Source organism: Hypanus sabinus, unplaced genomic scaffold (assembly GCF_030144855.1).
Source record: "Hypanus sabinus isolate sHypSab1 unplaced genomic scaffold, sHypSab1.hap1 scaffold_199, whole genome shotgun sequence".
NCBI lineage: Eukaryota > Metazoa > Chordata > Chondrichthyes > Myliobatiformes > Dasyatidae > Hypanus > Hypanus sabinus.
In genome coordinates this window covers 570,993-715,171 of record NW_026780089.1, presented here as the reverse complement: position 1 = coordinate 715,171, position 144,179 = coordinate 570,993, and the positions used below count along the sequence as shown (strand labels likewise).

At 47.0% G+C, this 144,179-nt stretch overlaps 1 protein-coding gene across 4 annotated transcripts; it reads right to left on the bottom strand.

Moving 5' to 3' along the window:
* Positions 1-39,682: 39,682 nt before the first annotated feature.
* On the bottom strand, positions 39,683-108,190 carry LOC132387563 (NACHT, LRR and PYD domains-containing protein 3-like). Of its 4 annotated transcripts, XM_059959942.1 has the most exons (12): positions 108,017-108,190; positions 106,522-106,708; positions 86,665-86,757; positions 81,496-81,662; positions 80,428-80,599; positions 80,263-80,328; positions 53,321-55,055; positions 45,510-45,596; positions 41,729-41,899; positions 41,403-41,573; positions 41,082-41,249; positions 39,683-40,917 (listed from the first exon to the last, which is right to left on the bottom strand). In XM_059959942.1, exons 3-12 carry the CDS (start codon positions 86,723-86,725, stop codon positions 40,830-40,832), a joined length of 2,886 nt encoding a protein of 961 aa, XP_059815925.1. In that variant the 5' UTR covers positions 86,726-86,757; positions 106,522-106,708; positions 108,017-108,190; the 3' UTR covers positions 39,683-40,829. The 4 variants fall into 4 exon arrangements, with proteins under 4 accessions (XP_059815925.1, XP_059815927.1, XP_059815928.1 ...); XM_059959944.1 differs by lacking the exon at positions 106,522-106,708; XM_059959945.1 differs by lacking the exons at positions 106,522-106,708; positions 108,017-108,190 and adding an exon at positions 106,071-106,116.
* Positions 108,191-144,179: the final 35,989 nt, after the last annotated feature.

The following is a 144,179-nucleotide window of genomic DNA, read 5'->3' as shown; positions in this document are numbered from 1 at the left end:
GTCAATCCGGGCGCTTTGAGTGATGGAAATCACAGTGACAGCTGACATGTGTTACAATAAAATGCACTGCACATATTCCTCGATATTCCAGAGACCTGTGGTCAAAATGAGAACGTATCCCCGGGAAATTAGCGAGGGCTGTGGACAGTTTGAAGAAAAATGTTCTCCAGCGCACACAATGGCCGTTTGGCACAATCTTGGCCTCTGCCAGTGAATGACCTGAGCACCTCATACCCGTAATGTGCGATACAGTTTGTTTAACTTTAAAGATATCCTCAAAACTGCCACAATTCTACCCCTATTTTTCCATCCATTCGGTCTTTGAACAAAAGTAACAGGTGAAATCTGTGAACAATCCGCAGGTTCCCAGGCTGTTCTGTTATTTGCCAAGAAGTTGTATTTTTTCCCCTGATTTACTGTCAGGTATATTGCCTTTCGAGCGTCACTATAAGTCTGTGCAGACCAGCGGATATGGTCAAGCTCACCTGTCAATCACACTGCCTTCTGCTCCTGCAGTGCACCGCTCCGTGCCGATTGTGGTTCTCGTACCGATGAGCGGCCCTCAGTTTATTGGAGAAAGTCACAGCACTCTGATTCCATCGTGGAACTCGTACTAATGTGCGGCCCTCGTTTGACTCAAGAAAGTATCATTTCTGCCTTCAAATTCATCCTTCCAACGTGAATCACTCCGTATCGTTCCGGGTTGAACTCCATCTGTAACTTCTCAGCGCTGCTCTGCGTCCTGTCACTGTCCTCTTGTAATCTGTGACTACCTTCTGTACTATCCATAATCCCATCAACTTCCACATCATTGCAAATACAATAAACCGATCTTCCAGTTCCTTATTCACATCATTTTTAAAGCGCAAAAATCCGGGGGGACTCAGAACAGATCTCTGCAGGACACCACAGGCACCAGCACCCAGGGAGGAAACGTTCCATCCACAACTACCCTCTGCCTTCTTGGGCGTCTGTGCTGAATCCACCAGCCAGATTTTCCAGGATACCAAGGCTCCTAACGTTCTGAAATGTCTTACCTGGTTAACCGATAATGACCATCACCTCCTCACAGAATTGAACCTGCGTCGTGAGAGATGATCTGCCCCTCACAAAGCCACACTGAGTCTCCCAAATCAGGCAATGCTTCTGCCAATTCTCCCAAATCCTGTTTCTAAGAACGTTCTCCAATAATTTGCGCCTCACTGAAGCAGGGCTCACCGCATCCCGCAGTCACCCAGGGATTCTCCCGACCAAACAAGAGGATTTATCTCTCCTATGTATTTGTTTTCATAAGTTTCAGTGAATCCTGTCTCTTAACCACGATATGTCGTCGCACATCGACCCGTTTAACGCTCTCCTCACAAATGTCTCTGTGACTGGTGAATACTGAACGGAAGTCTTCATTCAGGATCTGCCCTTCTTCCCCCTAACCTCAGGGACTTGCTTCATATTCTATCCCGGACCGGTCCTGCACTGATTCCAGTCATCTTTTTCTTCACATACATCTAGAATGGCTTGGTACTTTCCTTAAAGTTACTGCGGACCTTCTCTAGACGTTTCTAGTTATCCTAATTCCATTCTTCAGTTTGTCCCCGGCTACTTTGTAAATCGACAGTTACGTCTGATCCTTTCCCTATTTATGCTTCGATGTTCCAGCTTAATATCATCATAATTCCACCTACACAATTACTTACATCGGGAACTGACACAGGGCTGGGGGACGGGAGCGGGTAGAGTGATTAATTTGGACCCTGACACGGATTTGTGGCAGAGAGTGTGGCAATGGGATGGGTATGGGGAATGACACGAGGTTGTGGGGACACAGCGGGACATTGAGATTACTTGGTGACTGACGCGGGTCTGTCTGATTAGAGTATGTAACCCTTTTTACGAAAGGAGGGTGCTGAACCCCTTATAGTTTCCCTACCGACACAACCGAACGACAGACGGCGCAATGGCCACTGCTCTACACACCGTCCTTACACATCTGGAAAAGAAGGATGCTTATGTAGGAATGCTGTTTTTGGAATACAGTTCAGTATTCAACAGCATAATCCCCTCCAGGCTCGACAGGAAGGTCAGAGATCTCGTCCTTGACTCTGCCTCTTAGATCGCCAGCAGTTAATGAGTGTGGGCTCCCTCACCTCCACCCCTCTGACTTTCATCACAGGAGCCCCTCAGCGCCATGTACTGAGTTGCTTCCTTTACTCCCTGTACACCCATGAGTGTATCGCCACCCACAGCTCCAATCTGTTAATTAAATTTGCTGACGACCTTACACTTATTAGCCTAATATCAACAAATAACGAAGTGTCCTACAGGGAAGAAGTTATCTTTCTGACACAGTGACGTCAGGTAAACAACCTTTCCCTCAATGTCGCAAAAGCGAAGGAGATGGTTGTGGATTTCAGGAGGAATGGAGACGGGCGAACCCCTATTGAGATCAATGGATCTGCGGTTGAGAGGGTGAACAGCTTTAAGTTCCTGGCATCCACATCACCGAGGACCTAACGTGGCCTGTACAGGCCAACTCTGAAGTGAAAAAGGCACAACAGCGCCTTCTTCACCTCAGACGGTTGAGGAAGTTTGGTATGGCCCAGAAATCCTAAGAATTTTCTGCAGAAGCACAATTGAGAGCATCATGACTGGCGGCATCACTGCCTGGTATGAGAACTGTACCTCCCTTAATCGTAGTACTCTGCAGTGAGTCGTGCGAACAGGCCAGCACATCTCTACATGTGAACTTCCCATGAATCAGGACATTTGCAGGGACAGGTGTGTAAAAGGGCCAGGAGGTTCATTGGAGACCCTGGTCAGCACAACCACAATCTATTCCAGCTGCTACCATCCGGGAAGCGGTACCGCAGCATAAAACCCAGGACCAACAGGCTCAGGGACAGCTTCTTCCACCAGGACATCAGGCTGATTAACTCAGGCTGATTTGTTTGTAGTCTATACTACATTGACTGTTCTGTTTACTATATAATATTATAAATTACTATGATTGCACATTTAGATAGAGACGTGACATGAAGATTTTTACTCCTCGTGTATGTGAAGGATATAAGAAATCAAGTTAATTAATTTGAAATCATTTCAGAGTGAAGCACGATGGAAAATTAGTTTTAATATATTTTCTGAAGGCTTCTTTTTTATCATATATAGGTAAATTGATGTACGGAACGACAGTAAATTAAAAATATCGAAGAGCTCCCCCTAACGGCCTAACCCAGTATTTCCTTTGACCTCAGGACCATGGAATCCCCGAGCCTCGGAGCACGAACAAACACACCAGTCCCGGGACTACGGAACTTCCACCTACCGGGTCGCCGCTCCCCGATGGATCAGACCCACGGAACCGAGTTAAGTCTCCAACTTTCACCCACCATTCCACGTCCCCTTTGGTCTGAAGACCCTATCGACTCGAAACGTCTCGCAAGCGAGCAGCAGCACCTCACTCTCCGGGGAGCGAAACCCCACCAGCTACGATTGCGGCGGACTGGGAGTGGGAGAGTGTCCCGCCTCTTCCTGCATTTAGCAGACTCTGGAGTGGTGGTGCACTGTTCTGCTGTTCAGCGACACCGGAATAAATATGACCTTCACGGAAGAGTCGTCAGAAGAAAACTTTTCCTCTGTCCTCACAACAAAATTCAGCATCGGAAGTTTGCAAAGGAACATCTGAACAAGCCTGAAGCATTTTGGAAACAAGTCCAGTGGACTAATGAAGTTAAAGTAGATTTTTTGGCCTCAATGAGCAAACGTATGTTTGCAGAATTTCATGAACACGGGGTGGATCGATCATGATTTAGGCTTGTGTTGCAGGCAGTGGAACGGGAAACATTTCACTGGTGGAAGGAAGAATGAATTCAATTAAATACCAGCAAATTCTGGAAGCAAACATTACGCCGTCTGTAGAAAAGCTGGAGATGAAAAGAGGATGGCTTCTACAACAGGATAATGATCGTATGCCCACCTCAAAATCCACAATGGACTACCTCAAGAGGCGCAAGCTGAAGGTTTTGCCAAGGACCTCACAGTCCACCGACCTAAACATCATCGAATATTTGAGGACAGACTTCAAAAGAGCAACGCGGCCCAAGAATCTCACATAACGAGAAGCCTTTTGCAAGGATGAATCGGCGAAATTCCATCAACCAAGAATTGAAAGACTATTAGCTGTCTGCAGAAAGCGTCTACAAGCTGTGATACTTGACAAAAGGGTGCTACTAAATACTGCCATGCAGGGTGCCCAAACTTTTGATTCGGGCCCTTTTCCCGTTTTTTTTTTATTTTGAAACTGTAAAAGATGAAAATAAAATGTAATCTTTCTTAAGATATTAAAGAAATGTGTAATCTTTAACATTATGCCTTTTGGAAATCAGCTCAGCTTCTACTCTCTTAGATATTCACAGTAAAAGAAATTTTGACTAAGGGTGTCCAAACTTTTGCAAGCCACTGTCTATAGAAGCAAAGTGAGAGTGAAGGCAAGTGGGGAGAGAGGAGTAACAAGGGAAAGGAAAAGGCGAGGATGCAGGAAATAGGCTGAGGGAGAGGGTGTATGCTGAACTATTAGAGAGGGGTGAGAGAATGGTGAGGGTGAGGAAGAAGGGAGGGACGAAGCAGTAGATTGCGATTTTATTATGACCAATCCATTCCTCGAGATAGGGCAATATATCAGACACATCCGGATATAATATTACAGGATGAAACAGCAAAAGCAATTTACGTAATAATAACAAGAGACAAATCTGCAGGTATGTGCGTGTCATTCCAAACACAGATAATAGACAGAAATCAGTACCTGAGAAACAACAAAAATATGCTGACTTGAAAAATAAAATTGAAAGACTATGGTATATGAAAAGGGTGTACAATGTCCCAGTTGTAATATCCACTGGCGGTTTCATCCGAGAGTCACTGTACAACAATAATTACACCGTCACAGCAATATTTATGTAAATCTCCAGAAAGCTACAATAATAAATATCACTAGAATGGTAGGAAAGTTCCCTGCAATTGAAAAATGAGTTTTACCAGTCTTAGCTGTGAGAAAAAAAGAAAAATTATTAACATACATGCGTTTGTACTGGAGTGAATGCAGAGGAGATTCACATGTATTTTGCTCAGATGGAAATTTGGAAAACTGCCGAACTCGACAGTTATAGTTAGTGTCTTTGTCCAGGTGGATGTTGTCTGCTCATCGTGTGTTGACGGATCCGATGTAGGGTGCAAACAGCTAAATCTCATTGCGGAGCTGCCCACTCACTGCGAGCTCGGACCAGTCCCGATCTGACCGTCGGGGTGCTCACTGTGAACTCCGTCCGCTCTCCTTGTGACGGCGATATTTCCAGCAGCTGCTCCGTCTGCGAGAGGCACCGGCTTTGTCCGTCACTTGAGCGCTGAGTATTTACACTGCAGGGCGGGGTTTATTATTCAACCTGGTTCGGCGATGATGACAGCGGGGTTATGGTCAAAAATAAAAATAAGGTGCAGGATGAATTTAATCACTGGTCGGAGGTGAAGGTCGCAGGGTGCGGGCGCCGAGGGGTCTGTTCTCATGATGTGTCTCCGTCGGGCTGCAAACCAGTTTTATTCTCCCCGCTGCCACGTTCTCCAATGACGCCGGTTTTGCACTGTCAAGGTGGAAAAGCCCCCTACCACCACTGAGAAGAACTTAGAAATTTTATTTATTAATTAGTTGAATAATTGACAAAACAGGATGTCTCGCTGCGCTGGCGAATTGCTCTCTGCATTTGAACTTAGTTACCCCGTAAATAAACATGTTTGTGCAGCAATTTAATACAATCAGCATGTATTCAGAGCGTTCAAATATTCTGAAAGCCTTGGAGGGAGTACGAGCGGAACCGGACGTGGGGGAGAAATGACGGGAGAAGGAGAGCACAGTGGACAGTGGAGTGGAGAGACACGGGGAAGAGAGAGATGGGAAGAGAAAGTGAGATAAAAGCGAGAGAGAGAGAGAGAGATGGAGGATTAGCAAGGGAAGGGAACGCGAACGTACCAGAAACGTGAGGGAAAAGAAATTTCAAAGGAGCAGACACTATGGTGAGAAAGACTATGGCGGAGAAAGGTTAGATGAAGAGAGAGTGGGAGTGGGTGAAGGAGTTATAGAGTGAGAGAGGGAACTAGTGGAAGAGAGTCTTGCAGAGATGGGGAGAGACACGGGGAGCGAAAGAGGGAAGAATAGGAAGAAAGAGAGACACGGAGAAAGACGGGATACAGGGAGAGGTTGAGAAGGAGCGAGTGTCAGGTACGGGCCTGAGACAAGAGGGGGATAAGGGTAGAAGGAGAGTGGCAAGGAGAGAGAAACAGGGAGAGGGAGAGTTGAAGAAGAGAGAACGAATGGACAGAGAAATTGGGGGACAAAAAGCCCTGGGGGGGGGGGAGAGATATATATAGAGAGAGGGGGGGGAGAGGGAGAGGGGCCTGGACCGGAAGCGAGAGGCTGAGAGGACAGAAGAGATAGACTGGGTGGAGAGAGAGAGAAAATGCGGATGAAAGTGTCGGGTGAGAGCCCATGTGAGGAGAGAGACTGGAGTGAAGCAAAAGACCAGGACGAAGAAACAGACGGGGAGGGAGAGGCAGACGTGAGGAAGACAGACTGTACAGAGAGAAACTGTGGGACTTGAAAGAGGATGAGTGAGAAAGAGAATAGCAGGGATACAGTCCGGAGGAAAGAGAAATGGGGTGGGGGTGCGTAGGATGGGATACTGGGTGAGAGTCCTGGTTGGGGAGAGATAGCGGGATTGGAAAGCGACTGATAGGAGAGAAGGAGAGTGTGGGAGACGGGGGTGATATTGGAGGATAGAGGGAGACTGGAGAATGTGCAGAGAGCAAAAGGGTCCAGAGTCTCGGGAGATATGGACGGGGATGGGGAATGTAGGAGAGAAGACAGTTGAGAGGGCGACGGAGCCGATGGCCTATTGGAGAAAAACGGCGGGGGGGGGGGGTCAGCTGTGAATGAGAGCCGGAGGGGAAAGTGGACCGGTATAAGAAAGAAACAGGGCGAGAGTGGGGAGAGAGAGACGGAGAGAACTTGGGGAAGAGAAAGATTAGGTGAAGATGGACTGGAGAGAAAGAATGTGGCAAGAGACTGAGGGAGCGAGAATGCGGGGAGAGAGAGCATCGGTAGATAGAGATTGGTGAGAGAGTGACTCGATAAGAGAGAGTCTGGCGAGGGCGACTGGGGGAGAAACACTGGGGAGAAAGAGGAGAAAGAGACCAGGCGGAGAGAATTATGGCAGAGAGATTCAGCGGGCCAGTCGAGGAGAAATAGACTGGGCAAGATAGACTGATTGGAGGGAGATTGGAGAGAGAGCCTGGGAGATAAACTGGAAGAATAGAGACTGAGGAGAGACCTCCTCACTCTTCTTATCCACGCCGTTGGTCCCGACATGAACCAGGACATCCGGCTGCTCACCCTCCCTCGTGAGAATACTGAGAACTCGATCCGAGATATCGCGGTCCCTGGCACAGGAGGGGAACGGACCATCCCGTGATTCTCGATCTCTTCCACAAAACCTTCTATCTATTCCCCTAACTATCGAATCCCCTATCACTACTGCTCTCCTCATTTCCCTCCTTCCATTCTGAGCTGAGGGTCCAGTCTCGCTGCCAGAGACACAACCACTGCAACTTGTCCCTGGTAGGTCATCCCCACTAACAGGATCCAAAACGGTATAATTATTATTGATGGGGGCGGCCACAGGGGTGCTCTTCTCATTCAGTCTATTCCTCTTCCCTCTCCAGACAGCCACCCAACTACCTGTCTGCTGACTCCTAGGGGTGACGTTCTCCCTGTAACTCCTGTTTATTTCTGCCTTTGCCTCCCGAATGAACCGAAGTTCATCCAGCTCCAGCTCCAGTTCCCTAAGTCCGTTTGTCATGAGCTGCAGCCGGATGCGCCTTTTGCAGGTGTAGTCATCAGGGACAATTGTGCTCGCCCTGACTTCCCAATACTGCAAACGGAGCACCCGACCGCTCTAACTGCTGCCTCCATTACCTACTCCTAAGCTAATTAGATTAATTAAAGGAGCTTACCCAGCCTTACCTCACTGGGAGCAAGTTCGTCCTCAGCATCTGCTCGCCGGAGCCTCTCAGGCCAAAGCATTTCTACTCTGTGTCCCACTACTCCGTCGCCCACTCCGTTAATCTGCTGGCTTTTTAAATCTCCCGCTGCCTCACGGGCCGACTTTCACGCGCTTGCGCAGTGGTGCCCCGTTCAACTGCGGAAGAGATGATTGACCCTTCTCAATCTGCTCGCTTTTTAAATCTCCCGCTGGCTCACGGTGGGCGGCTATACAGAATACTGCAAATGGGGAGATGGCGCCCTGCATGTTTCTGTGTTCATATCACCGTCAATTAACAAAGGAACGCTGCACGTTTTCCTCCCTCTCTGCAGCTGCGATACTATCCCTGGTTTCTCATTGGACTCTGTTACCCGCCCTGTCCATTTTGAAAGAACTTAAACCCGGAAAGTCCTGAAGCCATCCTTTCCCTTGTGACAGTCGAGTGTCTGTGACAGTTCGGAACATACTTCAACCAATGTAACAATCACGCCAGCAGCATTGAACGTTTGTATTGCTACCTACCTGAACTGTGTGAAGTGAGCAATCTTCCACCAATTCTGCAATTTCCGGATGATCAGGCATATACGAGAAAATCTGCAGATGCTGCCCTTCCCCTTTTGCTCTCCCAAGGCCTCCCTTCGCGTGATCCGCCCCTTCTCCATTTCTGTATCCCTTTTGCAAAATAACCTTCCAGCTCTTAGCTTTATATCTCCCCCTCCTGTAGTCTCCTCTCATTTGGAATCTCCCTCTCCCCCTCCCACATCAAATATCTACTCACACTTCTTTCAATTAGTCCTGACGAAGGGGCTCGGCCCGAAATCTCGACTCTACATCTTCCTATTAATGCTGCCTGGCCTGCTGCGTTCCACCAACTTTTTGTTTGGGTTGCTTGATTAGGCATATGATTATTTGAATTTATGAAATATTGGTCAAACCTATTCATTGAAAAACAGCTTTATTTGAAAACTCCGCTGAATTCTCATTAGACGGGGGCGTTATCTACACAGATGGCCATTTAATGTAAACACATACTTCATTCCATTCCTCAGCTCTTCTCTGAATTTCCTCTGTGTCAGTGTATAGATGCAAGTATTGGTGCACATGCTGAGTACTTGCAACATGAATCCAAATTGTTGTAGGATGTATGCCGGGGAACTCAAAAATCTGTTCTCGTAAAAATAGTTTTGCACTTGCCATTTCATGGAATGGGCTACATAGGGCATCCAAAATAATATGAAATTAGCTGATATAGAAAACAACAAAATCATCGATTTTCTGCGTTTTTCCACCTCGGCATCTTTCTGATTGTCGCTGCTGTGCCGAAGCTTTCTGCGAACTCTATTTGCCACAACGATATACCGTAGAGTTAACCCGTTAAACACCAGGATTAATCCGATTGGTAGCAATGGTGTTAAAATACTGCCCAGTAATTGGTAACTTCTCCAGACGGGTGAAGTAATGTATTCGTATGTGACGGTGCACCGCCACGGCGTGTTGTCAATGATGACGTAAGGTTCAAGGGCAAAGTAAAACGGGACACTTCTCCCGCAGCTCACTATAACCACGGTCACCATAACCACCGTTGTTGTTCTCTCGGTGCAGTATCGCTCCCGCAGTTTTCGGCAACAAATTGCGATGAAGCGATCGAAGGTAAAACTGACGGTGAACCAAACAGAACAGTCCCTCGTAACGACCCGAAGTACAAGTGTCAGAGCGCATACAGGAGTGATGAGCAGGGATCTGGAATAAATGTAGATATTGTTGGTCTGTTCCAGTAATGCAAAAACGATAACCACCATCAGATCCGCTGTTGCCATTCCAACCAAGTAACGGGTGATGCATTTAGAGAGTCCGCATTTTCCCCGAGATAGGATCACAATCGCCGTTAAATTAACTACAAGAAATTAGGAAAGAATAGAAATATAATTAGAATAAATGTAGATATTGTTGGTCTGTTCCACTAAAGCAAACACGATAACCCCCATCAGATCCGCTGTTGCCATTCCAACCAGGTAACGGGTGATGCATTTGGAGAGTCGCATTTTCCCCGAGATAGGATCACAATCGCCGTTGAATTAACTGCAAGAAATTTGGGAACAAAATAGAAATACGATCAGTTCCCTGAATGCCCCCATTCTCCCGATGCTATGGAGGGTATGGTCTGTTTGGAAGTGGAAAGCGGGAATCCAGTGTGTGCGGTCTCGGTCTCTGCACTCCGGCTGGAGGACAATGAGGGATGTGAGTGTCAGTGGATTGGCGACATTCTCACAGTTTAGAGCGAGAGATCCGGTGAGCAGTCAATCGCCACAGTAAACAATTACTGGAGTTGGAAGAACAGACGGGATTATTTGTAACGGTGTCAAAGTGGTATCATGGAGTTGCAAAGTATGAGTTCTTATTTACTGACTTACAGACGAACAGACCTACGAGTCGAAAATAGACTGGACCTTCATTTAAATAAGCTGTCACATTGTTATAAGTTCGAAGTGTCTGCAGTAATAGTGACTCTGTCCTGGAAAAGAAGAGAGCAGCATCACTTCAGAAAGCCGAGCGAGGTGATCTTATGAAACATTGACAATGTTGGCACCACCTTAATTGAGAAAGGAAGAAAACTCTGCGATTGAACTAAAAAATGAAAATAAAACCATTGGATATTTGAATCCTCCATTCCGGAAACACGTTTCAGCCGACGGTAGCATCTGTGCTCAGTGCGGATAACGCAGCAGAGTAACGAAGGTACCATACATAAAGTAACCAGCTCCGGCATCTTACCGGGGACACCAACCGCTACAAGTGTGGGATAGAAAATGGCCGCGATGTAGTAAATCGCCGGATATCCCATATTCCGTCAGAAGCAGCGTTCAGTTGTACGGAGCGTTTCAGCTGCTCAGATGGACTGGTGATCGGTTTAACAGACTTTTATTGAGGAGAGAGCAACTCCACTGTTGTAATTAGTGTGGGTATCACGTCAGGGACATTAGTGACAACCAATTGCACAAACACTTACGTTAAACTATTTTTACTCACTCAAACCCCTTGTCATGAGTTTGACTCCACAAGGGATTTTGCAATGTAATTACTTAAAACAAAATATGATGTGTTTTTTTTTCCATATTATTTTCCATGTTACCTGGCTTCAGCTATTTAAATGAAGATATATTTTGTAATTGTTGCTTACAAATTCATCCTTCCAAAGTGATTCGCATCGTACTTTTCCGGATTGAACTCCGTCTGTAACTTCTCAGCCCTGCCCTGTGTCCTGTTACTGTCCTGTTGAAACCTGTGACAAACTACTACACCATCCATAATTCCCCCAACCTCCACATCATTACAAATACAATAAACCACCCTTCCACTTCCTTACTCACATCATCTTTAAAGCACAAATATCCTGGTGTCACAGAACAGATCTCTGCCGGACACCACTGGCACCAGCATCCGTGGAGAAAACGCTCCATCCACAACTATCCTCTGCCTTTTCGGGCGTCAGTCCTGAATCCACAAGCCAACTCTCCCAGGATATCAAACCTTTTGAAATGTCCTACCATAGTTAACCGTAAGTATAACCGTCACATCCTCACAGAATTGAACCAGGCTCGTGAGACATGATCTTCCCCTGACAAAGCCATACTGACTCTCCCAAATTTGGTACTCTTTCTCCAAATTCTCGTAACTCCTGTATCTAAAAAAGTTCTCTGATAATTTTCCCATCACTGAAGTAGGACTCACAGCTTCACGCAGTCACTCAGGCTTTCTCCCGACCACACAAGAAGACGTATTTAACCTACTGTGTTTTTTTCCAAAAGTTCCAAAACATCCTCTCGCTTAACCTCGGTATGTCGTCGCACATCGGCCCGTGTAAGGCTGTCCTCACCAATGTCCCTCTCACTGGTGAATACTGAAAGAAAGTCTTCATTCAGGACCTGCCCTTCCTCCCCGGACTTCAGGGGCTTGTTTCATCTTCTATCCCGGACCGGTCCTATACTCATTCCAGTCATCGTTCTCTTCACATACATCTAGAATGGCTTGGGGGTTTCCTTAAAGTTACTGCAGAGCTTCTGTAGACGTTTCTAGTTGTCCTACTGTCATTCTTCAGTTTGTGCCCGGCTACTTTGTAAATCTACAGTCATGTCTGATCCTTGCTTTCTAATCCTGAGCTCAGCTTCCTGAAGCTTCTTTCTCCCTCTTGACCAGATGTTTCACATCTCTTGTCAACCATGGTTCCTTCACCCTGCAGTCCTTTCCCTGTCTGAATGGGGCAAACCTGTCCAGAACCCCATGTAAGTGCAGCCTAAGATATATTCACATTTCCGTTGTGCATTTTTCCAGGACATATCCTTTCCTGATTGCTCAAGCTTAATATCAACGTAATTCCAAGTGGATCCATAGTTAATTACTTCTGGAACTGACACAGGGCTGTGGGACGAGAGCGGGTAGAGTGATTAATTTGGACCCAGACACGGGGCTGTGCGCAAAGAGTGGGGCAATGGGGTGAGTATGGGGAATGACACGAGTTTGTGGGGAAACAGCGGGGCATTGAGATTACTCGGTGACTGACGCGAGCCTCTGTGATTAGTGTATGTAAACCTCTTACGAAAGGAGGGTACTGGACCCCTTATAATTTGCCTATCGACGCAATCAATCGATAGACGGCGCAGTAGCCACTGCTCTACATACTGCCCTGACACATCTGGAGAAGAAGGATGCTTATGTGAGAATGCTATTCTTGGACTACAATATTCAACACCATAATTCCCTCCAGGTTCGACAGGAAGCTCAGAGATCTCGTCCTTGACCCTGCCTCTCAGATCGCCAGCAGGTTGTAAGAGTGGGCTCCCTCACCTCCACCTCTCCGATTTTTAACACAGGAGCCCCTCAGGGCCATATACCGAGTACCCTCCTTTACTCCCTGCATACCCATGACTGTATCGCCACCCACAGCTCGAATCTGTTAATTACATTTAGCGACAAAACTACATTGATTGACTTAATCTCATAAAATAACGAAGTGGCCTGCAGGGAATAAGTTATCTCTCTGTCGCAGTGACGTCAAGTAAACAAACTCTCCCTCAATATCCCAAAAACAAAGGAGCTGGTTGTGGACGACAGGACGAATGGAGACGGGCTAACCCCTATTGACATCAATGGATCTGTTGAGAGGGTAAACAGTTTTAGGTTACTCGAAATCCACATCACCGAGGACCTCACGTGGTCTGTACACACCAGTTGTGAAGTGAAAAAGGCACAACAGCACCTCTTTCAGATCAGACGGTTGAGGAAGTTTGGTATGGTCCTCGAAATCCTAGGAACTTCCTGCAGGGACGCAGTTGAGAGCACCCTGACTGGTTGCGTCACTGCATGGCATGGGAACTGTACTTCCTCAGCCCCTTCGGTCTCAAGATCCTATCGACTCGAAACGACTCGCGAGCGAGCATGAGCATCTCCCTCTCGTGGAGACGTAAGCTCACCGCAGGGAGGGAACACTTCCTTTCATATTCTCCCGACCTTAAGTCTGACTCGCCTTCACGCTCTCATGAGCTCCCACTATGACTACAGACGGGAAGAACAAACTAAACAAGAAATAACGAAAGGAAAGGCAGTGTATGAAAGTAAACTAGCACAAAATAGAAAAAAATAGATAGCAAAAGTTCTTTGATTCGGAGCAAAAAGGCTGGGAGTGAAGGCTGATTTCGGGAGCAAAGGAGTAAAAGAGAGGCAGGACTGCGCAGCCGCGTGACGTCAACCAGTAGAGCGCGCAAGGTTTAAAGAGAAGGTCGCCATATCCGCGGGCAGCGTCGGAGCGAGCAGTGGATTGACAGGCAGCAGTTTGATAGGGCTTTGGCTGAAAGGTCTTAGGCAGTTACGGGAAGAGACGAGAAAGGTTTAAATGTGTTACCTGTAAAGGAGTAAGTATGTGTGTGAGGCCGGTTTTCTTTGCTCGGTGTCAGATGTGGAAGGTCCTGGAGTCTCCTAGCCTCCCGGATGGCTATAACTGCACTTGGTATGTCGAGCTGCAGCTCCTTAGGGACCGAGTTAGGGAACTGGAGATGCAACTCGATTACCTTCGTCTGTTCAGGGAGAGCGGGTAGATAATAGAAAGGAGTTATAGGCAGATGGTCACACCGGAACCACGGGAGACAGACAACTGGTTCACAGTCAGGAGTGGGATGGGAATGAGTCAGGTACTAACTAGAGAGTACCGGTGTGGCTGTACCCCTTGAAAGTAAGAATTCCTGCTTGAGTATTGTTGGGGGCGGGGTGGGTAGGAAACAACCTACCTGGGGGAAGTGACAGTGGCCGTGCCTCTGCACCGGCACCGTGGCTCAGAAGGTTATGGAAAGGAAGAGGAAGGTATTAGTGATAGGGGGCTCTCTAGTTTGGGCGTCCGACAGGTGATTCTGTGGACGCAGGAAAGAAACTCGGATGGCAGTTTGCCTCCCAGGTGCCAGGGTCCAGGATGTTTTTGATCACATCCAAGATATCCTGCGTTGGGGAGGTGACGAGCAAGAGGTCGGGGTACATATTGGTATCAATGACATAGGTAGGGAAAGGGAAGAGGTCCTGAAAAAAAAAGACTACAGGGAGTTAGGAAGGAAGTTGAGAAGCAGGACAGCGAATGTAGTAACCAGGGGACTACTGGATGTGCTCCGTGGCAGTGAGAATAGGAATAGAATGAAGTGGAGGATAATTGCGTGGCTGAGGGATTGGAGCAGGAGGCGGGGATTCAGATCTTTGGATAATTGGGACCTCTTTTGGAGCAGGTGTAACCTGTACAAAAAGGACAGGTTGCACTTGCATCCCATGGGGACCAATATCCTGGCGGGGAGGCTAAGGCTACTAGGGAAAGTTTAAACTAGAATTTTTGGAGGCTGCGAGCCAAACTGAGGAGACTGGGAAGAGCAGCTGGCTCACAAAAAGAGACAGCTGGGAGTCAGGAGACAGGGGCCATATGAAGGCATTGGCGGGCAGGATTAAGGAAATCCCCAAGACATTCTACAAGTATGTCAAGAGCACGAGGATAAGACGTGAAAGAATAGGACCTATCAAGTGTGACAGTGGGAAAATGTGTATGGAACCGGAGGAAATAGCAGAGGTACTTAATCAATACTTCGCTTCAGTATTCACTATGGAAAAGTATCTTGGTGATGGTAGTGATGACGTGCAGCAGACTGACAAGCTGGAACATGTAGATATTAAGAAAGAGGATGTGCTGGAGCTTTTGGAAAGCATCAAGTTGGATAAGTCGCCAGGACCGGATGAGATGTACCCAGGCTACCGTGGGAGGCAGGAAGGAGATTGCTGAGCCTCTGGCGATTATGTTTGCATCGTCAATGGGGACGGGAGAGGTTCCGGAGGATTGGAGGGTTGCGAATGTTGTTGCTTTATTCAAGAATGGTGGTAGAGATAGACCAGATAATTATAGGCCAGTGAGTCTTACCTCAGTGGTTCATAGCTTGATTCGGAAGATCTTGAGAGACATGATTTATGAACAATTGGAGAAGTATAATATGATAAGGAATAGTCAGAATGAATTTGTCAAGGGCGGGTCGTGCCTTATGAGACCGTTCTTTTTTTTTGAGGATGTGACTAAACACATTGATGAAGAAAGAGTGGTAGATGTAGTCTATGGATTTCAACAAGGCATTTAATAAGATACCCCATGCAAGGCTTATTAAGAAAGTAGGAAGGCATGGGATACAAGCGGAAATTGCTTTGTAGATCCAGCACTGGCTTGCCCACAGAAAGCAAAGGGTGGTTGTAGATGGGTCATATTCTGCATGGAGGCCGGTGACCAGTGGAGTGCCTCAGGGATCTGGGACCCTAGTCGTCGTGATTTTTATAAATCACCTGGATGAGGAAGTGAAGGGATGGGTTTGTAAGTTTGCTGATGACACAAAGGTTGGAGTTGTTGTGAATAGTGTGGAGGGATGTCAGAAGTTACAGGCGGACATTAATAGCCTGCAGAACTGGGCTGAGAATTGGCAGATGGAGTTCAGCCTATGAAAGTATGGTTCATTTCGGTAGGTCAAATATGATGGCAGTATATAATATTAATGGTAAGTCTTTGGCAGTGTGGAGAATCAGGGATCTTGGGGTCCGAGTCCATAGGACGCTTAAAGCAGCTGCGCATGTTGACTCTGTGGTTAAGAAAGCGTATGGTGCATTGGCCTTCATCAATCGTCGAATTGAATTTAGGAGCCGAGAGGTAATGTTGCAGCTATATAGGACCCTGGTCAGACCCCAGCTGGAGTACTGTGCTCACTTCTGGTCGCCTCACAACAGGAAGGATATGGAAAGCAGAGAAAAGGTGCAGAGGAGATTTACAAGGATGTTGCCTGGATTGGGAAGCATTCCTTATGAGAATAGGTTAAGTGAACTCGGCCTTTTCTCCTTGGACCGACGGAGGGTTAGAGGTGACCTGATAGAGGTGTATAAGTTGATGAGAGGCATTGATCGTGTGGATAGTCAGAGGCTTTTTCTTCCCAGGGATGAAATGGCTGCCACAAGATGGCACAGGTTTAAAGTGCTGGGGAGTAGGTTACAGAGGGGATGTCAGCGGTAGGTGTTTTACTCAGAGAGCAGTGAGTACGTGGAATGTGCTGCCGTCAACGGTGGTGGAGTCGGATACGATAGGGTCTTTTAAGAGACTTCCGGATTGGTACATGGAGCTTTAAAAATAGAGGGCTATGGGTAAGCCTAGTAATTTCTAAGGTAGGGTCATGTTCGGCACAACATTGTGGGCCGAAGGGTCTGTATTGTGCTGTAGGTGTTCTATGTTTCTATAAATATATAAAGAGCAAAAGGGTGGCTAAAGTCAACGTAGGTCCCTTGGAAGACGAGAAAGGGAAATTGATATACGGTGGTGAGGAAATGGCTGAGGCATCGAACGACTATTTTGTGCCAGTCTCCACGGTGGAGGACACGTCTAATATGCCAAAGGAGGATGTTATAAGCGAAATGGGAGGTGAGGAGCTCGATAAAGTCACTTGTCACCAAAGAGATAGTGATGAGCAAACTAGAGGGCCTGAAGTTTGATAATTCCCCTGGTTCTGATGGGATGCATCCCAGGGTGCCGAGGGAATTGGCGGAGGTTATAGTCGACGTGTTCGTAATAATTTATCAAATCTCTCTAGACTCTGGGCAGTTCCCGGCGGATTGGAAGACAACGAATGTCACGTCACCTTTTAAAAAAAGGATGAAGGCAAAAGGCGGGCACCTATAGGCCAGTTAGCTTAACATCTGTTGTCGGGAAAATGCTTGAATTTGTCATTAAGGAAGAAAGAGCGAAAAGGATAGGCTCCATTTGACAGAGGCAGCACGGATTCAGAATGGGCAGGTCCTGTTGGACAAACTTGCTGGCGTTCTTTGAGGACATAATGAGTGCAGAGGTTAGAGGGCAACAGGTGGATTTCGTATACTTGGATTTGCAGAAGGCGTTCGATAAGGTGCCGCACAAGAGACTTGTAAATAAGATACGGATGCATGGAGTCAGAGGAAGTATATTGACATGGATAGTAGATTGGTTAACCAATAGAAGGCAGAGAGTTGGTATAAATGGGTGTTTCTCCGGTTGGCAGTCAGTAGTGAGTGCGGTGCCGCAGGGGTGGGTACTGGGCCCACAGCTCTTTACCATTTACACTGATGGCTTGGAAGAGGGGACTGAGTGCAGAGCAGCAGAATTTGCTGATGACGCTAAATTGATTGGAAAAGCAAATTGTACAGAGGATGAGGAGTGTCTGCAGAGGCATATAGATGGGTTAAGTGAGTGGATAGAATCTAACCTTGGTCAATGCGAGATCATCTACTTTGGAAGGAATAATAGAAGAACAAAGCATTATTTAAACGGTGAAAGATTGTAGCGTGTTGTTGTTCGGAGGGACTTGGATGTGCTTGTGCACGAATTGCAAAAAGTTTGTTTGCATATACAACAGTTAATTAAGAAGGCAAACTGAATGTTGGTCTGCATTGCTAGAGTGATTGAATTCTAGAGCAGGGAGGTCACGTTGCAACTATACAGGGTACTGTTGAGGCCGCAATTGCAGTACCGTGTACTGTAATGGTCTCCATATTTGAAGAAGGATATATTGGCTTTGGAGGCAGTGCAGGGGGATGTTTACCAGGTTGACTACAGAGATGAAAGGATTAATTTATGAGCGGGACTGTATCGCCTGGGGCTATGGTCTCTGAAATTCAGAAGAATGAGAGCAGATCATTTATACCGGGATAGATAAGATTTCCATTGTTAAGTGATACTACATGTAGGGATCATCGGATCAAGATTCAGGGGAAAGATTTAGGACGCAGATGAGGAGAAACTGTTTTTATTTTCCCAAAGAGTGGTGAATCTTTGTAATCCTCTGCCCAGGAAAGCAGTTGAGGCTTCTTCACGAAATATAGTTAAAATACAGTTAGATAGATTTTAACATAATAGTGGCATTAAGGGTCGTTGAAAAAAGGCAGTTAGCTGGAGCTGATTTTATGGACAGACCAGAATTGATCTTATTAAATGGCGGGGCAGGCTCGATGGGCCGAGTGGCCTATTCCTGCTCCTATTTCTTATTTCTTAGGTTCTTCTGTTCTAATGATAGCTGTCTTCCTAAGGGTTCTTTTACGTTAGCTTCCTAATAAGAACTGGATTATTACACAACACCCAAACTAAGATAGCCTTATCCCGAGTAGGCTCAAGCACAAGATGCTCTAGAAAGCCATCTCAGGGGCAGTCAGCAAATTCTCTTGCGATCCGACACCAACTGCCCTTTCCAATCTCCTTGCATAGTGAATTCCCCATTACAATGTTATCATTACCCTTCTTACATTTATTGTGCAGCATGTTTTTCTATGTTCTATGTTTCTATGTATTTGTACGCGCGCGCACGTGTGTGAGTGTGTGTGTGTGTGTGTGTGTGTGTGTGTGTGTGTGTGTGTGTGTGTGTTTATGTATATGTTTGTGTGTGTGTGGGGGGGGGGGTGTAACCGGTGTATTGTTGGTAAGAGAGCGTCTAACTATATATCTGCAAAGTAACAGTTGAATCAAAGGCCATGTACAGGAATGTGTTACATTCTACTTTAAGGGATTCAGCAACATCATGAGCTTAGTTGCGCAGAGAACCGAACTCGCAGTGTGCATACCGAACAAACATGAGAAGGTTGAACAAGGAATGGGAAGGGCCTTTGGCTGTGGTGAAAATGCCATTCAAGGAGCGAGGGAGATAATAGCAGCAGCCAGTCCATGTCATAAACTCAATTTCCCACAAAACTGACTGTCCGGATTAGCCCATTGTCTCTGCTTGCTTCTGTCCGGCTGGACTCCTGACCGTACTCCTCGACTTCTTTTATCGCCCTTGGTAAAGTCTGTTCCCATCTACATCCAGGATAGGTCATATGATCTCCATCGTTTCAGCAACTGAAAATTCCTGACTCTGATCGCCTCATTTTGCCCAGTTACCTATATATTTCTCTTCCCCATCAAGAACGCTTCTCACCCACACCCAGCCAGGTAGCCTCCAACCACACTTGGTTTAGAGTCACAGAGAACTACAAAATGCAATCGAACCCAAATCCAACAATTCCGCTGGCAGCTCGTCCCACTCACGCACCACCCTCAGAGTGAAGAATTTCCCCTTAAATGTCACAACTTTCACCCTTAACATATGACCGCTAGTTCCAGTTTCACAAGCTTCAATGACATAATTTACATCAGTATTCTGTTTCCTTTGTTTACAGTGGAAGCACGTTGTAATTGACAAGACACCTTTGAAGGTTCAGACACTTGTGTTAGTTCCAATTAATACACACCTATGGCCGAAAATCTTTTGAGACCCTAGAACCCAGAAGCCCAAGATTACTGCTGTGAGGGTTGACACACGGACAGCCGGGAATGTAGGGAGACTGATCAAGTATTGGTAAGTAGGATCCGTTTAATATGGCGACATGGATGGGACAGACTGTGGGCAGAAAGGTCTGTTCCTGTGCTTTACCTTCCTCTGTTCTATGTAGGAGCAGGAGAAATAGACGGTCCAACGTTTATTCTCAGCGTATACTTTTCTGTCAGCGGTGATGAACGTAGACATATTTTGAACCAGGACAAAGTTTGGTACCCATCAGACAAACAAGCTGAGAATGGTTGCTGGTAATCGGCAGTGGGAGATAAGGTTACAGTGAGATGCGCTGTGATTACAATTGGTGAAGAATCGGAGTGGAGCGGCCGGTTTACTCTCGGCGGGTCTGCTCAACTGATGGACAAAAGTCGAACCGACACGAGATAAGGTGGAGAGCTGGGTCTGATGGTATTTGAAACAATATCCCCACTGCTGGAAGAATGCTTCTCATAATTTACAACCACTACTACAATCACAGTTTCCATTGTTTGCAGTTACACAATTATTTCACTAAATTAATCACAATTTTGCACCGCGGGGAATGAACCTGTCTGACGTAAGGGTTTGCAAACCTTTATTTTTAAGTCTGTCCCCCTGGAGTCACTAAATGGTAATAAAAATCGCAGGCATCTACCGCCTCAACATTTCATTCCGTGAGATCGCCTGTAGCACACGGCGACACATCACTGAAGAGAGGAGATGTCTACAGTGTTGGATAGATACCTGAGCGTGGATAAAATATTGAATGTCGTCATTTCCTTCACGGGAGTTCTTGGTAAGTGACCAGAGCATTTCATGATTGATATTTCTGTGTGTTAACCGGTGTGAAAACTCTGAAGATCATTTTGCCAGCTTCCAACTTGAGGATCATTACACAAGTATCGGTCAGTGATATCGATACTTCAGTTGAATATTCTGATTTTTCATTTGATTCATGGGTTTGACTCGAACGTTAATGGTATCTTGTCCACAGTGCTGGAGATAGTTAGCTGTCCGAGAATGTGTGACTGTAACAGTGAGGCAATGGGATGTTGACTGTTTCTGAGTTATTGATCAGAGTGAACGCCTGCTCCTTTAGTGACCCCTGGACAGACTTGTGCCAGTGCTGAACATAGACAGCTCTCCGGGAAGGTCTGCCTGGGATGGGTTTTACATTGTGAACGTCGCTGTTTCTGAGTTATTCAACAAAGTGAACACGTGGTACTTTAATAACAACATGACCTGAGCTTTCCCGGATCTGGGGACAAGCAGTTCCGGAAAATGAGATTGCGAGGGGACTAACTTGACATTGTTCAGATTTGTCCCGGTTCTGTGGACAGACAGCTCTCCGGGAAAGTGTGGCGCGCGGGGTATGGATGACATATTGATCTGAGTTGCAGTGCTAGAGACAGGCAGGTCTCCGGAAAAGCGAGACTGACAGGGTATTAATGGGAGTTTGTACAGGTCTGTAACAGCGCTGGGAACAAGCAGGTCTGCGGGAAAGTGAGACTGACAGGGTATTAATGGGAGTTTGTCCAGGTTTGTACCAGCGCTGGAGACAGGCAGGTCTCCGGGAAAGTGAGACTGACAGGGTATTAATGGGAGTTTGTCCAGGTTTGTACCAGTGCTGGGAACAAGCAGGTCTCCGGAAAAGCGAGACTGACAGGGTATTAATGGGAGTTTGTCCAGGTTTGTGCCAGCGCTGGGAACAAGCAGGTCTGCGGGAAAGTGAGACTGACAGGGTATTAATGGGAGTTTGTACAGGTCTGTAACAGCGCTGGGAACAAGCAGGTCTCCGGAAAAGTGAGACTGACAGGGTATTAATGGGAGTTTGTACAGGTCTGTACCAGTGCTGGGAACAAGCAGGTCTCCGTAAAAGTGAGACTGACAGGGTATTAATGGGAGTTTGTCCATGTTTGTACCAGCGCTGGGAACAAGCAGGTCTGCGGGAAAGTGAGGCTGACAGGGTATTAATGGGAGTTTGTCCAGGTTTGTACCAGCGCTGGGAACAAGCAGGTCTGCGGGAAAGTGTGATGGGCACTTCCTCACGGGACCTTGTCCAGATCTTTATCAGTTACCTGGGGGGCAGCCGTCCGGGACTGTAATACTGGCAGACATTTAACAGTACAGGGACAGACAGCCCTCCGGAAAAGTAAGAGCGGCAGGTTTTTAATGGAACGCTTTCCAGGGTTGTACAAACGGGGACAGGCAGCACTCCGCGGGAGTAAGACTCGCGGTGTTTAATGGGAACTTGACCAGAGATTGTCCGGTGCCGGGAACAGTCATCTCTCCGGGAAAATGACGCTGGCGAGGCTTTAATGAGACCTTCTGCTAACCTGCCCCAGTGCTAAGGACAGGCAACTCTGAGTAGAAGAAGGACTGGCAGAGTTTTAATGAGACCTTCTGCTAACCTGCCCCAGTGCTTGGGACAGGCAACTCTGAGTAGAAGAAGGACTGGCAGAGTTTTAATGAGACCTTCTGCTAACCTGCCCCAGTGCTTGGGACAGGCAACTCTGAGTGGAAGAAGGACTGGCAGAGTTTTAATGAGACCTGTTGCAGTCTTGTCCCATTGATGGGGTCAGGCAGTTCACCGGGGAAATGTGATTGCCAGGGTTTTTAATGGGACCTTGTCCGAACTCGCCCAGTTCTGGAGACAGGATCTTTGCGGGAACATGTGACTGGAAGGGTTTTAATGAGACCTGTTGCAGTCTTGTCCCATTGATGGGGTCAGGCAGTTCATCGGGAAAATGAGATTGCCAGGGTTTTAATGGGACCTTGTCCGAACTCGCCCAGTACTGGAGACAGGATCTCTGCGGGAACATGTGACTGGAAGGGTTTTAGTGGGACCTTGTCCCTTGCTGTACCAATGTCAGGGACGGGCATCTTTGCGAGGAAGTGCGTCAGGGAATATTTTAGTAAGTTCACTGTTTCTGAGTTATGAAACAAAGTGAACACGTGCTCCTGTGTTTCACGTTTGACTTTCGAGTCTGCCAACGTCAGATTCCTCGGCTTGTTGGTCAGTAATTGAGCTGGATCACTGGAACCCGTGTCCATGGATCTGCTGACGTGTGTTATCGAGTTGAGCTGCGCTGCAGGATTAATCCATTAGGCGAGCCACCGGGCTTCTGGTTAATAAGTTGACCCTTGCTTTGCTTCTGAGTCCTGTCGTAAATTGGAGCACCGTTTAGTCCTGACAGAGGCTCTCGTCCCGAAATGTTGTGGCTGTAACTTTCCATATATGAAGCCAGAACTGCTGATTTTCTCTTGTATTTTCCGTGCGTTGCGTCCCCCTGGATCCCTTCTCAGCTCCAACAGATGCGGATTTTCCAGAGGCCTGATCAGACACGGTTAAATCAGTGAAACCGGCCCCATCAGCGACTGGAATCGGGATCAGCACGGACCGATCGTCATGCAGATCGTTTTTATCGCCCACGCTTCCCCACAAATCGTTCTAACACCGCTCTGAAGGCGGCCGGTCAAAGACAGTGTGATCCGTGTCTGATGTTCAATTAGCAGCCGTAACCGACTCTCGCACTCTTGATCACGTGTTAATTGCCGGGGAATGTGTTCAGTAATGCCCAGTGTTTGTTCTCATCTTTACTTCTTTCTCTACAGCAAATTTAGTGGCGATTGTGATCCTGTCCCGGGGGAAGTGCGGCCTCTCTACCTGCACCTCCCGCTACCTGGTGGCCATGGCAGCGGCGGATCTACTGAACGTTGTCATCGAGGTAATTTTGTATCGAATCAAAAATTATTACTTCCCGTGGAGTTTTCTGAACATTACACCTGTGTGCAGGGTTAACGAGGTACTGAGGTTCATAGCCACATACTGTTCTGTCTGGTTCACCGTCGCTTTCACTGTTGATCGCTTTGTAGCGATTTGCTGCCAGAAGCTGAAAACAAAATACTGCACCGGGGAAACTGCGGCTGTGATTCTAACAACAACTTCCGTACTGTGCTGTCTGAAAAACATTAACCGCTATTTCGCATGGGAACCCAGAGAGACAATCGACAATGTACCGTGGTTCTGTATAATCATGGACTACACTTCCAATGACCCCTGGTGGAGAGCAAATGGTTGGCTCGATACGGTTTTAACTCCGTTCATCCCTTTCGCTGTGATTCTGCTGCTCAACGCTCTGACCGTCAGGCACATTTTAGCGGCCAATCGAGTCCGTAAGGGGCTGAGGGGTCAGAGCAACCAGGAGAATCGTAGTGACCCGGAGATGGAGAGCCGGAGGAGGTCTGTGGTTTTACTCTTCACCCTCTCCGGCAGCTTCATCCTCCTGTGGATGACGAACGTTGTAAATTTCATGTATTACGAGATCAAAGGGTTAGGATTCGATTTCAATGATTCTGAATGGATCTTCCACCGCGTCGGAGTTTTGCTGAGGAATTTCAGCTGCTGCACGAACACATTTATTTACGCGGTGACTCAGTCAAAATTCAGGGAGCAGGTGATCAGCGCGGTGAAATATCCGGTGATCGTGGTGCTTCACTTCATTAATAAAGCCAAATCCTGAGCGCAACCCAGATTTACCGCCTGCTCACAGGTGTTTATCCCTGGCGCATCGTCCCAGCGATCGGCAGCACCGGGACAGTATGCAGAGCGGGGAGACATGAACGCGGTTGCAAGGGTAAACGTGAAATTGTGACTGAATGAGGTGTCGAAACGAGAGTGGGATACGTGTGGGGATGATGAGATAGAGAGATCGAGATAGATATTGTGTGTGTGCGTGTGGGAGAGGGAGAGGGAGAGAGAGAGAGAGAGAGAGAGAGAGAGAGAGAGAGAGAGAGAGAGAGAGAGAGAGAGAGAGAGAGAGAGAGAGAGAGACAGAGAGAGAGAGAGAGAGAGAGAGACAGAGACAGAGAGAGAGAGAGAGAGAGAGAGACAGAGAGAGAGAGAGAGAGAGAAGAGAGAGAGAGAGAGAGAGAGAGAGAGAGAGAGAGAGAGAGAGAGAAAGAGAAATGTCAACCTGGAAAAAATCCATAGGGAGTAGGCAAGGATGGCTCTTTATTTCTTGGAACTTAAGAGAGTGGGAGGGAAACGAATGGAAACGATTAAAACTACCAGAGGTTCAGGTAGTCTCAATTTCACGCTGACTACTGGAGTCTATTATACAGCTGCACTGGAGTGACACATCCTGTTTCTAACTTCTACCCACAATCACTGTGCTGCTGGAGGTAAGGGAGGGGAGGAAATTCACATTCATTTTCGTAGTTTTACCGACTGCACTGTGCGACTGCAGTGGCGGTTGGCCCGTCCGGGAGCAGTGCACATTTGCTGTGATTTCGTAGGATAGACCGTGGTCGAGTCGTTTTATGTGCTAAATAAAATCTGCAGACCTTTACTTCACTTATGAAGAAATCAAAAACAATCCCCTTACAGTCTCGCCTTTTTGTCAGGCACTGCCTCTTGCTGCGAACACATCATCTTAAAGACAATGTTTGTGAATTATGAACCATTTGTGCTATTTGCCACCTTTAACATCACCCTACAATTGGATTGTGACAGTGGGGTCTGTGCTGGAGGAATGCAGAATCAGTGTTGCATCGCCATCAGTACTGGGATCATTGCACAGTCACTGTACAGTCACCTTTTGATTCCAGTCCTCCGGTCCCGGCAGCAAAACTCCTGTCTCATTTCTGTGCCTTTCCAGACTAATCACATCCTCCCTGAGGCGGGCGACCGGATATGCACACAACACTCCAGCTGTGGTTTCAGCAACATCGAACTGTACATCAGGGGACAGGGGAACAGGTCGTTGTTGTAAACGACTTGATCTATAATGCATGCCTAACTGAACCAATCCCCTCTGCCTAAACCAGGTCCACACCCTCCATTCTCCACACATTCATGGCGGCTTCTATTTCATCTGGCTCCACCAACACCCCTGACATTCACGCTGGACACACACCACTATGCGTATGAAAGAAAACCTTGCAATTCACATCTCCGTTAATTATTCTGAATCAGATTCAATATTGGTGTCTTATATAACTTGATTCTTACAGTAGCTCTGTAAGGCAAAGAGAAAACATTAGACGAAATTAAACAATACATGAATGGTGGTAAAATGACAAACGATGCAGTGTTCTCCCTTTCACCTGAAATACATGCACTCTGGAATTAGATACTTTCTCTGTAATATTGCAAGTGTATTGATATCTTTCCTGTGTTGGGTGACCAGAGTTGAACACATTACTCCAGGTATGTCCTCGGTAAATCCCTAAACAAGTTCAACATAACATCACAATCTTTGTCCTCAGCCCTTTGATTTATGAAGGGCAATGTCCCAAGAGCCTATCTCGGCATTACGGAACTGTATTCTCACATCCCTCCGCTCTCCCGCACACCTCATTTCCCCACCATTCGCTGTGTGAGTCTTAGCCTGGCTGGTCCTCCCACAGGGCAACACCTGACACGTGTCAGATATACTCAACGGATATACTGTTTTGGATACTGTTGGGGGCGATATCTGATCAGGGGAAGGCAGCTGCAACCGAGATCATTGCACCATGGGGGTCTCTGCGGCACAGGAGGGAAGGAAAAGGAGTGGGAGAGCTATAGTGATAGAGGATTCGACTGTAAGGGGAATAGATAGGCGTTTCTGCGGCCGCAAAAAAGACTCCAGGATGGTATGTTGCCTCCCTGGTGCAAGGGACAAGGATGTCTCTGAGTGGCTGCAGGACATTTTGGGACGGGAGGGTGAACAGCCAGTCGTCGTGGTGCACATACGTACCAACGATATAGGTTAAAAAAAACGGGATGAGGTCCTACAAGGTGAATTTAGGGAGTTAGGAGGCAAACTAAAAAATAGGACCACAAAGGCAATAATCTCTGGATTACTAACAGTGTCACGTGCTAGTCAGAGTAGAAATAGGAGGATATTTCAGACGAATACGTGGCTTGAAAAATGGTGCAAGGGGGAGGGATTCAAACTTCTGGGGCATTGGAACCAGCTCTAGGGGAGGTGGGACTGGTACAAACAGGACAGTCTGCACCTGGGCTGGACTGGAACCAATTTCCTAGGGGGAGCGTTTGCTACTGCTGTTCAGGAGGATTTAAACTAATGTGGCAGGGGGATGGGAACAAGTGCAGAGAGACAGAGGGGTGTAAAGTGAGGGTAGAAGCAAAAAGTAGTAAGGTGAAAAGTAAAAGTGGCAGGCAGGCAAATCCAGGGCAAAAAGCAAAAAGAGCCAATTTTCGACATAATTGTGTAAGGGCTAAGAGTGTCGTAAAAACAAGTCTGAAGGCTTTGTGTGTCAATGCGAGGAGCATTCGTAACAAGCTGGATGAATTGAATGTGCAGATAGTTATTAGTGAATATGATATAGTTGAGATCACAGAAACATGGCTCCAGGGTGACCAAGGATGGGAGCACAACATCCAGGGATATTCAATATTCAAGAGGGATAGACAGGAAAGAAAAGGAGGTGAGGTAGCATTGCTGGTTAGAAAGGAGATTAACGCAATAGAATGGAAGGGCATTAGCCTGGAGGATGTGGAATCGATATGGGTAGAACTGCATAACACTAAGGGGCAGAAAACGCTGGTGGGATTTGTGAACAGGCCACTTAACAGTAGTAGTGAGGTTGGTAATGGCATTAAACAAGAAATTAGAAATGCGTGCAAAAAAGGAACAGTAGTTACAATGGGTGACTTCAATCGACATATAGATTGGGTGAACCACATTGGTAATAGACAATAGACAATAGACAGTAGGCCCAGGAGGGGCCATTCGGCCCTTCTAGCCAGCACCACCATTCACTGTAATAATGGCTGATCGTACACAATCAGTTCCATGTTCCTGCCCACTCCCCTTATCCCTTGACACCACTATCTATAAGAGCTCTATCTATCTCTCTCTTGAATGCATCCAGAGACTTGGCCTCCACTGCCTTCTGGCGCAGAGCATTCCACATATCCGCGACTCTCTGGGTGAATAGGTTTTTCCGTATCTCTGTTCTAAATGGCCTACCCCTTATTCTTAAACTGTGGCCTGTATTTCTGGACTCAACCATCAGCGGGAACATGCTTCTTGCCTCCAGCGTGTCCAATTCCTTAATAATCTAATATGTTTCAATCAGATCCCCTCTCATCCTTCTAAATTCCGGTGTATACAAGCCCAGTCGCTCCAATCTTTCAACATATGACAGTCCCGCCATTCCTGGAATTAACCTCGTGAACCTACGCTGCACTCCCTCAATAGCAAGAATGTCCTTCCTCAAATTTGGAGACCAAACCTGCACACAATACTCCAGGTGGGGTCTCACCAGGGCCCTGTACAGCTGCAGACAGACCTCTTTACTCCTATACTCAATTCCTCTTGTTATAAAGCCCAGCATGCCATTAGCTTTCTTCACTGCCTGCTGTACCTGCATGCTTACTTTCATTGACTGATGTAAAAGAACACCTAGATCTTTTTGTACTTCCCCTTTTCCTAACTTGGCTCTATTTAGATAGTAATCTGTCTTCCTGTTCTTGCCACCAAAGTGGATAACCTCACATTTATCCACATTCAACTGCATCTGCCATATATTTGACCACTCACCCAACCTGTCCAAGTCACCCTGCATTCTCATAACATTCTCCTGACATTTCACCCTGCCACCCAGCTTTGTGTCATCAGCAAATTGGCTAATGTTACATTTAATCCCTTCATCTAAATCATTAATGTATGTCGTAAACAGCTGCGGTCCCAGCACCGAACCTTGCGGTGCCCCACTGGTCACAGCCTGACATTCCGAAAGGGACCCGTTAATCGCTAAACTTTGTTTCCTGTCAGTCAGCCAGTAAGGGTGCTGAGGAAGAGCATTTCTTGGAATGTATGCGGCATGGTTTTCTGAATCAACATGTCGAGGAACCAACTAGACAGCAGGTCATTCTACCCATTGGGTATTGAGCAATGAGGAAGGGTTAGTTAGCAATCTTGTCGTGCGAGGCCGCTTGGGTAAGAGTGACCATAATATGGTGGAATTCTTCATTAAGATGGAGAGTGACATAGTTAATTCAGAACCAAAGGTTCTGAACTTAAAGAAAGGTAACTTTGAAGGTATAAGATGTGAATTAGCTAAGATAGACTGGCAAATGATACTTAAAGGGTTGACGGTGGATATGCAATGGCAAGCGTTTAAAGATCGCATGGATGAACTACAACAATTGTTCATCCTAGTTTGGCAAAAGAATAAACCAGGGAAGGTAGTGCACCCGTGGCTGACAAGGGAAATTAGGGATAGTATCAAGTCCAAAGAAGAAAGACATAAATTAGCAAAAAAAAAGCGGCGCACCTGAGGACTGGGAGAAATTCAGAGACCAGCAGAGGAGGACAAAAAGCTTAATTAGGAAAGGGAAAAAAGATTATGAGAGAAAGCTGGCAGGGAACATAAAAACTGACTGTAAAAGTTTTTTTATAGATACGTGAAAAGAAAAAGATTGGTCAAGACAAATGTAGGTCTTACACAGTCAGAAACAGGTGAATTGATCATAGGGAACAAAGACATGGCAGACCAATTGAATAACTACTTTGGTTCTGTCTTCACTAAGGAGGACACAAATAATCTTCCAGAAATTGTAAGGGTCCGAGGGTCCAGTGAGATGGAGGAACTGAGAGAAATACATGTTAGTAGGGAAGTGGTGTTAGGTAAATTGAAGGGATTAAAGGCAGATAAATACCCAGGGCCAGATGGTCTGCATCCCAGAGTTCTTAAGGAAGTAGCCCAAGAAATAGTGGATGCATTGGTGATAATTTTCAAAACTCCGTATATTCTGGATTAGTTTCTGAGGATTGGAGAGTGGCTAATGTAACTCCATTTTTTTTAAAAAAGAGGGAGAGAAAAACCGGGGAATTATAGACCAGTTAGTCTGACATCAGTGGTGGGGAAAATACTAGAGTCGGTTATCAAAGATGCTGTAACAGCACATTTGGAAGGAGGTGAAATCATCGGACAAAGTCAGCATGGATTTCTGAAAGGAAGATCATGTCTGACTAATCTTATAGAATTTTTTGTGAAGATGTAACTGGTAGAGTGGATAGGGCACAGCCAGTAGATGTGGTATATTTAAATGTTCAAAAGGCTTTGACAAGGTCCTATACATGAGATTAGTGTGCAAACCTAAAGCACACGGTATTGGGGGTACGGTATTGATGTAGATAGAGAATTGGTTGGCAGACAGGAAGCGAAGGGTGGGAGTAAACAGGATCTTTTCAGAATGGCAGGCAGAGACTAGTGGGGTACGCAAGGCTCAGTGCTAGGACCCCAGTTGTTTACAATATATAATAATGATTTAGACGAGGGAATTAAATGCAGCATCTCCAAGTTTGCGATGACAGGAAGCGGGGCGGCAGTGTTAGCTGTGAGGAGGATGCTAAGAGGATGCGGGGTGACTTGGATAGGTTAGATGAGTGGGAAAATGCATGGCAGATGCAATTTAATGTGGATGAATGTGAGGTTATCCACTTCGGTTGCAAGAACAGGAAAACAGATTATTATCTGAATAGTGGCCGATTAGGAAAAGGGGAGGTGCAATGAGACCTGGGTGTCATTGTACACCAGTCATTGAAGGTGGGCATGCAGGTACAGCAGGCGGTGAAAAAGGCAAATGGTGTGTTGGCATTCATAGCTAAAGGATTTGAGTACAGCAGCAGGGAGTATCTACTGCAGTTGTACAATGCCTTGGTGAGACCGCACGTAGAGTACTGTGTGCAGTTTTGGTCCCCTAATATGAGGAAAGAGATTCTTGCCATAGATGGAGTACAGAGAAGGTTCACCAGATTGATTCCTGGGATGGCAGGACTTTCATATGAAGAAAGACTGGATCGACTAGGCTTATACTCACTGGAATTTAGAAGATTGAGGGGGGATCGTATTGAAACGTATAAAATTCTAAAGGGATTGGACAGGCTAGATGCAGGAAGATTGTTTCCGATGTTGGGGAAGCTCAGAACGAGTGGTCACACCTTAAGGATAAAGGGGAAGCCGTTTAGGACCGAGATGAGGAAAAACTTATTCACACTGAGAGTGGAGAATCTGTGGAATTCTCTGCCATGGGAAATAGTTGAGGCCGGTTCATTGGCTATATTTAAGAGGGAGTTAGATATGGCCCTTGTGGCTAAAGGGATCGGGGTATGGAGAGAAGGCAGGTACAGGGTTTTGAGTTGGATGTCAGCCATAATCATACTGAATGGTGGTGCAGGCTCGAAGGGCCGAATGGCCTACTCCTGCCCCTATTTTCTATGTTGCTATGTTTCTATGTCTGCATTAAATTCTATCAGCAATGACCACTGGCCGCTATGCTCTGAATCTTGGTGGCTTCCGCAAATGCAGTACACCCCAGTACCAAGGAAATCCATTTTTTTTCTATATCCAATCCCTTAGAAGGCCTGCCAACAATTTAACCAAGACTGATGTTAGGCTGAGCTGCCTTTAATTCCCCTGCTTACCCGAACGGGACTTTTTTGAACAACCGAACAACATCAGCAATCCTCATCACTTTTGGCTATAAGCATTTGACATATCTCTGCCACGGTCCGTGCAATTTCTGCGCCAGCTTTTCACAAGTGCGGAGATGACACCCGGTCAGGATGTGAACATATATCGCCAGAATTTCCCTGAAGTCAGCAATAATCTCCTTGTACAACACAGAACACGGAACAGTACAGACCAGGAGCAGGCACTTCCGCCCACAATGTTGTGCCGAACCAGATAACAGGTAAGTAAACATACCAAAATCTAATCCCTCCTACATATACAATCCCATATTCCTCATATTAATGTGCCTATCCAAGCGTCTCTAAAGAGACCCTAACGTAGCTGCCTCTGTTACAACACCCGTCAGCACATTCCAGGCACCCGCCACTATCTGCGTGGTTAAACAGAACTCTCTGAATATTAGACGGTGTTTAACATGGCGCGAATGTGGTGTTGGACTTTGACAGATCAAATGTCAAGGGACAACTTGCTGTTAATAGCAAGCCCCTTAGCAGCGTTGGTGAGCAGGTGGATCTTGGTGTCGGAGTCCGCATCTCCCTCAATGTGGCTGCAAAGGATGAAAGCGTGACGACAGAAAGCAGATGACATTCTTGACCTTATCAGCTGAGGGGCTGATTTCAGGAGTCGGGAGGTTATAAAGCTGTCACAGCATAAGATGTTGGAGCAGAATTGGGCCATGTAGATCATCAAGACTGTTCCGCCATATCATCATGGCAGATCCATTTTTTTTCTCTCAGATCCAGTCTCCTGTCTTCTCTCCGTTTACCTTCATGCCGTGTCAATCAAGAGTCTATCAATGCTGCCTTAAATATACCTAAAGAATTGTCCTGCAAGCTACGTGAGGCAAAACATTTCACAAGCTCGTCGATCTCTGGCTAAATAAATTCCTTCTCATTTCCTTTATAAAAGGATGTGAGGGTGTGTCCTGTGGTTGACTCTCCCACCATAAGAAATATCTTCTTGACATCTACTCTATCAAGGCCTTTCACCCTTCATTCTTATGAATTCTTGTGAATTCATGCCATCCAATGTTCTTCATACGACATGCCATTCAGCCCCGGAGGTACTTTCGTGAACAACCTTTCAACCCTCTGTGATTACATTACATAACTGCTGATCTAAGGCGTCCAAAACTGCTCACAATACTGTAAGTGAGATCTCACCGATGCTTTATAAGGTCTGTACTCTAACAAATGAAACGTCAAACAGGCGGTGCTGACACATCCAAGAACGACGAAGTCACCTTTCTGAGCGAGATCCTTACCCCTCTCCACCGGGAGGAATCTCAAATGGATTACGAGTCACCACTGACATTGATCGTGTGGTGTGTGAAGCTGGAAGCTGCGTCTACCAGCCGCTCTGCTGGTTTGAATAAACGACTAGAGTCAATCATTCTCTCTTGCTGTTTGTGTGAAGCGACTTAGCTGGTATCCAAACTGTGGAACAACCTCTTTATTTTGTGGACTGACATGACAGATTACATCCTGAAGCCGGGGATCTCGTGAGACAGTTTATCTGAGGTCATTTCTTTATATTTTCTGTGAAGTCTTTGCCTGACTATTTTAGTGTGAACCCGAACAAGTGTATGTGGCAAGAGCGCCTCGGACTATTAAAGTAACGGTTGAAATCATTTGATCGCTGTCTCTGTCTGCAATCACATCAACATTACATCCTTCTTTTATAGTCAATTCCCCTTGGAATGAATGCTAACCTTATATTTGCCTTCCCCACTACATACACAACCTGAAACTTAAACTTTAAGGAATCCTGCAAATGCACTCCCAAGTCTCTTTGCGCTTCAGGTTTTTGTGTTTTCTCTCTATTTAGTAAATACCCTATCCTTTCATTTCCTCTACCAATATACACTCACCAACACCGTATTCCATCTGCCATTTCTTTGCCCATTCACCTAACCTGTTTGTCCTTCTGTAGCCTCTCTACTTCCTACAACCTACTTTCTCCTCCGCCTATCGTCATATCGTCTGCAAACGTTGCAACAAAGCCATCAATTCCATCATCTAAATCATTGACATTTAATGTGAGAAGAATCGGGCCCAACACAGATCCCTGTGGGACGCTACCGGCAGCCAAACAGAGATATTCCCATTCTTTCAGCCATTGCTTTATCCACACTACATTCGTTCCAGTTATACCATGAAACCGTAGCCTGTTAAGCTGCATCGTGTGGTACCTTGTCAAAGGCCTTCTGAAAATCCAACTACACAGGGATTGGGATCCAGTCCCTGGGAAAGTGCGGTCCCTCCACGTGCTCTACTCGGTACTTCGTGTCCATGGAATCGGCGATCTACCTACAACCATCCTGGAGATCATACCTTGCAGCTCAGCTATTATTACTTACCCGTGACTTTCTTGGAAATCACCCCGCTATACAGTGTGGTCTCTGTCCTGAGAGTTGTAGCCACCGAATATTCTGTCCGGTTCACTATCACTTTTATGTTTGATCGATTTGACGCCATTTGTTGGCAGCAGCTGATAGCAAAATATGGTACCAAAGATACTGTTGCGTTCTGCTCTGTTTTTAGAAATATTCCCTATTTCTTCAATATTCATTCTTCGAAACTGATTGACGATTTAGCTTTGGACTGTTTTATAAAGCTGGGTTACTATGCGGATCTCGGGTGAAGTGGGATATGACTGATTACTACCAATCAACATTACCCCCATTCGTGTTAATACTACAGAACAGAAGGGGAGGGGCAGAAACTGTACTGGGTGTCTTTCATATATACCCCAATAGTAACAACATACCGAAAAGCTTCGAAAAGCGGTAAGTCAGACCATTCGCCAGAACCGGACAAGATATTGTCCAGACTACAGTGGGAATTGAGGGAGCTGATTGTTGAGCCTGTGGTTATGATCGTTTCATCATCAATAGGGACGGGAGAATTACCCGAAGATTAGAGGGATGCAAATTTTCTTACCTTGTTCACGAAAAGTAGAAGAGATAACCGAGGAAATTATAGACCAGTGAGTCATACTTTAGTGGTGGGCAAGTTGTTGGAAAATAACCTGAGAGGATCTATGAACATTTGGAGAGACATAACCTGATAAGGAATAGTCAGCATGGCTTAGTCAAGAGCAGACCGTGCCTCACGAGCCTGTTTTAATTCTTCGAGAATGTAACTGACATATTGATGACGGTAGAGCAGCAGATGTAGTGTATTTGGATTGCAGTGAAGCGTTTGATAAGGTTCGCGATGCAAAGCACATTGGGAAAGTAAAGAGAGATAAAATCCAAGGAGACCTTGCATGGTGGATCCAGAATCAGCTTGAACTTTGCCTCCAACTTTCACCCTGCCCTCAAGTGCCAGAAGGGAGATCGGTGGGAAGGGATGGGGGGGGGGGACGAGTGGACAATGTAGTGGCGTAGGGAGCGATCCCTGCGGAAAACAGAAAGGGGAGGGGAGGAAAAGATGTGCTTGGTAGTGGGTCCCCGTTGGAGGTGGCGGAAGTTACTGAGAATTATACTTTGGACCTGGAGGCGGGTGGGGTGGTAGGTGAAGACAAGGGGACCCCTATCCCGAGTGGGGTGGCGAGCGGATGGGTTGAGAGCAGATGTGCGGGAAACGGCAGAGATGCGTTTCAGAGCAGAGTTGACGGTGGAAGAAGGGAAGCCCCTTTGTTTAAAATGAAAAACATCTCCTTCGTCCTGGCATGAAAATCCTCATCCTGAGAGCAGATGCGGCGGAGACGGAGGAATTGTGAGAAGGGGATAGCATTTTTGCAAGAGACAGGGTGGGAAGAGGTATAGTCCAGGTAGCTGTGAGAGTCTGTAGGCTTATAGTAGATATCAGTAGATAGGCCGTCTCCAGAGATGGAGACAGAAAGATCAAGAAAGGGGAGGGAGGTATCGGAAATGGACCAGGTAAATTTGAGGGCAGGGTGAAAGTTGAAGGCAAAGTTAATGAAGTCAGCGAGCTCAGCATGCGTGCAGGAGGCAGCGCCAATGCAGTCGTCGTTGTAGCGAAGGAAAAGAGGGGGATGGATACCCGTACAGACTTGGACATGGATTGTTCCACACAGCCAACAATAAGGCAGGCATAACTGGGACCCATATGGGTGTCCATGGCTACACCCTTGGTTTGGAAGAAGTGGGAGGAGCCAAAGGAGAAATTATTGAGAGTAAGAACTAACTCCGCTAGACGGAGGAGAGTGGCGGTAGAGGGGAATTGGTTAGGTCTGGAATCCAAAAAGAAGCGAAGAGCTTCGAGACACTCAGGTTGGAGGAGCAGCACCTGATATACCGGCTGGGTAGCCTCCAACCTGATGGCGTGAACATTGACTTCTCTAACTTCCGTTAATGCCCTTCCTCCCCTTCCTACCCTATCCCTGACATAGTTAGTTGTTTGCCTGTTCTCCATCTCCCTCAGGTGCTTCCTTAACCCCTTTCTTTCTCTCGAGGCCTCCCGTCCCATGATCCTTTCCCGTCTCCAGCTCTGTATCACTTTCGCCAATCAACTTTCCAGCTCTTAGCTTCATCCCACCCCCTCCGGTCTTCTGCTATCATTTCGCTTTTCCCCTCCCCCCAACTACTTTCAAATCTCTTACTAACTTTCCTTTCAGTTAGTCCTGACGAAGGGACTCGGCCCGAAACGTCGACAACGCTTCTCCCTATAAATGCTGCCTGGCCTGCTGTGTTCCACCAGCATTTTGTGTGTCTTGTTGGTAGTAGGGATGTGTTGCTTTTTTAGTAAAATATTAAATAAACTCGTTAGAAAGAGATTGTATCGGGTTGGAGGGTGTAGAATCTCCAGGTAGGGGATTCTACTTCTGTGGTGGGGATTTACGGACATTCATCTCCTTCGGAGTGGAGACATTTCCCCTCATCTCAGTCCCGGACTGTACACCCCCTTTTTCAGAGACTGGGATCCCTGGTTCAACCGTTAATGATGTTGTGTATTTCAATGTGTTCACCTCTCAGTCCGCGATTCTCTAAATGAAAGGGTTATCACATTTGATCTTTCTTCATATGATGACCCACCACTCCAGGGATCAGTCTGGTGAATCCTCTTTGCACTCTCTATAACAAATACTCTCTAACCTCTTTGTTAATCCACTATGGAATTAATTTCCATCCTCTGCAGCCCCGTGTTGCCCAACCACTCATCTCTCACCCCTGTCACTATTTCCACCTTCCAACCTCCCCCCTCACCCGGATCCATCTCTCACTCTCCAGCTCTTGCCCATCCCCACCCCACACCTCTTTTCTCTGACTATTTCCCCTCCACTCTCAGTCCAGAGCGACGGTCTCGGCCTGAAATTTTGACGGTCCATTTCCATCCGCAGATGCTGCCCGACCCACTGTAAAGTCCCCTGTTACGTGTCCAGCTGTGCCATGTTGTTGGTGGAGTGGACAGCGTGGTGTTTGTCTCTACTCGGGTCACAACACCAGAATTGCCAGCGTGGTCCACACACAGTGTATTAGTGAACAGAAAACCTCTCGTCCCTGCAGTCTTTGTCTCCTGGTAAACCCAACCCTCTGACAGTGTGAACGATAGTTATCCTTCCTCACCCACCCCGTTTTTATTCACTTTATGAACATGCAATCAAACCGTGCACAGTATGTAAGCTGTGGAGATATGTTTTAACTATTGTGTTGTTGTGTTGCATTGGAGCTGGAGTAAGAATTATTTCGACCTCCATCACATTTGTCTACTGAAAATGGAATTAAACAACCCTGAATCTTGAATAAACATTTCAGAGGCTGAAACGTCACTTTTCTGTCTCTCAGAATCATTGCGGTGACAATGGAGTTCACAAATCAGGGGCTCCTGTTATTGCGGCATATCACCGCCAAGTGGCAGTGTTGTCCACAAAAGTGAGAGGTTTGCGGCGATAAGGCGGGGTGGAGAGTGCTGGAAGCCAATTCTGCACGTGGATGAAGTACTAGACCTGCCCCAAACTACACTCCTCACGAAGAGTTAGGGTCCGAAACGAACCTTCCATTTGAGGCAACTTTTCAACATCGTGCCTGTTGGGGTCATCTGCTGTTTCCAGTTTTCCAGGTTTTCCTCGACATCAGTGACACCCGATGTAGTCTCTGCATTCTGCTCTCCATCCCGATGAGATTCTGCAGATGTTGGAGATGCAGAGTCACAGACACAAAATGTTGGAGGAAGTCAGGAGGTCCGGTAGCTTCTATAGAGGGGATAAAGCAAAACAGAGATTTCCTGCCGAGACCCTTCATCGGGACTGGAAGTGGGGAGAAGCCGGAATAAGATGGTGCGGGGACTGGAAAGAGCCCAAGCTGGTTGGTGATAGGTGAAGCCAGGTAAGAGTGAAGGTGAGTGGGTGGGCGAGGTGGGAGATGAAGTGAGACGCTGTGAGGTGGTAAGTGGAAAATGTAAAGGACGGAAAAGAAGGAATCTGATCGGAAATGAGAGCGGACAATGGGGAGTAAAGGAAGTAAAAGAGGAACCAAAGGGATTCGATTCGCAGTGGAGAAGAGAGAAGTGAGGAGGCAGAATGGAGGAGACTGGCATGTGGGTTGATGAAAGAAAAGATGGAGGTAGTGGTTAAAGATACCGATGATCCTGCCATCAGGTTGTAAACTACCCGGATGTAATATGAGGTGTTGCTCCTCCAACCTGATAGTGCGCTCATCGTGTTAGTTAAACAATGAACCGGAAGAGAGAGTGGGTTACTAATTTTCCCCTGGGATTCCTATTAAATCAATTCCCTCTCACCTTAAGCTGGTACCCTCTGGTTGCTGATACCACAAAGGTGGGGAAAAGGACTGCACACATTCCCCATTTCTGTACACTGATAGTTTGGAACACCTGCATAAGGTCACCTCAATCTCCTGCACTTCAAGGTGTGAAGTCCCAACCTGTCCAACCTCTCTCCAGAACTCAGTCCCTCGAGTGCCGGAACCATTCTCGTAAATCTCCCCTGCACTCATTCCAACTTGACGTCCTCTCTCCTATAGCAGACTGACCAAAACTGAATACAATAATCCAGGCGTGGATACCCTAACAATATGCGAACCCAAATGCAACTTCACTGGCCTCTTCTTCAGACCATGAGCCATGAGATATCAGACAGGGGCTGCTCAGCCAATCAAGTCTGCTCCGCCATTCCTTCGTGTCCAATTGATTATCTCTCAACCCCATTCTCCTGCCTTCTCCCCATAACCCTTGAACATCCATTTAAAATACACTCAGTGACCTGGTGTCTACTCCGACCGTGGCAATGAATTCTAAAGATTTACCACTCCCTGACTAAAGAAATTCCTCCTCATCTCTGCTCTCAGTGGGTGCTCTGTATATTGAGGCCGTGGCCTCTGGTCCCAGACTCACACAGTACAGGGTGCATCTTCTTCATGGCCACTCTGTCGAGGCCTTTCAATATTTAATAGGTTTCAATCAGATCCCCTCTCTTTCTTCCAGACCAGCGAGTACGGGGTCAAAGCTATCTATCGCTCCTCATTCGTTACTGGAATCATTCTCGCGAACCTTCTCCGGACCCCCCTCCAATACGAGCACATCTGTTTCTCAGATAGAAGGCCGGAAACTGTTCACAAAACACCAAGAGCGATCTGACCAATGCGTTTTAAAACAATAGTGTCACAACCTTGTTCTGATATGCTGACATTACAGTTGTCATCCTTCATCAACACAATCTGCAAGCGAAACTTTAGGGACTCCTGCTCAAGGATTCCCAAGCACCTATGCCTCTCCGATTTTTGAATTTACTCCCATTTAATTGTCTTACTACGCCCTTATTCCTTCTAACAAATGTACATGACCGTACACTCGCATACACTGTATTTCATCTGCTACTTCGTTGCCTGTTCTCCAAACCTACCGAAGACCTGCTGCAGACTCCTGCTTTGCTCTAAACTACCTGTCCCGTACCTATCCTTTTATCAACTGCAAAGTTCCTCACTAAGGGATCAATTCCGTCATCTCTATCATTCAGATTTAACATGAAAAGAAGCGGTCTCAATACCGACCCAGCGGAACGCCATTCGCCACCGGCAGCAAACAGAATCGGTTTGCATTGTTCTGGCCATCTCCTGCCAGTAAACCAATCTTCGACCGATGCTAGTATCTTTCCTGTAATACCATGAGGTGTGATCCTGTTCAGCAGCTTCATGTGGAAGACCTTGTCAAAGACCATCTGAAAATCCAAGCAAACAGCATCCACTGTATTTCTTTTGTCTATCCTGCCTGTTATTTCATCAAAGAACCTCTAATGAGACTCAAGTCCAACACCAAGACAGGAAGTTACAGTGGTTTATTGATTTCATCAAGACAAATGTGAATGAAACAATGTGTGAGCTGCTGACGTGCGGGAATAAATAAGCTGCTCCCGACTCACTCACAGTCACACACAATTAACTGACCGGCGACAACGAGTGACCGGTTGAATAATCAGTCCCGTTTCTCACCGTCACTCTGCATCGGGGAACCGATGATTATAAAATCACACTTCAGGACCGTGTCCGGGATCGCTGCAGATCCAGGGTCACTGCCGAGGGATTTGTCCATTTATCATCATTATATCGGCCAGGCTGCCGAATGCACCGTCCTCAGCACAGGGGGCAAAAGGATTCTCTCCCGGGACCATCCCCCCCACCCCGGGACACCGGTGTCCCAGACTGAGCCCCGGACCCCGGGCTCTTCCTGTCCGGGTAATTCCCCGGGGTGCCACGTGGGGAGTCTCCAACACGCACTTCCGGCGGAAGCTGTCCCGCCGGAAAACAGGCGGAAACACGTCACTGCGGGACCGCTGCGAGCGACGCACACAGCGCGAGGCCCGAGCCGGGTCCGTTAAAACCGTTGAAAGTTGAACCAGGCGCGCGGCCGTTAAAGGTAAGGGCGGGAGTTAAAGGGGAGGGCGGGGAGTCGGCCAAATGTCCCCATCTCGCGGGCGGGGATGTTCACACATTCAGATGTTCACAGATCCACTCTCAGTCCGGGTCTGGGTTCCTGTAGAGATCTCAGTTCCTTCATCCCGATCTCACTGAACCGATTCATCACATTCAGATGTTCACAGATCCACCATCAGTCCGGGTCTGGGTTCCTGTAGAGATCTCAGTTCCTTCATCCCGATCTCACTGAACCGATTCACCACATTCAGATGTTCACAGATCCACTCTCAGTCCGGGTCTGGGTTCCTGCAGAGATCTCAGTTCCTTCATCCCGGTCTCACTGAACCGATTCAGCACATTCAGATGTTCACAGATCCACTCTCAGTCCGGGTCTGGGTTCCTGTAGAGATCTCAGTTCCTTCATCCCGGTCTCACTGAACCGATTCACCACATTCAGATGTTCACAGATCCACCATCAGTCCGGGTCTGGGTTCCTGCAGAGATCTCAGTTCCTTCATCCCGGTCTCACTGAACCGATTCACCACATTCAGATGTTCACAGATCCACTCTCAGTCCGGGTCTGGGTTCCTGTAGAGATCTCAGTTCCTTCCTCCCGGTCTCAGTGAACCGATTGTACTCCAGCCTGAAACAGATGGGAGAATAAAGATGAAATAAACAGATCACACAACAGTGTCAGTAACGGGGGACCGGGGTTAATGTTTCAACAACACTCACAGACAAATATCACCAGAAAACCCGCGGATCCGCTGATATTTTATCACATTGAACATTAACACAAACACTCACCGGATCCGCTTCAGATTCGGGAGGGTCAATATGAGGCGGCGGAGAGTGGGGTGAGATCGGTCTGTCAGAGAGTTGTATCTCAGGTTCAGCCAAGTCAGTGATGGGTTTGTACTGACAGCGGAGACGAGATCCTCGGCACCAGAATCTGTGAGACCGACACTCCTCAGCCTGGAGATGAGAGAGAGTGAGAGTGAAGGACACAGAGAGACAGGAGACGGTACAAATCCCCAGTGTTTATCAGTAACACAATTACTGATCACATTAATGTTCAGTGTCAGACACCCAGTGACTAAACACAATCTCCCACAGTCTGGTACTTACACCAGTTTCTGTATTTTACACTTCGGTTTCCTCAGAGCCGCAGACACCAGTTTCACTCCTGAATCTCCCAGTTTATTATAACTCAGGTTCAGCTCAGTCAGAATTGGGTTTGTAATGAGAGCGGAGGCGAGATCCTCGGCACCACAATCTGTGATACCGACACTGTCCAGCCTGGAGATGAGAGAGAGTGAGGGTGAAGGACACAGAGAGACAGGAGACAGTACAAATCCCCAGTGTTTATCAGTAACACAATTGCTGATCACATTAATGTTCAGTGTCAGACACCCAGTGACTGTAACCACAATCTCCCACAGTCTGGTACTTACCCCAGTTTCTGTATTTTACACTCCGGGTTCCTCAGAGCCGCAGACACCAGTTTCACTCCTGAATCTCCCAGCTTATTATCACTCAGGTTCAGCTCTGTAAGTGTACGGTTTGCACTGAGAGTGGAGGCGAAATCCTCGGCACCAGAACCTGTGAGACCGACCTTCCTCAGCCTGGAGATGAGAGAGAGTGAGGGTGAAGGACACAGAGAGACAGGAGACGATACAAATCCCCAGTGTTTATCAGTAACACAATTACTGATCACATTAATGTTCTGTGTCAGACACCCAGTGACTGTAAACACAATCTCCCTCAGCCTGGAGATGAGAGAGAGTGAGGGTGAAGGACACAGAGAGACAGGAGACGGTACAAATCCCCAGTGTTTATCAGTAATACAATTACTGATGTTTTCTTCAGCACGACTGCGGAAGTCGGCCAGTGAGAACAGCGAGAAGAGTTTAAAAGGAAGACAGATTTACAGAGCGAGTGTCAGAGGAGCGGGAGATAGAGTAGGAAGGCTTTGGCTCAACGGGGCTTCGGCGATAAAGGGTCGAGATGAGGTAGGTTATCTGTTTACAATACAGACAGAGAGTATGTGTGTGAGGCTGGGTTTCTGTGCTCAGTGTCAGATGTGGGAGATCCTGGATACTCTCAGCCTCCCGGACGGCAACATCTGCACCCGGTGTGTCGAGCTGCAGCTCCTTACAGACCAAGTTAGGGAACTGGAGATACAGCTCGATGACCTTTGTCTGGTCAGGGAGAGCGAGGAGGTGATAGAGAGGCGTTACAGGCAGGTGGTCACATGCAGTTGATAGAGAAGGGAGGCACTCAGTCCGATGGTTTGAGATGTGTCTATTTTAATGCAAGGAGTATGATGAATAAAACGGATGAGCTTCGAGTGTGGATCAGCTCTTGGAGCTATGATCTGGTGGCCATTACAGAGACTTGGATGGCTCAGGTGCTGGAACGGCTACTTCAAGTGTCAGGATTTAATTGTTTCAGAAAGGACAGGGAAGGAGGGAGGGAAAAGAGGTGGGGACGTGGCACTGTTGATCAGAGATAGTGTCACGGCTACAGAAAAGGAGGACATTATGGAGGGGCTGTCTACGGCGTCTCTGTGGGTGGAAGTTAGGAACAGGAAGGGGTCAATAACTCTACTGGGTGTTTTGTATAGGGTACCCAACAGTAACAGGGACATCGAGGAGCAGATAGAGAGACCGATTCTGGAAAGGAGTTTTAATAACAGAGTTGTTGAGGTGTGAGATTCTAACTTCCCAAACATTGATTGACAGCTGTCTAGAGTGAGGGGTTTAGATGGGGTGGGGTTTGTTAGGTGTTTTCAGGAAGGTTCCTTGACGCAATATGTAGATAAGCCTACAAGAGGAGAGGCTGTACTTGATCTGCTATTGAGAAATGAACCTGGCCTGGTGTCAGGTCTCTCAGTGGGAGAGCATTTTGAAGATGGTGATCACAATTCTATCTCTTTTACCATTGGCTTAGAGAGGGATAGGAACAGGCAAGCTAGGGAAACCTTTAATTAGAGTAAGGGGAACTCTGAGGCAATCATACCGGAACTTGTAATCATAAATTGGAATCTGATATTCTCAGGGAAGCATACCGAAGAAATGTAGAAAATGTTCAGGGGATATTTGCGTGGGGTTCTGAGTAGGTACGTTCCAATGAGACATGGAAATGATGATAGGGTACAAGATCCGTGGTGCTCAAAGGCTGTTGTAAATCTAGTCAAGAAGAAAAGAACTTATGAAAGGTTCAAAAAATGATTATAATGCTAGCAGGAAGGAGCTTAAGAATGAAATCAGGAGAGCTAGAAGGGGTCATGAGAAGGCCTTGGCGGACAGGGTTAAGGAAAACCCCAAAGCATTCTGCAAGTATGTGAAGAGCAAGAGGATAAGATGTGAGAGAATAGGACCAAACTGGTGTGACAATGGAAAAGAGCTTATTGAACCGGAGGAAATAGCGGAGGTATTTAATAAACCATTTGCTTTGGCATTCATGATGGAAAAGGATCTTGGCAATTGTAGGGATGACTTGCGGTGGACTGAAAAGCTTGAGAATGTAGATATGAAGAAAGAGGATGTGTTGGAGCTTTTGGAAAGCATTAAGTTGGATAAGTCACCGGGACCGGAAGGTAGAGCAATGGATGTAGTGTATATGGCTTTCAGCAGGGCATTTGATAAGGTACCCCATGCAAGGCTTATTGTGAAAGTGTGGAGGCATGGGATCCAAGGGGACATTGCTTTATGGATCCAGAACTGGCTTGCCCACAGAGGACAAAGGGTGGTTGTAGACGGGTCATATTCTGCATGGAGGCTGGTGACCAGTGGTGTGCCTCAGGGATCTGTTCTGGGACCCTTACTCTTTGTGATTTTTATAAATGACCTGGATGAGGAAGTGGAGGGTAGTGTTAGTCAGTTTGCTGATGACACAAAGGTTGGAGGTGTTGTGGATAGTGTGGAGGTCTGGCTGAGGTCACAGCGGGACACCGAAAGGATGCAAAATTGGGCTGAGAAGTTGCAAATGGAGTTCAACTCAGATAAGTGTGAAGTGGTTCATTTTGGTAGGTCAAACAGGCTGGTGGAATATGGTGTTAATGGTAAGAGATTTGACAGTGCGGAGGATCAGAGGGATCTTGGGGTCCGAGTACATAAGACACTCAAAGTTTCTGTGCAGGTTGACTCTGTAGTTAAATAGGCGTATGGTGTATTGGCCTTCATCAGTCGTGGGATTGAGTTTAAGAGTCGAGAGGTAATGTTTAAGAGTTGAGAAATTATGAGGGGGATAGATCAAGTTGACATGGATAGGCTTTTCCCAATAAGAATAGTGGAGATTCAAACAAGAGGTCATGATTTGAGAGTTCGGAGGCAAAAGTTTAAGGGTAACACGAGGGGGAATTTCTTTACTCCGAGAGTAGTGGCTATGTGGAATGAGCTTCCAATAGAAGTGGTAGAGGGAGGTTCGGTATTGTCATTTAAAGTAAAATTGCATAGGAATATGGAAAGGAAAGGAATAGGGGGTTATGGGCTGAGTGCAGGCTGGTGGGACTAGGTGAGAGTAAGTGTTTGGCATGGACTACAAGGGCCAAGATGGCCTGTTTCTGTGCTGTTATGGTTATATCGTTATATGTTGCAGCTATATAGGACCCTGATCAGACCACACTTGGAGTACAGTGCTCAATTCTGGTCTTTTCACTATAGGAAGGACATGGAAACCATAGAAAGGGTGTCGAGGAGATTTACAAGGATGTTGCCTGGATTGGGGAGCATGCCTAATGAAAATAGGTTGAGAGAACTCGGCCTTTTCTCTTGGAGAGACAGTGGATGAGAGGTGGTTTGACAGAGCTGTACAAGATAATGAGAGGCATTGATCATGTGGATAGTCAGAGGCTTTTCCCCAGGGCTGAAATGGCTAGCACATTGAAAGGGCATAGTTTTAAGGTGCTTGGAAGTAGGTACAGAGGAGAGGTCAGGGGTAAGTTTTTTTACACAGAGAGTGGTGAGTGTGCTGAAAGGGCTGCTGGCGGCGGTGGTGGAGGCGGAAACGATCGGATCTTTAAACTCCAGGAAGGCAACATGGAGCTCAGAAATATAGAGGGCTATGGGTAAAACCGAGGAAATTCTAAGGTAGTGACATGTTCAGCACAGCGTTGTGGGCCGAAGGGCCTGTATTGTCCTGTATGTTTTCTATGTGTCCACTGATCACATTCATTCTCAGTGTCAGACACCCAGTGACTGTAAACACAATCTCCCACAGTCTGGTACTTACCACAGTTTCTGTATTTTACACTCCGGGTTCCTCAGAGCCGCAGACACCAGCTTCACTCCTGAATCTCCCAGTTCATTCTGCCCAAGTCTAAAAACAAACAGACAGATTCATGAACAAGGTGATTCAAACCGTGGGTCTGAGGGAATTTCTCTCACTCGGATATTCCAGGAAACATTAAACCCATCAGTAAATCACTGATTGGAGTTCCCATCACTGTCAATGTCCCTCACAGCCCAGATCCAGGGTATTCACCAAATGTCAATAATTTAGTCTGTCGGTGTGACCCTCTAAACCCCACATATTCTGTCCCATTCCCCGATGGAGAGAAAAGTGTTCCTGACCGAAATGCCGAAATGTCAATTGGACACAGTGAAATAGACCCACCTGAGCTAAAGGGATGGGGAAGAGAGATCCCACAAGAAGAGTGGGGGATGGGAACAGAGGCCCCACACGAGAAAGGGTGATGGTGAATAGAGATCTCACAGGAGGAGGGGGGATGGGGAATAGAGATCCCACAGGAGGAAGGGGGATGGGGAAGAGAGATCCCTCGGGAGGAAGGGGGATGGGGAGGAGAGATACCACAGGAGGAAGGGGGACGGGGAGGAGAGATCCCATAGGAGGAAGGGGGATGGGGAAGAGAGATCCCACAGGAGGAAGGGGGATGGAGGAGAGAGATCCCACAGGAGGAAGGGGGATGGGGAAAAGAGATCCCACAGGAGGAAGGGGGAAGGGGAAGAGAAATCATACAGGAGGATGGGTGATGAGTCGGAGAGATAACTCAGGAGGAATAGGTTTGGGAAAGAGAGATTCCACGGGTTGAGGGGGCATGAGAACAGAGGACCACAGGAGGAAGGGGGATGAGGAAGGGAAATCCCACAGGAGGATGGGAATGGGGAAGAGCGATCCCACAGGAAGTATGGGGATGGGAACAGAGGCCACACAGGAGAAAGTGGGATAGTGAATCACGTTCCCTTTCCTGGTTTTAGATCATTCGTCCATCTGAACTCCTCTTCTGGGCTCTCTCTTCACGGTCCCCCTTCCTGCTGTTGGGCCTCTGTTCCCATTCCCCTCTTCCTGTGGCATCAGTCTTTCTCATCTCCCTTCCTCCTTATTGATCTCTCTTCCCCATCCCACTTCCTCCTCAGGGATCACTTCCCCCTCCCCCATACTCCTCTGGGATCACTCTTCCCCATCCCCCTTCCTCCTCTGGGATCTCTCTTCCACATCCCCCTTCCTACTCTGGGATCTCTCTTCCACATCCCCCATCCTCCTCTGGGATCTCTCTTCCCCATCCCCCTTCCTCCTCTGGGAGCTCTCTTCCCCATCCCCCTTCCTCCTTTGGGATCTCCTGCCCCATCCTTCCTGCTGTTGGATCTCCCTTTCCCTTCCCCCTTCCTTCTGAAGAGAGACCCCACAGCATCTGGGTGTATCCGACAGGAAGTGGCGGGTATTCGAACAGAGGCCCTACAGGAGTAAGTGGATGGGAAAGAGAGATCCCGCAGGAAGAGGTGGGATGGGAAAGAGAGATCATACAGGAGGATGGGTGATGGGTCGGAGAGACACCTCAGGAGGAATGGGTTTGGGAAAGAGAGGTCACACAGCTTGAGGGGGCATGAGAACCGAGGACCCACAGGAGGAAGGGGTATGGAGAAGAGAGGCCCCACATGAGAAAGAGTGATGGTGAATAGAGATCCCACAGGAGGAAGGGGGTTGCTATGGACAGATCCAATAGTTGGAAGGAAGGGGGAGTGGGAACAGAGAGCCCAGAGGATGAAAGGGGGATGGGAAAGCGAGATCTCACAGTTGGATTGCTACCTGTGCCACGTGCTAGTGAGGCTAGAAATAGGAAGGTAATGCAGCTAAATACGTGGCTGAGGGGATGGTGCATGAGGGAGGAGTTCACGTTTCTGGACAATTGGGCTTTCTTCCAGGGGAGGTGTGACCAGTTCGAATTGGACAGTTTGCACCTGAACTGGAGGGGACTAACAGCCTTGTCGGTAGGTTAGCAAGTTCTGCTCCGGTGGTTTTAAACTAGATTGCAGGCGAAGGGGGCAGAGTGTTAGAGCAGATAGTGAAGTGGAGGAGGATAAAGGACATGTCAGGACTGCTTTTATAAACAGATATCAATGGTTTGTACGTGGTGGAAATGTTCTCAGGTGCATCTATTTCAAGGAGCATTGTAGGTAAGGCAGATGAGTTTAGATCGTGGATTGGCACATGATGATATCGACATTATTGCTATTAATAAGACGGTTGCAGGAGGGGCAGGACTAATAACTATATAACCATATAACAATTACAGCACGGAAACAGGCCATCTCGGCCCTTCTAGTCCGTGCAGAACGCTTACTCTCACCTAGTCCCACTGACCCGTACTCAGCCCATAACCCTCCAATCCTATCCTGTCCATATACCTATCCAATTTTACTTCAAATGACAATACCGAACCAGCCTCTAACACTTCAACTGGAAGCTCATTCCACACAGCTACCACTATCTGTAAAGAAATTACCCCTCATATTACAATTAAACGTTTGCCCCCTAACTCTCAAATCATGTCCTCTTGTTTGAATCTATTCTCAATGGAAAAAAGTATATCCGCGTCAACTCTATCTATCCCCCTCATAAGTTTAAATTTCTCTAACGTCCCCCCTCAAACGTCTATGCTTCAAAGAATAAAGACCTAACTTGTTCAATCTTTCTCTATAACTTCTGTGCTGAAACCCAGGTAACATTCCAGTAAATATCCTGTGTACTCTCTCAATTTTGTTGACACCTTTCCTATAATTTGGTGACCAGAAATGTACACAATACTCCAAATTTGGCCTCACCGATGCCTTGTACAATTTTAACATTACATCCCATCTCCTATTCTCAATGCTCTGATTTATAAAGGCCAACATACCAAAAGCTTTCTTAACCACACTATCCACATGAGATTCCACCTTCAGGGAACTATGCACCATTATTCCTCGATCACTCTATTCTACTGCATTCTTCAATTCCCTACAATTTACCATGTATGTCCTATTTGGATTATTCCTACTAAAATGTAGTACCTCACAGTTATCAGCATTAAACTCCTTCTGCCATCTTTCAGCCCACTCCTCTAACTGGTCTAAATCTCTCTGCAAACTTTTAAAACCAACTTCATTATCCACAACACCACCTACCTTAGTATCATCTGCATACTTACTAATCCAATTTACCACCCCATCATCCAGATCATTAATGTATATGACAAACAACATTGACCCAGTACAGATCCCTGAGGCACACCACTAGTCACCGGCCTCCAACCTGACAAACAGTTATCCACCACTACTCTCTGGCATCTCCCATCCAGCCACTGTTGAATCCATTTTACTACTTCAGTATTAATACCTAACGATTCAATCTTCCTAACTAACCTTCTGTACGGAACCTTGTCAAGGGCCTTAATGAAGTCCATACAGACAACATCTACTGCTTTACCCTCGTCAACTTTCCTCGTAACTTTTTCAAAAAAACTATAAGATTTGTCAAACATGTCCTTCCACGCACAAATCCAAGATGACTGTTCTTAATCAGACCCTGTCTATCCAGATAATTATATATACCATCTCTAAGAATACCCTCCATTAATTTACCCACCACTGACATCAAACTGACAGGCCGATAATTGCTACGTTTACTCTTAGAACCTTTTTAAAATAATGGAACCACATGAGCAATACGCCAATCCTTAGGCACCATCCCCATTTCTAATGACATTTGAAATATTTCTGTCAGAGCCCCTGCTATATCTACACTAACCTCCCTCATGGTCCTACGGAATATCCTGTCAGGCTCCGGAGATTTATCCACTTTTATATTCCTTAAAACCTTCAGCTTCATATTTCGGGGTTCCGTTGATTCAGACATGAAAGAGGTGAAGGATGAAAGGGGGAGGAGTGGCATTACCAGTCAGGGAGAATATTACAGCTGTGCGTAGACAGGACAGCCCAGAGGGTTTGTCTACAGAGGCCATTTGGGTGGAGCTGAGGAACGGGGAAGGGTAGTATTATAGACCGCCCAATAGGCAGAGAGAATTGGAGGAGCAAATCTGCAGAGAGGTAGCAGGCCGATGTCAGAAATAGAAAGTTGTAATCGTAGAGGATTTTAAATTTCCACATATTGACGGGGACGCCCACTCTGAGAAAGGGTTAGATGGTGTGGAGTTTGTCAAATGTGTTCAGGAAAGTTTTCTAAATCAATATATTGAGGTATCAACGAGAGAGGGTGCAGTACCTGATCTCCTATTAAGTAACCAGACAGGTCAGGTGACAGAAGTATGTGTAAGCAAACATTTTGGGTCCAGTGACCATAATGTCATTAGTTTCAAGTTAATTATGGATAAGGATAGGACTGGTCCGCCAGTTAAGGTTCTGAATTGGAGAAGGGCCAATTTTGTGGAAATGAGAGAGGATCTGGGAAGAGTGGATTGGGATAAGTTGTTTTCTGGCAAGGATGTGTTCAGTAAGTGGAACGCCTTCAAGGGTGAAATTTTGAGAGTGCAGAGTTTGCATGTTCCTGCCAGGATTAAAGGCAAATTTAACAGGCAGAGGGAACCTTGGTTTTCAAGGGATATTGGCGATCTGCTTAAGTAGGTGTTTAGCAGCTATAGGAAACAAGGAACAAATGAGGTACTTGAAGAGTATAGAAAATGTAAGCAAATACTAAAGAAAGAAATCAGGAAGGCAAAAAGAAGACATGAGGATGCTTTGGCAGATAATGTGAAGGTAAACCCGAAGGGTTTCTACAAGTATATTAAGAGTAAAAGGATAGTAAAGGACAAAATTGGTCCCCTAGAAGTTCAGAGTGGTCGTCTCTGTGTGGAGCCTCACGAGATGGGGGAGATCTTAAACAGTTTTTTTGCGTCAGTGTTTACTCAGGAAACTGGCATAGCGGATATGGAATTAAGGGAAACAAACAGTAATGTCATGGAACATATAGAGTTTAAAGAGGAGAAGCTGCTTGCTGCCTTACAGCGAATAAAGGTAGATTAATCCCCCGGGCCTGACATGATATTCCCTCGGACCTTGTGAGAGACTTGTGTAGAAATTGCAGGGGCCTTGGCAGAAATATTTAAAATGTCCTCAGCCAGGGGTGCGGTGCCGGAGGATTGGAGAGTAGCTCATGTTGTTCTGTTGTTTGAAAAAGGCTCCAAAAGTACACCAGGTAATTACAAGCCAGTGAGCCTGACATCAGCAGTAGGTAAATTATTGGAAGGTGTTCTGAGAGATCGGATATACAAGGATTTGGACAGCCAAGGGCTGATAAAAGATAGTCAGCATGGCTTTGTCTGTGGTAGACCATGTTTAATGAATCCTGTAGTGTTTTTCGAGGAGGTTACCAAGAATACATATGAAGGAAAGGCTGTGGATGTTGTCTACATTAACTTTTGTAAGGCCTTTGACAAGGTCCCACATGAGAGGTTAGTTCTAAAGGTCCAGACACCAGGTATCCATGGAGAGGTTGTAAACTGGATTCGAATTGGCTGTGTGGGAGAAGACAGAGAGTGGTAGTGGATGATTGCTTCTCAGACTGGAGGCCTGTGACTAGTGCTGTGTCTCAGGGATCTGTGCTGGGACCATCGTTGTTTGTAGTCTGTATCAATTATCTAGATGATAATGTGATAAATTGGATCAGCAGGTTTGCGAATGACACTAAGATAGAGGTGTTGTGGACAGCGAGGAAGGCTTTCAAAGCTTGCAGAGGGATCTGGACCAACTGGAAGAATGGGCCAGAAAATGGCAGATGGAATTTAATGCAGACAAGTGTGAGGTGTTCCATTTTGGAAGGACAAATCAAGGTATGACATACACGATAAACGGTAGGGCACTGAAGAGTGCGGAGGAACAGAGGGATCTGGGGGTTCAGATGCACAACTCTCTGAAAGTGGCATCACAGGGAGACAGGGTTGTAAAGAAGGCTTTTGCCACCCTGGCATTCATAAATAAAAGTACTGAGTATAGGAGTTGGAATATTATGGTGAGGTTGTATAAGACATTGGTGAGGCCAAATTTGGAGTATTGTGTGCGGTTCTGATCACCTAACTATATCAGTACTATATACGATATCAGTAAGTTTGAAAAAGTGCAGAGAAGATTTACTAGGATGTTGCCCGGTCTTCAGGAGTTGAGTTACAGGGAAAGATTGAACAGGTTACGACTTTATTCCTTGGAGTGCAGAAGAATGAGGGGAGATTTGATAGAGGTTTACAATATTATGAGGGTATAGACGGGGTAAATGCGAATAGGCTCTTTCCACATAGATTAGGAGAGATAAATATGAGAAGACATGGCTTCATCGTGAAAGGGGAAAGGTTTAGGGGGAGCATTAGGAGGAACTTCTTCACTCAGAGGGTGGTGAGAGTGTGGAACGAGCTGCCGTCTGATGAGGAAAATATGGACTCACTGTTAAGCTTTAAGAATAAATTGGATAGATACATGGATGGGAGAGGACCGGAGGGTTATGGACTGTGTGCAGATCAATGGAACTAGCGGAATAAGGTTTTGGTACAGACTAGAAGGACTGAATGGCTTGTTTTCTGTGCTGTAGTGTTCTATGATTTTATGATTCTATGGGGAGGAGAGTTCCCACAAGCAAAAGGGGAATGGGGATGGGGAAGCGAGATCTCACAGGAGGTCGGGGGATGGGGAAGCGAGATCCCACAGGAGGAAGGGGGATGGGGAAGAGAGATCCCACAGGACGAAGGGGGATATAGACAGAAAATAAACAGGATGAAGGGGGAAGGGGTTAAGAAATCGGCCAGGAGGAAGAGGGATGTGGAACAGAGTTCCCACAGGAGGAAGTGGGATTGGGAAGAGAAATTCCACAGGACAATGGGGCATGCCAAAGAGAGATCCGACAGGAAGAAGTCGATGGGGGAGAGAGATCCCACAGGAAGAAAGGGTATGGGGAAGAGAGTTCCAACAGCAGGAAGGGATAGGGAAGAGAAATCCACAGGAGCAAGGGGGATGGGGAAGAGAGATCCCACAGGAGGAAGAGGGATGGGGAGGAGAGATCCCACAAAAGGAAGGGGGATAGGGAAGAGAGATCTCACAGGAAGGGTGGTGGGGTGTGTGGACAAGACATCCCACAGGAGGATGAGGAAAGAGTAATAGAGAGTCCACGGGAGGAATGGGGATGGGGGCGAGATTCCAAAGAATGGAAGGGAGATTGGGATGAGAAGTCCCACAGGAGGATTTCAAGGGTAAACGATAATCCTACAAGACGAGACGACGCAGACATTTTTTGTACGTGTGCGTTGGGTCTGAACAGAGGCCCAGAGGAGATGCGCCCTCGCTCTTTGCGTATCTGGAAGTGAGCAAAGTCACACACAGGGAAGGGCAGTGGGACGACAATCTCACAATGGTATTTCTTTCCTTTCTCACTGGGACAGTCTGCTGACGGTCTCTTGTCCCTCACCGGGAAGGGGGTGTGAATCTCTGACCCACCTGCTACAGTCAGTGTCGGTCTGGGTGTCAGTCACAGTGAGAAGGAACATTGTTAATGGACGTGTCACAGGCAGCGAGAAACACGGCCATTCCTGTGATTTACTACCATTAAACCAATGGTCATTGTTCACTGATCTGATGAAGTCTCGAACATCCCTTCACAAGGAACCACAGAACCCTCCCGTCCTTGGGGAATTACTGACTGATCCCCTGGGCATTTGTCACAATTCTTCACAATCTGATTTACTACAAATTTAGCAAAATTCCTTTCCATTGAAACAACACAATGGAACAGTCTCAGAGATCAGAGTGAGAGATAAATCAAGTTACCTCAACTCCTGGCACTTGTGCAGCCCGGGTCCCAGCCGCTGGATTCCTTCACACTGAATGTGGCAGTTCCCCAGGTCGAGGTGTTTTATTGTATCACAGAGTCCGATGGCATGAGACAGGACTGCGCAGTCAATCGGGGTCAGTGTCATTCCACTGAATGAAAGTGTTTCCACAGATCCCAGTGCGGCCTGAGCCAGTCCACGATTCTGAGACTCAAACAGGTAGTGCAATGTGTTCAGGAGGCTCCTTTTACCAGCTTCAATCCCTGTGTTTCCACTCTGACGTTTAACCTCCTCCTTCACCCAGTCAATCACCCGGCAGGTTGTTTGATGAGGAAATGGACCCAGAAACTCCTCCAGGCCCCGAGCTGCCATTGGGTTGGAGAGACCAGCAACAAAACGAAGAAATACCTCAAACCGCCCATCTGTTGTGCTGTGGACTTCAGTGAGGAATTTCAGGATATTCCTGGAATGTGGATTCAGGAATTGTGCGACTGCAGCTACAAACTCTTGGATGGTGAGGTGTGGGAATGTGTACACCACGCTTCGGGCAGAATCCTCTCTCTCCAAAAGCTCCATCAGGAACCCGGACAGGAACTGGGAAGGCTGCAGATTGTACTTGATCAAATCATCATCTGTAAACACAATCTTCTTCTCGGACACTCCTCTGAAGGCCATCTGACCAACCCTGAGTAACACATCACGAGGGATCTCAATCTCACGGCCGTGGTTTTTCAGGATGTTGTAAATATAGTAGGAGTACAGTTGGGTGATGGTCTTGGGAACTCGCTGCGGGTCCCTGACTCTTTGTGTGAAGAAGGGGCCCAGTGCCAGGGCGAGGATCCAGCAGTAGGAGGGGTTGTAGCTCATAGTGTACAGGATCTCGTTCTCCTTCACGTGTTTGAAAACAGCTGCCGCCACCGTCTGATCTTCAAAATGTCTGATGAAATATTCCTTCCGTTCCTCACCTGAAAATCCCAGGATTTCAGCTTCGGTACCGATCTCAGCCTTTTCCAATAAATGTAACGCAGTGGGACGGGTGGTCACCAGCACTGAACACCCTGGGAGCAGCTTGTGCTGGATTAAACTGTACACAATGTCAGACACCTTGCACTTGTATTCAGGATCTGTGCATGTGGACCGAGTTTCCGTGTCTCTCCGACCGTCAGAAAAATTAATTTGGTCATTGAATTCATCCAAACCATCAAATATAAACAGCGATCCCTCTGGGTTCTTCCAGACTTCTCTCAGGATATTCCCAAAGTAAGGATACTGATCCAGGATCAGTTCCTTCAGATTTATTCTGCATTTATTATTTAAATCGCGGAATTTGAAACTGAAGACAAACTGGAATTGTTGGTATATTTTCCCCGTGGCCCAGTCATGAACAATCTTTTGTACCATTGTTGTTTTCCCGATCCCCGGGACTCCGGCCACTGCTGCCGAACTCCCAGATTTGGATAAACTCTGGGAAAAGCTGCTCTGGAACAACTGATCAGTCCGGATTTTTTCCAGCTTTCCACGGAGATGTTTCTCTCTCCACTCCTCGTGGTCTCTGCCTCTTGCCAGCAGCTCATGTTCCACCATTAGCCGGTCTCGAACAGTAGAAATGACCGTGAGCTCAGCGTATCGATCAACCAGCTGGAAAACCTTCACCTTCTCCCTCATCAGGATCGTGTTCACTCTCAGTGTTTCAGTTTGTGCCCGCAGAGTCTCCTTGTGTTTCTGTTGAACATCTTCCATGGGAACAGACAGTGGACAAACTGTCAGATGCCTCAGCTCAGAACTCAGTATTTAAGCACACCAGAGTTAGCTCAGAGCTGTTGCATTAATTGGATTTGTCAATGGTTGTTCGTACAGTAAAGTAAATTTGATTAACAGACCTCTGACTGGACAGAGAGGCCTGTTCCAGATAAACACCAGATCATCACATTTTCACATTAACTGTGCTGTGAAGGTGAGTATTTCCCTGGTAGTTTACTGACCCCCAACTGTTCCGTACTGGACAACATCTCACTACTGCCACAGATATCATTGCTCCTAAGGAAGTATCTTTTAATCCCTTGTGTTGATGTGGCGTATGGAGATAGAGTAGAAGGTGGTGGGCATTCTGTCAAAGGAACAGGTCGGGGAATCACAGCTCACCCTCCCCTCCCACCATCACTGAATCAAAATACAAAGCAGCAGATTTGCTGATCAGAACATGAACTGTGGGTGGGTGGGTGGGGTGCGTGGGATCTCAAAGTGTGTTCGAAACCTGTCGGGGTGTGTGGGGTTATGCACTGTGTCCGGCCTCTGCCAGGGATGTATGGGGAGAGCACAGTGTGTCAGGAACATGTCAGGGGTGTGTGGGGTCTCACAGTGTGTCAGGACCCTGTCAGGTGTGTGGGGTCTCACAGTGTGTCAGGATCCTGTCAGGTGTGTGGGGTCTCACAGTGTGTCAGGACCCTGTCAGGTGTGTGGGGTCTCACAGTGTGTCAGGACCCTGTCAGGGGTGTGTGGTGTCTCACAGTGTGTCAGGACCCTGTCAGGGGTGTGTGGTGTCTCACAGTGTGTCAGGACCCTGTCAGGTGTGTGGGGTCTCACAGTGTGTCAGGACCCTGTCAGGGGTGTGTGGGGTCTCACAGTATGTCAGGACCCTGTCAGGGGTGTGTGGGTTCTCACAGTGTGTCAGGACCCTGTCCGGGGCATATGGGGTCCCACAGTGTATCAGGACACTGTCAAGGGCGTGTGGGATCGTAAAGGTTGTCAGCGCCCTAACCGGCATGTGTGGTGTTTCACAGTGTCAGGACCCTGTCAGAAATATGTGGAGTCTCGTAGTGTGTCAACCTGTTTAGGGGTGTGAGGGGTCTCAGCATGTGTCAGTATCGGGTTAGGAGTGTGTGGTCTCACATCCTGTCAGGACAGTGCCAGCGGTGTGTGGGGTCTCAGTGTTTCAGGACCCTGTCAGGCATGTGTGGTGTCTCACAGTTTGTCAGGATCCTGCCAGGAGTGTGGGGTCTCAGGGTTTGTCAATTGATAATAGACAATAGGTGCAGGTGCAGGCAATTCAGCCTTTTGAGCCAGCACCGCCATTCAATGTGATCATGGCTGATCAGCCACAATCAGTACTCCGTTCCTGCCTTCTCCCCATATCCCTTGACTCCGCAATCTTTAAGAGCTCTATCTAACTCTTTCTTGAAAGCATCCAGAAAATTGGCCTCCACTGCCTTCTGAGGCAGAGCATTCCATAGATCCATAACTCTCTGGGTGAAAAGTTTTTCCTGAATTCCGTTCTACATGAACTAACCCTTATTGTTAGCTGTGGCCTCTTGTTCTGGACTCCCCCAACATCAGGACCATGTTTCCTGCCTCTAGTGTGTACAATCCCTTAAAAATCTTATATATTTCAAACAGATCCCCTCACATCCTTCTAACTTCCAGAGTATCAGGACCCTATCTGGCATGTGTGGCATCTCATGGTGTATCACGAACCTGTCAAGGGAGTGTCGCTTCTGACAGTGTGCCAGGAACCTGTCAGGGGTGTGTGGGGTCTCACAGTGCGTCAGGACAATGTCAGGGGTGTGTGGGGTCTCACAATGCGTCAGGACCCTGTCAGGGGTGTGTGGGGTCTCACAGAGCGTCAGGAACCTGTCAGGCGTGTGTGGGGTCTCACAGTCTGTCAGGACCCTGTCAGGGGTGTGTGGGGTCTGACAGTGTGTCAGGATCCAGTCAGGGGTGTGTGGGGTCTCACAGTGTGACAGGATCCTGTCAGGGGTGTGTGGCGTCTCACAGTGTGTCAGGATCCTATCAGTGGTGTGTGGGTTCTCACAGTGTGTCAGGACCCTGTCAGAGAAGTGTGGGATCTCACAGTGTGTCAGGATCCTGTCAGGTGTGTATGGGGTCTCACAGTGTGTCAGGATCCTGTCAGAGGTGTGTGGGGTCTCACAGTGTGTCAGGATCCTGTCAGGGGTGTGTGGGGTCTCACAGTGTGTCAGGATTCTGTCAGGTGTGTATGGAGTCTCACAGTCTGCCAGGACCCTGTCAGGGGTGTGTGGTGTCTCACAGTGTGGCAGGACCCTGTCAGGTGTGTGTGGGGTCTCACAGTGTGCCAGGACCCTGTCAGGGGTGTGTGAGGTCTCACAGTGTGTCAGGATCCTGTCAGTGGTGCGTGAGGTCTCACAGTGTGTCAGGACCCTGTCAGGGGTGTGTGGAGTCTCACAGTGTGTCAGGGCCGTGTCAGTGGTGTGTGAGGTCTCACAGTGTGTCAGGATCCTGTCAGTGGTGTGTGGTGTCTCACAGTGTGTCAGGACCCTGTCAGGGTTGTGTGGGGTCTCAGTGTGTGTCAGGAACCTAAAACAGGTGTGGTTGCTCACTTGTTTAGGAGTGTGAGGGGTCTTAGTGGGTGTCAGTATCCGGTTAGGATTATGGGGTCTCACATCCAGTCAGGATCCTGCCAGGAGTGTGTGGGGTCTCACGGTTTGTCAATTGATAATAGACAATAGGTGCAGGTGTAGGCAATTCATGGCTGATCATCCACAATCATTACCCCGTTCCTGCCTTCTCCCCATATCCCTTGACTCCGCAATCTTTAACAACTCTATCTAACTCTTTCTTGAAACCATCCGGAGAATTGGTCTCCACTGCCTTCTGAAGCAGAGCATTCCATAGATCCATAACTACCTGGGTGAAAAGTTTTTCCAGAATTCCGTTCTAAATGAACTACCCCTTATTGTTAGCTGTGGCCTCTTGTTTTGGACTCGGGAACATGTTTCCTGATCTAGCGAGTCCAATCCCTTAAAAATCTTATATATTTCAATCGGAACCGGTAGCATCCTTCTAAATCCTAGTGTATTAGGACCCTATCAGGTGGGTGTGGGATCTCGTGGTGTATCAAGAACCGATCAGGGGTGTGTGGTGTCTCACAGTGTGTCAGAATCCTGTCAGGGGTGTGTGGGGTCTCACAGTGTGTCAGGACCCTGTCAGTGGTGTGTGTGGTCTCACAGTGTGTCAGGACCCTGTCAGGGGTGTGTGGTGTCTCACAGTGTGTCAGGACCCTGTCAGTGGTGTGTGAGGTCTCACAGTGTGTCAGGACCCTGTCAGGGGTGTGTGAGGTCTCACAGTGTGTCAGGACCCTGTCAGTGGTGTGTGAGGTCTCACAGTGTGTCAGGACCCTGTCAGGGGTGTGTGGTGTCTCACAGTGTGTCAGGACCCTGTCAGGGGTGTGTGAGGTCTCACAGTGTGTCAGGACCCTGTCAGTGGTGTGTGAGGTCTCACAGTGTGTCAGGACCCTGTCAGTGGTGTGTGAGGTCTCACAGTGTGTCAGGACCCTGTCAGGGGTGTGTGGTGTCTCACAGTGTGTCAGGACCCTGTCAGGGGTGTGTGGTGTCTCACAGTGTGTCAGGATCCTGTCAGTGGTGTGTGAGGTCTCACAGTGGGTCCGGACCCTGTCAGGGGTGTGTGGGGTCTCACAGTGTGTCAGGACCCTGTCAGCGGTGTGTGGGGTCTCACAGTGTGTTAGGCTCCTGACAACGGTGTGTGGAGTCTCACAGTGTGTCAGGACCCTGTCAGGGGTGTGTGGGGTCTCACAGTGTGTCAGGACCCTGTCAGGGGTGTGTGGGGTCTCACAGTGTGTCAGGACCCTGTCAGCGGTGTGTGGGGTCTCACAGTGTGTCAGGACCCTGTCAGCGGTGTGTGGGGTCTCACAGTGTGTCAGGACCCTGTCAGGGGTGTGTGAGGTCTCACAGTGTGTCAGGACCCTGTCAGGCGTGTGTGTGGTCTCACAGTGTGTCAGGACCCTGTCAGGGTTGTGTGGAGTCTCAGTGTGTGTCAGGAACCTAAAACAGGTGTGGTTGCTCACTTGTTTAGGAGTGTGAGGGGTCTTAGTGGGTGTGAGTATCCGGTTTGGAGTATGGGGTCTCACATCCTGTCAGGATCCTGCCAGGAGTGTGTGGTGAGTCAGGGTTTGTCAATTGATAATAGACAATAGGTGCAGGTGTAGGCAATTACTGGCTGATCAGCCACAATCATTACCCCGTTCCTGCCTTCTCCCCATATCCCTTGACTCCGCAATCTTTAACAACTCTATCTAACTCTTTCTTGAAACCATCCGGAGAATTGGTCTCCACTGCCTTCTGAAGCAGAGCATTCCATAGATCCATAACTACCTGGGTGAAAAGTTTTTCCAGAATTCCGTTCTAAATGAACTACCCCTTATTGTTAGCTGTGGCCTCTTGTTTTGGACTCGGGAACATGTTTCCTGATCTAGCGAGTCCAATCCCTTAAAAATCTTATATATTTCAATCGGAACCGGTAGCATCCTTCTAAATCCTAGTGTATTAGGACCCTATCAGGTGGGTGTGGGATCTCGTGGTGTATCAAGAACCGATCAGGGGTGTGTGGTGTCTAACAGTGTGTCAGAATCCTGTCAGGGGTGTGTGGGGTCTCACAGTGTGTCAGGATCCTGTCAGGGGTGTGTGGGGTCTCACAATGTGTCAGGACCCTGTCAGGGGTGTGTGGGGTCTCACAGTGTGTCAGGACCCTGTCAGTGGTGTGTGAGGTCTCACAGTGTTTCAGGACCCTGTCAGGGGTGTGTGTGGTCTCACAGTGTGTCAGGACCCTGTCAGGGGTGTGTGGGGTCTCACAGAGTGTCAGGACCCTGTCAGGGGTGTGTGGGGTCTCACAGTGTGACAGGGCCCTGTCAGGGGTGTGTGTGGTCTCACTGTGGGTCAGGACCCAGTCAGAGGTGTGTGGGGTCTCACAGTGTGTCAGGACCCTGTCAGGGGTGTGTGGGGTCTCACAGTGTGAAAGGACCCTGTCAGTGGTGTGTGAGGTCTCACAGTGTTTCAGGACCCTGTCAGGGGTGTGTGAGGTCTCACAGTGTGTCAGGACCCTGTCAGGGGTGTGTGGAGTCTCACAGTGTATCAGGACCCTGTCAGGCATGTGTGGTGTCTCACAGTTTGTCAGGATCCTGCCAGGAGTGTGGGGTCTCAGGGTTTGTCAATTGATAATAGACAATAGGTGCAGGTGCAGGCAATTCAGCCTTTTGAGCCAGCACCGCCATTCAATGTGATCATGGCTGATCAGCCACAATCAGTACTCCGTTCCTGCCTTCTCCCCATATCCCTTGACTCCGCAATCTTTAAGAGCTCTATCTAACTCTTTCTTGAAAGCATCCAGAAAATTGGCCTCCACTGCCTTCTGAGGCAGAGCATTCCATAGATCCATAACTCTCTGGGTGAAAAGTTTTTCCTGAATTCCGTTCTACATGAACTAACCCTTATTGTTAGCTGTGGCCTCTTGTTCTGGACTCCCCCAACATCAGGACCATGTTTCCTGCCTCTAGTGTGTACAATCCCTTAAAAATCTTATATATTTCAAACAGATCCCCTCACATCCTTCTAACTTCCAGAGTATCAGGACCCTATCTGGCATGTGTGGCATCTCATGGTGTATCACGAACCTGTCAAGGGAGTGTCGCTTCTGACAGTGTGCCAGGAACCTGTCAGGGGTGTGTGGGGTCTCACAATGCGTCAGGACCCTGTCAGGGGTGTGTGGGGTCTCACAGAGCGTCAGGAACCTGTCAGGCGTATGTGGGGTCTCACAGTCTGTCAGGACCCTGTCAGGGGTGTGTGGGGTCTGACAGTGTGTCAGGATCCAGTCAGGGGTGTGTGGGGTCTCACAGTGTGACAGGATCCTGTCAGGGGTGTGTGGCGTCTCACAGTGTGTCAGGATCCTATCAGTGGTGTGTGGGTTCTCACAGTGTGTCAGGACCCTGTCAGAGAAGTGTGGGATCTCACAGTGTGTCAGGATCCTGTCAGGTGTGTATGGGGTCTCACAGTGTGTCAGGATCCTGTCAGAGGTGTGTGGGGTCTCACAGTGTGTCAGGATCCTGTCAGGGGTGTGTGGGGTCTCACAGTGTGTCAGGATTCTGTCAGGTGTGTATGGAGTCTCACAGTCTGCCAGGACCCTGTCAGGGGTGTGTGGTGTCTCACAGTGTGGCAGGACCCTGTCAGGTGTGTGTGGGGTCTCACAGTGTGGCAGGACCCTGTCAGGGGTGTGTGGTGTCTCACAGTGTGCCAGGACCCTGTCAGGGGTGTGTGAGGTCTCACAGTGTGTCAGGATCCTGTCAGTGGTGCGTGAGGTCTCACAGTGTGTCAGGACCCTGTCAGGGGTGTGTGAGGTCTCACAGTGTGTCAGGATCCTGTCAGTGGTGTGTGAGGTCTCACAGTGGGTCCGGACCCTGTCAAGAGTGTGTGGGGTCTCAAAGTGTGACAGGGCCCTGTCAGTGTAGTGTTTGGTCTCACAGTGGGTCAGGACCCTGTCAGGGGTGTGTGGTGTCTCACAGTGTGTCCGGACCCTGTCAGGGGTGTGTGGGGTCTCACAGTGTGTCAGGACCCTGTCAGTGGTGTGTGGGGTCTCACAGTGTGTCAGGACCCTGTCAGGGTTGTGTGGAGTCTCAGTGTGTGTCAGGAACCTAAAACAGGTGTGGTTGCTCACTTGTTTAGGAGTGTGAGGGGTCTTGGTGGGTGTCAGTATCCGGTTAGGAGTATGGGGTCTCACATCCTGTCAGGATCCTGCCAGGAGTGTGGGGTGTCTCACGGTTTGTCAATTGATAATAGACAATAGGTGCAGGTGTAGGCAATTACTGGCTGATCAGCCACAATCATTACCCCGTTCCTGCCTTCTCCCCATATCCCTTGACTCCGCAATCTTTAACAACTCTATCTAACTCTTTCTTGAAACCATCCGGAGAATTGGTCTCCACTGCCTTCTGAAGCAGAGCATTCCATAGATCCATAACTACCTGGGTGAAAAGTTTTTCCAGAATTCCGTTCTAAATGAACTACCCCTTATTGTTAGCTGTGGCCTCTTGTTTTGGACTCGGGAACATGTTTCCTGATCTAGCGAGTCCAATCCCTTAAAAATCTTATATATTTCAATCGGAACCGGTAGCATCCTTCTAAATCCTAGTGTATTAGGACCCTATCAGGTGGGTGTGGGATCTCGTGGTGTATCAAGAACCGATCAGGGGTGTGTGGTGTCTAACAGTGTGTCAGAATCCTGTCAGGGGTGTGTGGGGTCTCACAGTGTGTCAGGATCCTGTCAGGGGTGTGTGGGGTCTCACAATGTGTCAGGACCCTGTCAGGGGTGTGTGGGGTCTCACAGTGTGTCAGGACCCTGTCAGTGGTGTGTGAGGTCTCACAGTGTTTCAGGACCCTGTCAGGGGTGTGTGTGGTCTCACAGTGTGTCAGGACCCTGTCAGGGGTGTGTGGGGTCTCACAGAGTGTCAGGACCCTGTCAGGGGTGTGTGGGGTCTCACAGTGTGACAGGGCCCTGTCAGGGGTGTGTGTGGTCTCACTGTGGGTCAGGACCCAGTCAGAGGTGTGTGGGGTCTCACAGTGTGTCAGGACCCTGTCAGGGGTGTGTGGGGTCTCACAGTGTGAAAGGACCCTGTCAGTGGTGTGTGAGGTCTCACAGTGTTTCAGGACCCTGTCAGGGGTGTGTGAGGTCTCACAGTGTGTCAGGACCCTGTCAGGGGTGTGTGGAGTCTCACAGTGTATCAGGACCCTGTCAGGCATGTGTGGTGTCTCACAGTTTGTCAGGATCCTGCCAGGAGTGTGGGGTCTCAGGGTTTGTCAATTGATAATAGACAATAGGTGCAGGTGCAGGCAATTCAGCCTTTTGAGCCAGCACCGCCATTCAATGTGATCATGGCTGATCAGCCACAATCAGTACTCCGTTCCTGCCTTCTCCCCATATCCCTTGACTCCGCAATCTTTAAGAGCTCTATCTAACTCTTTCTTGAAAGCATCCAGAAAATTGGCCTCCACTGCCTTCTGAGGCAGAGCATTCCATAGATCCATAACTCTCTGGGTGAAAAGTTTTTCCTGAATTCCGTTCTACATGAACTAACCCTTATTGTTAGCTGTGGCCTCTTGTTCTGGACTCCCCCAACATCAGGACCATGTTTCCTGCCTCTAGTGTGTACAATCCCTTAAAAATCTTATATATTTCAAACAGATCCCCTCACATCCTTCTAACTTCCAGAGTATCAGGACCCTATCTGGCATGTGTGGCATCTCATGGTGTATCACGAACCTGTCAAGGGAGTGTCGCTTCTGACAGTGTGCCAGGAACCTGTCAGGGGTGTGTGGGGTCTCACAATGCGTCAGGACCCTGTCAGGGGTGTGTGGGGTCTCACAGAGCGTCAGGAACCTGTCAGGCGTATGTGGGGTCTCACAGTCTGTCAGGACCCTGTCAGGGGTGTGTGGGGTCTGACAGTGTGTCAGGATTCAGTCAGGGGTGTGTGGGGTCTCACAGTGTGACAGGATCCTGTCAGGGGTGTGTGGCGTCTCACAGTGTGTCAGGATCCTATCAGTGGTGTGTGGGTTCTCACAGTGTGTCAGGACCCTGTCAGAGAAGTGTGGGATCTCACAGTGTGTCAGGATCCTGTCAGGTGTGTATGGGGTCTCACAGTGTGTCAGGATCCTGTCAGAGGTGTGTGGGGTCTCACAGTGTGTCAGGATCCTGTCAGGGGTGTGTGGGGTCTCACAGTGTGTCAGGATTCTGTCAGGTGTGTATGGAGTCTCACAGTCTGCCAGGACCCTGTCAGGGGTGTGTGGTGTCTCACAGTGTGGCAGGACCCTGTCAGGTGTGTGTGGGGTCTCACAGTGTGCCAGGACCCTGTCAGGGGTGTGTGAGGTCTCACAGTGTGTCAGGATCCTGTCAGTGGTGCGTGAGGTCTCACAGTGTGTCAGGACCCTGTCAGGGGTGTGTGGAGTCTCACAGTGTGTCAGGGCCGTGTCAGTGGTGTGTGAGGTCTCACAGTGTGTCAGGATCCTGTCAGTGGTGTGTGGTGTCTCACAGTGTGTCAGGACCCTGTCAGGGTTGTGTGGGGTCTCAGTGTGTGTCAGGAACCTAAAACAGGTGTGGTTGCTCACTTGTTTAGGAGTGTGAGGGGTCTTAGTGGGTGTCAGTATCCGGTTAGGATTATGGGGTCTCACATCCAGTCAGGATCCTGCCAGGAGTGTGTGGGGTCTCACGGTTTGTCAATTGATAATAGACAATAGGTGCAGGTGTAGGCAATTCATGGCTGATCATCCACAATCATTACCCCGTTCCTGCCTTCTCCCCATATCCCTTGACTCCGCAATCTTTAACAACTCTATCTAACTCTTTCTTGAAACCATCCGGAGAATTGGTCTCCACTGCCTTCTGAAGCAGAGCATTCCATAGATCCATAACTACCTGGGTGAAAAGTTTTTCCAGAATTCCGTTCTAAATGAACTACCCCTTATTGTTAGCTGTGGCCTCTTGTTTTGGACTCGGGAACATGTTTCCTGATCTAGCGAGTCCAATCCCTTAAAAATCTTATATATTTCAATCGGAACCGGTAGCATCCTTCTAAATCCTAGTGTATTAGGACCCTATCAGGTGGGTGTGGGATCTCGTGGTGTATCAAGAACCGATCAGGGGTGTGTGGTGTCTCACAGTGTGTCAGAATCCTGTCAGGGGTGTGTGGGGTCTCACAGTGTGTCAGGACCCTGTCAGTGGTGTGTGTGGTCTCACAGTGTGTCAGGACCCTGTCAGGGGTGTGTGGTGTCTCACAGTGTGTCAGGACCCTGTCAGTGGTGTGTGAGGTCTCACAGTGTGTCAGGACCCTGTCAGGGGTGTGTGAGGTCTCACAGTGTGTCAGGACCCTGTCAGTGGTGTGTGAGGTCTCACAGTGTGTCAGGACCCTGTCAGGGGTGTGTGGTGTCTCACAGTGTGTCAGGACCCTGTCAGGGGTGTGTGAGGTCTCACAGTGTGTCAGGACCCTGTCAGTGGTGTGTGAGGTCTCACAGTGTGTCAGGACCCTGTCAGTGGTGTGTGAGGTCTCACAGTGTGTCAGGACCCTGTCAGGGGTGTGTGGTGTCTCACAGTGTGTCAGGACCCTGTCAGGGGTGTGTGGTGTCTCACAGTGTGTCAGGATCCTGTCAGTGGTGTGTGAGGTCTCACAGTGGGTCCGGACCCTGTCAGGGGTGTGTGGGGTCTCACAGTGTGTCAGGACCCTGTCAGCGGTGTGTGGGGTCTCACAGTGTGTTAGGCTCCTGACAACGGTGTGTGGAGTCTCACAGTGTGTCAGGACCCTGTCAGGGGTGTGTGGGGTCTCACAGTGTGTCAGGACCCTGTCAGGGGTGTGTGGGGTCTCACAGTGTGTCAGGACCCTGTCAGCGGTGTGTGGGGTCTCACAGTGTGTCAGGACCCTGTCAGCGGTGTGTGGGGTCTCACAGTGTGTCAGGACCCTGTCAGGGGTGTGTGAGGTCTCACAGTGTGTCAGGACCCTGTCAGGCGTGTGTGTGGTCTCACAGTGTGTCAGGACCCTGTCAGGGTTGTGTGGAGTCTCAGTGTGTGTCAGGAACCTAAAACAGGTGTGGTTGCTCACTTGTTTAGGAGTGTGAGGGGTCTTAGTGGGTGTGAGTATCCGGTTTGGAGTATGGGGTCTCACATCCTGTCAGGATCCTGCCAGGAGTGTGTGGTGAGTCAGGGTTTGTCAATTGATAATAGACAATAGGTGCAGGTGTAGGCAATTACTGGCTGATCAGCCACAATCATTACCCCGTTCCTGCCTTCTCCCCATATCCCTTGACTCCGCAATCTTTAACAACTCTATCTAACTCTTTCTTGAAACCATCCGGAGAATTGGTCTCCACTGCCTTCTGAAGCAGAGCATTCCATAGATCCATAACTACCTGGGTGAAAAGTTTTTCCAGAATTCCGTTCTAAATGAACTACCCCTTATTGTTAGCTGTGGCCTCTTGTTTTGGACTCGGGAACATGTTTCCTGATCTAGCGAGTCCAATCCCTTAAAAATCTTATATATTTCAATCGGAACCGGTAGCATCCTTCTAAATCCTAGTGTATTAGGACCCTATCAGGTGGGTGTGGGATCTCGTGGTGTATCAAGAACCGATCAGGGGTGTGTGGTGTCTAACAGTGTGTCAGAATCCTGTCAGGGGTGTGTGGGGTCTCACAGTGTGTCAGGATCCTGTCAGGGGTGTGTGGGGTCTCACAATGTGTCAGGACCCTGTCAGGGGTGTGTGGGGTCTCACAGTGTGTCAGGACCCTGTCAGTGGTGTGTGAGGTCTCACAGTGTTTCAGGACCCTGTCAGGGGTGTGTGTGGTCTCACAGTGTGTCAGGACCCTGTCAGGGGTGTGTGGGGTCTCACAGAGTGTCAGGACCCTGTCAGGGGTGTGTGGGGTCTCACAGTGTGACAGGGCCCTGTCAGGGGTGTGTGTGGTCTCACTGTGGGTCAGGACCCAGTCAGAGGTGTGTGGGGTCTCACAGTGTGTCAGGACCCTGTCAGGGGTGTGTGGGGTCTCACAGTGTGAAAGGACCCTGTCAGTGGTGTGTGAGGTCTCACAGTGTTTCAGGACCCTGTCAGGGGTGTGTGAGGTCTCACAGTGTGTCAGGACCCTGTCAGGGGTGTGTGGAGTCTCACAGTGTATCAGGACCCTGTCAGGCATGTGTGGTGTCTCACAGTTTGTCAGGATCCTGCCAGGAGTGTGGGGTCTCAGGGTTTGTCAATTGATAATAGACAATAGGTGCAGGTGCAGGCAATTCAGCCTTTTGAGCCAGCACCGCCATTCAATGTGATCATGGCTGATCAGCCACAATCAGTACTCCGTTCCTGCCTTCTCCCCATATCCCTTGACTCCGCAATCTTTAAGAGCTCTATCTAACTCTTTCTTGAAAGCATCCAGAAAATTGGCCTCCACTGCCTTCTGAGGCAGAGCATTCCATAGATCCATAACTCTCTGGGTGAAAAGTTTTTCCTGAATTCCGTTCTACATGAACTAACCCTTATTGTTAGCTGTGGCCTCTTGTTCTGGACTCCCCCAACATCAGGACCATGTTTCCTGCCTCTAGTGTGTACAATCCCTTAAAAATCTTATATATTTCAAACAGATCCCCTCACATCCTTCTAACTTCCAGAGTATCAGGACCCTATCTGGCATGTGTGGCATCTCATGGTGTATCACGAACCTGTCAAGGGAGTGTCGCTTCTGACAGTGTGCCAGGAACCTGTCAGGGGTGTGTGGGGTCTCACAATGCGTCAGGACCCTGTCAGGGGTGTGTGGGGTCTCACAGAGCGTCAGGAACCTGTCAGGCGTATGTGGGGTCTCACAGTCTGTCAGGACCCTGTCAGGGGTGTGTGGGGTCTGACAGTGTGTCAGGATCCAGTCAGGGGTGTGTGGGGTCTCACAGTGTGACAGGATCCTGTCAGGGGTGTGTGGCGTCTCACAGTGTGTCAGGATCCTATCAGTGGTGTGTGGGTTCTCACAGTGTGTCAGGACCCTGTCAGAGAAGTGTGGGATCTCACAGTGTGTCAGGATCCTGTCAGGTGTGTATGGGGTCTCACAGTGTGTCAGGATCCTGTCAGAGGTGTGTGGGGTCTCACAGTGTGTCAGGATCCTGTCAGGGGTGTGTGGGGTCTCACAGTGTGTCAGGATTCTGTCAGGTGTGTATGGAGTCTCACAGTCTGCCAGGACCCTGTCAGGGGTGTGTGGTGTCTCACAGTGTGGCAGGACCCTGTCAGGTGTGTGTGGGGTCTCACAGTGTGGCAGGACCCTGTCAGGGGTGTGTGGTGTCTCACAGTGTGCCAGGACCCTGTCAGGGGTGTGTGAGGTCTCACAGTGTGTCAGGATCCTGTCAGTGGTGCGTGAGGTCTCACAGTGTGTCAGGACCCTGTCAGGGGTGTGTGAGGTCTCACAGTGTGTCAGGATCCTGTCAGTGGTGTGTGAGGTCTCACAGTGGGTCCGGACCCTGTCAAGAGTGTGTGGGGTCTCAAAGTGTGACAGGGCCCTGTCAGTGTAGTGTTTGGTCTCACAGTGGGTCAGGACCCTGTCAGGGGTGTGTGGTGTCTCACAGTGTGTCCGGACCCTGTCAGGGGTGTGTGGGGTCTCACAGTGTGTCAGGACCCTGTCAGTGGTGTGTGGGGTCTCACAGTGTGTCAGGACCCTGTCAGGGTTGTGTGGAGTCTCAGTGTGTGTCAGGAACCTAAAACAGGTGTGGTTGCTCACTTGTTTAGGAGTGTGAGGGGTCTTGGTGGGTGTCAGTATCCGGTTAGGAGTATGGGGTCTCACATCCTGTCAGGATCCTGCCAGGAGTGTGGGGTGTCTCACGGTTTGTCAATTGATAATAGACAATAGGTGCAGGTGTAGGCAATTACTGGCTGATCAGCCACAATCATTACCCCGTTCCTGCCTTCTCCCCATATCCCTTGACTCCGCAATCTTTAACAACTCTATCTAACTCTTTCTTGAAACCATCCGGAGAATTGGTCTCCACTGCCTTCTGAAGCAGAGCATTCCATAGATCCATAACTACCTGGGTGAAAAGTTTTTCCAGAATTCCGTTCTAAATGAACTACCCCTTATTGTTAGCTGTGGCCTCTTGTTTTGGACTCGGGAACATGTTTCCTGATCTAGCGAGTCCAATCCCTTAAAAATCTTATATATTTCAATCGGAACCGGTAGCATCCTTCTAAATCCTAGTGTATTAGGACCCTATCAGGTGGGTGTGGGATCTCGTGGTGTATCAAGAACCGATCAGGGGTGTGTGGTGTCTAACAGTGTGTCAGAATCCTGTCAGGGGTGTGTGGGGTCTCACAGTGTGTCAGGATCCTGTCAGGGGTGTGTGGGGTCTCACAATGTGTCAGGACCCTGTCAGGGGTGTGTGGGGTCTCACAGTGTGTCAGGACCCTGTCAGTGGTGTGTGAGGTCTCACAGTGTTTCAGGACCCTGTCAGGGGTGTGTGTGGTCTCACAGTGTGTCAGGACCCTGTCAGGGGTGTGTGGGGTCTCACAGAGTGTCAGGACCCTGTCAGGGGTGTGTGGGGTCTCACAGTGTGACAGGGCCCTGTCAGGGGTGTGTGTGGTCTCACTGTGGGTCAGGACCCAGTCAGAGGTGTGTGGGGTCTCACAGTGTGTCAGGACCCTGTCAGGGGTGTGTGGGGTCTCACAGTGTGAAAGGACCCTGTCAGTGGTGTGTGAGGTCTCACAGTGTTTCAGGACCCTGTCAGGGGTGTGTGAGGTCTCACAGTGTGTCAGGACCCTGTCAGGGGTGTGTGGAGTCTCACAGTGTATCAGGACCCTGTCAGGCATGTGTGGTGTCTCACAGTTTGTCAGGATCCTGCCAGGAGTGTGGGGTCTCAGGGTTTGTCAATTGATAATAGACAATAGGTGCAGGTGCAGGCAATTCAGCCTTTTGAGCCAGCACCGCCATTCAATGTGATCATGGCTGATCAGCCACAATCAGTACTCCGTTCCTGCCTTCTCCCCATATCCCTTGACTCCGCAATCTTTAAGAGCTCTATCTAACTCTTTCTTGAAAGCATCCAGAAAATTGGCCTCCACTGCCTTCTGAGGCAGAGCATTCCATAGATCCATAACTCTCTGGGTGAAAAGTTTTTCCTGAATTCCGTTCTACATGAACTAACCCTTATTGTTAGCTGTGGCCTCTTGTTCTGGACTCCCCCAACATCAGGACCATGTTTCCTGCCTCTAGTGTGTACAATCCCTTAAAAATCTTATATATTTCAAACAGATCCCCTCACATCCTTCTAACTTCCAGAGTATCAGGACCCTATCTGGCATGTGTGGCATCTCATGGTGTATCACGAACCTGTCAAGGGAGTGTCGCTTCTGACAGTGTGCCAGGAACCTGTCAGGGGTGTGTGGGGTCTCACAATGCGTCAGGACCCTGTCAGGGGTGTGTGGGGTCTCACAGAGCGTCAGGAACCTGTCAGGCGTATGTGGGGTCTCACAGTCTGTCAGGACCCTGTCAGGGGTGTGTGGGGTCTGACAGTGTGTCAGGATTCAGTCAGGGGTGTGTGGGGTCTCACAGTGTGACAGGATCCTGTCAGGGGTGTGTGGCGTCTCACAGTGTGTCAGGATCCTATCAGTGGTGTGTGGGTTCTCACAGTGTGTCAGGACCCTGTCAGAGAAGTGTGGGATCTCACAGTGTGTCAGGATCCTGTCAGGTGTGTATGGGGTCTCACAGTGTGTCAGGATCCTGTCAGAGGTGTGTGGGGTCTCACAGTGTGTCAGGATCCTGTCAGGGGTGTGTGGGGTCTCACAGTGTGTCAGGATTCTGTCAGGTGTGTATGGAGTCTCACAGTCTGCCAGGACCCTGTCAGGGGTGTGTGGTGTCTCACAGTGTGGCAGGACCCTGTCAGGTGTGTGTGGGGTCTCACAGTGTGGCAGGACCCTGTCAGGGGTGTGTGGTGTCTCACAGTGTGTCAGGACCCTGTCAGGGGTGTGTGAGGTCTCACAGTGTGTCAGGATCCTGTCAGTGGTGTGTGAGGTCTCACAGTGGGTCCGGACCCTGTCAAGAGTGTGTGGGGTCTCAAAGTGTGACAGGGCCCTGTCAGTGTAGTGTTTGGTCTCACAGTGGGTCAGGACCCTGTCAGGGGTGTGTGGTGTCTCACAGTGTGTCCGGACCCTGTCAGGGGTGTGTGGGGTCTCACAGTGTGTCAGGACCCTGTCAGCGGTGTGTGGAGTCTCACAGTGTGTCAGGACCCTGTCAGGGGTGTGTGGTGTCTCACAGTGTGTCCGGACCCTGTCAGGGGTGTGTGGGGTCTCACAGTGTGTCAGGACCCTGTCAGGGTTGTGTGGAGTCTCAGTGTGTGTCAGGAACCTAAAACAGGTGTGGTTGCTCACTTGTTTAGGAGTGTGAGGGGTCTTAGTGGGTGTGAGTATCCGGTTTGGAGTATGGGGTCTCACATCCGGTCAGGATCCTGCCAGGAGTGTGGTGTCTCACGGTTTGTCAATTGATAATCGACAATAGGTGCAGGTGCAGGCAATTCATGGCTGATCATCCACAATCATTACCCCGTTCCTGCCTTCTCCCCATATCCCTTGACTCCGCAATCTTTAACAACTCTATCTAACTCTTTCTTGAAACCATCCGGAGAATTGGTCTCCACTGCCTTCTGAAGCAGAGCATTCCATAGATCCATAACTACCTGGGTGAAAAGTTTTTCCAGAATTCCGTTCTAAATGAACTACCCCTTATTGTTAGCTGTGGCCTCTTGTTTTGGACTCGGGAACATGTTTCCTGATCTAGCGAGTCCAATCCCTTAAAAATCTTATATATTTCAATCGGAACCGGTAGCATCCTTCTAAATCCTAGTGTATTAGGACCCTATCAGGTGGGTGTGGGATCTCGTGGTGTATCAAGAACCGATCAGGGGTGTGTGGTGTCTAACAGTGTGTCAGAATCCTGTCAGGGGTGTGTGGGGTCTAACAGTGTGTCAGGACACTGTCAGGGGTGTGTGGGGTCTCACAGTGTGTCAGGACCCTCTCAGGGGTGTGTGGGGTCTCACAGTGTGTCAGGACCCTGTCAGGGGTGTGTGGGGTCTCACAGTGTGTCAGGATCCTGTCAGGGGTGTGTGGGGTCTCACAATGTGTCAGGACCCTGTCAGGGGTGTGTGGGGTCTCACAGTGTGTCAGGACTCTGTCAGTGGTGTGTGAGGTCTCACAGTGTTTCAGGACCCTGTCAGGGGTGTGTGTGGTCTCACAGTGTGTCAGGACCCTGTCAGGGGTGTGTGGGGTCTCACAGAGTGTCAGGACCCTGTCAGGGGTGTGTGGGGTCTCACAGTGTGACAGGGCCCTGTCAGTGGTGTGTGGGGTCTCACAGTGTGTCAGGACCCTGTCAGGGGTGTGTGGGGTCTCACAGTGTGAAAGGACCCTGTCAGTGGTGTGTGAGGTCTCACAGTGTTTCAGGACCCTGTCAGGGGTGTGTGAGGTCTCACAGTGTGTCAGGACCCTGTCAGGGGTGTGTGGAGTCTCACAGTGTATCAGGACCCTGTCAGTGGTGTGTGGTGTCTCACACTGTGTCAGGATCCTGTCAGGGATGTGTGGGTCTCACAGTGTGTCAGGACCCTGTCAGGGATGTGTGAGGTCTCACAGTGTGTCAGGATCCTGTCAGTCGTGTGTGGAGTCTCACAGAGTGTCAGGACCCTGTCAGGGGTGTGTGGGGTCTCACAGTGTGACAGGACCCTGTCAGGGAGTGTGTGGGGTCTCACAGTGTGTCAGGACCCTGTCAGTGGTGTGTGTGGTCTCACAGTGGGTCAGGACCCTGTCAGGGGTGTGTGAGGTCTCACAGTGTGTCAGGACCCTGTCAGGGGTGTGTGGGATCTCGTGGTGTATCAAGAACCGATCAGGGGTGTGTGGTGTCTAACAGTGTGTCAGGATCCTGTCAGGGGTGTGTGGGGTCTCACAATGTGTCAGGACCCTGTCAGGGGTGTGTGGGGTCTCACAGTGTGTCAGGACCCTGTCAGTGGTGTGTGAGGTCTCACAGTGTTTCAGGACCCTGTCAGGGGTGTGTGTGGTCTCACAGTGTGTCAGGACCCTGTCAGGGGTGTGTGGGGTCTCACAGAGTGTCAGGACCCTGTCAGGGGTGTGTGGGGTCTCACAGTGTGACAGGGCCCTGTCAGTGGTGTGTGTGGTCTCACTGTGGGTCAGGACCCAGTCAGAGGTGTGTGGGGTCTCACAGTGTGTCAGGACCCTGTCAGGGGTGTGTGGGGTCTCACAGTGTGAAAGGACCCTGTCAGTGGTGTGTGAGGTCTCACAGTGTTTCAGGACCCTGTCAGGGGTGTGTGAGGTCTCACAGTGTGTCAGGACCCTGTCAGGGGTGTGTGGAGTCTCACAGTGTATCAGGACCCTGTCAGTGGTGTGTGGTGTCTCACACTGTGTCAGGATCCTGTCAGGGATGTGTGGGTCTCACAGTGTGTCAGGACCCTGTCAGGGATGTGTGAGGTCTCACAGTGTGTCAGGATCCTGTCAGTCGTGTGTGGGGTCTCACAGAGTGTCAGGACCCTGTCAGGGGTGTGTGGGGTCTCACAGTGTGACAGGACCCTGTCAGGGAGTGTGTGGGGTCTCACAGTGTGTCAGGACCCTGTCAGTGGTGTGTGTGGTCTCACAGTAGGTCAGGACCCTGTCAGGGGTGTGTGAGGTCTCACAGTGTGTCAGGACCCTGTCAGGGGTGTGTGGGGTCTCACAGTGTGTCAGGACCCTGTCAGTGGTGTGTGTGGTCTCTCAGTGGGTCAGGACCCTGTCAGGGGTGTGTGGGGTCTCATAGTGTGACAGGGCCCTGTCAGTCGTGTGTGGGGTCTCACAGAGTGTCAGGACCCTGTCAGGGAGTGTGTGGGGTCTCACAGTGTGTCAGGACCCTGTCAGTGGTGTGTGGGGTCTCATAGTGTGACAGGGCCCTGTCAGTGGTGTGTGTGGTCTCACTGTGGGTCAGGACCCAGTCAGACGTGTGTGGGGTCTCACAGTGTGTCAGGACCCTGTCAGGGGTGTGTGGCGTCTCACAGTGTGTCAGGACCCTGTCAGGAGTGTGTGGGGTCTCACAGTGTGTCAGGACCCTGTCAGTGGTGTGTGTGGTCTCACAGTGGGTCAGGACCCTTTCAGGGGTGTGTGAGGTCTCACAGTGTGTCAGGACCCTGTCAGGGCTGTGTGGGGTCTCACAGTGTGTCAGGATCCTGTCAGGGTTGTGTGGAGTCTCAGTGTGTGTCAGGAACCTAAAACAGTAGTGGCTTCTCACTTGTTTAGGAGTGTGAGGGGTCTTAGTGGGTGTGAGTATCCGGTTTGGAGTATGGGGTCTCACATCCTGTCAGGATCCTGCCAGGAGTGTGGGGTGTCTCACGGTTTGTCAATTGATAATCGACAATAGGTGCAGGTGCAGGCAATTCATGGCTGATCAGCCACAATCATTACCCCGTTCCTGCCTTCTCCCCATATCCCTTGACTCCGCAATCTTTAACAACTCTATCTTACTCTTTCCTGAAACCATCCGGAGAATTGGTCTCCACTGCATTCTGAAGCAGAGCATTCCATAGATCCATAACTCTGTTGGTGAAAAGTTTTTCCTGAATTCCGTTCTAAATGAACTACCCCTTATTGTTAGCTGTGGCCTCTTGTTTTGGACTCGAGAACATGTTTCCTGATCTAGCGTGTCCAATCCCTTAAAAATCTTAAATATTTCAATCAGATCCGGTCGCTTCGTTCTAAATTCTAGTGTATTAGGACCCTATCAGGTGGGTGTGGGATCTCGTGGTGTATCAAGAACCGGTCAGGGGTGTGTGGTGTCTCACAGTGTGTCAGGACCCTGTCAGGGGTGTGTGGGATCTCACAGTGTGTCAGGATCCTGTCAGGGGTGTGTGGGGTGTCACAGTGTGTCAGACCCTGTCAGGGGTGTGTGGTGTCTCACAGTGTGTCAGACCCTGTCAGGGTTGTGTGGAGTCTCACAGTGTGTCAGGATCCTGTCAGGGGTGTGTGGTGTCTCACAGTTTGTCAGGACCCTGTCAGGGTTGTGTGGCATCTCACTGTGTGTCAGGACCCTGTTAGGGGACTGTGGCATCTTACAGTGTATCGTAAACCTGCCACGGGTGTGTGGCATCTCGAAGACCCTGTGAGGACCATGTGGTCTCACAGTGTGTCAGGACCCTGACAGGGGTGTGTGTGGCATCTCACAGTGTGTCAGGACCCTGTTAGGGGTGTGTGGCGTCTCACAGTCGGTCGGGACCCTGTCAGGGGCGTGTGGGGTCTCACAGTCGGTCGGGACACTGTCAGGAATGTGTGGGTTCTCACAGTATGTCAGGACCGTGTCAGTGGTGTGCGGGGTCTCACTGTGTGTCAGGAACCTAAAATGAGTTTGTGGGGCATCACAGTGTGCCAGGACCCTGTCAGTGGTGTGTGGGGTCTCACAGTGTGTCAGACCCTGTCGGGTTGTGTGGTGTCTCACAGTGTGTCAGACCCTGTCAGGGGTGTGTGGTGCCCCACAGTATCTCAGGACCCTGTCAGGGGAGTGTGGAGTCTCACAGTGTGTCAGGACCCTGTCAGAGACGTAAGGGATCTCACAGTGTGTAAGTACCCTGTCAGAGACGTGTGGGATCTCACAATGTGTCAGGCTCCTGACAAGGGTGTGTGGCGTCTCACAGTGTGTCAGGAACCTAAAATGAGTTTTGGGGCATCACAGTGTGTCAGGACCCTGTCAGGGGTGTGTGGGGTCTCACAGTGCGTCAGGACCCTGTCAGGTGTGTGTGGGGTCTCACAGACGGTCGGGAACCTGTCAGCAATGTGTGGGGTCTCACAGTGTGTCAGGACCGTGGCAGGTGTGTGTGGCTTCTCACTGTGTGTCAGGACCCTGTCAGGGGTGTGGGGTCTCACACTGTGTCAGGACCCTGTCAGGGGTGTGTGGGGTCTCACAGTGTGTCAGGACACTGCCAGGGCTGAATGGGATCTCACCGTGTGTCAGGACCCTGTCAAGAGTGTGTGGGGTCTCACAGTGTGTCAGGGCCCTGTCAGTGGTGTGTGGGGTCACACAGTATGTCAGGACCCTGTCAGGGGTGTGTGGGAGGTCTGACAGTGTGTCAGGACCCTGTCAGCTGTGTGGGGTCTCAGAATGTGACTGTATCCTGTCTGGTGTGTCTGGGGTCTCACAGTGTATCAGGACCCTTCAGAGTTATCTGCTGTCTCACAGTGTGTCAGGACACTGTCAGGATTGTGTGGGGTCTCACAGTGTGTCAGGACCCTGTCAGGTCTGTCTGGGATCTCACAGTGTGTCAGGACCCTGTCAGTGGTGTGGGATCTCACAATGTGACTATGTCCAGTGAGGTGTGTGTGGGGTCTCACAGTGTGTCAGGACCGTGTCAGGGGTGTGTGGTGTCTCACTGTGTGTCAGGACCCTGTTAGGGGACTGTGGCATCTTACAGTGTATCGTAAACCTATCACGGGTGTGTGGCATCTCTAAGTGTGTCAGGACCCTGTCAGGTGTGTGGGGTCTCAGAATGTGACTGTATCCTGTCAGGTGAGTGTGGGGTCTCACAGTGTGTCAGGACTCTGTCAGGGGTGTGTGGTGTCTCACAGTGCATCAGGACCCTGTCAGGGATTTGTGGCATCTCAAAGTGTGTCAGGACCCTGTGAGCTGTGTGTGGTCTTACAATGTGACAGGACCCTGTCAGGATTGTGTGGGGTCTCACAGTGTGTCAGGACCCTGTCAGTGGTGTGTGAGGTCTCACAGTGTTTCAGGACCCTGTCAGGGGTGTGTGAGGTCTCACAGTGTGTCAGGACCCTGTCAGGGGTGTGTGGAGTCTCACAGTGTATCAGGACCCTGTCAGTGGTGTGTGGTGTCTCACACTGTGTCAGGATCCTGTCAGGGATGTGTGGGTCTCACAGTGTGTCAGGACCCTGTCAGGGATGTGTGAGGTCTCACAGTGTGTCAGGATCCTGTCAGTCGTGTGTGGGGTCTCACAGAGTGTCAGGACCCTGTCAGGGGTGTGTGGGGTCTCACAGTGTGACAGGACCCTGTCAGGGAGTGTGTGGGGTCTCACAGTGTGTCAGGACCCTGTCAGTGGTGTGTGTGGTCTCACAGTGGGTCAGGACCCTGTCAGGGGTGTGTGAGGTCTCACAGTGTGTCAGGACCCTGTCTGGGGTGTGTGGGGTCTCACAGTGTGTCAGGACCCTGTCAGGGGTGTGTGGTGTCTCACAGTGCATCAGGACCCTGTCAGGGATGTGTGGCATCTCAAAGTGTGTCAGGACCCTTCAGAGTTATCTGCTGTCTCACAGTGTGTCCGGACACTGTCAGGATTGTGTGGGGTCTTACAGTGTGTCAGGACCATGTCAGGGGTGTGTGGTGTCTCATAGTGTGTCCGGACCCTGGCAGATGTGTGTGGCTTCTCACTGTGTGTCAGGAACCTAAGATGAGTTTGTGGGGTCTCACAGTATGTCAGGACCCTGTCAGTGACGTGTGGGATCTCACAGTGTGTCACGCTCCTGATATGGGTGTGTGGGGTCTCACAGTGGGACTTGACCCTGTCAGGGGTGTGTGGGGTCTCACAGTGTGTCTGGACCGTGTCAGGGGTGTGTGGTGTCTCTTGGTGTGTCAGGACCATGTAAGGGTTGTGGGGTCTCACAATCGGTCGGGACCCTGTCAGGAATGTGTGGGGTTTGACAGTGTGGCAGGAGCCTGTCAGGGGTGTGTGGGGTCTCACAGTGTGTCAGGAGCCTGTCAGGGGTGTGTGGGGTCTCACAGTGTGTCAGGACCCTTTCAAGAGTGTGTGGTGTCTCTCGGTGTGTTAGGACCATGTAAAGGGTGTGGGGTCTCACAGTCGTTCTGGACCCTGTCATTTATGTGTGGGGTCTCACAGTGTGTCAGGACCCTGTCAGGTATGTGTAGGGTCTCACAGTGCTTCTGGACCGTGTCAGGGGTGTGTGGGGTCTCACAGTGTGTCAGGACCCTGTCAGGGGTGTGTGGGGTCTCACAGTGTGTCAGGACCCTGTCAGGGGAGTGTGGAGTCTCACAGTGTGTCACGACCCTGTCAGGGGTGTGTGGGGCCTCACAGTGTGTCAGGACCCTGTCAGGGGTGTGTGGGGTCTCACAGTGTGTCAGGACCCTGTCGGGTTGTGTGGTGTCCCACAGTATCTCAGGTCCCTGTCAGGGGAGTGTGGAGTCTCACAGTGTGTCAGGACCCTGTCAGGGGTGTGTGGGGTCTCACAGTGTCTCAGGACCCTGTCAGTGATGTGTGGGATCTCACAGTGTGTCAGGACCCTGTCAGGGGTGTGTGGTGTCTCATAGTGTGTCAGGATCCTGTCAGTGATGTGTGGGGTCTCACAGTGTGTCTGGACCCTGTCAGGGGAGTGTGGGTGGTCTGACTGTTTCTGAGTATCGTCTTAGGAGGCTGTGGTGTCTCTTGGTGTGTTAGGACCCTGTCAGGTGTGTGTGGTTGCACAATGTGACAGGACCCTGACAGGGGTGTGTGGGCTCTCACAGTGAGTCAGGACCATGGTAGAGATGGGTGTTGTCCCACTGTGTGTCAGGACCCTTTCAGGTATGTGGGGTCTCAGAATGTGACTGTATTCTGTCAGGTGTGTGTGGGGTCTCACAGTGTAACAGGACCCTTCAGTGTTATGTGCTGTCTCACAGTGTGTCAGGACCCTGTCAGGGGTGTGTGGGGTCTCACAGTGCGTCAGGACCCTGTCAGGGGTGTGTTGGGTCTCACAGTGTGACAGGACCCTGTCAGGGATGTGTGAGGTCTCACAGTGTGTTAGGACCCTGTCAGGGGTGTGTGGTGTCTCAAAGTGTTTCAGGAGCCTCTCAGAGTTGTGTGTGGTCTCATGGTGTGTCAGGACACTGCCAGGCATGTCTGGGGTCTCACAGTGTATCAGGACCCTTCAGTGTTATGTGCTGTCTCACAGTGTGTCAGGACCCTGTCAGGGGTGTGTTGGGTCTCACAGTGTGTCAGGACACTGCCAGGCATGTCTGGGGTCTCACATTGTGTCAGGACACTGCCAGTGTTTTATGGTGTCTCACTGTGTGTCAGGACCCTGCCAGCGTTGTGTGGTTTCTCACGGTGCGACAGGACCCTGTCAGGAGTGTGTGGGGTGACTATTCAAAGTGTTGGGCCGTGATAGGGAGTGTAGGAAAACACTAATCCTGGATATATTCACTTTTGAGAATGTGACAGTGGCAGAAATGATGTTCTTCAATAATCAGGGAGTGTATCAGTTTCATATTCAGAAATGGGTTTGGAAATTTCTCTGTCTTGTCTGTTCCCTCTGCAAACAGGATGAAGGACAATGATGATCAAGCTTGTCGCGATTTACTAAACCCGTGTTCAGGGGCACTGAGGGGTTTCATTGACCGGGTGTGGACTGGAGCAATATTCACAGAGGTCCCTGAAACGTGAGTAGTTTGTAAACTTCCTGATTCGTCTATCTCTGCTCCCATATTTAAATTATCATCTTTGGGATTTGTTGTTGTAAATGAGACAGACTGAACCCGGGTTCTGGCCAAGATTCCTTGTATTTCTGGTAAGAGCTGCTCTGTGGTTGAACAGACCAGTTGGGATGTTCCCTGCTTTTCTAATTAAAGTGATGCTATTATTACTATTCTGTGACTGGAACTTCAGTGGACGCCCAGCTCTAAGAAAAGATCATCTGCGGGAACTGGGGGAGTTTGGAAAATGGTTCAGGGTGAGGCTGTTCAGGAAGGGGCAGTGGTTGGCAACAGAAGGTTTTGACTTTTTGGTGTGAAGAAATATAAGATTATTTTTCCATTCTCCAGATCGCCCCATCTCCACTCAGACTCCGGTGGGGATCTGTAGTTGCCGGACCCAGAGTGGTGTGACCACTTTCCTCAAACTCGCCAGCTCTCTGCCTCTTTCCTCCAAATGTCGTGTGAAAACTCTCCCGCTAGCAAACACGTTTCCCTGCATCTCACTGTGTTCTCTGTCACAGTGCCAACATTTACCTGGTCAGATCCTGTTGGCTCAACAACTGAACCGCCGGACGCAAATTACAACCGTTGGTGGAAACAGAGTTCAAGTTTCAACTTAATGAAATTTGCTTCAGCCTCATCTGGACCACTGCGTACCGTTCCGATCACCCCACTACCGGAGGGATGTTGAAGCTTTAGAGAGGGAGCAGAAGAGATTTACCGGGATGCTGCCTGGTTTAGAAGGCATGTGCTATCATGAGAGGCTGGATGAAATTAGGTTGTTTGCTCTGGTTCATTAGAGGCTGAGAGGAGCTCTGACACAGGTTCACAAGATTATGAAAGGCTTAGAATCAGTTTCCCGCGGTTGAAATGTCTATTACCAGAGGGAATATATTGAGGGTGAGAGGGTGTAGAATGAAGGGGGTTGTGAGGGATAGCTTATTTTTTAAATCAGAGCGTCGTGGCTGCCTGGAACGCACTGCCTGGTAAGGTGGTCGAGGCAAATTATTAGAAGCTTTTAAAGGACTTTTGGACAGTCACATGGATGTAAGGAAGATGGAAGCATGTGGACACAGTGAAGGAAGGAGAGATTAGACCAGGTTTGTTTGATTTATTTCTTAGCTGTTTTGGCACAATATTATTTGCCTAATGGCCTGTTCCTGTGTTATACTCTTCAATGTTCAATGCACGTTCACTTACCTTTCAGCTCACTGAGAACCTTTAGTAAAAGTTGAGCGGAAATTGGTTGATGGGAAGGATCACAACCTGTTTAAATATCAACAAATTGAGGGAAATCATTTTTGTAACATTTTAAAGTGTGCTGTATTCAATCCAAATTTGAATTAATCGCTGATATTATCTCACCATGTTCCTGTATTTCTTTCAGTATTTTGTCCATCTCTGGAACACCAATCCGCATTTTCACAAAGGTTTCCCACATCACCCTTCGGGCGCGGGAGCCTTTCTCCATCACCAGGCTCAGGAGGAGTTTAGAACTGTCCGCCCGCTCTCCCTTATCAGCGAGATCAGAGATTTTCTGTGAAGAGTAACGGTGAACATATTGGGGACTGACAGATTCACACAGAGAATGAGAAGTAAATGATATGTTCTGTAATGGGATCACCCAGACGGGTGCTGATCCTGTCTGGACATGGACTGTACATTCTGAGTGCAGAGCACACGGAGGGACATTCACCGTGAACCTGGTCCACCAGTCAATGAGATCCTGGCTGGTCTGTGACCGCTTCGTTAACGTGGCTCCAAATCCAGAAATAATTCCTCATCAGATTTGACCGTGTAAAACAAAATCAGAAAATGACGATGACAGATGAGGAAAGAAGTCAGGAGGGTTTTTATAACAGAGAGAGCAGTCACAGGAGAAGTTGCAGAGAAGATGATGTGATTCATCTCCTCAGTCCGCCAGTGCCCAACATGACAGCGGATTACCGGCTGACACCTGATGCCTTTCCTTTGCCTTTTCCAGTGGAGGTTTATTTAGAGATTCCACATTACAACATGGCAGTATTCCCCGATCCACACTGTTTGCAATTACAGATTGTCACAGAATGATCTCCACCCAGAACAGAACACACTCGAGCTCCTGTGGCATCCAGTCGTAATGCCCCGGTTCTCCCTGAATCCTGCCGTCACACTGTACACTCTTCTCGGAATAAAAATTTCTACCGTATTTCCATTTAAGCTTGTTTATTGCAACATCATAGAACTGTTGCCTACTCGCCTCGCTCTGAACATTGAGCCACCAGCAGGGGTATTTACAACTTTTTCAATCATCGCTTGAGATTCACATTTTTAGGAATTATATATATTTATTTCTGATTTGTTTTTATGCTTTATTATCCAATGAGTGAGAGTTCCAACACCCATCAGTCCTGTGATGTGTGAAAATTCAAACCCATTCTCTCTCCCACTCACCCGATGTTCCTCTCCACTGAACTGATTCTCGGCCGTTAAAGCCAGGCTCACTCCGTGCACCCCTCCTTCCATCGCCTGCTCCAGCCTGTCTCGGTAGATATCCGTCAACTGCAGCAGCTGGGAATCGTCCCAGCTTGACAGGAGCTCGGTGATCACTGAGCTCGGACCTGTGGGGAAAATGGGGAGCATTAAAGAAATTTCAACACCATACTGGGTGGTAACTTTCTCTCTGGAACATAAAGACATAAAGATCACAACAAAACACAGTCCGGGGGAGGGGGGAACACGTGATGACGTAGGATCGAGACGCGGGAAACCAGCTCTCCCGTAAAAAATCAGTAAATTAATGTTTACGTGAAGAAAAGTTTGTAAATACTTTCTAAAAGTTACTTATAAACTACTTCGGATTGTTTCAAACTGTGTCTCACAAACAGAAGATGAAGAAAACTACTACCGTGAAGACAACGCAAGTTGGAACAGAATCAAGGCCCGCTGCTGCCAGAGAATCGCGGACTCAGGTACATTTTACCTGCGGTGAAACAGAACAGGAAGCTGCGGCAACATCGCCCATTTCCAAAGAAAAAGACCAAAAAGAACTGGCCAAACGTGAAGGAAGGAGCATGCGCAAACGCGAGCAATTGAATTACAAATCCCAGTTACGATTGAAACCCGAAGTGAAAGTGAATCTGCGGCAGATTCCGATTCTCTGGATAAATCAGACGAAGATGGAGGTAAAAGTTTTTCTGGAAATATAGAAAAAACTTTAATGCAAATAATGCGTAAATTAGAAAAAATAAACGCATTAAAAAAAATCAAAAAAAGGTAAATATGGAGATTATGTTTGATAAAATGATAAAAAGACAGGAAAATGGAAAGAGAATTACAGACTTGGAAGCCACAACCGAAGACGTGGTTGAAAGAATGAACAAAACGGAAGATAATATCTCTGCCTGGACATCAGAAAGAAAACCATTGTTGGAAAAAGTGGATAAGCTAGAAAATTTTAGTAGACGAAACAATATTAAGATTGTTGGATTTAAAGAAGGTATAGAAGGAGATGATCCAATAGTTTTTTTTCAAAAATGGACCCCTGAAAACTTGGAAATGGAAGAAAGTCTAAATGAAATTGAAAGGACATAGAGCCTTAAGATCAAGACCTCAAGCTGATCAAAATCCGCAATCAAATTTGATAAAATGCTTAAGATACCAAGATAAAAAAAAGATCCTGAAGGCTGCCCACTGTGCCAGAAAGAGTAAAGAGACATTGATGATAGAAGGGAAAGCAGTTCTTTTCTATCCTGATATAAGTTATAACCTTTTGAAGAGAAAAAAGGAATTTAACCCAGTGAATTTTTTTTTCTTCTTAAGTATATACTTTTCTATGTCGCGGGGGAGCTGGAGGAGCTTTGGATCGATTGCTACGGGATTCACGTGTGTAATCATGGAGATTGCCACGACCCGTACAACAGATAGGGGTAATGTTGTGTTCTTTTTTATCCACAACATTTGTAGGGGGGAATTTTGTTTTTTTCTTTATATTCTATTTTTCTTCTATCTTTTTTTGCCTGGATGTTTGGTGGGGACACACATAGCAGCATGGAGAATTTTAAAAAGATTCCCCCAGGTTCCACGAAAGTTGAAAGATTAGGTATTATTATAGATTGGAGTAACCCAATTAAAAATACTGACTAATTTACAATATTTTTAATGTTTTAATGTTAATGGGCTTAATGGACCGGTGAAAAGAAAAATAATCTTAACACACATTAAAAAAATGAAAATATATATAGCTTTTTTACAAGAAGCACACTTAATAGAGAAAGAACATCAGAAATTAAAAAGAGATTGGGTTGGAAATGTTATTGCAGCTTCATTTAACTCAAAGGCGAGAGGAGTTGCAATTTTGGTTAATAAAAAATTACCAATTAAAATACAAAATGTATTAATTGATTTGACGAGGAGATATGTAATTATACATTGCCAATTTTTTTTCAGAAATATGGACTCTTATGAATATTTATGCACCAAATGAAAATGATGTAAAATTTATACGAGGTCTTTTTGAATTTGGCTAACGCACATGACAAAATATTAATAGATGGAGATTTTAACTTTTGTCTAGATCCAGTTTTCGATAGATCAACAAAGGTTGTCACAAAATCAAAAGTAGCAAAATTAACTTTATCATTGATAAAAGATTGAAATATGGAGAAGTATTAGTCCAAAAGTAAGAGATTATTCATTTTATTAAAATAGACATAAAACTTATTCAAGGATAGATTTTTTCCTATTAACAACGAATAATCAAGACAGAGTGAAAAATATGGAATATAAAGCAAGAATATTGTCAGATCATTCTCCTTTGATAATGACATTGATAATGATAGATAAAGAGGAATCAATGAAGGCATATTGGAGAGATCAGATAATGTTACACTTCTAAAACTAAGAAGGAATATATGATAGAAATAGATCAATTGGAAAAAGAGATTACAAAATTAGAAAAAGAATCTCAAAGATATATGACAGAAGAAAAATGAAGACAACTTGTTAACAAGAAGTTACAATATAATACACTTCAGGCATATGGAACAGAAAACGCAATTATGAGAACTAAACAGAGATATTATGAACTAGGTGAAAGATCACATAAGTTTCTTGCTTGGCAGTTAAAAACAGACCAGACTTCTAAAATGATGAATGCAATTCGAACAAGAGTAAATGAAATTTCTTATAAACAGTTAGAAATTAATGAAACTTTTAAGAATTTTTATTTTGAGCTGTGTAAGTCAGAACCAAAACATGATAATGTCAAGATAGAAAGGTTTTTATCACAAATAACTCTTCCAAAATTGAGTTCAGAAAAACAGAAGCGATTTGATGTGCCTTTTGCATTAAAAGAGGTCGAAGAAGCTCTACGATCATTTCAAAATAATAAATCCCCAGGAAAAGATGGTTTTCCACCTCAATTTTATTAAAAATTTTAAGATTTATTAATTCCTGCTTTTATGGAGTTAATACACCAAGCGGAAAGAATGCATAAACTTCCAGAATCTTTTTCGACAGCTATTTTAATAGTATTGCCAAAAAAATATAGAGATCTTTGAAAGCCAACATCATATAGACCTATTTCTTTGTTAAACACTGACTATAAAATAATAGCAAAAATCTTAACTAACAGATTATCTAAATGCTTACCAAAATTAATACATATGGATCAAACAGGATTTGTTAAAAATAGACAATAGGCAGATAATGTAACTCAGTTATTTAGCATAATTCATTTGGCTCAAAAGAGGGAGGAAATGAGTGTGGCAGTTGCTTTAGATGCAGAGAAAGCATTTGATAGATTGGAATGGGATTTTTTATTTAAGGTATTGGAAAAATATGGATTAGGAATGTCCTTTTATAAAATGGATTAAAACCTTCAATACTAATCCCAAAGCTAAAGTAGTGACAAATGGTCAATTTTCAACACCATTTCAGTTAACAAGGTCAACGAGGCAAGGTTGTCCATTATCACCTGCTTTATTTGTGTTAGCGATAGGACCATTAGCTGAATTAATTAGAATGGGCCCAGATATTAAGGGTTTCCGAGTTAACCAGGAGGAATACAAGATTAATTTATTTGCTGATGATGTTCTGTTTTATTTAACAAACCCATTGTACTCGTTGCGTAAATTGTCCTCCAGATTAGAAGAATATGGGAAAGTTTACCGACTCCGTGTCGTTATTGTAGTGCTGCGTGTAGCACACCGCTACAAGGCTACAAAATAAATTGGGATAAAAGTGAAATTTTACCTCTTACTAAAGGAAATTATAGACAATGTCGATTAATAAATCAATTTAGATGGCCTTTAAATGGTATAAAATATTTAGGTGTAAGAGTTGATAATGATATAAAGAACTTATATAAATTAAATTATTTACCATTATTGATAAAAATTCAAGAAATCTTGATAAATGGATGACATTACTAATAACATTAGTAGGTAGAGTAAATACCATAAAAATGAATATATTCCCTAGATTACAGTACTTATTCCAATCACTACCAATACAATTACCCCAGAAGTTTTTTCAAGAGTTAAATAAATATGTGAGGAGGTTCCTTTGGAAAGGTAAGATGTCAAGAATATCTTTGGAAAAATTGACATGGAAATGCGATCTAGGAGGGTTACAACTTCCAAATTTTAAGAATTATTATAAAGCAAATCAACTTAGATTTATTGCATCTTTTTTTGAGAAAGATAGACCGGCATGGATTAGAATAGAACTAGCTAAAATAGGAGCAAATACACCAGAAGATATTATATATAAATGGGAATCTAAATGGATACGGGAAAAGAAAGAATCTCCTATATGAAAACATTTGATTGATTTCTGGAATAAGATAAATGTTGATGATGAGATAAAGAAATCTTTATTAGCAAAGAGATCTTTAATTCAAAATAGACTTATTCCTTTTACAATGGATAATCAACTTTTATATAATTGTTTTCAGAAAGGGATTAGATAAATAGGAGATTGTTTTGAAGGAGGTATATTAATGTCATTTGATCAATTAAAGAATAGATATAAAATATCAAACAACACTCTTTTTTGTTACTTCCAATTAAGGGCATTTTTAAGAGAAAAATTGGGTCAGACAACGTTATTGCCGAAATCTAATGAAATAGAAACTCAGCAGGTCAGGCAGCGTCTATGGAGGAGAATAAACAATTAATGTTTCGGGCCAAGGCCCTTCATCGGACTGGAAATGAGGAGACAGAAATTCTAGATATTGTCACATTACTTTCTATTCCTTGTGGTCCTGATCTGAAATGTTGACCGTTTATTCCTGTCCATGGATGCTACCTAACCTGTGAATTCTGCCAATATTTTGTGTGTCTTTTTGTTGCCCAAAACTTTCAGCATCTGCAGAATGTCTTGTTTTCTGGAGTAACTCGCTATTTTAATGTGCATCACAATCTGTCAGAGGAGCAGGAGCAGACGGTAACTGTACGCCTTCCACGTGTGACTGCTTCCTCCAGAGATGTCAACTCTCTTTTTCTCTCTCTAATCCCCCTGCTCAGTTTTCACAAATATTTTGTGAATTGCCTATAATGCATTAAACTCAGACACAGCATCAGCAGAGTATTTATAAATTTAAATAATTCGCCAACATACCCGTGTCCTTTCCCGTTGTTGACGTCACTGGAGCTCCTCCACTGCTGGAACCTTGATGCATTTTGGGGACAGGTGTTATCAATTTTTACTGTTCTGTAACAAAACAAAACAACAACAGGAGGGTCAGACATTAATTAAAGGAGAACACAGTTTTGTTTTTAAACGGAGGCAAACACTTCCAAACATCTTGGGCCGATCTACTGAAGCTTTGTCATGGCCTGATCCACCTGCGCCCATTCACCCACAGTCACACAATGTCCATTTCCGATCTCTCCATGCATTGTACATTAGACCAGGATTCTCCAGGGTATCTACTCTCTGCATTGCAGGCAATTCCCTTTTTGGAACCAATCTTGTGTCCCGGACCAGGACTGTTGCTTCTACGGAATGGCAAGGCAGATTGAGCAGACAGCGCCCATTGCATTGGTCCTCCTACCACTGGTGGCGCTGTGGTGAGTAATGGACAAGTGTTACAGCAGTGTGAGCTGAAACATTTCTGCTGATGAGACGATGCTGACGATTCCTCTCGTCACTGGATTATACAGATTTCTCAGTCACTCCTGATTCTCACCGTCTCCTTTCAGTTTAACATCGCCTGGCATTGACACCTACGGCAATATAGGATTTGAGTCTATAGAGAGACACTCTGACACCCTGAACAATGCAATATCACCTATAGCATCGTGACATCTTGTCCTGAACCACTATAGTTTTTTTTTTTTCCGGCAGGACTTTTAAGGCCATTATTAGTACCAAAACTCGGTTAATATTTCTTTGAGCATATCACCTGGCTATTCTCAGATAGTTAGTTAAACACCTTGGTAAACACAATGTCAATATGCCATACATCCAGAACAACAAGTTGGGAAAAATCATTAAAATAAGTAAAATAAGATGCTGGAGTTATTCAACAAGACAGAGAGTATGTTAATATTTCAGGTGGAAGACCCTGTATCAGAGCTGAGCCTGTGTGTAGGAGCCATGTATCTGTTCTCTATCAGCATTGCATCCTGCGTTGTGTATTTATGATGTTTTTATGGTAACTAGTTGCATCAGTAGGGGTGTAGTACACGCAAAGGGAGTCAGTTATATATTTGTGCTTTGTTCCATGCAGTACACAGCCATAATGCCCTTCCTTTGGACAACATCGGTGGCGTGGAGAGGAGAGATTTACAGCTTGTGCAACTGCCGGTCTTCCATAAGAAAAATACCTTGCCCAGGCTTGCGCCCTGGAAACTTCCCAAGGTGCAAATCCATGTCTATGGAGACTAACGGAGGCCGTCTACACTACCCAGCTGGGGACTGACGGATGTCATATATTTTGTTATTATCCACTCAAATACGCTGAACTTAAACTTGGGTTCAGATCAGTTTCATCGCTTCAAGATTGTATGTTTACTGATTTCTAATAAAGGATCGAATACTTATCACTGACATTTGTAACAATCATTATTGGATTTGAGGGCACGTCATGTAAGTAGAACAAACCTGTGGGGGGGGGGGGTCGCCAGCAATGGCAAATTAGCTTGGTTACATTTCACCGCTACATTCTCAACAGATGTTTCTCAACCTGCCGATCATTTGATTATTCTGAGATGCTGAGTATGTTGCTTCAGTTTTCACCAGTGAAAAGGACCCTGGCAATTGTGGGGATGACTTACAGCAGACTGAAACACATGAGTGTATGGACTTTAAGAACGAGCATGCACTGGATCCTTTGAGATGTTTTAAGTTAGATAAGTCGCTGGGACTGAACGAGATAATCCCATGCTACTGTATGAATCGAGGGAGGAGATTGCTAATCCCCTGACGACGATCTTCACATCATCAATGAGGTGGGGAGGTGTGCCAGAGGATTGGAAGTTTGCAAATGTTGTTCGCTTGTTTAAGAAAGGGAGTAGATAACTGAGAAAATTATAGACCAGTAAGCATTTGGAGAGACATAATCTGATTAGGGGTAGTCAGCACGGCTTTGTCGAAGGCAGGTCACACCTTATGATCCTGATTGAATTTTTTGAAATGTACCAAAACACACTGATGAAGGTAGAGCAGTGGAAGTACTGTCTATGCATTTCAGTAAGAGTTTAGCTAATGTTCCCCATGGAAAGCTCATTTAGAAAATAATGAGGGATGGGATCCAAGGAGACCTTGCTTTGTGGATCCAGAATTGGCATGCCGACAGAAGACAAAGGGCGGTTGTAGATATTTTGTATTCTGCGTGGATGATGATGACCGATAGTGTTCCGTTGGGTCTGTTCTGTGACCCCTTCTCTTTGTGATTTTTACAACTGACCCGGATGAGGAAGTTGAAGGATGGGTTAGTAAGTTTGCTGAAGACACAAAAGTTGGGAGTGTTGTGGATCGTCTGCAGGGTTGTCAGATGTTACAGGTCAACATCGATAGGATACAGAACTGGGCAGAGAAGTGGCAGAAGAATTTCAATACAGATAAGCGTGAAGTGGTTCTTTTCGGTCAAATTTCAAGATAATATAATATTAATGGTAATACTCCTGTCAATTTGGAGGATCAGTGAGATCTTGGGGTTCGTGTCGATTGAACACTCAAAGCTGCTGCACACGTTGACAGTGTTGATAAGAAAGCATATTGTGTTGACATTTATCAACCATGGAATTGAGTTCAAGGGCATGAGGTAATGTTACAGAAATATAAGACCTTGATTAGACCCCACTTGGGAGTACTGTGTTCAGTTCTGGTCACCTCACCACAGGAAACGATAGAGGGAGCACAGAGGAAATTTACAAGGACTTGCTTTGGATCCAGAATAACAATTATTTTGTTCTCCTTTACATTTGTAAACAATCTTGAATCCTGAACCTTGGGGATAATAACACGACTAACCATATTATCTATGCCACTTGATTTCATCAACTCCTACAATGTCACCCTCATTCTCCTCTGGAATAAAGATCCAACTCGGCCAACCTCTTCCTATGACTCGGCCCTCTAGTCCAGGCAGCATCTTCAGCAATCTCGTCTGCACCCGATCCAACTTGATAGTATCTTTCCTGCAGCAGGGTCAACACAACTGTACAGAATACTCTGTGTCGCCACACCAACAATATAATGCCCATAATCCGGAATTCAATGCCCTAACTGATGAAGGCCAGCATGACTAAATCCTTCTTTTCCACCCTCTATACTTGCACGTCCAGTTTCAGTGACTGTACTCTTGTACTCCCAGGTTGCTCTGTTCCACAACACTTGTTGTGATCCCATTCACTACACCAGTCTCACCTAGTTTGACTGTCCAAAATGCACCATCGCTCACTTGTCCAAGTTGAAAACCATTTGGCATTGCTCAGCCCATCTCCATAACTGACCAAGATGTCTTTGAAATTCATTGTCACCTGTTGCCTGATAAGCCGGTCTCCCGAATTTAGTCTCCCTGTCTGCACATGACTGTGTCGCCACCCACAGCTCTCATCTGCTAATTAAGTTTGTCGACGACACCGCATAGATTGGCCTCCTCTCAAGCAATAACGAGGTGGCCTACAGGGAAGAGGTCATCTCTCTGACACAGTGGTGGCAAAGTAACAACCTTCCTCTCAATGTCGCAAAAACAAAGGAGCTGGTTGTGAATTACAGGAGGAATGGAGACAGACTAACCCCTATTGACATCAATGGATCTGGGGTTGAGAGGGTGAACAGTTTTAAGTTCCTCGGCATCCACATCACCGAGGATCTCATGTGGTCTGTTCACATCAGCTGTGCGGTGAAAAAGGCACAAGAACACGTCTTTCACCTCAGACGGTTGAGGAAGTTCGGTATCGGCCCCCAAATCCTAAGAACTTTCTACAGGGGCATAACTGAGAGCATCCTGACTGGCTTCATCACTATCTGGTATGGGAACTTTACTTCACTCAATTGCAGGACTCTGCAGAGAGTGGTGCGGAGAGCCCGGCGTATCTGCAGTTGTGAACTTCCCATGATTCAGGACCTTTAAAAGGACAGGTGTGTAAAAAGGGCCCGACGGATCACTGGGGACCAGAGTCACCCCAACCACAATCTATTCCAGCTGCTACCATCCGGGAAACGGTACCGCAGCATAAAAGCCAGGACCAAAAGGCTCCGGAACAGCTTCCTCCACCAGGCCATCAGACTAGTTAACTCACGCTCAATTGAGTGTACTCTGTATTATATGGACTGTTCAATATATTATAAATTACTTTCATTGCACATTTTGATCGAGACGTAACGTAAAGATTTCTACTCCACATGTATGTGAAGGATTTAGGAAATCAATTCATTTTAATTCAATTCAAACCTGCTCACCGTGCCATGTACGTTCATATATAAATCAATGTCATGAATTAATTACAGAGGTCTCGACACTGACACACACATCCCACCGGTCACATGCCTCCATTCGATAAAACCATTTTCAATCATCTCCCTCTGCTTCTTGTTCTCGAGCTCGGTGTGAATCCACCTCGCCAGCTCCCCGTGACTCCCACGTGACCGAACCTTCCCGATCAGCTGCCATGCGGAATCTTGTTACAGACTTTAACAAAGTTCAGATGAACAAAGTCACTGCCCAACTTCACCTAACTCCCTAGTTAACTCTTAAATAATCTCCAAATTACTTGACTGATGATGTCCTAGTGGGCAATTTAGACGGTGATCTTCCGTTAGCCAATGTCCAACATCCCGGGATTTCAGCTTCACTGCAGACAGAAAATTCCGATCCCAGCTGTTGAAATACCAACCTGGACTGAAGCCTGTATACTGCCAGTTCCATATCCTCAGAGTCACCAGCCCAATATCATCACCCATACAAAGACGCTTTGGTGCCGGTGATTTGCCGTGGAGCTCCTGCCATTTCCGATTCACAAACTGAGTTGGAATTGGAACCTAATGCTGCCGGGGCCGGTGCTCAGGCTGGTTCCCCGGTCTGTATAGAGGATGCGGATACACTTCAGCCTGATCCCAGCAGCTAAACCGAGCACATTTGATCACAATCTTCCTGCTGTGTGGGATCTTGCCCAGCACAGCTGGCTGCCACGTTTCCTGCAGTGTAGCAGGAACAAAATGTAAAATTATACAGTAGAAAATGCTGAGAACTCAGTACATCAGAATACATCTCTGAAAGGAAAAATGGTGGAAGACCCAGTTCCAGAACTGAGACTGTCCGAGATGCTGCCGATCTGCTGAGCGTCTCCAGTATTTTCTCCTCCTTACTTTAAATTTCCTGCAACTGTAGTATTTTCTCCCTCTTCATTTTAATGCACAGATAGTAACTGATTGCCATCCTAAACTGTAAATACCATCCCACCCCAACCACTCTGTTAGTTCTGAGTTCATTCTGACCCTGGTGTAACACATTTCGTACGGTCAATGATCACAGCATCCTTTTCTCCCACTATCAATCACTCTGTTACATTTGCTCCTGAGGTCACTGTCTCTACGCTGAGAGGCGGTGACCACAGAGCGATAAAAAGTCCAACACTTGCTGCAGCTCTGACGGGCCGTTACCCTGGAAACGGAGGAAATGGTTCACTGAAAATAAACAAAAAATGAAATAACAAACACAACTTCAGATGCTATGGGTTACATTATGGCAAAGGTTAACACTGTAGCCATTTTGTAAAGGTGAAACTAAAATAGAAATGACTGCTTTTTACCCTGCCACGTGCTGTGTTCAGTTAAACCACTGGTAGTCCTAACTGTCAAAAAAAAACAATTCTGGAAAAGATGGAAAGCAAAACTTGATTGTGAAGACAAAGTTTAAAAGAGAGTTTGTAGAAATATATCATTGTAGCAATAGGAACAGTCTGGGCAGAGGTTAAACAAGATGGTTGATATATATTATTGAGGTGATGGCATACAGACTGGACAGACGTTGAACAAGATGGTTGATATTTATCATTGAGGTGGTGGGATACAGGCTGGGCAGAGGATTAACAAGATGGTTGATATATATATCACTGAGGTGATGGGATACAGGTTGGACAGAGGTTGAACAAGATGTTTGATATATATCATTGAGGTGGTGGGATACAGACTGGGCAGAGGTTGAACAAGATGGCTGATATATAACACTGACTTGGTGGGACAGAGGCTGGACAGAGGTTGAACCAGATCGGCAGGTGATGAGCAGATGGAGCCAGATGGGAGAATGGGATCAAGGGCGGTCTCTGATGTTCCTCCCGCAATACACAGATAATAGATAATAATAGTACACACTGGTAGATAACAGATTCCAATATAACAAAGCCAGAACAAACAATAAGAATTTTGGTATATGTCATTTTCTACTCGACACACTTTATCAATTCACCGCAGAAAGTATCCCATTCGATACTTCACATCTTCATATGGATACTGCTCTTCCTTTAATTGAATGAAATAGCGGAGAACAGTGATTGAGCTGAGTACGTAATAGAAACCAACCCTCCCTCCATGGACTCTGTCTATACTTCCCACTGCCTCAGTAAAACAGACAACATAATGAAAGATCCCCACAACCCTGAACATTCTCACTTCTCACCCTCCCATCGGGGCGAAGATAAAATAACACAGAAACATGCCACTGGGCTCAAGGACGGTGTCCATTCTGCTGTTAGAAGCGAACAGCGTGACGAGTGGACTCCTGACCTCACAGTCTAAATCGATGTGACCTTGCACCACATAACTACCAGCACTGCACTTTCTCTGTAACCAGAATGATTTGTTTTACCTCAATGTACTGCTGCAATGTATTGATTTCTGTGGATGATACCAAAGGCATGATTTTTATTCCACCTCGGTACATGGAAAACATTCCACATTTCAATCGTGTGGAAATATTAGACAGCCTGGGTTGCTCCTTTGGAAATTTTGGAGGGAGTGGACACTTTTCCGAGAAACCCAGATAAATGAACAAGACTTAATTCTCTCATTAATAGGGCCAGATATCGGGAAACACTGTCAGCATTTCGGCAAGTTGTGGTAATGGAAAGAAGATGGAAATAAACTTCCCAGTCCCCCGAGAGGACGTGAGAGATCTGGATTTCTCTGTCCTGTCTGAACTGGGAAAGATGAAACTACTCATACACGTGGAGGAGTGTCCCGAGGGTGCGATTACTCTGGTTAACCCTCGCGGTCTGCAAGAACACAATAGGCCGAACGGCCGCTTCCAGTGTGCTGCAAATATGTAAAACAATTATCGACCCCAGGCATCCATACAAGTGAAGTTTGGATCCAGTACCGGCCCGGGTGATGGAGGTAAAGTTCACCAGGTACATCTTAATGGATGGGTTCAGTCTCGGCATCACCACCTCATCCCGCTCCCGGGACGCAGAACACCAGGAGCTGAACGGCAGCTCATCTCAGGCGGTTCGGTGTAAAGGTCCCATAACCTGGACCGTCCACGACAGGTTGTGTCCTGGAAGCGGGACGAGACCACCGGTTCGAGGATGTTAACGGGACTCCCTGCCCATCATCAGGTGCCCAACTTCCCCCGGGATCGACTTCCGTACTCACCGATGGGAAAATGTAGGTCACGTTTACCCGTAGTGACCGGTTATTAATACCCACCGATGAGAACTTGATCAATTGTTCCCGCAGAAAGCGATCGGTCCTCCGGCTCCCAGACGACGATCCGCTTCAACAGAGAACGGAACGAAAACCCCCGCCCATCCGGAGACTGTGAGAGTGGGGGCGGGGCCTCGGAAGCGAAACCCTCAGATGCTGCAGATCTGCGTTTGAAATGGGAGTGAGAACCTGGATCACGTGACGGGTGGAGGGTTTCCCGTCTGAACCGGTGACTCTGCTCCTCGCCCCTCACACACTGCCCGATCTACAGGCCGCATTTTACATATTATTTCATATTTAGCCCAGCTACATTTTTAATATCTCCCTCTGCATCTTCGCCGTCCCCATCGCTCCACCACCCGGTTCTCAGAGTTACTGGATCAATTCTCATCCCGGTCCGACACTGAATTCCCACCCGAAGAAGAATTGTGCAGGTTTCATTGAAATCACTTTTCCGTTTATAAACACTAATTTCTATTCACATTCCCCGGAGCCTCACTGGACAGTAACACTGAAACATCAAGTGAGAAACAGGAGGAGGTGGCCATTCAGCCCATCAAACCATCAACAAGATGGCGGCTGCTCTCCCATCTCAGCAAAATGTTTATACCCTATCCTCATTTCCTCGATCCCTTCGGTCTCCACACAACTGCCGGCCTCTGTTTTATGTGAAGACGATCACTGAGACTTCAACGTCCTCCAGGAATCAATCTGGTGAATCTCTAAAACAAACTCTCTCTTACTTGTTAGATAATCTTCCACAGAATTTGATTCCATTTCTGCAGCCCCGTGTTGTCCCAATCACTCACCTCCCACGCCTATCACTATTTCCACCTTCCCACCTCCCCCCTCACCTGGATACACCTCTCACTCCCCAGCTCTTGCCCCATCCCCACCCCTCACCTCTTTTCTCTGACTATTTCCGTCCACTCTCAGTCCAGTGGGAGGGGCTCGGCCCGAAATGCTGACGGACCATTTCCCTCCACAGATGCTGCCCAACCCACTGAGTTCCTCCGGCAGTTTGTTCTGTTGTCTGTATAACCCGTGTTAGTATGGGGAGCGGGATTTTACATCATATTCCAGGTACAATCTTAACAAAGCCCAAATAATTCTTACGGTCATTGCCACACTTAAACACGAGAAAGCTTGCAAACGCTGGAAATCCAGAGTAACACAGACAAAATTCTGGAGAAATTCACCACAGCAGACAGTGGCTATGGAAAAGAGTAAACTGTCCACAGTTTGGACCACGAGCCTTTTTCATTCCTGAGCAGGAGGGGGAAGTGATCTGAATACAAAGGTCGGGGGGGGGGTGTGGTGATAAAGTGGGGAGCTGGAAGGTGATAGGTGAAGTCAAGTGATGGTCAGTTCAAGGGCTGGAGAGGAAAGAATCAGAGCGTTGTCAATAGGAGAAAGGGAATGAGGGGACCCAGGGAGAAATGAAAGTTCAGAATGGGGGGGGGGTGGGCTTTGTTTACTGGAAGGAGAATTCATTATTCATACAATCAGGTTGGAGGGGACCCAGATGGATTATAAGATGTTGATCCGCCACCCTGAGGGCGGTCTCATCTTGGCACAAGAAGAGGCCATTGACCGGGACGTCGGAATGGGGATCAGAATTAAAATGTTTGGCCGCTGCAAAGTCTCCCTTGTGCCAGATGATACAGGGATGCTCGGCAAAATGGTCTCCCAATTTATGGCTGTTCTCACCAATGTAAACGAGGCCGCATCGGGGGCACTCGACAAAATAGATGACACCAGCAGATTCGCAGGTGAAGTGTCGCTTCAGCTGGAAGGACTGTTTTGTGTCTGAATGGAGGGGAGGGAGGAGGTGGACGGGTAGTTGTAGCACTTAGGCCACTTGTAGGGATAAGTGGATGGAGGGAGATTAGTGAGGAGGGATGAATGAACAAGGGAATTATGGAGGGAGTGATCCCTGTTGAAAGAAGAGGGTGGGGTGGGCGAGGAAGTTGAAAATATGTTTAGCTGTAAGATCTCTTTGGAGATGGTGGAAGTTGCAGAGGCTGAAGGGGCGGTAGGTAAGGACAAGAGCAACTCTATCACTGTTACGGTGGTAGGAAGATGGGGTGAGCACGGAAGTACGGTAAATGTGACTGAGGCCTGCATCAATAGTGGGGGGAGGACTGCCGGATCCTGTGAACAGATGCCGGGGGAGCAATGAAACTGAGAAAATTTACAGGTGATAGGCTGGGAAGAGTTATCGTCGAGATTATCACGGGAATCAGTAAGTTTATAAAAGATGTTGGTTAACAACCTGTCTCTGGAGATGGAGAGATCAGGAAAGCGCACGGATGCGTCAGAGATGGACCAGCTTACTCTAAATAGCTCTTGGCAGGCAAGTGTAGAGACGGCAGGAGGCCTGGCAGTCACGGATGTTGTTAGTATTTAAGGAGCTGAGTCACAGGGGTAGATTGAACAAGTTAGAAATCTGTGAAGCACAAGAGATTGTGATGAAACTTGTTTTATGCCACAGACCCCTACCATTAACCGTGGTGCCCGTGGCTCCCAGACTGCGAACCCCTGCCAGAGGTTTACAAAGGATACCCCTGCTTGAGGTATACAAACTATGATGGTATAGATAGCGTGAACTCATGTAGTTTTTTGCCCCTCAGGTTTGGTGAGGTCATGGATTTAGGGCAAAAAGTGGAATATTAAGGGGGAATCTGAGGAGGAACTATTTCGATCAGAATTCACGAATGCAAATTCAGGTTAAATTGCAAAATTTAAGAGAATTTTCTATGGGTACATGGATAAGGGAGGTATTGAGGGCTGTGGTCTGGGTGCACGTATATGGGCCTAGGCGGAGAATGACACTGACTAGATTGTCTGAAAGCCCTGTTTCTGTAAGGGAATGATTACATTGTGTGTCCTATACAATTCCATTTCCCAGGAGACGTAAATCATTCAAACGTAATGTTCTAAAAATAAATGAAAATGCAAGAAACAGTCAATAGATAAGGAATATCTGTGAAGTGAAACAAAGTTAATGTTTCAGCTCCAACTCGCTGTGTCGGAATGGCTTCAAACATTTTCTGATTTGATTTCTGGTCTCCTACAACTTGAGTCACAGACAGCTGAAAATGAGTGGGAATTTCCAAACATGGTGAGAAAACTGAACCAGAGGCAGAGAACCAACGATGCAAACACTGCGCAGATCGTTCCAGATAATCACTCGCACTGTGTTTTGAGATGTCCTCTCAGGTGTCTCTGGTGTCTCCGCTCCATTGTATCTGTGGCCTTTGGCTTCGGACTCCCCAACCCTGGGGAAGAATCCTTGGTATATTTGACTGGGCATCAACGGCATTACAGACTACGTTGGGGAAAATGGCGCTGACTGCATGAGTCACGTTCCCCTCCCGTGCGCTCTAAACAATGCTTCAAGGCTCGAAACTCGAGCAAGTCACGAAAGCTACACTCTCCGAGGAGAACAGCCACACAATGTAACAACAGCAGATGAGAGGACTGTGCAGAGATTCAACCCCTGTGAGGCAGCCGGGCCAGAAAACATCCCAGTCCATGTACTCCGTCAGTGTGGACACCAGCTCACTGATGACTTCACGGCCATCGTCAACAGTTCACTCATGTGTCTTCAAATCTATACCTTCAGAAGCAAATGACTACTGGCTAGCCTCTTCTTCAACGTCAACGAGACAAAGGAGATGGTTATCAACTTCAGGAGAACTTGCACCACTCACACACGTCTTTACATCAGCAGCTGTGGAAACCGGAAGCAGTTTCAAACTCCTGGGCGTGCACATCTCACACAACCCCTCATGGTCCCAGAACACATTCCACAATGCTCGCTCCCCAACATCTCTACTTTCTAAAAAGGCTGCAAAGAATGGACTATGTGCAGTGCATGCGGGAAAGAGGCCGGCAACAGTCCCACCCGGTCTTGCGCATGGACTCTTTGACCCACTCCCAACAGGAAAGGCTACGTGGCATCACCTCCAGGACCAGTAGACTCAAAAATAGTTATTTTCTCAAACAGTAAAGGAAATCAACACCTCCACCCAATAACTCACCGCTCCACACCCCCATCACCACTATTTTAAAATTTCCTGTCAGTCACCATATGTCCAGACACTCCTCTTCCTATTATCATTTCATGGACATACGTTCAATGTTTAAAGCTATCATATGTAGTGTGTGTTTTTATAATTGTGCTCTTTATCTTCCAGTGTTTTTTCTATTGTTCCTGCGTCAGATCCAGAATATGTTATTCTCCTTTTCACTTGTGTACTGGAATGACATTAAATAACTTGGATCTTGAATCCGAGAGAATATACCACGACCAACCAAATTATCTATGTCCCTTCCTGATTTTATAAACTTCTACAATACCACCTCATTCTCCTGTGCTCAGCGGAATAAAGATCCAGCTTGGCCAAACGTCTGCCTTTGAATAGGCCTGTAATAGCCTCACCAGTAATTTATGTAACCACAATATAATACCCATAACCCAAAGCTCAATGCCACAACTGATGAAGGCCAGCATGGTTAAAGCCTTCTTTGCTGAACTTTCAGGAAAACGTACAATTGTACTCCCCGGTTTCTCTGTTCCACACACTCGGTGTCCCACCATTCACTATTTCAGTCCCACCATGGACTGACTGTCCATCATGCACCATCAGTCACTCGTCCAATTTAAAAAACAGTTGCCATTCCACATCCCAACTCTATAACTGATCAAGATCTCTTTAAATTCATTGTATCCTGTTGTAATATCAAGCATACTTCCGAATTTTATATCAAACTTGCTGACGATGCCATGCACATTCACATTCGAGTTAATGTCCTGACCAATGAATTATAGAGGCCTCAGTGCTATCACTTGCATGCCACTCGTCACAAACCTCCATTCAATAAATCAATCTTCAGTCTTCACTCTCTGCTTCCTGTCATCGAGTCGGCTTGACAGATAAAACGTGTTGTAGTCGGTGATATCCGTACAACCAATGTCCAATCTCGCGGATCCTCGGCTTCACTGCAGACTGAGAAGTTCCCAATAAACACCTGTATAATTACCAAGTGGACTGAAGCCCCAAACAGCCCATTCCATTTTCTCAGAGACTTCGTCCCAATATAATAACACACAACTCTGCGATGTTTGGTGCCAGCGATTTGCCGTGGTGTTCCTGACATTTCCAATTCACAAACTATCGTGAATTGGAACCTAATGACCCTCTGCCGGTGCCGGTGCTCAGGCTGGTTCCCCGGTCGGTACAGAGGATGAGGATGTCCTTCAGCCTGTCCACAGCAGCTAAACCGAGCACATTTGATCCCTGTGTCATCGCTGTGTGGGATCTAACCCTGCACTGTTAGCTGCCATTTTTCCCACAGTGTGGCAGGAACAAAATGTTCATAATGTAAAATTATGCAATAGAAAATGCTGGGATCTCAGCTACATCTGTGAAAGTAGAAATAGTGGAAGACCCAGTTTCATAATTGGGGCTGCTCAAGGTGCTGTCGACCTGCTGGGCGTATCCTGCATTTTCTTCTTCTTGCTTTAAGTTCCCTGCAACAGTAGTATTTCCTCTCTATTGAACACACAGATACAATCTGATTGTAGAAATGTTTGTGTCACCCCAAACTGTTCGGCCGTGTGATGAAAATGCCATCGCCACAACCATTAATATGTTAGTTCTCAGTCCACTCTGACCCTGGTGTAATACATTCCACACAGTCAATGCTCACAGCCTCCTTTCCTCCCACTGTCACTCTGTTGCATTTGCTCCAGAGGCCACTGACAGGATGCTGAGAGGCAGTGACCAAAGAGCGATAAAATTGTGCAACTCCTGTTGCAGTTCTGGCCAGTTGTTACCGTGGAAACGGAGGAAGTAACTCGCCAAAAGATAATTGAGAGAGGAAATAACAAAATCCACATCATCCGCTATGAGTTACATTGTGACAAAGATTAACAAAGCAGCCATTTTGTAACAGAAACACTGAAATTTTAATGGCTCTATTTACCCCGCGTGTCGATTCAGTTAAACCTCTGGTAGTTTTAGCCAACAAAAAGCAATTCCTGGAAAACTCAATGAGGTACAAGGCGGAAGAAAATACTTCACAATGAAGACAACTGTTGGAAGAAACGTTGTTGATATAAGTATAGCACTGAGCTGATGGGATACCTGCTGGACTGAAGAAAGCAGAGAACTGTGACACAGCTGAGCAGATCAGAGAAACAAGTCTCCCCTTCATGGACTCTCTCTGTCCTGCCCGCAGCCTCAGTAAAGCAGGCAACATAATCAAAGATCCGCACAGACCTGGACATTCTCACTTCTCACCGCCCATCAGGTTGAAGACGAAATAAAACAGAAACGTACCACCAGGCTCCAGGGAAGTTTCTATTCTGCGAACTGAATGTTCCCCAGTGTGATGAGATCGACTCCTGACCTCACAGTCTAAATCGATGTGTCCTTGCACCACACATCTACGTGCTCTGCCCTTTCTTTGTAACCAGAATGATTCGTTCTCCTCTGTTATTGATTTACCCTGTCTCACCTCAATGTACTGCTGTAATGTATTGATCTGCATGCATCATCCCGATTACAAGATTTTCACTGTACATCGGTACATGACAAAAATAAACAGGCTCCCAATTTAAATTGTGCAGAAATATTAGAAAACTGGCGTCTTTCCCTGAGTAATAGCAAGCTTAATTTTCTTAGAAATCCATTTAAATTAATAAAGGCTTAATTCTCCCATCAATAGGTCATATATCGGAAAACACTAGTTGCATTGCGCAAGGTCGTAGCATAGGAAAGAAAGCAGAATTTATCCGAGAGGATATGACAGATGTGGATCTCACTGTCGCCTGAACGGGCTAACAGTTAAACTACGCATAGACGTGGATCAGTGTGCGGAAAGTACAATTACTCTGTTTAACCTTCTCTGTCTGCAAGAACACGAAAGCGAATGGCCGCTTTCCGTGTCCTGGAATGGTGTGAGACAATAATCGGCCACGGGCATCGATCCAAGTGAAGTTTGGATCCGGACCGGACCAGATGATGGAGGTAAAATTCCCCAGGTACAAGTCATCGGACGGGTGTAAACCCGGCATCAGCTCCTCATCCCGCTCCTAAAACCCGGGCACCAAGGTCTGAGCGGCGGCTCAACTCAGGCGGCTCGGTGTGAAGGTCTCACAACCCAGACCGACTCCGTCGGATTCTGGCCACGAAGGGATGAGAGGCCGCCAGTTCAGGGAAGTGAACGGGACTCACTGTCCGACATCAGACGTACCGGCTCGGGACCGGCCTCAATACTCACCGATGTAAACTTGATGTAATTGCCCCGTAGGCAGTGATCGGTCTCTCGGCTCCCCGACGGCGATCCGTTTCAATACAGAGCGGAAAGAAAGCCACCGGCCAGCCCGGAATTGAGCATGTGCAATGTGATCTCGCGTCTTGACAGGGGCGGGCGGGACCTCGGAAACAATCCCGCAGATACTGCAGCTCCGCGATTAAGGGCTCACGTGACCGATGGGTTGGGTCTCCCCTGGCAATATCATGATCAGGTTCAATACCCCCAACATATCTCATGAAATTTATTGTCTTTGGTCTGTACCCAAATGCAATAAAGAGCAATATCGGTAATACCTGAATTGCAGCAGATACATATTATATATTTAAATTAGATAAATCGTGCAAAAACAAAATGTTAAAAACAAAACAAAATTCAGTGCCAGAACTGATGAAGGCCAGCATGGTTAAAACCTTCTCTTCCACCCTCGATACTTTCAGTGAATTGTACACATGCACTCCCAGATCGCTTTGTTTCACAGCACTTGATACCCCGCCATTGACTATACCAGTCCCACCGTGGTTTGACTGTCCATAATGACCCATCCCTCACTTGTCCACGTTAAAAAAACCTTCTGCCTTTCCACATCCCGTCTGCCAAGATTCCTTTAAAATTCACTGTAACCTGCTGTAATATCAAGCAGACTCCTGAATTTAATGTCAAACTCGATGACCAAGCCATGTACATTCATATTCAAATTAATGTCATGAATAATGAATTGTAGAGGTCTCAATACTGACATTCACATCCCACTCGTCCCGGCCACCATTCGCTAAATCCATCTTTAGTAATTACCCTCTGCTACTTGTCATCGAACCCTGTCAAAACAGTTATCTATTTCCAAAGCTCTAAAATACTTGATCTGATTGACGCCCCACTGTGTGGTGTAGTCGGTGATTTCCCCACAATCAATGTCTAATCGCTCCACTGCCGCTTCACTGCAGACTGGGACAATTCCAATCATACCTGTACAGTTGCCAAGGTGGACGGAAACCCATATACTGCACACTCCATATATTCGGAGACTCCATCTCAATATTATCACGCACATAAAGACGCCTGTGCGAAGCTTTGCTGCTTGTAGAATTACCTACCTGGACTGAAGCTAGTATACTGACCGTTCATTATTCCCAGGGACTCCATCCCAATATCCTAACCCACAACCCTGCGAAGCTTTGGTGCCGGCGACATGCCATTGTGTTCCTGCCATTTCCTATTCACAAACTAAGGAGCCCTCTGGCGTGGCAGGGGCTCAGGCTGGTTCACCGGTCTGCACGTTTTGAGAGGATGAGGACATACTTTTGCTTGTCTCCAGCAGCTAAACTGAGCACATTTGATCACTATATCATTGTTGTGTGGGATCTTACCCAGCACAATTTGATGCCATTTTTCCCACAGAGCAGCAGGAACAAAATGTTTTAACGTAATATTATGCAATAGAAAATGCTGCGAACTCAGTACATCAGGCTACATCGGTGAAAGGAGAAGTGGTGGAAGACCCAGTTTCACAATTGGGGCTATTCAAGTTGCAGCCGACCTGCTGAGAGTTTCCTGCATTTTCGTCTTCTTGTTTTAAGTTTCCCGCAACCGTAGTATTTCCTCTCTATTTAATACACAGATATATACCGAGTTCAGAAATATTTGGGACACCCCAAGCTGTTCAACAGATTTGTGTAAACACAATCGCCACCACCATCAATTTGCTAGTTCTCAGTTCATTCCCACCCTGGTGTAATACAGTCCACACAGTCAATGCTCACAACATCCTTTCCTCCCACTATCATTCTGTTGCACTTCCTCCTGAGGCCGCTATCTCTGTGCAAATTGTGCAAATCCTTTTGCAGTTCTGACCGTTTGTTACTGTGGAAACGAAGGAAGTAACTCGCCAAAAGATAACAGAAAAAGGAAATAACAAACTCAACACCATCCGCTATGAGTGACATTATGACAAAGATTAACACGGCAGCCATTTTGTAACAGAAAAACTGAAATTGTAATGGCTCGATTTACCCCGCCTCTTATTGATTCAGTTAAACCTCTGGTAGTTCTAGCCAACAAAAAGCAATTCCTGGAAAAGTCAATGAGGTAAAAGGCGGAAGACAATACTTTACAATGAAAGCAACGGTTAGAAGAAACGTTGTTGATATACGGTCACCATTGAGCTGATGAAATAAAACACAAAAATACAACTCTGCAGATGTTGTGGATCAAGGAATACATTCACAACGCTGGAAGCATCCGTGAGGAAAGAGTAGCCAAAGTTTCGGGCCGAGACACTTCATCAGGAATGAGATACATGCTGATGATATACCTGCTGGGCAGAAGACAGCAGAGAACTGTGACATAACTGTGCACATCAGAGAAACGAGTCTCCCCATCGTGGACTCTGTCTGTCCTGCCCACAGCCTCAGTAAAGCAGGCAACATAATCAAAAATCCCCACAGACCTGGACATTCTCACTTCTCACCCTCCCATTGGTCGAAGATAAAATAGAACAGAAACATAACATTAGGCTCCAGGACCGTGTCCATTTTGCTGTTATAAGCGAACTGAATGTTCCCAGTGTGACGAGATGGATTCCTGACCCCACAATGTACCTCGATGTGACTTTGCACCACATATATACCTGCACCGCACTTTCTCTCTAACCACAATAATTTGTTACGCTGTTATTGATTTACCCGATTTCACCTCAATATACTGTATTGACCTGCCTGGATTTTACTGATTACAAGACTTCCACTGAACCTCGGTACATGACAAAAATAATAAACTCTTTCCCCATTTTAATTGTGCGGAATTATAAGACAGCTGGAGTCTTCCTTTGGAAATTCAGGAGGGAAACTTCATTTTCTGATAAATGCATTTAAATGAATCTGCGGCAGCACCAGAATGCAATACATAACAATATCGGACACAATGAAATGCAATAAGTATATAATTAAATAAGTAGTGCAAAAATACAACAGAAAACTAATAAACCGATAGCCCGTTTTAATCGTGTGGAAATGGTATTCGGCCTAGATTGCTATTTCTGAACTTCTAGAGGGAGGCTTAAAAGAAGTTTAAAAATTTTTGAGAAGCCCAGATGATTGGAAAATGCTTAATTCTCTCAGAAATACGATCAAACATCGGGAAACACTGGCTACGCTTAGCAGGTCATAATAGTGGAGTGGAGTCAAGAAAAAAAAAAAGCCTTCAATGAGTGAACGTGACAGATCGGGATCTCACTGCCTTGTCTGAACGGACGGAAAATGAATCTACACATACACGGGGGGATAAAAACCCGCAGATGCTGCAGATCTGTGGTAAAATGGGAGCGGGAAACGGGATCAGGTGACTTGTGGGGGTTCTCCTTAATGAACCGGTGACTCCGCTGATCGCCCATTACATACCGCCCGACCCATATGCTGCATTTTCCACAGTATATCATATTGACAGCAGATACATTTCAACGCTTTGCTCTGTACACTTCCCCTTTCCGCTTTCCCTGGTCATAGAGTCAAGAGCTCATCCCCATGCCGGGCTCACATAGAATTTATACACAGAACGGAACTGTGCAGGTTTGATCTAAATCAGTCTATGTTTATAAACACTAATTTCTATTCACAATCCTCTGGCCTTAATGTACAGGAACACTGAAACATCAAGTCAGAAACACCAGCAGGGGCCATTCAGCCCGTCTAACCATCAACAAATGGAGGCTTTTCTTCCATCTCAGCCACATGTTTCTGCCCGATCTTCATTTCCTCGATCCCTTCGGCTCCACACATCTGCCGGCCACTGTTTTATGTAAAGAAGGTCATTGAGTCTTCAACGCCCTCTGTGCTGGGGACTTGCAAACATTTACCACCCTCCAAGTGGAGACATTTCCTCATCTCAGTCTCGAACAGTCGTCACCTGTCTCAGAGACTCGGATCCTCAGTTCACTCGTTAAAGATGTTTGGTATTTCAGTGTGTTCACTTGTCAGTCCTCAATTCCCCAAATGGAAGAGTTTTCGAATTTGATCGCTCTTCATTTAAGAATTCCAACAGCCTCGGAATTAGTCTGCTGAATTTTTATCGCACTCTCTGTAGCAAATACTCCCTAACCTCTTTGTCAATACTCTATGAAAATAATTTCCTCAAAATGCAGCAGGCAGGCATCAGGTCAGATAGCATTCATAGAAATGTGCAAACAGTGGACATTCCGGGCCAAGACCCTCGTTTTGGACTGAAGATAAGTAAGAGGGGTTCCACAAAGAAGTAGTGGGCAGGTGAAAAGCAGTAAAAGGTCAGACTGGCGAATAGGGTAAGTGTGGAAATTGGTAATGTTGATCACCAAATTGAGAAATCGATATTCATACCACGAGGTGAGGGAACCCAGCCGGAAGTTAACGAGCTGACCGTCCACCGCGAGGGTGGCCTCATCTTGGCACCATCATTTGCAGCTCTGTTCTGACCCCACCACTCAGTTCCCAACCACTGTCGCCACTTCTACCCCACGGCCTCCCCCACACCATGATCAACCTCTCCCTCCCCAGCCCACCCTTATACCCACCCCTCACCTCTTTTCTCTGACTATTTCCCGTCCACTCTCAGTCCAGAGGGAGGGTCTCGGCCCGAAATGTTGACTGTTCATTTCCCTCCACAGATGCTGCACGACCTTCTGAGTTCCTCCCGCAGTTTGTTCTTTGGTCTGTATAACCCGTGTTTTTATGAGGAACAGGATATTACACCATATTCCAGGTAAAATCTCATCAAATCCCAAATAATTTTCACTTTGCCGATACCCACCACTCCAGGGATCAGTCTGGAGAATCTTCATCGCACTCTCTATAACAAATACTCTCTAACCACTTTGTTAATCCTCTATGGAATTAAATTCCATCTTCTGCAGCCTCGTGTTGCCCCAACCACTCACACCCCCACCCTTGTCACTATTTCCACTTTCCCACCTCCCCCCTCACCTGGATCCACCTCTAACTCCCCGGCTCTTGCCCCATCCCCACCCCTCACCTCTTTTCTCTGACTATTTCCCGTCCACTCTCAGTCCAGAGGGAGGATCTCGGCCGGAATGTTGACGGTCTATTTCCCTCCACAGATGCTGCCCGACCCACTGAGTTCCTGCGGCAGTTTGTTCTTTGGTCTGGATAACCAGTGTTAGTATGGGGAGCGGGATTTTACACCTTAATACAGGTACAATCTAAACAAAGCACAAAGAAGTGAAGTCATGTCACTCCCTTACACAATAACATTTACAATAAGCACAATGTACCTTTGACCTAACCCCTACCCACTGCCGGGAATGTGGAATAATCCTTGTTCCAAGCCTGCACCAGTATCGCTTTCCTACTCCTCTGACACAACACTTCAGAATGCATTGCTGCTTCTTCCTGCTCCTGCTGTCAAGTTTACTTAGTCCATTTACTGACTCGTCGAACCCTTTTCTCGAACTATCTTTCTTCATCTCAGGAGGTCGTATATCCACTGACATCTTGTATAAACTCATTGATTCTCTCAGCTACCTGCACTATACCTATTCCATCCCTTCTCTCAGTTCCTCTGTCCCCGCCGCATCTGCTCTCAGGATGAGGCTTTTCATTCCAGAACTAATGAGATGTCCTCCTTCTTCCTTTCTTCCCCAGCAATCCTGCCCTAATCCGCATTTATTCCGCCCATCTTCCGTCTGCCCTCAGCCCATCCACCCGCGGCCCCACAAGGGAGATGTTTCCTCTGGTCCTCATCCACCACACCACCAGGTTCTGCGTCCAGCGCCCAATTCTCCGTAGCTTTCGCCATCTCAACGGGATAGTAGCAACAAACATATCTTTCCCTTACCCCCCAACCCCACACTTCCGCACCCTACGCGACTCCCTCGTCCATTCTTCCTTTCCCGCTGATCGCCCTCCTTGAGGTTTTCCTTGCGAGCGTCACATGTGCCAGACCTGCCCCCAGGAAGCACAAGTTCCTCTTTATATTAGATACTGTCTAATCTTGTTGTTAACATTGGGTTTGTTACAGGGCCTCAGAGTCTGCAAACAGGTGGTTGTTAGGAAGCAGAAGCTGACGGTGAGAAGCTGTTTCTTGGACTTGAGTTCCGCGCTTAGTGATGTTCCCGGGGTGACACCTATTCCTATCTGTCGTGTAGATCGATAATTTGGTTCAGAAGGTACAGGATATGGTTAGTGAGTCGGCACAAATTAAGTTCAAGCAATTACATTTCTGAAAGACAGTAAGTATAAACAAACACCTCTTATTCCCGCTTCCCACTCAGAACTGACCAAAATCTACTTCAAAACATGCAAAAGCTTGAAATGAGCAAACACTGAGGGAATGTGAGTGGCTTTAAAGAGCTGGGCTGCTGACAACACATTACCAGACTTGGAGTGATTGCAGCTCGGTCTGACATAGGCATACCTGGCACATTCAGTCCCATTCCAATTGTTTCCTACCTTCCTTTGTATTGATATGCAATGTCGAAAGGACCAGTGTTTGACTAAATGAGACTCACCAGACTTTCTGCTGACCGAATCAATGGAAACTCTGAGTCAGGAGGGTTCTGTCCAGTCGGTGCTCTCAGTCTTCGGGCTGGTTCACTTGTTGCTGTTCCCTCGTCTTCAGTCGTGGTTTCCTTTCAGTTGCGGTTTTTCTTCCAATAAATCGCTCATCGCAGGTCTAACTTTAACTAGACAGATAATAAAACACATTAGCAATACAAATGAGAAAAAAAAATATTTCTGTTTATCGAAGTTTAAATGTTGAAGACAAATATAACGATCTCAAAGAACAAATCTGAAATTGCCCCTCGCACTTCCCAATGCCTGATATGGGATACGAAGGAGTCATCGTTCAGTTATGACCCGACACAAGATGTAGGAGGAGAATTCGATGATTCTGTCTATCGAGTCTGCTCCACCATTCAAACATGATTTTTATTCTAACGCCATATTCCTGCCATCACCCTGCAACCCTGAAGCTACTGAGCAAACATGAACATATTTAAACCTGCCATAAATATGCGCAAAGGGCAGCCTCCACCACCGTCTGCGCCAACAGTTTCCACACAGCAGCCATCCTTTGGCTGAAGAGATTTTTCTCAGGCAAGGCTGCAAGCCCGGGTGTTGTCAGCCCCGGGGTGCTCAAAGCCTGTGCCCCCCCCCCTCCAGCTATGAGGAGTACTTCACCATGTCTTCAACCTGAGCCTGAGTCTCCAGAGGATTCCTGTGCTGTGGAAGACGTCCTGCCTCGTTCCTGTACCGACGAGACCGCGCCCCAGTGGCTCCAATGACTACAGACCGGTGGAAATGACCTCACACATCATGAAGACGCTGGAGAGACTTGTTCTAAAGCAGCTCCGGCCTTTGGTTAGGCCACACTTAGACCCCCTCCAGTTCGCCTACCAGCCCCGACTAGGATTTGAGGATGACATTGTCTACCTGCTGAACCGTGTCTATGCCCACCTGGACAGCCGGCAAACACTGTGAGGGTCATGTTTTTTGACTTCTCCAGTACATTCAACACCATCCGCCCTGCTCTGCTGGGTGAGAAGCTGACAGTGATCCAGGTGGTTGCTTCCCTGGTGTCATGGATTATTGATTACCTGACTGGCAGACCACAGTACATGCGCTTGCAACACTGTGTGTCAGACAGAGTGGTAAGCAGCTTTGGGGCTATACAGGTCCTTTCTTCCTTATTTTCACTATCTACACCTCGGACATCAAATACTGCACAGAGCCTTGCCATCTTCAAAGGTTTTCTGATCACTCTGCCATAGTTGGATTTGTCAGCAAGGGAGATGAGGCTGAGTAGAGGGCTACGGTGGGAAACTTTGTCACCTGGTGTAAGCAGAATCATCTGCAGCTTAATGTGAAAAAATTTAAGGAGCTGGTGGTGGACCTGAGAATGGCCAAAACACCGGTGAGCCCTGATTCCATCCAAAGGGTCAGTGTGGACATGGTGGAGGATTACAAGTACCCGAGGATTCGAATTGACAATCAACTGGACTGGTCAAAGAACACTGAGGCTGTCTACAAGAAGGGTCAGAGCCGTCTCTACTTCCTGAGGAGACTGAGGTCTTTTAACATCTGCCAGACGATGCTGTGAATGTTCTACGAGTCTGTGGTGACCAGTGCTATCATGTTTGCTGTTGTGTGCTGGGGCAGCAGGTTGAGGGTAGCAGACACCAACAGAATCAACAAACTCATTCGTAAGGCCAGTGATGTTGTGGGGTTGGAACTGGACTCTCTGACGGTGGTGTCTGAAAAGAGCATGCTGTCCAAGTTGCATGCCATCTTGGACAATGACTCCCATCCACTCCATAATGTACTGGTTAGGCACAGAAGTACATTCAGCCAAAGACTCATTCCACCGAGATGCAACACTGAGCGTCATAGGAAGTCATTCCTGCCTGTGGCCATCAAACTTCTCAAATCTTCCCTCAGAGTGTCAGACACCCTCAGCCAATAGGCTGGTCATGGACTTATTTCCACTTGGCATAATTTACTTATTATTATTTAATTATTTCTGATTTTATTTTGCTATATTTCAACTCTATTCTTGTTTGGTGTGGCTGTAACAAAACCCAGTTTCCCTCGGGATCAATAAAGTATGTCTGTCTGTCTGTCATCACAATTTTAAAAGTAGGCGTCTTTATTCTAAGATGGTGCTCTCAGAGCACAAACTCTGTCTAATGGAAACATCCTCTCCATGTCCAATGTATTCAGGCTTTTCAGAATTCAGTAGGTTTATTAACCATACATTCCCCCACCACCCCCACCGTTCCTCTGAACTCCATCCAGCACAGGTCCAGAACCATGAAATGCTCCTCAAACATAACACCGATCATTCCTGAGATTATTCATGTGAACCTTGTTAGCAACAACTGCACTGAACAGATTCCCAGGAACAACAGGCAAATTGATACCAGAACAATTTACTGCGAAAAGTTGTGCTTGCTTTAATGTTCTACTATCACACAACGAGCTATTTCGATTTCCAGGTTAAATCAGGTCCATTTCAGGAAATATAAACCGGTCCAGGGTGAAAGTAATAAAAGGAAACTGGAATTACCAGGAACACTCAGCAGATAAGGAACAGCTGTGGGGAGAAGAACAAATTTGACGATTCAGGTTTACACATTTCGTCACAATTACTTCAAACATTTTCAGTTTTTACTGCAGATCTCCAGTATCTTGAGTTTCTGCTAGATTTCCACTGCCTGGCAGGCGTGTGACAGTGAAGGGGGATTTACAAACACGGTCTTAACAGTGAACACACAGACCAGAAATACTCGCTCAACACCTCATAAACCTGGGCAGGTTGATCCCCGGGTCCATTTTACTTGAAGCTAAAACTATGATATCCCATGACCTAACCTCACAGGGTCACAAGGCTGAACCTGTCACTTACAGACGCCAGAAACTTCGCACATCGTCCTCACATCTCACAGCAAGTGGTGTATTCAGGGATATACCCACAGCCAATGTCCAGATGCCCGAGACTTCGGATTCATTTGGAAGGAGGAGCATCATGTCCCATCTGTATAAGTACTAAGGATTAGAGCCCAGACCTCAACACTAGGACTCCTTGTTACCGGTATAATGTTGCAGTGCTTCCGCCAATCAGAGTTCAGAAACTAACACTCCATCAACCTATGGCCGAACGGGAACCTGATGGTCATCTGAATGGACCAATGATCGGGCGCGATAACCTGGGCGAGAGTCACAAGACACTGGGGATATGATTCGCATTGTGCCCTGCAGCTAAACTGAACTCAATTTATCATTTTCTTATTGTTAAATGAGGGTTTACCCAGCACAATTGGTCATCACATTTCCTGTAGGCTAACAGGGATAAAATGTTTTTAATATAAAATTGAAATAATAGTGATGGAAACTCTTTTCACCAGATTAGATTTGTGGAAAGAGAAACTGCGGAAGAGCCAGTATCAGGACTGGGACTGTCCAAGTTGCTGCCTGATCTGCTGAATGTGTCCAATGTTCTCTCTTTTTACTTTAAATTATGCACAGCTATTGACTGATTACAAGACATTTGTGATGGCCTGAACAAAGTTGTACAAATGTAATGCCCATATTCATTAGTTTTGTCTTCATTCCAATACAGGGATAATACAGTCAATACAGTCAATGCTTACAACATCCTCCCCACCCCACTATGTTACATCTGCTCCCGAGGCCGCTGTCTCTCACTGAGGGACCGTGACCAGAGAGCGATAACAATGTGCACCACTCCCTGCAGGTCACATGGGCTGATACCCTGGCAACAGAGAAAGTGGCTCTCCAAAAATGACAAAAAATTAAAGTACCCGACTCAAATTTAAATGCTGTCAAGATTAACATTTCGCCATTTTGCAACGTTGCAACTAAGATTGTAATTATTGATTACAGACTGGCCAGAAATTGACAAGAATTTTGAGATATATCATTGAGGTGCTGAAATACAGAATGGACAGGGGTTGAACAAGGTGGTTGATACATATTATTGAGCTGGTGGGATACAGACTGCACAGAGTTTAAACAAGTTGCGCGGGGAATGAGCAGATGGAACCAGATGGGACAAGGGATCATCATTAGTTTTCCCTGCATTCCAACACAGGAATTATTCAGTACACACAGTCAATGCTCACAAATCCTCCCCACCCCTTTATCAGTCCGTTACATGTGGTCATGGTCCACTAACTCTCACTGAGCAACGGTGAACAGAGAGCGATATAAATGTTTACCACTCCCTACTGGTCACATGCGCTGTTATTCTGACATGCAGAAAGAGGCCCTCCAAAAATGACCGAAAAAGTAAGAAACGGGTTCAATTTTAAACGCTCTGAGTCTCATTATGACAAGATTAACATGATTCAATTTTACATGTACTTGTTCAAAATAAGTCTGTGAACCTTGGTTTTCAATAATTGGTGCGACCACACCCCACCCCCACACCCTGTACAGCAATAACCTCAACCAAGTGCTTCTGGTAAATGTTGATCTTAAAGCACATCGACTTGGAGGAATTTTAGGCCATTCCGCGTTACGAAACTGCTTCAACTCTGGGATGTTCGTGGGATTCCTTGCCTGAACTGTTGCTTCAGCTATACAACAACATCCCTATGGGATTAACAATAGGATTTTGACGCGGACATTCCAAAAACGAATTTTTCTTTTGAAATCACTCTCCTATCGATTTACTCTTGTCTTTCGGATCATTGTACTGTTGCATTATCCAACTTGAATTAAAACAGTTGTCAGACTGCTACCCTGACAGCCTCTTGTAAAGTGTCTTAATATAACATTAAAACAATGGCTATTTTATAACGTTGAAACTAAAATTGTAATGTTTGTCTTTACCTTACCTTATCCTGCATTAAACAAATCCACTGCTATTTCTAGGTAACAAACACCGTTCGTGCGGCAAAATACTTGAGAATGAGAACACGGTAGTAGTTTCCAAAGATTACAGCCTGAACAGCAACTCTCCCAGGACCCCTTGCTCCGGTAATATGATGCAGTGTTTCGGCCAATCAGAGTTCAAAAACTAACACGCCATCAACCCACGGAAGAACAGGAGCCTCATGATAATCTGGCTGGACCAATGATCGGGCTGTAAAACCAGGGCGTGAGTCAACAGACACCGGGGATACGTTTTACATTGTCTCCAGCAGCTAAACTAAACTCAATTTATCATTATCTTATCGTTAAATGAGGTCTTGCCCAGCACTATTGGCTATCACATTTCCTGTAGGCCAACAGGAATAAAACGCTTTTAATATAAAATTGAAATAATAGTGCTGGACTCTTGTTTCATCAGATTAGATTTGTGGAAAGAGACCCTGTATCAGAATAAGACTGTCCAAGTTGCTCTCCGATCTGATGAACACAACATCCTTCCTGCCCCACTATCAGTCAGTTACATCTGCTCCCAAGGCCACTAACTCTCAGTGAGGGGCAGGGACCAGAGAGAGAAAAATGTGCACCACTCCCTGCAGATCCTGTGGCTGTTCCTGGCAACAGGGGAATTGCCTCTCCAAACGTCACCAAAACAGACTCAACTGTAAATACTGGGAGTTCCGTCTGGCAAAGATCAACTCAGCAGCCATTTGGTAACATTGAAACTAAAATTGTAGTGGCTGTCTTTACCCTAGCTCATGCTGTATTCAATAAATCCTCAGGTACTTCCAGGTAACAAACACCGATTTCAGAAATAAATAAATGAGATAAAATACGTCACAATGAAGACTGGACAGAGGTTGAACAAGATGGTTGATATATATCATTGAGGTGGTGGGATACAGAATGGGCAGAGGTTGAACAAGATGGTTGATATATATCATTGAGGTGGTGGGATACAGACTGGACAGAGGTTGAACAAGATGGTTGATATATATCATTGAGGTGGTGGGATACAGACTGGACAGAGGTTGAACAAGATGGTTGATATATATCATTGAGGTGGTGGGATACAGACTGGACAGAGTTTGAACAAGATGGTTGATATATATCATTGAGGTGGTGAGATACAGAATGGGCAGAGGTTGAACAAGATGGTTTATATATATCATTGAGGTGGTGGGATACAGACTGGACAGAGGTTGAACAAGATGGTTGATATATATCATTGAGGTGGTGGGATACAGACTGGACAGAGGTTGAACAAGATGGTTGATATATATCATTGAGGTGGTGGGATACAGACTGGACAGAGTTTGAACAAAATGGTTGATATATATCATTGAGGTGGTGGGATACAGGCTGGACAGAGATTGAACAAGATGGTTGATATATATCATTGAGGTGGTGGGATACAGGCTGGACAGAGGTTGAACAAGATGGTTGATATATATCATTGAGGTGGGGGATACAGGCTGGACAGAGGTTGAACAAGATAGTTCATATATATCATTGAGGTTGTGGGATACAGAATGGACAGAGGTTGAACAACACGGTTCATATATATCATTGAAGTGGTGGGATACAGACTGGACAGACATTAAACTAGAAACCTGTGGAAAATGTAAATCATGCCAGCAGGAAGCAGTTGGAACACAAAAGGCACCAGAGCCAGAATTGCTTAAAAAATATCTCCCTGATCACTGATCCAATGCACAGACAACTGGTTGTCTGAAAATAAAGATCCGAAATAAATATCAGAAGCGGAATTATTCTCACCTTAATTCCGCAAGTATACTGTGTGTCGTTTCTTCCAAATAGCCCCGCCCCCCGCCCCACAGGGATCTCTCGAAACCATGGCAACACAGGGTGCTGGAGGAACTCTGCAGGTCAGGCAGCATCTATGGATGGGTGTAAACAGTCGGCGGTTGGGTCGAGACCCTTCATCAGGACTGGAGTGGAAAGGGGAAGAGGGCAGATGATTGACTGATTTGGAAGGTGTGGCTTGTTGTTCTGTGAGACTCGGTGCTCAGGGTCTGCGAGCAAGCGGCTGCCTGTCCGGTCACATTCCACAGAACAGGGAGCGGCCGTTCCACTGAATTCAAATCCAAACCGGTTCGACAAAACACTGTCATTCAAACGTGAAGAAAGTTTAACCGTTTCTGCTACAGGGAAGAGCGATAGAATCAATGTCGCGATGTAAAGTACATTAGCCGGTGTCTCGAACGTCGACTCTACTCGTTTCCATAGACGCTGCCTGGCCTGCAGAGTTCCTCCAGCATTTTGTGTCTGTTTCTCGGATTTCCAGCATTTACTGAATTTCTCTTGTTTGAGAGAGATCGGTGACGGGTAACTGCCCGTGGGATATTTCCTATGTTGCTATCAGAGTGAGAGATGCTTTCTGCTCGCACTCAGTCGGGGCTGGTGTTGTTATTCTGTGAGACTCACAGCGCGATTTTCTGTGTGCAAGCTGCTGCCTGTCCGCAGGGCGGATTCTCTGCTGAAACCACACAGAGCAGTTCGACTCTCCACTTCAACTGCACCAAGTGCAATTAATATTGTATTTAATCACTTCTGTTACAGAAAATACAGCAATAAACACCCGATAGTAGGGAAAAGAAAGTTCCCCAGTGTCTGAAATCTGAATGACTACCTGTTACAATTGCTACCAGAGTTTGTGAGATTCCAGCATTTAATTTTACCCTAAACTCCCATCATTTGTAGTTTTAATATCATATTTTGCGCTTTAATTACATAAATTGCTCTGTGGCATTCTAAATTGCGACGTCCCGAACAGTAAAACAGTAAACTCTCACGGTCGCTCTGTTATTCTGAGTGGTGACTTTTTATTTTGTGTGTGTGTGTGTGTGTGTGTGTGTGTGTGTGTGTGAGAGAGAGAGAGAGAGAGAGAGAGAGAGAGAGAGAGAGAGAGAAATCGGAGAAGGGACCCGGCCCTGCCCTGTGGGACATTTTGGATATCATTATCCGTGAGCAAGGTTCCTCTGCACCGACTCATTTCAAACCGCCCTAGAAAATGTGTATGACTGAAGGTGACGACGTCGTTTCTTTTAATCCATTTGGTCAACAACTAGTTCATTGAACTTGTCAGAACTCCCTTCTCCCCTTGTTTTCCCTCACACTCCGAACAACAGCCGAGCCCCGCTCTAAGCGCTCACTGATCTGCAGAATCGGAGACAACATTTACCTCTGATGTTGGTACCGGCCGGGGTTTATCGCGGTCCTGGATAGCCGATCATGCACCGAGAACTCAGGCGGTGCTGCTGCTCCCGGGGCGATTCGGTTAGAATGCGTTAGTCGCTCGTTACAGATAGGCAGGTCCGGATGATCCGGGGTAAATGAAGCCGTCTGCAGTTCTGATCCCACACCTCCTCACCAGCCTAGTACAGGTCGGTCAGCGGGAGGAGAGGGGACTAGGACAAATGCAGCAAAAACAGACAGAATTACAGAGGCTGTGTGAACGTTCCCTCACGGTCGCAAGAATTTTCTGTCTGGATTTCCGTGTCGATCGCACTTTTCCAACTCGCTGAGCGGAGATTCTCCGGTTTATTCAGCCAATCCCAGGCTGCGAATTTGATCCAGCCAGGTTCAGGCTCCACCCTCTTTGTCAACGCGGCTGTCCGCTGCAGGCCGAATTTCCGCTCAAACACTCCACACCCAGCTCAGCTATTTCGAGATCAAATTAATTAAGGCGTTTCAGTGCGGGGAGGATTAATGAAGAGGGGTGGCGTTACCAGTCAGAGAAAATGTCACGGCAGTGCTCCGTCAGGACAAATTGCCGAACCCGACTAATGACGCATTCCGTGTGGAAATGAGAAATAAATAAGGTATGGCCACGGTAATGGGGCCATATTAAAGACAACCCGACAGTCCCAGGGATATAGAGGAACACATTTGTAAGATCGTATATTGCAGCAAGAAACTTAAAGTTGTTACACTTGGTGATTTTAACTTTTCACATAATGACTGGGAATCTCAAACTGTAAATGGACCAGGTGGGATAGAGTTTGTCAAGTGTGTCGAAGAACTTTTCCTTCATCAGTACGCAGAAGTCCCAACAGTAAGCTTGCAATACTGAATCTGCTATGAAGGAATGAGGCAGGGCAGGGGGCAGAAATTTGTGCATAGCAACACTTTGCATCCGGTGACCACGATGCCAATAATATGCACCTAAATATACAGAAGGTTCGGCCTGACCCGTGGGTTGGGATTCTGAATTGGAGAAAGTACAATGTTGATGGTGTCAGAGTGGATCTGGCAAGTGTGGATTTGGACAGGCTGCTGCTTTTTGGCGAAAGTGTACTTTTGAAGGTGTGATGCATTCAAAAACGAAATTTTGAGACTACCAGCTTGCAAGTGCCTGGCAGAATGAAAGGTAAGGATAACATGCGTAGGAACCTTGATATGCAAGAATTATTGAGGCGCCGGTTAAAAGAAGAAAGGAGGTGCATGGCAGAGAATGGCAAGTTGGATCAAATATACTCCTTATGGAGTATATTATACTCCTTATGGAGTATAATAAGTGCAAGGGAAAGAAATCCGGGCCTCTAAAAGAAGGCATGAAGTTCCTCTGATAGACAAGGTGAAGAGAGTTATTGAGAATTCCACAAACATGATCCTAGCAAAAGGATTGCAAGGGATAAAACTGTATCACTGGAAGATCAGAATGATAATCTAATGTAGTCTGATGTAGCAGTATTTCAGCGTTATGAGAAACTAGCTGGCCAATGTAAATTTGAAAGAGCTGTTGGCAGGGATGTCAGCAGGGCAGCAATGGCGTGAGTTTCTGGAAGAAACGAGGAAGCTGCAGGACACGTGTATTCCAAGAAAGAAGAAATGCACCTGTGCCAAAATAGTACAACCGGGGCTGAGAATGCAAGTCAAAGTTATTGTAAAAACAAAAGAAAGGGCATACAACAAAGCAAAAATTAGCAGGAAGATAGAGGATTGTGAGGTTTTAAAAACTTACAGAGAGGAACGAATCAAATCTGTAGAAGTGAAAAAAATATGACAGGAAAGTTACTGACATAGAGCATTGACTGATTGATAGTGGGAATAAAAGGGTCCTTTTCTGGTTGGCTGTCAGTGACCAGTAGTGTTCCGCAGGCGTTGGTGTTGGAAGCACTTCTTTCTCTGCTGTGCATTAATGATTTAGATGGTAGAATAGATGGTTTGTCGCCAAGTTTGCAGATGATACGAAGATTGGTGGAGAGGAAGGTAGAGTTCAGGAAACCGGTCAGATGCAGAAGGACTTAGGCAGATTAGGAGAATGGGCATGAAAGCGGCAAATATTCGAAAATGCATGTTCATTTACTTTAGTAGTAGAAATAAAAGTGCGTACTGCTTTTGTATAACGGGGAGAAATTCCAGAAAACTTTAATGCAAGTAGACTTGGGAGTCCTTGTGCAGAAGTTTAACTTGCAGGTTGAGTCAGTGGTGTTGAAGACAAATGCCATAGTTGCATTCATTTCAAGAGGTCTAGAATACAAGAACAACGATGTGATGCTGAGGCTTGACAAAACACTGATGAGGCCTCCCCTTGAGAATGGTGAACAGTTGGGTCCCTCAGCTTAGAAAAGATGTGTTGGTATTGGAGTGGGTCCAGAGGAAGTTCGTATGGACGATTCCAGGAATGAAACGGTTATCACCCAAGGAGTGTTTGACGATACTGGACGGAGTAGATGTGGAAAGGTGGGAAAGTCTAGGACAAGAGGATGCTCCCTCAGGATAGAGGGTCAGCCTTTCAACACAGATATGCGGAGACATTTCTTTAGCCAAACGGTGAATATGTAGCTGCTACATGCAGCTGTGGAGGTAAATTCGTTGGGTGTATTTAAGCCAGAGACTGATAGATTCTTGACTGGACATGGCATCAAAAGTTACGGGGTGACAGCCGTGAAATGGGGTTGAGAAGGAAAAAGAAAAGGATAGTCAGTATGCCTTCTTATAGACTTTTTCGAGGAAGTTACCAGGAAAGTGGATGACGGTGATATACTGGATGTTGCCTACAAGGCCCCGCATGGGAGGCTGGTCAAGAAGGTTCAGTCGCTCGGCATTTGGGAAGCATTCAGGATTCGGCTTTATAGTGGTGTGCCACAGGGATCGGTGCTTTGGCGTTTGTTGTTTATCATTTATATCGATGATCTTGAGGCTAATGTGGTTCACTGTTGAGCAGATTCGCGGATAGCACCAAGTTTGGGGCTGTAGTGGACAGTGAGGACGGCATCAAGGCTTGCAGAGGAGCTGCATCAACAGTAAAGATGGGCTGGAAAATGGCCGATGGAAATCAACGCAGAAAAGTGCAAGGTTTCGCACTTCTGTCGGACCAGCCAGGATATATCTTACAAAGTCAATGGTAGGGCACTGAGGACTGTGATTAAACAAAGAGACCTGGGGACACAGGTCCATAATCCCTTAAAAGTTGTGCCACAGGTAGATAAGGTCGTAAGGCAAGCTATTGCCACGTTGCCATTCATACATCGATGTACTGAGCACAGGACATGGGATCTTATGTTGAAGTTGTATAATACGGTGGAGAAGGCCAATTAGGAGAACTGTGTACGGGTTTGGTCTCATACCTACAGGAAAGGTCGAAACAAGGTTGAAAAAGTACGTAAGAAGTACCCCTTGACGATAAGTACTCATGTTTGAGTACTGTTGGGGGGGGGGAACAGCCTACCTGGTGGAAGTGACAGTGGCCGGGTCTCCGGCACAGCCGACGGCCCTGTAGCTCAGAAGGGTAGGGATAGAAGAAAGAGGACCATAATAACAGGGGACTCGATAGTCAGGGGTTCAGACAGGCGGTTCTGTGGAGGTGATTGGGAGTCCCGGATGGTAATTTGCCTCCCTGGTGCCAGGGTTCTGGACGTTTTGTGATCGCGTCCAAGATATCCTGAAGTGAGAGGGAGAACAGCCAGAGGTCGTGGTACATGTAGGTACCAATGACGTAGGTAGGAAAGGGGAAGAGGTCCTGAAACAAGAGTATAGGGAGTTAGGAAGGCAGTTAAGAAGAAGGACCGCAAAGGTAGTAATCTCGGGATTACTGACTGTGCCACGCGACAGTGAGAGTAGGAATAGAATTAGGTGGAGGATGAATGCGTGGCTGTGGGATTGGAGCAGGGGGCAGGAATTCAAGTTTCTGGATCATTGGGACCTCTTTCGGGGCAGGCGTGACCTGTTCAAGAAGTACGGGTTACACTTGAATCCTGGGGGGACCAATATCCTAGCGGGGAGGTTTGCTAGGGCTACAGGGCAGACCTTAAACTAGTAAGATGGGGAGGCGGGAATCAATTTGAGGAAACTATGGGAGAGGAGTAGAGTTCACCAGTAGAGCAAGTAAATAGACAGTGTGTGAGGGAGGAAAGGCAGGTGATGGAGAAGGGATGCGCTCAGCCCGAAGATGTAGGGGAGAAGAAAGAAAAGGATAATAAATTTGAATGCATTGTTAGGGATGAAAAGAGAGGAGGAGGTGGAGAGTATCTTAAATGTATCTATTTTAATGCTAGGAGCATTCTAAGATAGGTGGATGAGCTTAAAGCGTGGATTGATATCTGGAATTATGATGTTGTAGCTATTAGTGAAACATGGTTGCAGGAAGGGTGTGATTGGCAACTAAATATTGCTGGATTTAGTTGCTTCTGGTGTGATAGAGTAGGAGGGGCCAGAGGAGGAGGTGTTGCATTGCTTGTCCGAGAAAATCTTATGGCGGTGCTTTGGAAAGATAGATTAGAGAGCTCCTCTAGGGAGGCAATTTGGGTGGAATTGAGGAATGGAAAAGGTGTAGTAACACTGATAGGAGTGTATTATAGGCCACCTAATGGGGAGCGTGAGTTGGAGGAGCAAATGTGTAAGGAGATAGCAGATATTTGTAGTAAACACAAGGTGGTGATTGTGGGAGATTTTAATTTTCCACACGTAGAATGGGAAGCTCATTCTGTAAAGGGGCTGGATGGTTTAGAGATTGTGAAATGCGTGCAGGATAGTTTTTTGCAACAATACATAGAAGTACCGACTAGAGATGGGGCAGTGTTGGGTCTCCTGTTAGGGAATGCGATAGGTCAGCTAACAGATGTATGTGTTGGGGAGCACTTTGGGTCCAGTGATCACAATAGCATTAGCTTCAATATAATTATGGAGAAGGACAGGACAGGACCTAGAGTTGAGATTTTTGATTGGAGAAAGGTTGACTTTGAGGAGATGCGAAGGGACTTAAAGAGAGTGGATTGTGTCAAGTTGTTTTATGGGAAGGATGTAATAGAGAAATGGAGGTCATTTAAGGGTGAAATTATGAGGGTACAGAATTTTTATGTTCCTGTCAGGGTGAAAGGAAATGTTAAAGGTTTGAAAGCACCATAGTTTTCAAGGGATATTAGAAAATTGGTTCGGTAAAAGGGGGATGTCTACAATAGATATAGTCAGCATGGAGTAAAGGAATTGCTCGAGGAATATAAAGAATGTAAAAGGAATCTGAAGAAAGAGATTAGAAAAGCTAAAAGAAGATACGAGGTTGGTTTGGCAAATTAGGTGAAAGTAAATCCGAAAGGTTTCTACAGTTATATTAAAAGCAAGAGGATAGTGAGGGATAAAATTGGCCCCTTAGAGAATCAGAGTGGTCAGCTGTGTGTGGAGCCGAGGGAGATGGGAGAGATTTTGAACGATATCTTCTCTTCGGTATTCACTAAGGAGAAGGATATTGAATTGTGTAAGCTGTGGGAAACAAGTAAGGAAGTTATGGAACCTATGACAATTAAAGAGGTGGAAGTACTGGCCCTTTTAGGAAATTTAAAAGTGGATAAATCTCCGGGTCCTGACAGGATATTCCCCAGGACCTTGAGGGAAGTTTATGTAGAAATATCAGGAGCTCTAACGGAGATCTTTAAGATGTCATTAGAAACGGGGATTGTGCCGGAGGATTGGCTTATTGCTCATGTGGTTCCATTGTTTAAAAAGGGTTCTAGAAGTAAGTCTAGCAATTATAGACCTGTCAGTTTGACATCAGTGGTGGGTAAATTAATGGAAAGTATTCTTAGAGATAGTATTAATAATTATCTGGATAGACAGGATCTGATTAGGAGTAGCCAGCATGGATTTGTGCGTGGAAGGTCATGTTTGAGAAACCTTATTGAATTTTTTGAAGAAGTTACGAGGAATGTTGACGAGGGTAAGGCAGTGGATGTAGTTTATGTGGACATCAGCAAAGCCTTTGACAAAGTTCCAGATGGAAGGTTAGTTAAGAAGGTTCCGTCGTTAGGTATTAATGCTGGAGTAATAAAATGGATTCAACAGTGGCTGGATGGGAGATGCCAGAGAGTAGTGGTGGATAATTGTTTATCGAGATGGCGGCCGGTGACTAGCCGGGTGCCTCAGGGATCTGTTTTGGGCCCAATGTTGTTTGTAATGTACATAAATGATCTGGATGATGGGTTGGTAAATTGGATTAGTAAGTATGCTGATGATACTAAGGTAGGAGGTGTTGTGGATAATGAGGTGGGTTTTCAAAGCTTGCAGGGAGATTTATGCCGGTTAGAAGAATGGACTGAACGTTGGCAGATGGAGTTTAATGCTGAGAAGTGTGAGGTTCTACATTTTGGCAGGAATAATCCAAATAGAACATACAGGGTAAATGGTAGGGAATTGAGGAATGCAGAGGAACAGGGAGATCTAGGAATAGCAGTGCATAGTTCCCTGAAGGTGGAGTCTAATGTAGATAGGGTGGTGAAGAAGGCTTTTGGAACGCTGACCTTTATAAATCAAAGCGTTGAGTACAGAAGTTGGGATGTAATGTTAAATTTGTACAAGGCATTGGTAAGGGCAAATTTGGAATATTATGTACAGTTCTGGTCACCGAATTATAGGAAAGATATCAATAAATTAGAGGGAGTGCAGGCGACGATTTACTGGGATGTTACCTGGGTTTCAGCACTTAAGTTACAGAGAAAGGTTGAACAAGTTAGGTCTCTATTCATTTGAGCGTAGAAAGTTGAGGGGGGATTTGATCGAGGTATTTAAAATTTTCAGAGGGATAGATAGAGTTGACGTGAATAGGCTGTTTCCATTGAGAGTAGGGGAGATTCAAACGAGAGGACATGATTTGAGAGTTAGGGGGCAGAAGTTTAAGGGAAACACGAGGGGGTATTTCTTTACTTAGAGAGTGATAGCTGTGTGGAATGAGTTTCCTGTAGAAGTAGTGGAGGCCAGTTCAGTTGTGTCATTGAAGGTAAAATTGGATAGGTATATGGACAGGAAAGGAATGGAGGGTTATGGGCTGAGTGCGGGTAGGTGGGACTAGGTGAGATTAAGAGTTCGGCACGGACTAGGAGGGCCGAGATGGCCTGTTTCCATGCTGTGATTGTTATATGGTTATATGGTAAAAAATACCAGGATGTTGCCGGGTCTGTGGGACCTCAGTTATAAGGAAAGATTGAGCAGGGTAAGACTGGATTCCTCTGAGAGTGGAAGATTCAGAGGGGATTTGATAGAGGTACATGCCATTACAAGGCACACAGATGGAGTCAGTGCGAGCAGGCTTTTTCTATTGAGGTTGTTTGGAGCGACAATCGGGGTGAGATTTCAGAACTTTATTGGGGAACGTAAGGGGAAACATAGAAACATAGATAACCTACTGCACAATGCAGGCACTGCGGACCACAATGCTGTACCGAACAAGTACTTACTTTCGAAATTACTTAGGTTTACCTCTCGATAATACACTTCACTCAAAGGACCGTGACAGTATGGAATGAGTCTGCAGAACAAGTGGTGCGGGCGAGCTTGATTTCAATGTTCAGTCGAAGTTTGTATCGATACATGGGTAGTAGTGATATGGAGGGTTGCGATCCCGGTGTAGGTCGGTGGGTGTAGGCAGTTTAACTGGTTTCGGTATTGACTAGATGGGCTGAACGGCCTGTTTCTGCGCTATTGTTTTATATGACTCTATGTTCCGGGACACGTAATTTCATCCTTTCTTCTGGAAACAAACAAAAACCGGTTCGCCCATGTACGATTCAGGGCTGTTTATGAATATTCATTTATTGCCACCAGCATTAACTGATTATTGTATTTCCATCCGGGCAATTCTTGCCACAAGAAACACCTTCGCCTCTGGTAACCAGCGGGTTGTTGAGTCTCACTGCGCCTGAAACTTTCGAGGGGCCGAATGGTCTACTTCAGCACCTATTGTCTATTGTTTTGTGAAGTTTTTCTTTTTTAACAGACGCCAATTCTAAATGGCCAGAAATTGTGCCCATGTAGGGAGTTCGAGGTTGTTTGGAAATGAGTACTATTGAGGGAGTCACGCACAAATTTGAGATTGGCGTCCTCTCTGTTATTGGAATGGCCGTCGGGGAGGGAGAGACAGAGAAGCTGACTTTCTTCACTGCAGTTAACCCGGCGGTCAGGGAGGGAATGACTGATCTATTGAAAATTAGAACAAGCCAGGGAGTTGTATGGCAGGAAATTTGAAGTCAGGAAGAGAATCATTTCCAATTTTAAAACATTTATGGGAGTGCACACAAAAGCGTTGATGACATTTGCAAACTGACAGGCTATGGACTACGGCAGAGAGAGTGAGTGGAGAAGACAGAGACTGTGGTGAATGGAGAGAGTGGGGGAGGGACAGAGAAAGGGAGGAGAGAGAGTGGGGGAGGGACAGAGAAAGGGAGGGGAGAGAGAGAGTGAGAGAGAGAGAGAGAGAGAGACGGGGGAGAAGGGGGAGAGGGAGTGGGAGAGAGAGAGGAGAGAGAGAGAGATGAGAGAGACGGGGAGAAGGGGAGAGAGGGAGAGAGAGGGAGTGAGAGATTGGAAAACAGTTAGCTTCAAGGAAAGAGTTCGCAGCGTAGGATAGGGAGACCTATACTGGGCGAAGGAAACCCCCATTGTGGCGTAAGGAACAGTGCAGAGGTACACACAATTCTGAAGGGTATAGATCGGCTTAATTCCGGCAGACTTTATCCACTTAGGTTGGGTGTGACTGGACCTGGAAGTCATGGGTTAATTGTGACGTGGAAGGTGAAGTATCTAATATGAACATAAGGGGAAACTCCTTCGTTCAGAGGGCGGACAGAGTGGGATCTAATGGAAGTTGGATGTAGGTTTGATTTCCAATAACGAGACACAGATTAACAGAGTCATAGAAAAGTACAACACAGAAACAGTCTGTTCGGCCCATCAGTTCTGTGAAAAAAATCTACCTATTCGCATCGACCTGCCCTGGACCACAGCCGTCCTTGCCTCTGTCATCCAGGTACCGATCCAACCTTCTCTGAAACATTGAAAACGGGCTCGCATGCAACAACTGCAGAAGCAGCTCGTTCCACACTCTCACCATCCAGTGAGTGAAAAAGTTTCCCCTCATTTTCCTCTTCAGCTTTTCAACTTCCATCCGTCGCCCATGACTTCTGACTGTAGTCTCGCCCAACCTCGGTAGAGAAAAGAAACACGAGAAAATCTGCAGATGCTGGAAGTCAAAGCAACACGCACACAATGCCTCTGGGACTCAACAGGCCAGGCCGCATCTATCGAAAAGAGTAAACGTTTCATGCTCAGTCCTGATGAAGGGTCTCGGCCCGAAACGTTGACAGTTTACACTTGTCTATAGATGCTGCCTGGCCTGCGGAGTTCCTCCAGCATTGCGTCGGTGTGTTGCTCAGTTGAAAAATCCTGCTCGCATTTACCCTATATGTACCCCTTATTATTTATTATGCCTCTGTCAAATCCCCCTCTATCTTCTACGCTTCAAGAATTAAAGTGCGAACCTATCTACATTTTTCCTTAAAATTCAGGTCTTCCAGATCCGATAAGATCCTTGTAAATTTCTTCTGGACTGCTTCAACTTGATTTATAGCTTTCTTGTTAGTAGATGATCAAACCTGCGCACAATACTCCCAGTCAGGCCTCAATCGCGTCTTCTACAACTTCAACATTACATTCTGTCTCCTGTAATCAGCACTTATATTTATGAAACTTGGGATTACAAATGCTGTCACTCCAACCCCTATATACCTCTGTCGTCACTTAAATGAATTATGGACCCGTACCGCCAGATCCTTTTGTTCCACCGCACACCCCAGTGTGCCGTTCACTGTGTAAATCTTACCCTGGGTGATCCGACTGAAATGCAGCACCTCGCACTTACCTGCAGTAAAATCTATCCACCAGTTGTACAGCTGGTCCAGATCCGGCCGGAATCTAACAGGCTTCTTCCTTGTCCACTGCACCCCTTGTATTGGAATTATCCGCAAATGTGCGGATCCAGTTCGCCACATTATCATCTGGATCAATTATATAGATGTCAAACAACTGCGGACGCGACACCGCTCTCTTTGGCACTCCGCTAGTCACAGGCCTCCTGTCAGAGAGGCAATCACTCTCTCGCTTCTCCCGCAAAACTAATACTGAATAAAATTTACTACCCCTTATTCAATGCCAAGACTCTGAACTTTATTGACCAGCATCCCATGTGGGTCCTTGTCAAATACCTTCATAAAGTCCACGCAGACAACATCCACATCCTTGCCTTCGTCAACGTCCCGTGTAAATTTCCCTTAAAAAGCTATCAGATACATTAGACAGGACCTACAGGGCTCAGGACTGTCCTGACTATACGTAATCAGCTTCTATCTGTCCAAAAACACATAAACCTGACATCTTAGAATACCGTCCAATATCTTTCCCACTACTAATGTCGAGCTCACATCAGGAGAGAGTCTTTCATAAACAGTGGGGCAACATTACACATTACCCATCGACACGATGGGGCAAGTGACCGAATTCTGATCATTTATAGAATGGACGTGTTCTTGAATCAGAGAGGGTAATTAAACCGGCCAGAATGAAATGGTGGTGCCGACTCGATGGGTCAAATTCCCCAAATCTGCCCCTATATCGTACCACCTGATTCACTGTTCTCAAATTTCCCGTTGTCTCACCGATCGCTAATGGTGATTCAAACATTTCTCCTGGAGCCCGAGCAGTTTCTGCATTTGCCAACCACAAGTTCGGAAGGAACACCTTGGCAGGACCTGAGAGTTTGTCAACCGAATTTGCCTCCAGGCAGCAACATGTCCGCCTCTGTAATAAGTATATGGTCAATGAGCTGCTTCGCCTCGCTTCTATATATTCTGTGCAGATTCTGCCTCTGTCTGCCGAGTAAAACTGATAACACCCACAGCCCGTATAACTATCGGTTTCATGCACTGATGATCATTCTGGATTCCAATTCTGTCCCTCGCAATTCTTCTGCTCTTTCCTTTTCTGTAGAATCCTCTTTGGATTCTAGATCACATTGTCTCCTTGGGCAACCCCCTGTCTTCTTTAACCTTTCTGATCATTTCTAAAGTGCTGTCTTGCATCTCCCATACCCCAGAAGTACCTCACTTGTCCCTACCTGCCGATACCTGCTAAGCAGCTCCATTTATTTCTCCAATGTCTGCCTCAATATCTCTTGAAAAGCAAAGTTCTCTAAACCTGTTATATTTACCTTTGATTCTGACAGGCACGTTCAAGCTTGGTACTCTCGAAATGTCGCTTTTGAGGGGCTCCCGTTCGCCAAGTCACCATTGCCTGATAACAGCGTGTCCCAAAGCACAATACTCAAAGCCTTCTTAGAGACCATCAAAATTGGCATTTCTCCAATTTATGATCTCAACCCGCAGGCCAGACCGTTCCTTATCTATATTTACATTTAAAATAATGGCATTGTGATCGCTAGATGTAAATATTTGGCCTACACAATCCTCTGTCACTAGCCGTGTCTCAGTATCTAATCTGAAATCAAATCTTGCACACTCTCTCGATGGGACTTCCACGTAATGATGAAAGAAACTTTTCTGAACACATTTAACAAACAGGATCCAGACTAGGAATTTTGAGCATGGGAGACCCAGTCAATGTGTCGAAAGTTAAACTCACCGACTTTCACAAACTTCTGTTTCTTTGAACAGTCTGTGATCTCTCTACAGATGTGTTCCTCGAAATGCCTCGGACTACTGGGTGGTCTGTAACATAGCCCCAGTAATGTGATCCTACAGGTCTTATTACTCAGTTGTACCCATAACGCCTCACTAGAGGAATTCTGCAGTCTGTCCTGATGGAACACTACCACGATATTTTCCCTGACTGGCAACGCGACCACTTCCCCTTTAACCCCTCCCGCTCTGTGGTGTCGAAAACAACGGAACCCCGGAATATAGATTTGTCAGTCCTGCCCCTGTCATAGCCAAGTCTCACTAATGACTACAATATTGTAAATCATGTCGATTCATGTCCTGATCTCATATGCCTTTTCTTCAATATTTCTTGCATTGAAGTATACGCAGAGCAGGACATTAGTCTCAACATGCTTTACCTTTTGATTCCTGACTTTGCCTGAGGGCTTAACATCCGTTTGGGAGACTTGGGTAAGTACGTAGATGGGAGGGGTATGGAGAGCAGGTCAGTGGGAATCGGCAGATTAATAACTTGTCACGGAGACGGGGAGCAATGAACAATAACCCCCCGGTGTGGAATACGGAGACTGAGAATTGTGTGCGGTAAAACTCCCCACTGTCGGATATGGCGACCAGAACCATACGCCGTTAAACTCCCGGTGTGGAACTGTAATCCCACTGTGGATTTGTTCGATGACTTCTGAACATACATGATTAATGACCCTGCAACTGGGGACTGAATGAATAGTTGGTCTAACAATTCTAATCAGACACACCATCTCCCCGCCTTTCTACTTCACTCCTGTCTACTTATCCCGTCTCCCTCAGTCCCTCTTCCTCATAGGGCCCTTTACTCCAGCCTTCCCTTCTTGCTCACTGTCTCCTCACCGTCTCACCTCTCCCTCACCTCTTCCTTATCATCCTCCATCTCAATCATCCTTGCTTCCCTACCGCCTCTCTCCCTTCCTCTTCCCTATCCCTCTCAGTTACACCCCTACTTGACCAGTTTCCCACTTTTTTCACCCCTTTCCTCGTTATTTCCTTCTCTTTCACCTCTCTCTCTACTGCTCTATCAACAACAGGTCAACGGAGAACGGCATCTCCACGGCACTTCATTCTGCCCTGACCCACCTGGACAACCCCAGCTCTTGCATCAGAGTGCTGTTCATTGGCTTTAATTCGGCATTCAATACTGTGTTCCCCGCCAAGCTGATCGCCAAACTTCGCCAACTTGGTATCAGCTCATCCATCTGCAATTGGACCTTGGACTTTCTGACTAACAGACCCCAATCAGTTAAGTTAGACAACCTCTCCTCCCCTACACTCACCCTGAACACGGGCGTGCCTCAAGGCTGTGTGCTGCGCCCTCCTCTGTACTCCCCTTTCACCTATGACTGTGTTCCTCTACATGGTTCGAACTCCATAATCAGGTTCGCAGACGACACCACGGTGGTAGGCCTGATCCGAGGGGATGCCGAGACGGCCTACCGGGACGAGGTCCAGTGCCTGGCCGCGTGGTGTGCCGACAACAACCTGGCCCTTAACACCCAGAAGACCAAGGAGATGATTATGGACTTCAAGCAAGCTAGGAGCCACACTCACGTCCCCATCTACAGCAACGGAGCTGTAGTAAAGCGTGTATCAAGCTTCAGATTCTTTGGTATCCACATTTCCGAGGATCTTACCTGGTCCCTGAACTCGTCCAACCTGATCAAGAAGGCACAAGAGCGCCTTTAATTCCTGCTGAGCATCAAGAAAGATCACCTCTGTCCCAGGATACTGACGGACCTTCACCGCTGTACCACTGTGCAGACTCACCGACTGCATCTCAGCGTGCTCCGTTACGTGCCCCGTAACGGGTTAAAAAGAGCCAGCAGAAATGGACACACCTGGAGTCTGTGTCTTCCGTTATAAACTCTATTTTATTAGTCACTACGTGAATAAAGTGATATAAAACGAGATAAAGTAAACAGGTTAGCAGAGTTTATGGGCATATATATGTGAGTAAATAAGCTTCCCCAGCTCAGGTGATTGGGTGATACAGTCTCACGGTGGGATGGTAAGTAATCAGTTCAGTTCTGGTATTTGGTTTGAGTAGAGTTGAAGAGAGAGAGTTAGAGTGTTAGTTTGTCTTCCAATGCCGGTGCCGATCCCCACGTCCTCCTCCTGCTCCCGAAACTTACAGTCACCGACTGTGGCCACAAAAAGGAGATGCCGTCTTCTGTGGTGGAGTTATCAAACCCAGACCAGGGTTAAACACACCGATAGCTTTCCACTGGTCACCCCTCTGTCCACACTGTGAACAAAGACCCCACCCTTGTCGTGGGATCAGAGAGCTCACCAGCGTCCCCCTTGTCCCTGGAGTCGTGTGTCTCCTGTGGTGTTTCTGATTAAAAAGTCGACTAACCTTGCATATATCTCTGTAGTGCGAAACACGATCTGTCTATCATATAGCTCCGCCTTTCAGTTCCCAAGGCAACTCACAGACTTTCTGTCTCACCTGCTGCTGAAACAGTACACAAGCTGTTCGCTCCCTCTCTCTCTCTCTCTCTCTCTCTCTCTCTCTCTCTCTCTCTCTCTCTCTCTCTCTCTCTCTCTCTCTCTCGATTAAAGGAACAGTGCACTTTAGAATAAACCTTCAGATCTCGTCACAGGTATGGCAATTGTCCCGTATCGGACCGCAAAGCACTCCAGCGTGTGGTGAAAACAGTCCAGCGGATTATCGGCACCCAATTGCCCACCATTGAGGACATCTACCATAAACGCTGCCTGGGCAGGGCGAAACGCATTATCAAGGATGCATCTCACCCTGATCATGGACTTTTGACTCTCTTCCATTCTGAAGGAGCCTCCACTCCTTCACCAGCAGGCTCAGGGGAGCTTCATCCCTGAGGCTGTGACCCTGCCGAACCTCACATCACAGCGCTAAGCAATATTGCACCCATATTGTCCTGTCTCAGTACTGTTATAATTGTGTGCTGACACACGTAATACTATGTTCGCAGTTATTTTGTAAACAACAGTATTCTTTGCATTTCTGATTAGATGTTAACTGCATTTCACTGTCTTTGTACTGGGTACAAAGATGAATCTAATCCAATCTAACCTAAAAACAAACGGTACTCCTCTCTCCTGCATCTCTTCATCTCCTCACTCTCTCATGCCTCGCTCTTCATTTTTCTCATACTCTCTTTCCCCTTCTCCCTTTCTATTCCGTCTGTTTCTCTTAAGTCCCATTCTCTTTCTCATCCCACAATCCCTGTCCCTACCCCTATCACCCGCCATCTCGCTCTCAATCTCAGTCACCGTCTGTCTTCCCCTCTCCTTCTCCACCTCCTCCCACTTACTGCTCTCTCACTCCCTCATCTGCCCCTCTGTAACCTCCTCCATCTCCAGCTCTCTCCCTCTCTGTCTCTCTCCCCATGTCCCACCATCTCCTCCTCGCTCTGCCAAACACTCTCACTGCTGGAACCCGTATCCCACATTCCCCTCTCTCTCACCCTCTAAATGTACCGCTCACACCACGCGTTCTCCCTCTTTACGCGTGCTCTCTCCTATTCTCTCTCACCCTCCCTCCCGTCACAGCCTGTGCTCTCCACCTCATCCCAACATATATCAACATTATGTTGATGACAAGCGGCATTTGTAATTGGGATCGTTGTAGGTTCCAGACTCTCGGCAATGGTCTCGATATATGAGGAGCAGAGGGTTCTTGGGGTCAGAGCCCACAGGGCACTCAAACCTATTACGCAGGTTGACTCTGTGGTTAAGAAGGCATACGGTGCATTTGTTAATCATGGGATTGAGTTTAAGAGCGGAGAGGTAATGTTGTAGTTATATAGGACCCTGGTCAGACCCCACATGAAGTATTGTGCTCAGTTGTGGTCTCCTCACTACAGGAAGAATGTGGAAAGCATTGAAAGGATGCAGAGGAGGTTTACAACGATGTTGCCTGGATTGGGGAGCATGCCTTATGGCAATGGATTGAGTGAGCTCGGCCTTTTCTCCTTGGAGCGAAGGAGAATGAGAGGTGACCTGATAGAGGTGTACCAGATAATGAGAGGCATTGATCGTGTGGATAGTCAGAGGCTGTTCCCCAGGGCTAAAATGGCTAGCAAACACTACCCAATCTGGGCATTTTGAGCATGGGAGACCCAGACGATGTGTGGAAAGTTAAAATCACCTACTTGGACACACTTATGTTTCTTTGAACAGTCTGTGATCCCTCTACAAGTGTGTTCCTCGAAGTGCCTCGGACTGCTGGATGGTCTGTACTATAGCCTCGGTAACCAGGTCCGATCTTTTCTCATTACTCAGCTTCACCCATAACGGCTCACTAGAGGAATTCTCCAGTCTGTCCTGACGGAGCACCACCACGATATTTTCACTGGATGGTAACGCGACCACTTCTCCTTTAACCCCTCCCGCTCCGTGGCGTCTAAAACAATGGAACCCTGGAATATATATCTACTACTCTTGTCCCTGTTATAGCCAAGCCTCACGGATGACGACAATATTGTAAATCGTGTCGATTCATGTCCTGGTCTCATCGGCCCTTTCTTCAATGCTTCTTGCAATGAAATATACGCAGAGCAAAACATTAGTCTCAACATGCTTTACCCTTTGATTCCTGACTTTGCCTGAGGGCTTAGCATCTGTTTAAGAAACTTGAATAAGTACGTGGATGGGAGGGCTATGGAGAGCAGGTGAGTGGGAATCGGCAGATTAATAATTTGGTACTCTTTTGGGGAGCAGTGCACAATAACCGGTGTGGAATACGGAGACTGAGAATCGTATGCGGTAACACTCCCCACTGTTAGATATGGAGACCAGTACCGCAGGCGGTAAAACTCCCGGCGTGGAAACGTAATCTCACGGTGGATTTGTTCGGTGACTTGTGAACATACATGATTAACGATCCCGCAAGTGGGGACTGAATAAAAAGATAGTCAAACAATTCTAATCAGGCACACCAGCTGCTCACCTTTCCCCCTCACTCCAGGTTACTTACACTGTCTCCCTCATCACTCCCTCCACCCAGTCCCTCTTCATTTTCCGGCCCTCTACTCCAGCCTTCCCTTCTTGCTCCCTGACTCCCTCATCGTTTCGCCTCTCCCTCACCCATTCCTTATCATCGCCCATCTATATTATCCTTCACCGCCTGTCTCCCTCTCCCTTCCCTCTGCTCTATCCTTCAAAGTTACAACCCTACGACCAGTCTTCCAGTCTCTTTCACTCCTTTCCTCCCTCTTTCCTTCTCTTTCACCACTCTCTCTACTCCTCTAATAACAAATCGTACTCCATCTCTTCACGCTGTCATGCCTCTCTTCATTTCTCTCACACTCTCTCCACTCTGTCCATCTGTTTCTTTTACTCTTCCATTCTCTCTCCCATCCCACAATCCCAGTCCCTACCCCTATCACCCGCCATCCCACTCTCAATCTCGGTAACCCTCTGCCTTCCCCTCTCCATGTTCCCCTCTCAAGCACCCTCTCACCTCACTCAAACTGTCTCTCTCACTCACTCACTCACTCACTCACTCACTCATATGCCTCTCTGTAACCTCCCCCATTTCCAACTCTCTCCCTGTCCCACACTCTACCCTCGCTCTTCCAAACACTCTCCCTGCTGGTTCCCGTATCCCACACTGTCTTCCGCTCTCTCTCACCCTCCAAATGCACCACTCGTCCAAACCGTTCTCCCCCTTCGCTCCCTCTCTTACTCTCTCAACCGTCTCTCCCTCTCGCAATCTATCTCTCTCTGTTCTCTCTCTGTCTGCTCTCTCTCTCTCTCTCTCTCTCTCTCTCTTCCTCCCTCCTGTCACAGCCTGCTCTCTCACCTCGTCTCATACACACATCAACAATATTTAAATGCCAAGTGGCATTTATAACAAGGATCCTTGGAGGTTCCAGATCTTCGGTAATGGTCTTTATATATGAGGACTTGGATTCCAAGTCCATAGGACACACAAAGTTGCTACTCAGATTGACACTGTGGTTAAGAAGACATCCGGTGCAATGGACGTTATCAATCATGGGTTTGAGTTTAAGAGCCGAGAGGTAATGTTGCAGCTAAATAGGAACCTGGTCAGACCACAATTGAGGTAATGTTTTCAATTCTGGTCATCCTCAGGGAGGACGTGGGAACGATAAAAAGGGTGCAGGGGTGATTTACAAGGATGTTGCCTGGATGGGAGAGCATGCCTTATGAGAACTCGTTTAGTAAACTCAGCCTTTTCTCCTTGGAGTGACGGAGGATGAGAGGTTACCGGATAGAGGTGTACAAGATAATGAGAGGCATTGGTTGTGTGGAAAGTCAGAGGCTTTTCCCCAGAGCTGAATTGACTAGCAAGAGAGGGCAATGTTTTAAGGTGCCTGGAAGTAGGTACAGAGAAGATGTCAGGTGCACAATCCCCACACCAGGCGAGATTTGGAAGAGAGGTGATCACATATTGATCACTGATCCAAACGCAGACAACGGGTTGTTTGCAAATGAAGATACAAAATACATTATCAGAAAACGAATTATTCCCATCTTAATTCCATCTTCTCATCTTAATTCCCCAGGAATATTCTGAGAGGAGGGGTGTTTTGAAGTTGTTTTTTTCAGCTAGCCCCGCCCGCTGCCTCCACGCGCTCCCTCTCGCGGATCATTCGTAACCAGGGCAACAATCAAAATGCTGGAGAAACGCTGCAGGCTAGGCAGCATCTATGGATGGGAATGATGGGCCGACGGTTCGCCGCAAGTCCCTTCAGCGGGACTGGAAAGGAAGGAGAAGAGGCCAGGTCATTGAGCGATTTGGAAGTTACGAGTTGTTGTTCTGTGCAAGCAGCTGCCTGTCTGGTCCCATTCCTGAGAACAGGGAGCGGCCTTTGGGCTGAAATCCAATCGAACCGGTTCCACAAATCACTCATTATGTGCAAAGTTGCGTTAATATTATATTTAACCCTTTCTGCAGCAGGGAAGATCGATAGAATCGATATCTATCCGATCCTTCTTTTTCAATTTTTTTAACTGAGAGTACAATTTTCTCCAGTTGTTTTAAAAATACTTTTCAGGATTCATTTAAATAAATGAGTTATCGTTATTCCCAACTGTAGCATACCTTAATATAGAAACATAGAAACCCTAAAGCACAATATAGGCCCTTCGGCCCACAAAGCCGTGGCGTACCTGTCCCTACCTTAGAACTACCCACGCTTAGTCATAGCACTCTATTGTTTCTAAGCTCCACGTAGCCATCCAGGGGTCTCTTAAAAGACCCTATTGTTTCCGCCTCCAGCACCGCCGTAGGCAGCCCAAACCACGCACACCACTCTCTGCATAACAAAAAAACTTAACCCTGACATCTGCTCTGTATCTACTTCCAATACTTTAAACCTGTGCCCTCTCGTGCTAGCCATTTCAGGCCTGGGAAAAAAAGCCTCTGAATATCCACACGATCATTACCTTGTAGCCTTCTATCAGGTCACTTCTCATCCTCCGTCACTCCAAGAGAAAAGGCCGATTTCACTCAACCAATTCTTAACCAATTGCCTGCACTCCAATCCAGGCAACATCCTTGTAAATCTCCTCTGCACCCTTTCTATGGTTTCCACATCCTCCCTGCAGTGAGGCGACCAGAATTGAAAACAGTACTTGAATTGGGGTCTGACCAGGGTCCTATTTAGCTGCAACATTACCTCTCGGCTCTTAAGCTCAAACACATGATTGATAAGGTCCATTGCAAAAAGATGTCTTCTTAACCACAGTGTCAACCTGCGTAGCAACTTTGTGTGTCCTATGGATCCAAGATCCCCCTGATCCTCATATATAAAGACCATTACCGAAGATCTGGAACCTCCAAAGATCCTTGTTATAAATGCCACTTGGCATTTAAATATTGTTGATGTGTGTATGGGATGAGGTGAGAGAGCAGGCTGTGACAGGAGGGAGGAAGAGAGAGAGAGAGAGCAGTCAGAGAGAGAACAGAGAGAGATAGATTGCGAGAGGGAGATGCCGTTGAGAGAGTAAGAGAGGGAGAGAAGAGGGAGAACGGGTGGTGTGAGTGGAGCATTTGGAGGGGGAGAGAGAGGGGAAGGCAGTGTGGGATACGGGAGCCAGCAGGGAGAGTATTTGGGAGTGCGAGGGGTAGAGTGTGGTACAGGGAGAGAGATAGAGAGGGAGAGCTGGAGATGGAGGAGGTTTACAGAGAGGGATATGACTGAGTGAGTGAGAGACGACTGTGAGTGAGGTGAGAGGGTACTTAAGAGGGGAAGATGGAAAGCGGAAGGCAGAGGGTGACTGAGACTGAGGATGAGTTGGCGTGTGATAGGGCTTGAACAGGGATTGTGGGATGGGAGAGAGAATGGAAGAGTAAGATAAACAAATGGATAGAGGGGAGAGAGTGAGAGAGGAAGAGGCATGAGAGAGTGAAGAGATGAAGAGAGACACGACAGAGGAGTACGATTTGTTAACAGAGTAGAGAGAGTGGTGAAAGAGAAGGAAAGAGCGAGGAAAGGGGTGAAAGAGATTGGAATACTGGTCGTAGGTGTGTAATTTTGAAGGATAGAGAAGAGGGAAAGGAGAGGGAGAGAGGTGGTGAAGAAGTAATGATGATTGAGATGGGCGATGGTAAGGAAGGGTTGAGGGAGTGGCGAAACGATGAAGGAGTCAGGGATAATGAGGGCCGGATAATGACGAGGGACGGAGGTGGAAGTGATGAGGGACACGGGGTAAGTAGCCAGGAGTGAGGGTGAAATGCGAGGAGATGGTGTGTCTGATTAGAATTGTTAGACTAACTATTCATTCAGTCCCCAGCTGCAGGGTCGTTAGTCATGTATGTTCACAATCACCGAACAAATCCACCGAGGGAATACGACGGAATTTTAAACGCATACGCCAGTGGTCTCCATATCCGATAGCGGATTTTACCGCACACGATTCTCGGACTCCATATTTTACAGCGTCTCTGTGCCAAATTATTATTCTGCTGATTCACACTGACCTGCTCTCCATAGCCCTCCCATCACGTACTTATTCAATTTTCTTAAACAGATGCTAAGCCCTCAGGCAAAGTCAGGAATCAAAGGTTAACGCATGTTGAGACTAATGTCCTGCTCTGCGTATGTTTCAATGCAAGAACTATTGAAGAAAGGCAAATGAGATGAAGACACGAATCGATACGATTTACAATATTGTAGTCATTGGTGAGGCTTGGCTATGACAGGGGCGTGAGTGACAAATATATATTCAAGGGTCCCGTTGTTTTAGAAGCCACGGAGTGAGAGGAGTTAATGTAGAAGTGGTCACGTTACCAGCCAGGGAAAATATCGTGGTACTGCTCCATCAGAACAGACTGGAGAATTCCTCTAGTGAGGCGTTGTGGGTACAACTGAGTAATACGAACTGTAGGATCACGTTACTGGGGCTATATCACAGACCACCCAGCAGCCTGGGGCATTTCGAGGAACACATTTGTACAGAGATCACAGACTGTTCAAAGAAACATAAGTCTGTGAAAGTAGGTGATTTTAACTTTCCACACATCGTCTGGGTCTCCCATGCTCAAAATGCCCAGATTGGGTAGTGTTTGTTAAATGTGTTCAGAAAAGTTTCCTTCATCAGTACATGGAAGTCCCATCGAGAGAGTGTGCAAGATTTGATTTCCGATTAGGTACTGAGACACGGCGAGTGACAGAAGATTGTGTACGCTAAATATTTACATCCAGTGATCACAATGCCATTATTTTAAACAGAAATATCGATAAGGAACGGTCTGGCCTGCGGGCTGAGATCATAAATTGGAGAAATGCCAGTTTTGATGGTATCTAAAAAGGCTTTGAGAATTGTGCTTTGGGACACGCTGTTATCAGGCAATGGTGACTTGGCGAACGGGAGGCCCTCAAAAGTGACATTTTGAGAGTACCAAGCTTATTCGCGCCTGTCAGAATAAAAGGTAAATATAACAGGTTTAGAGAACTTTGGTTTTCAAGAGATATTCAGGCAGACATTGGAGAAATAAATGTAGCTGCTTAGCAGGTATCGGCAGATAGCCACAAATGGGGTACGTCTGAGGTATGGGAGATGCAAGAGAACACTTAACAGAAGAACAGGAAGGTTAAAGAAGACAGGAGGTTGCCAAGGAGACAATGTGATCTAGAATCCAAAGAGGATTCTACGGAAAAGGAAAGAGCAGAAGAATTACAAGGGACAGAATTGTAATCCAGAATGGTCATCAGTGCATGAAGCCGATAGTTATAGGGGCTGTGGGGGTTATCAGTTTTACTCGGGAGACGGAGGCAGAATCTGCACAGAATATATAGAAGCGAGGCGAAGCAGCTCATTGACCATATACTTATTACAGAGGCGGACATGTTGCTGCCTGGAGGCAAATTCGGTTGACAAACTCCCAGGTCCTGCCAAGGTGTTCCTTCCGAACTTGTGGTTGGCAAATGCAGAAACTGCTCGGGCTCCAGGAGAAATGTTTGAATCACCATTAGTGACGGCAGAGAAAATGGGAAATTGGAGAACAGAGAATAAGGCGAGAAGATATAGGGCAGGTTTGGGGAATTTGGCCCATCGAGACCGCACTGCCATTTCATCCTGGCCGAATAAATTACTCTTTCTGACTCAAAAACACGACCATACTATAAATGATCAGAATTAGGACACTTGCACCATCGTGTCGATGGGTAATGTGTAATGCTGTTCCAATGTTTAAGAAAGCCTCTCTCCTGATGTGAGCTTGACATCAGCAGTGGGAAAGATATTGGACGGTATTCTGAGTGGTCAGGTTTATGAGTTTTTGAATGGACAGGGGCTGATTAGTGTCTTGGCATTCAATGAGAGGTAGTAAATTGTATTCAGTATTAGCTTTGCGGGAGAAGTGAGAGTGATTGCCTCTCTGACTGGAGGCCTGTGACTAGCGGATCGGTGCCGGGCCGGTACCGATCACATCTATGTGATAGGTGCCGGTTTCACATCTATGTCACTGATAGGAGCTGATTAAGGATAGCCAGGACAGTCGTGAGCCCTGTAGGTCCTGTCTAATGTCTATAATAGCGTTTTAAGGAGAATTTACTAGGAACGTTGATGAAGGCAATGAGATGGATGTTGTCTGCATGAACCGTATCAAGATATTTGACAAGATCCCGCATAGGATGCTGGTCAATAAAGTTCAGTGGCTTGGCATTCAATAAGGGGTAGTAAATTGTATTCAGTATTAGCTTTGCGGGAGAGGCGAGAGAGTGATTGCCTCTCTGACAGGAGGCCTGTGACTAGCGGAGTGCCGAAGAGAGCGGTGTCGAGTCCGCTGTTGTTTGACATCTCTATAATTGATCCAGATGATAATGTGGCGAACTGGATCCGCACATTTGCGGATGACTCCAAAATTTGGGGAGCAGTGGACAACAAGGAAGACTGTTGGAATCCAGCGGGATCTGGACCAGCCGTACAACTGGTGGATGGATTTTACCGCAGATAAGTGCGAGGTGCTGCATTTCAGTAGGACTACCCAGGGTAACACTTCCACAGTGAACGGTTCACTGGGGTGTGCGGTGGAACAAAGGGATCTGGCAATACCAGTCCGTAATTCATTTCACTGCCGACAGAGGTATATAGGGGTCGAAATGAAAACGTTTGGCGCTGGTTTTCATAAATCAAAGTGCTGATTACAAGAGACAGGATGTAATGTTGAAGTTGTAGAAGACGCCATTGAGGCCTAACTGGGAGTATTGTGCGCAGGTTTGATCATCTACTGACAAGAAAGCTATAAATCAAGTTGAAGCAGTCCAGAAGAAATTTACAAAGAACTTGTCGGATCTGGAAGACCTGAGTTTTAAGGAAAGAAGGATAGGATGGCATTTTAATTCTTGCAGCGCAGAGGGTATTTGACAGAAGCATAATAAATACTGACGGATACATATCGGGTTAATGCAAACAGGATATTTCCACTGAGCAACACACCGACACATTGCTGGAGGAACTCCGCAGGCCAGGCAGCATCTGTACACAAGTGTAAACTGTCGACGTTTCGGGCCGAGACCGTTCATCAGGACTGAGCATGAAACGTTTACTCTTTTGGATAGATGCGGCCTGGCCTGTTGAGTTCCAGCGGCATTGTGTGCGTGTTGCTTTGACTTCCAACATCTGTAGATTTTCTCGTGTTTCTTTTTTCTACCGAGGTTGGGCCAGACGACAGTCAGTGGTCATGGGCGACGGATGGAAGTTGATAAGCTGAAGAGGAAAGTGAGGGGAAACGTTTTCACTCACTGGATGGTGAGAGTGTGGAACGAGCTGCTACCGCAGTTGTTTCATGCGAGCCCGTTTTCAACGTTTCAGAGAAGGTTGGATCGGTACCTGGATGGCAGGGGCATGGACGGCTGTGGTCCGGGGCAGGTCGATGCGAACAGGCAGTTTTTTTCACAGAATAGATGGGCCGAACAGACTGTTTCTGTGTTGTACTTTTCTATGACTCTGTTAATCTGTGTCTCGTTATTGGAAATCAAACCCACATCCAACTTCCATTAGATCCCACTCTGTCCGCCCACTGAGCGAAGGAGTTTCCCCTTATATTCATATTAAATATTTCACCTTCCACCTCACACTTAACCCATGTCCTCTAGAGCCAGTCACACCCAACCTGTGGATAAAGCCTGCTTGCATTAACCCGATCTGTACCGTTCAGAATTGTATGTACCTCTACTCTGCCCTGCTCCTTACGCCACAAGGGGGGTTTCCTACGCCCATGTCCGTATCCTGCGCTGCCAACACTTTCCTCTCTGTCTCTCTCTCTTTCTCCCTCCCTCTCTCCCTCTCCCCCTCTCTCTGCCCCTCTCTATCCCCACTCTATCTCCCTCCCTCTCTCCCTCCCTCCCTCCCTCTCACCCTCTCTCCATCTCTCCCTCTCTCCCTCCCTCCCTCTCTCCCTCCCTCCCTCTCTCCCTCCCTCCCTCTCCCTCTCTCCCTCTCTCCCATTTACCACAGTCTCTGTATTCTCCACTCACTGTCTTTGCCGTAGACCATAGCCTGTCAGTCTGAAAATGTCATCAGCGCTTTCCTCTGCACTCGCTTAAATATTTTTAAATTGGAAATCATTTCCTTCCTGACTCCCATTTTCCCTACCACACAACTCCCTGGCTGGTTCTAATTTTCAATCAATCCGTCATCGCCTCTCTGACAGCTGGGTTAACTGCGGTGAAGATTGTCAGTTTCTCCGTCTCTCCCTCCCCGACGGCCATTCCAATAGCAGCGAGGACGCCCATCGCAAGTTCGTGCGTCACTCCCTCAATAGCGCCCATTTCCAAACAACCATTCACTCCCTACATGGGCACAATTTCTGGCCAGTTTGAATGGGCGTCTGTTAAGAAAGACAAACTTCACAAAAGTTTCAGGCGCAGTGAGAATCAGCAACCCGCTGGTTAACCGAGGGCGAAGGTGTTTCTTGTGGCAAGTAGTGCCCGGATGGAAATACAATAATCAGTTAATGCTGGTGACAATGAATGAATATTCATAAACAGCCCTGAATCGTACATGGGCGAACCGGTTTTTGTTTGTTTCTAGAAGAAAGGATGAAATTACGTGTCCCGGAACATAGAGTTATGTAAAGCGACAGCACAGAAACAGGCCCTTCAGCCCATCTAGTCAATACCGAAACCATTTGAACTGCCTACCCCAACCGACCCACACCGGGCTCATAATCCTCCATATCCCTACTATCCATGCATCGGTACAAACTTCGATTGAAATCAAGCTCGGCCGCACTACTTTTGCTGCAGACTCATTCAACATGGAGTCTCGACTCGCTGAGTGAAGACGAATTACCTAGAGTAATTACCTAAAGTAAGTATATGTTCGGCACAGCATTGTGGGCCAAAGAAGGGCCTGTATTGTGCTGTAGGTTTTCTATGTTTCTATATTTCCCTCCACGGTCCCCATAAACTTTTCACATTTTACCTCGATTGTAGCCCTACCCAAACCAAACAGAAAAAGCCTGCTTGCATTTACCCCATCTATGCCCCTTGTAATTGTGTATACCTTTATCAAATCCTTCTCAATCTTCCACTTTCTAAGGAAACCAGTCTTACCCTGCTCAATCTTTCCTTATAACTGAGGTCCCACAGACCCGGCAACATCCTTGCATTTTGTCTGTAATTCTTCAACCTTGTTTACACCTTTCCTGTTGGTAGGTGACCAAATCTGTACACGATACTCCAAATTAGACTTCACCGCCGTATTATACAACTTCAACATGATATCCCATCTCCTTTACTCAATACGTGGATGCATGAATGGCAACGGGCCAAAGGCTTTCTTTACGACCATATCTACCTGTCGCACAACTTTTAAGGGATTATGGATCACAGACCTCAGTGTCCTACCATTGACTGTGCAAGATATATCCTGGTTGGTCCGACAGAAGTACGAAACCTTGCACTTTACTGCATTTATTTCCATCGGCCATTTTTGAGCCCATCTTTACAAATGATGCAGATCCTCTGCAAGCCTTGATGCCGTCCGCACTGTCCACTACAGCCCCAAACTTGGTGCTATCCGCGAATCTGCTCAACAGTGAACCACATTAGCCTCAAGATATTCGATATAGATGATAAACAACAAACGCCAAAGCACCGATCCCTGTGGCACACCACTATAAAGCCGAATCCTGAATGCTTCCCAAATGCCGAGCGACTGAACCTTCTTGATCAGCCTCCCATGCGGGACCTTGTAGGCAACATCCAGTATATCACCGTCATCCACTTTCCTGGAAACTTCCTCGAAAAAGTCTATAGGAAGGCATACTGACTATCCTTTTCTTTTTCCTACTCAACCCCATTTCACGGCCGTCACCCCGTAACTTTTGATGCCATGTCCAATTAAGAACCTGTCAGTCTCTGGCTTAAATACACCCAACGAATTGACCTCCACAGCTGCAGGTAGCAGCTACATATTCACCACGTTCGGCTAAAGAAATGTCTCCGCGTATCTGTGTTGAAAGGCTGACCCTCTATCCTGAGGGAGCATCCTCTTGTCGTAGACTTTCCCACCTTTCCACATCTACTCCGTCCAGGCCTTTCAACATTCGAAAGGATTCAATGAGATTCCACCCCCCCACCCTCCGCCACGTCCCTCTGAATTCCAACGAGTGCTGACTCAGAATCGTCAAACATCCCTCGTGTGATAACTGTTTCATTCCTAGAATCGTCCATGCGAACTTCCTCTGGACCCACTCCAATACCAACACATCATTTCTAAGCTGAGGGACCCAACTGTTCACCATTCTCAAGGGGAGGCCTCATCAGTGTTTTGTCAAGCCTCAGCATCACATCGTTGTTCTTGTATTCTAGACCTCTTGACCATTTGTCTTCAACACCACTGACTCAACCTGCAAGTTAAACTTCCAGGTGTTCTGCATAAGGAATCCCAAGTCTACTTGTATTTAAGATTCCTGGATTTTCTCCCCGTTATACAAAAATAGTACGCACTTTTATTTCTGCTACTGAAGTGCATGACCATGCATTTTCGAATATTTGCCACTTTCTTGCCCATTCTCCTAATCTGCCTAGGTCCTTCTGCATCTCACCTGTTTATTGAACTCTACCTGCCTCGCTACCAATCTTTGTATCATCTGCAAACCTGGCGACAAATCATCTATTCTACCATCAAAATCATTAATGCGCAGCAGAAAAAGAAATGCTCCCAACACTGACCTCTGCGGAGCACCACTGGTCACTGACAGCCAAACAGAAAAGGACCCTTTATTCCCAATCTCTGCCTCCTACCAATCAGTCAATGCTCTAACTATGTCAGTAACTTCCCTGTCATATTTTTTTAGTTCTACAGATTTTATTCGTTGCTCTCTGTAAGATTTTAAAAACCTCCCAATCCTCTATCTTCCTGCTAATTTTTGCTTTGTTGTATGCCCTTTCTTTTGTTTATACAATAGCTTTGACTTCTCTTCTCAGCCCCGGTTGTACTATTTTGCCACAGGTGCATTTCTTCATTTTTGGAATACACGTGTCCTGCAGCTTCCTCGTTTCTTCCAGAAACTCACGCCATTGCTACTCTGCTGACATCCCTGCCAGCAGCTCTTTCAAATTTACATTGGCCAGCTCCTTTCTCATAACACTGAAATATCCCTTAATCCGCTGAAATACGCTACATCAGACTACATCAGATTATCATTCCGATCTTCCAGTGATACAGTTTTATCCCTTGCAATCCTTTTGCTCGGATCATGTTGGTGAAATTCTCAATAATTCTCTGTCAGAGGAACTTCATGCCTTCTTTTAGACGCCCGGATTTCTTTCTCTCGCACTTACTATACTCCGTAAGGACATCATTTGATCCAACTTGC

What these genes read in the sequence shown, in the direction of transcription:
- LOC132387563 (XM_059959942.1), bottom strand. Translation starts at nt 86,725, where the DNA reads ATGCATCAAGGTTCCAGCAGTGGAGGAGCTCCAGTGACGTCAACAACG. An exon ending in AACAACGGGAAAGGACACGG is followed by an intron (nt 81,663 to 86,664) that starts GTATGTTGGCGA and finishes TTTTCCCCACAG; the next exon opens with GTCCGAGCTCAGTGATCACC. An exon ending in TGTAAAATACAGAAACTGTG is followed by an intron (nt 41,900 to 45,509) that starts GTAAGTACCAGA and finishes TCTCATCTCCAG; the next exon opens with GCTGAGGAAGGTCGGTCTCA.